This window comes from Camelus ferus, chromosome 1 (genome assembly GCF_009834535.1).
Source record: "Camelus ferus isolate YT-003-E chromosome 1, BCGSAC_Cfer_1.0, whole genome shotgun sequence".
In the NCBI taxonomy this organism is placed as follows: domain Eukaryota; kingdom Metazoa; phylum Chordata; class Mammalia; order Artiodactyla; family Camelidae; genus Camelus; species Camelus ferus.
Genome location: NC_045696.1, coordinates 2,879,463 through 3,020,321, shown reverse-complemented (window position 1 = coordinate 3,020,321; position 140,859 = coordinate 2,879,463). Strand labels below are relative to the sequence as shown.

Here is a 140,859-nt window from a genome sequence, read left to right as displayed (position 1 = left end):
GAACCCCCAGGAAGCTGGGAGCAGAGCCAGGGCAGGACTCCCACGGCCCATCCCCGCACTGCCTCCTGCTCACCTGGCCTCCTCACCGTCCCAGGGCGGGGCGTGGGCTCCCTCACACACGCACATACACACACCCACGAGCGGGCACACCTGGCCCATGGTCAGTTCAACTTTGCATGGGTCACTAATCATTTTTCTAGCCCCACCAATACGCACCATTCCATGCAGGCACGTTACCTGTCCTGTTCCCAACTATGATCTGCTCTGTTGTGGACCAAGGGTGTCACCCTGGCCCCGTCCATGAAGAGTGCACAGACGTGAAAGCTGTTCTGAGAGTGACAGCAGCACAGCTCACTAAAGGACGCCCATTACAGAAACAGTGACGGGGGTGGCCCGGGGAGGTGGCCCGGGGAGGTGGCCCGGGGAGGTGGCAGCGGGAAAGACACTTGAAGCCTTTAAAGAAGTTTCTAAACTTCTTCCTGGCTTGCCAATCTGACAGATAAAGGCCGGGGTTCCTGGCGGGGTGCTCATCAGGGCACACACGTCCCCGCGGCCCCCGGTTCCCAGCTTCACTCTGTCTTTGTAAGGTCTGTCTACTGATTTCAAAAGCTCTTTCCACAGCAAATATTTACAAGTTTGTGTCATAGTGGTTGGCAAATTTTTTCCCTAGGAATCCTAGAAATGCACCCAAGAGGGCAATACCACCGGTCAGGATGGCCGTCCTCTTAGGACAGGGCTGGTGGCAGGGGGAAGGGGGTGCTCTCTCAGCCCTGGGCTCCGTGGCCAGAGCAGGAAAGAGGATGACGGGCCCCGAAGGACAGGCCGGGCAGCCACGGCACAGGGGCTCCGCACACCTGCAGACCGACAGGCAGAGAGACGCAGGGCCATGCTGGCCAGAGTCGCTGACCCTGATCGCCGTGGGCGTTCAGAGCTGGTGATGCACAAGAGGGGAGGAAAGACTGTTTGGTACCCATGGAATCCCCGGGGCATCTCTTGTTTCTCCCGTGGCCAGCTTCACTCGTAAACAGACAAGCAGAACCAACAGAGCCCGACGAGGACACAGTGACCCTCAGGGCTGAGCTCCGCCGAGCCAGCACTGAACCCTGCGCCACAGGGGACAGGCATGTGTCCCGAGGCAGCTGGGCCACGACAGCCAATGCCTGCAGGCAGCGGTGCCGTAGCAGACACTCCCCAGGAACCATGTGATGCGCTCCCAGCTGCCAGGCTGCCTGGCCCCTGCCGCCTTCTGAGCCCGTTTCTCCAGCCTCCCTTGGATTCTGTGCATGTTGGTTATTCACTGAGGGGTGGTTTCCATCATTGCAAACAAGGATCAGGCTGGTACCCACGACTGGAACACCTGGCAGGTCCCCCAGTGCACAGCAGGCGGCTCCCCTGACATATGTTCTTTTTAACCACAACCAGACTTGATGCCCTAAGGTCACTGGCTCTGTCTTTCTTCACACGCTGCAGCCGGACCAGAAGACCACGGTGGGTATCTTCTGCTCTTCCGTCTGCCTACGAACGAGATTTCTGTCACATGGGAGGCTTCTTGTGATGGATTATTTTTCTCAGCAGAAAGAAGGAAGATGCCGCTGTCTGTTAACAGGGGTGGATGGACCTTGTCCCAACCTGCTTTCCACACACCGATTATCACCCTGATCACTGCCCCCTGCAGCTGCCACCTGGATGGGTCTCGGTACAAAGGCTCACATCTCTGCCACAGACATTACCTCTTGAAAACCTTTCACAAAGGAGACTCAAGGACTTAGTGGCACATCTAAGGGGGTATCACCCCCATGAGCCTCTCTGTAAGGTCCCCAGGCCCCCAGGCCCTCCCACGGGAGCAGGGTGCCCCCCCCATGCCAAAAGCAGCCCCCACCCCATGGGCCCAGTTTCCTTCTTATTGTGGGTCCAGTAAAAATAACATTTGAGGTTGTTTTAAGAGGTTGTCAGACAGCAAGGCCTCATTCCCAGGAAGGACCTCGTGGAGAACTCAGGAGCTCACAGAAGCAAAGATCTCAGATGGGCCCACTTTCTCTCTCCGACTTCTGAAACTGGAGAATTCTGCTCCGTGTGTGTGAGGAGGAACCCCTGCCTCGTTCCCGTCGCCAGAAGGGCACCCCATCCCCTGCTCTGTCAGGATCTGTGCTGAGACTTGACTTGTCATGGGGGTGCCTGCGCTGGGAAGGCCCAACCTGAATGGGGTTCACTGGAAGCAGATGTTCCAGAAAGTCCCCACCTTTGTCCACAGGCGTCTAAAGGGGAAGGTGGCCAGGGCCACGCCCACCGGGATGGTTGCCGGCTTGAGCTGACCAGAGTTAGCTCCCGGCCGTGGGGACGCGGCAACTAGCGCACAGCTGGGCCTCTGAGCAGGATCCTCTTTTCGCTTCCCGGCGCTCTTCTGTTCTGTGTGACACTAACAAGTACTCTGACCTCCATCCCTCCTTCAGAAAGACCACAAGGCGCCGGTTCCGGCCACATGAAAACGGGAAGAAATGACAGATCTCAGGAGCAAACGTGAACGTCCGTCCCAAAGCGCCCCGTCCTCCATGCGGACGCGTCACAGCCATCTCTTTGGTGTCAGCGCTCCGATGAATGCAATTAAAAGCTAAAAATAAGAAAACGTCTGCCGTTAAACACAAAGACACTTGAAAAGGCAGCCACGGCCGCCCCTGTGTAGGGCTGGTGCACGTGTGGGCTTTACGCTCATCTGTTTTCCTCCAGCAATTTATCGGGAACGTGATGTGAACAGGGCACAGATTAGGCAGCAAAGATGACTCAGCTGACCATGAAAGACCCGCTCAGCATCCTCAGACTGTCAGGGACCATGGAAAGCCCGCTCGTGCTCACCGCCCAGGACGAGCAGCTTAGCGCCACTCTGGGTCGTCTTGTCTGAGGTGGACGTTTTACCCTGCTTCCCCACAAGCCGGGGTCCAGGGCTCTCTTGCGACAGCTCTGTGGTTCCGAGTTCTGCACAGATGCTCGAAAGGTGCACACACACACAGCCACACGCACACAGACACACACACACAGACACAGACACAGACACACACAGACACACACACACAAACACACGCAGACACACCCACAGCCACACACATGCAGACACACACAGACACAAACACAGACACGCACACAGACACACACACACTAGAAACACACACATAGAAACACACACACACACACACAGACACAAACACAGACACCCACAAACACAGACACACACACACACAGCGAGACACACAAACACACACAGATACAAACACACACAGACACAAACACAGACACACACACAGCCACGCACACACCACCGCAGGCCTTCTTCCCTGTCCTAAATTCAGCACCATTTAAGCAGAATGTTAAGCGGTCAGAAAGCCGGAGGCCAGAGACACCGCTCCCATCTCTGGCCCGGTAGCCCTGGGTCTGCACAGCCCACGGGAAGTGGGCGGCTCCCGTCCAGGCAGGGTCTGTGCCTCTGCTCAGAGTCCTGGTGCCCCCATGGCCGTGGCAACCCCTTGAATGGAGCTGGTATTGTGCACGCGGGTCTGTCTCCGCATTAGATGGCTATTCTCTGAGTGGTCACTCAACCCTGGTCACGGGTTGAGCTCAGCGCCCAGCACGTCCTGATGTTCAAGAAAACACTGCCGGCTGAGTGGGTGCTCAGACCGCGCCCTGGCCCGTCTGCTGTCGCCCTGCGCAAGGGTGATACACAGAGTCCAAGATGTGGGATTCAGCCGTGTGACCCGCCCGCTCCTGGTGGACTTGCAGATGTGACTTCCGTCTGCCCCCTGTTCCTCCCCCACCCGCTGGACTCCGAAGAGGAGGGAACGCCACCGCACTGGAAACACCAGCTGGCGTGTGCCTGTCTCCCTGGTCGTCATGGGGCCCGGGAGTCCCAGAGAGATGTGCCTCCTGTCACTTCGTGGTGGCTGGTTTCATCCCTTGCCTCCCAGACGTCACTGACTTTATTCACTCTTTCCTCAAAAAAAAGTGTGCCTATTTTGTGTCTGACATCACACTGGCTGCTGTGAAGATGACTGAGATGAGTAAGACATCGTCCCAGCCCCTGAGCAGCGTATAGTCCACGGCGGTGGAGTGTGATCGGATCAGGGACACCCGCAGGGAGAAGCCCTGGGGCTCGGAGCCCCTGCCTCCGCACAACTGAGTCACGTCTCCGAGGTCAGGTCACTGACTCAAGGCCACGTTGAGTGCAGGCCCAGCGCAGCTGAGCCTCAAAGTGTGGGGTCTTGAAAACTGCCTATTCTATTTTGATGGAGTTCTGTCACCTGCATTTCCATTTTGGGACCAGCAGTCGGTCGCCGCATCCCTGCCATGCACGCGGATGTGCGCAGACGAGTGAATTCAGGGGCAGCTGGCAAGTGACTCATTGAAGAGGAACTGATGAGAGCTTGTCCCCTTCGAGAAGCTGCGGGATCAGCCTGGCCAGCGTCCGTCAGCGGTGTGACCTCCTGGTGCACCAGTCACGCACCCGCTCACGTGGTCGTCAGCAGCCTGGGGACACCTGATGGTGGGGCGGAGAGGATGGTATTTCCCGTGGAGCCTGGCTCTAGGCCAGAACCCACCTTTCAAGGGGCCCCCGCTTCTCCCCAGCAACGCCCACCCTGCCCCCCGCACCAGCTCAGACCCAGTCACAGAGCCCTTGGCACCAGACCAGGCGGTTCTGACTTGCAGCAGTCAGGAGGCTCTCAGCACCCTGGTGCCGTTTTAAAAACAGAGACGCCCAGGCCCACCCCCGGAGATTCGGATTCCTCCGGTCTAGGGAAGGGCCAGGCATCGGCGCCTTAATCCCCCGGGCAGATGCCCGTGGGCCTCCAGCGCTGAGAACCCTGCTTGGCCCGGAGGACTTTTCTGTACTGAGGACTCGGAGCCCTCACAAAGGGTCTCCTGGCCTCAGCTTCACCCAGCTCTGAAACGCATCCCTCCAAATATCTTTGCTTGAATTAAAATATCGACTTCTGAAGTTCTTGAACTAGTTTAGCCTACTTCACGTGAGAAGCTATCGTTTCTTTTCCAGGCCAGGATAGTAAAATGGCTGTTTTTCGTATCTATCAATTATAAGGTGAAATTTCGTGTGGCACAGACGCCCGTGCTGGTCACAAAACTAAGCTGACACTACACCCTCCAGCGGACAAGCTGCCCGCCACAGCCCCGCTGCGCCAGAGGAGCCCGGTTTGTGGGCTGGGTGCCCGCGGACCCCGCAGAAGCCTGGCCCAGGGACCGGGCCTCCCAGCCCTGTGGGGGTGCAGGACCCGGTCCCGCACACACGGCCCGCCGCGCCTCTGGTGGTGGAAGCGCCGGGGACGCGGACCCTCGGGCCTGGGCAGTGCTGAGGGGCAGCCGGGGCGCCGTCGGCAAGGCGGTTGGCGTCCCCAGCACGGCCGTTCCCGGCGCTGAGGCGGCAACACTCCTTTCTATCCCAGGAGAGGGCTCCTCGCATCCTCTGCAGTGGGCCCCCCGCCGGGCAGGATCTGCAGAGAAGCAGCAGAAATGTACCATCTGGAAGCAGCTGCCACTCATGAGTCTAAGCGGGTTGTCACCAGTGGGGGGGTCAGGGGGTCCCCCCACATGGGCCACTCCCTCCTCCAGCCCCGCCCTTGGGGAACGGCCCCCAAACAAACCCCACCAAGGACAGGACGACTGACTGGGAGCTGCGGTCTCTGGGGCCATCAGGACAGGAACCCTGGGGCAGTCAAGAGCCCAGGTGACACGGGGTGGGACACAGGACGGAGTCCAGGGCAGGGATCCCAAATCAGCCCCGTCCTACAGGGAAAAAGAGCCTGAAGGTGAGAAGTGAAGAGCCTCCCTGCTCTGGATTCTGGGGCTGCAGGTCCAGGCGCAGCCGTCCCACTGTCTTCACGAGGTGGGGGTCCCTGCTGCGGTGGGAGGGTCTCTGCTGTGGTGGGAGGGTCCCTGCTGCGGTGGGAGAGTTTCTGCTGCAGTGGGAGTGTCCCTGCTGCAGGGGTCTTTGGTGGAGAAGTCGGGGAGGATTACGGCTGACAGTAAAATGGGGTGACTGTGTCCCCTTGCATAGCCTAAGGGGCGCCTGCGGAACCCAGAATTTACCCCGTGTCCCGGTCCCACACTTACCCTTGTGCATCAAGGAGCCTGAGGAAGGCAGGTCACTGTGGCCTGAGAGAGTGACTGGATGGGAGACACCTCCTGGATGGCGACAGGGCCTCCCCACCCCCAGTCCAGGAGGAACAGGCTTTGACCTGCTGGGCTGGAAGCCGTTTGTTGGTTGGTTTGCTAGTTTGTTTCAAACCGCACGTTTCTGTTGAGAAGGGCGGGGAACTCCTCCCGCCTCAGAGCGCTGCGTGTCTACTGCCTGCACCCCCCGGGGGGCACTTCTCTTTTTTAACTGCAGCTTAGTTGAGCCACAGCGACGGGCGACAGCTGGTGCGCAGCACAGTGTTTCAGTTACGCGTTTATGTATGTGGGTTCTTTCTCATGTTCTTTCTCATTATAGGTCATTACAGGACACTGAATGTAGTTCCCTGTGCTGTATGGTAGGTCCTTGTTGTTTATCTGTTTTGTACACAGTAGTGTGTATCTGCTAATCCCAAACTCCTAGTTTATCCCACCCCCCTTCCCCTTTGGAAACCATGAGTAACCCAAGCCGTCCAAGGTGCACCCCGGCCGCGTCACTCTCCCTGCCAGGGTCTCCTCACTACCTCGTGAAGGCGAGGTCATCAGGCAGGTGACTTAGACTTCCCCACGTCTGGCTCTGCCACCTTTCTGATACTGTCACCCCACCACCTGCAAAACCCAGCAGCCCGGCCACTCTGGGCCCAAATGACAGCTGACTCACAGATGGACACAGACTGGGGCGTTGAAAGGGTCCTGAGAGAGGAGTAAATCCAGCACCTTTATGGTGATGCAGGTGTGGCCCAGGGGCGGGGTCACTGCCCGCCACCATCAGGTCCTGGAGGTGGGACACTCAGCACACGGGCCCCTCCTTCCTGGAGCCGGCCCTCCTCCCCCTTCAGGTGAGGGATGCTGACAGGGCCACGCGTGCCGCAGAGCCCCCGTGAGAGGGACAGTGGGGGTGGCTTGGTTTCCATCAGAGCCGCACTGTGCTTTCTAGGGTCCCTGAGTGATTCATCTTTTGCTCCATGTGTTCAGTTCCTCAGCCACCATTTACTGGGCTGGACTGCTTAGGAGGCAGGGTCCAGCAGGGGTGGCCACTGACCGAGTCCCTGTCCGCTCAGCACTCGGTGTCTGACGGTCGAGGTGGATGAAACGCCGGGCGAGCAGTGAAGGACGATCTGCCCACGGCGGCCTTTTCAGTCTCCACGAGGTGTGTCCAAGGTGAGCAACCTTCCCTGCACACGGGACAAGGCTGCTCCCAAGAGGCTGACGGGGCAACTTCCCATCTCATTTCCGAGGTCCCTGCGATGAAATGTGAGCTTTCAAAGCCGTGGCGGAGAGGCAGCGGCTGCTGAGAGTCTATGAAACAGAATCATCCCAGAAAGGAGATGCGGAAAAAGCGTCCGGGTCCGAGCTCCGTGAGCACGAGCGGGTCGGAGGAGGAGGTCCGCTGAGGGCCTCGGGTGGGGGGCAGCGAGGAGTCCTCTCTCGGGGCGGAGCGGGGTCGCACTTCCCCTGCTACCTGCTCCCGGCCGTGAGCGGCTCCATCCAGCTCTGGCGCGCGCCGCCCTGGCTCGCCTTTGCTTCTTCGGTGCCGGTGCCTGGACGGGAGCAGGGGGAGGAGCAGCCCCGTGGGTGCTCCTCCCACAATGATGCGCTCCCGCCCTCCTCCTAACCCTCCAATCAGAGGGCTCCACGCGCTCGTCGCCTCCCCCCCCCCCCCCCGCACTTGCCTCACCCCCACCCGCAGCTGCACGTGTTTGCTCACTTCCAGCATCTCCCAGCTGAGGTCCAGACCAGGCTCGGGCCTCAGAGGGTCGGGACCTCCCCGCCTCACCCGCTCCAGACAAAGAAATGGTGGTGGTTTTCAAGGGGAAGGACCTACCCAAAGCCGAGGGGCAGGTTTCCGCGCAGCAGAAAGTGGAAACTGTCTTTAGGTTTCATCACGCTCGTGTGATGGATGTTTTTTTCCTCTGTTACCGTTTTAGACATTGTTCATCTAATTCAATAAACTCTAGGAGATTTGGGCTGCGACAGCCCTCTCACTATTTGCTTTCCATTTGTCCACCATTTTATACCCTTTTCTCTCCTCTCTTGTCTTAAGATGTTTCAGATATTTTCCACGATCAAGTCCTCCCTGCATTTTAGAAACTGTAACCAAATAGGGAAAAATAAAAGCAGGAGGGAAGCCCAGAACTGGCTCGTACGCCACCTCAATGTCTGTAAGGGTGGAAGAAGAAAGGTTGTGGAGGAAACACAGGGCTCTGTGAATGTGAAAAGCTCAGTGGAAGTAGGTAAGATCTAAATACCTCACGTGAATGGAAATTACAGGTGGAGGCAGCGGGGTCACTGCGCACTCTACTTTGCGCATATTTGGAAGTCTTCCTGACGACACCTTGAGCGCCCAGGAGAGGCAGGTCCACCGAAGACTGGAGGGGAGCCCAGCCGTCTCGGCGGGAAGCGATGGCTCTGTGCGTGGACAGAAAAATTGTGTCATAAGCAGTTTCAATCTTTGGGATGTGAAAACAAGGATTTAAAATAAAGGATTTTTGTCATGAAACCACCCCTTTTATAGAATAAGAGGGGTTCTACACGTGCAAACGTGCTGTCACAAATAACTCACGTGGCATCCTGGGCAGTATAGACAGCCACACGCAGCTGCAGGAGGGCGAGACTCCACCGCCCCAGGGAGTCTGGGGCTACACCGTCGTGTCCACAGTGGCCTTTTAGGGTTCACTTCCTAGGACCCTTCAACATCAGACGTATTTGGAATTAGGTACAGAAATTTTAAGGAAATCAAACTCAGAGCCTAAATACGTTCAAGTTAAGGGATGTATGAATAGTCGAAGTTTTGCCTATTCATAATTTGGTCCATCACCATAGAAGCCCCGCCTTGTTTTTTCTTTCAGTTAATACAGGAGTAATTGATTTGGACTTGGGATATTAAATAGAAATTTTACTAAATGTATTTTTGATACTGAAACATTTAAGAGAACTTGAGAATCACCATGCTTACAAAGCTGATTTCTTAGGTAATTAGATCAATGGTAAACGTTGGTTTGTTACTCATTCACTGAAGCACTTGCTAAGAAAATTAAGTTTGCTACACTACGCAGTTTAAAATATTTGAAAGTGTTCAACATATGCTTCTATTACTCAAGGCCTATTAAAACGGCCTCTGGTTACCAAACTTATAAATACGAGCTGGAAGTTAACTATAAGGAAGAACTTATTATCAAAGTCTCAAGTTTGATAAAAAATGAAGATTACTGTTTAAAACCAAAGCCAGTTTCTGAGTTGTGTTCTGTACAGAAGCCAACCATGAGTGTGCCGAAACTCTCGCATGTAACACGACAAGGCAGGTGCAGACAGGAGCCCACCATCCACGACACTCGTAAGTCACAGGGTGCTCTGCGCAAGGCCTCTACGGAGTTCCCGGGCCGGGCGTGGGGGCGCTTAACCTGGGAGAGGCAGGCTCAGGGTGTGGATCTTCTGTGCAACCATCTCCTGCCTCCTCTTCAGCTCCCTCTTCAGCAGCCCCTTCCCGGCCTCAGCTCTGCCAGGATCTCCCACCTTGCACGCAGCCCTCCCTGCAGCCCTCTGTCCTTCTGTCCGTCTGCCCTAGATTCCAAAGGACACCGCCCCCCGCGCCCTCTCCACACCAGTTTCTTGGGAGGTGTCCCCACCCCAGCCAAGCACAGTGTGTGTGGCACGAACACACTAGCTCCAGTCGTCACGATGGTCAAAGTGCAAGGCCGCCCTCATCCTCTGACCGTCACTTCTGACCATGGCCGGTGGTGGGGGCACCGAGCTGAGGCCTTCCCCGCCGTGGCATCTCGCCGCCTCAGGGGCCTGCTGCAGGTGCCGGGGAAGCACCTGAGGGCCCCGGGACAGCAGGCACCTTGCGGGGCTGCCCAGGCTGAGACCCGAGGGAGGCGGGAGTCACCCAGGGGAAAGGCAGGAACGGGGCGGTCCAGCCAGGACAGTGACCAGGGGAGCTCAGGGCCTGAGTGTGAGTGACTGGGCACGGCCCCGGGGAGGACAGGCCGGAGGGGTGGCCGGAGCATGGGACGGTGCCTCTCTGATCAAGAGGCCGGTGGCCCACGGAGACAGCCACTTCAGTCACACCATCCCTGGGCCTCAGTGGGTCTTGATGTGGGCCCCAAATATGGTCACCCTTGTCCATCCACGAGACCCACCAGTGTCTCCCATCTCATCACCAGTTTTCCACCTGAGTTCCTTCCACGTATCTAGCAGAAGGGCTGACACTTTTGTGCCTCCCGCTCCATGAATCTCCCTTGGGCATCACATTCGAGTGGCATGGACGACAGCCAGGTGCGTCTGTGGAGTCCCGCCCACCAAGACCCTGTCATCAATGTCTTCTAGGGTCACACCTTGAGTGCAGCGCACTGGCCATGACTCCCTGCTGGCAAAGCAGACTCGTAGGCCCCTCCCTGAAGGAGGCCTAGGCCGAGGATTCTCCATTAAGTGGCCACAGGTGTGGGCGGAGGGAGACGTGGAGACAGAGAGACTGGCCCGGAGTCTGAGCCACTGCTCACTTGGTTTCCTGGTGCCATTCAGGCTGCTCGGGGCTGGTCTTCCTACAGAAACCTCCCTGCAGTGGAATCGCTTGTGCATCGCCACGGTCACGGTGGGGCACGTGGTCTCCAGCGATCTCTTCTGGGGGTGCAGCCCTTCCCAGCTGCACGACCTCTTGGCCGTCGGAGGTGATGCAGTGTGCATCCTGCCGTGACGGGGGAGGCCCCGTGAGTCCAGGAGGGGTGGTGCTGGCGGGAGGACTGAGGGAAGGCAGGCCAACCTTCTCATCCCCGTGAGGACATAGTGCTGCCCCTCCGTGAGGGATGGGGCTGATGTCCCCGCTGGGGGACACGGGTAACTCGGCAGTGGTCGAGAGCCACACTGAACAGTGGGAGAGCCAGACTGCCTTGGTGGATGGAACACCACGTGGAGGAGCCGTGTGGACCCGCCACCCTGCCACGTACGTCCAGACGGCTTGTGACTCTCCTTCCTGATCAGAACAGAGAAACGTTCTCCAGGCAGAGCCATGTAGCTGCTGCCGGAGGCTGGACTGACTTCCTCCAGTAAGGATGCAGCTCTGGACCACAGCCACATCACCACTGACTGAGTTCGAGAAAACCCAGTGTCACACTCTGGGGTCCATCTGACACAGGTGAGTCACACGGGCTTGTGTTCTGAGTCTCCACCCCACGCGTCTCCAGCATCTGCTGCCTTCCCCTGGGGTGCAGCGCGGGGCTTGGGTCACGCTTGGCAGGGGCATGGTGTAGAGGGTGTTCTGGGTCTGGGGAAAGAGTCAGGGGTGGGACTCTCTCTGCAGGCGGAGGAGGCTTGGGGAACTTGGAAGCTCAAAACGTTCCACTCACCTGTCCTCCTCCCACGTCTCGGGTCCCTCTCTTTACCCCGCTGGGCCCTGATCTCAGCACGGGGGTTCCTGCCTCTGCACTGCTCACATCTGGGCCAGATCATTCTTTGCTGGGGGCTGTCTGGTGCTGCATTCCTGGCCTCTACCCACAGGATTCTGGGAGCACTCCTCCCAGCTGTGACCCCCAAAATAGCCCAGAGTTTGCCAACTCTCTACTGGGGGTGACATCCTGGGCTTCAGAGACCTGGCCACTTCACTCATCAGCCTCCCAGCCAGACCGCATTCCTGGTCTTGGCAATGTTGTCCTGAAGCTGCAGGGGCCAGGAGGCTCCCCCACGGCAGCCCCTCTGGGCCTTCACTGCATCCAGGGCATTTTAATTTTCCCTTTTTCCCTGCGTAGAAGGAAGCCTGGAGACTGAACTCTGTTCGGTCACCCCTGGGAAACCACGGTGACCTGGCTTCTCCCCCAGTGATTCACCTCCATCTGCGCTCCAGGTTCCGCCGCCTCGGGATGGCGGGAATCACTGAGATGCTATTATACCTGTGTCCCCACGTCCCGTGTCCCTGGCAGGGAGACTATCCTGAGTTTATGATCCCCCCCAACCCCAGCCCCAGCCCCACTCTGAGGACCTGTTTAACTCCAGGCCACTTCTAGTACTACCTTATCGGTCAGGATGCTTTATAATAGGGGACGGGGAGCAGGGCAAAGGGAAACCTCCGAGACAGAAGCCCCGGAGGCCACAGCAGTGGAGCTGTCCCCACCCTGGACCGGGGGGCGGGGGCGCGTGGACGAGGACACTGGAAGGAGACCGCGTGCAGCAGGCCGCGTTGAGCAGAGCAGTGACCTTCAGTCACGGAGACGACGGGGGGGGGGCTGCCTTCCCTTCCCCTAAGTCCCCAACCAGAAGCCAGAAGACGGGGCCTGGTGGCATGTCCACGTGCCCAGGACAGGCGAAAAGAGGAATGGAGAGAGGACCACACAGGCAGCCCCACAGCGCAACAGTGCAGCCCTGCCAGCCTGGGGGATGCCCGCACAGCCACCAGGCTGTTCCCACTACAGCTGTCCCTGTGCTGGAAGGCCCGGCCCCACCTGCTCAGGGACAGCCCGTCTTCATTAAGCCCCAAGTCAGTGCCGCCTCCTCAGAGGCCTTCCCGACTCTTACAACCACAGTGTCCCCACTCCCTAGAGGGAAGCCTCATGCAGGCAGGATCCCTGTGTTCTGAACACCCAGAACGGTGCCTATCACAAAACAAGTGCCCAGTGACTGTGTGTCCACCTGCCCACTGGACTTGTGATGGAATGTGCTGACTTTTGCCCAACCAAAACCAAACATCTTTATGTATTAATTCATCCATCCATACGTCTAAGCACCCCCGCACCCGTCCCGTCATCCGCCCCCCGTACGTACGTACATCCACACAAGCACCCCCACACCCCTCCCATCACCCACCCCCCCGTACAGACGTACATCCACGCGAGCACCCCCGCACCCCTCCCGTCCCCCGTCCCCCGTACATACGTACATCCATGCGAGCTCCCCTGCCCCTATCCATCCAACATCCAAGCATCCATCCAGAACTCCATTTGAGGTACATTCTCCTGCCCCTTTCAGGACCAGCATCTCTCCACCCTGTGCCCGAGGCTTAGGACAGTGACCTCATCTTCAACTCCTCCCTGGCTTCCTTTCTGGGGGATGGCATGTTGGAGCGCACGCAGGGGCCCTGAGATGTAAGGACCATGGACGGAGAGGCCTTTGCCTCTTATGAGTCACCACGGCTCACCCCCTCACCGCTGCAGAGTAGCTCTGCTCTGACAGAGGGCCCAGAGGGTGTGGACGTTTTCACACCCACGCGAGGCAGGCAGGCAGGGACGTGGTCACGGATTGTCGCCGTTTTTCATATTTGCCCCCCACTTTCAGCAAAGCACGAGCACAGAGGCCTCCGGAGCAGCTGCTCTGGGTTCCACCTTGTTTACTCTAAGGCGGCGCTTCTCCTTGCTCTAGGAGGCGGCCAAACGATGTAACGGTGATTCATTAGCGTTGTGCTGCAGGACCGCTCATCAGCCACAGGAGACGTTCCCAGGCAGTCAGATAACTAGGTATTTATTCCACGGAGTGATGAATCCTCCGTCTGACTAAGTCTCCCACCGACGCCGATGGTGATCCCCACCCGCCCCAGCGCACCGCGTGTCGCCGGCAGCAGCGCCCTGCAGACACCACGGCTCCGCGGGGGAGTGTTTCCACAGAGGCTCCAGTTTTGTGCCATTTCCCACACCGTTTTCTTTTCTTTTTTAGAGCTAGAAAGTGGGTGGCAGGCCAACGTGTAAAACCAACCTGATCACCAGGGGGTGCACGTGGGAGCGTCATAGGCTGGTACTTTTATCACACACAGCGACACGGAACCCATGCTCCTGAGAACAGCATCCCTTAAAAGAATCAGTCTGGGGTACAAAATCGTAAAAATGACTATTTCTAGACTGTTGGAGGCTGGGGTGTTCTCGTAGGCTGCTGTGACGAGGTTTGCATGGAGTTGGCGTTGGAGGCTGCCTGTGTCTTGTGCGTGGGATCCAGCTAATCAGCAGGTCCCTGAGAGGGATTGTGTGGGGTCCCTCGGTGCACAACGGCGCTGTGAATAGGATTGTACAGAGTGCGTGCACGCACACATGCCCACACACACAGACACACGCACACACACACGCACACACTTGAGGGAAGCCATCTCTGATGACTCACACCTGCTTCCCAGAACGATCAAGCCCTGAGCTCTGTGACCTCACTTGCAAGCTCTGCCAAGACACAACGTCTCCCCCATGGGGAAAGGACCAGGGGCCGCGGGGTGGCGCCGTCTCGGCTGCGTTCAGACAAGTGTTGGGGGCAGAGTCTTCTGCACTCTCCCAGCAATCTACGAACATGTCAACAGAACACTGACCCACAGGGCCAGGTATTCAGGAACACCCCACACCCCTGACAGGGTCAGGCTACTTTTGAGCAAAATACTTGGGCCAACTCTGCTGCCCCGCGAAGCACAGACAGAAGGGCTCCTGGCCGCAGCGTGGACAACCACAGCCGGCAGGTAGCCTGCCCCAGACTCAGATGCCCTCTGGGGAGGACAAAGTGACAGAAAGGGCTTCAGTGCCACCCGGGGAGACCTGTTCCGGAAGCAGGCCCCGCGTTGAGCACTTATAAAGGCATCGGTCTCACTGGGGGGCCCTGGAAGCCCTGCCCAGCTACCTGGTCTGGCTTGCCAGGTCACTTTGGTTGAAGGACAAGACCAGGGCCACCTTTCAACATTTTGCTTTGAAGTCACTGTTTCAACCTCAGGCTTCTCATCGAGAGGGTCAGTGCTTAATTCAAAACTAACCCCTGCTCTTCCTCCTCCAGCACGAGGAAAGTCTGTTCCTCATATGCCCTCCCTGGGGTTAAGATCTTCCTGGGCCGGTCTGGTCCCTCTCCTGTGTCTATGTTCATTCCCGCGCAGCCTCCGGCGGTTTGTCCAGCCGTACGTGCTTCTTGCCTCCCGCGCACAACATGCTCATCAAAATATCCCTCTTGTCATCTGGGTCTTTCTGCAGCCACTGCGTTCTGCCCTCGGGGAGGAGGAAATGAGCAGCGGTCCAGGCCCCCTATGGAAGCAGCTCGATGGTCTGTGGATTCCGCAGCAGCAGATTAACTCCTCAAACGCCGTGGGGCCTCAGCCTCCAGGTCAGGGAGCCTGGATGGCTCTGCGGCCAGGGTCCTGGAGCTCAGAGCGGGCAGCTCCCAGAGTACACCGGTTACCCCAGCCAGACACCCTTCTGGCCCTTCCTCACCTCTGCGTCTGGATGGCCAGGCCCTGAGAGCCTGCCCACCCCGGCTGGGCCTCTCAGCCTTGTGCACATGGATCCTGGAATTGAACCAGTGACGGTGGCGGGGGGTGGGCCAGCTGTCTCACTGTGGGAGTGGGAGGTAACAGACAAGCAAGAGGGGGGCAGTGGACCAGCATGGAAGATACCAATATGATCACATTTGACTCAACACAGATACAGAGATTGCATGTGAGAATATTTATGGGTGTGTACACGCAGGTCAGCATACACACAGGTGTTGCCTTGCTTGGTCAGCTGCCAGGGCCTAGAAGCAACGACCCCAGTAACAGTGCCAGTGCGCACACCCAGCACCAGGTGTTGGTTCCTAATACTGTTCTCCAGTCGAAGAAACCAGGACGCCCTGGGGGAGACGGCCGAGTCTAAGACCAGGGCCGGAAACGTACAAGATGAGCTGGAATGTCTTGTGGTCCCAGAAAGCAGGGAAGTGCGAAAGAAAGAGAGAGAGAGAGGAAGGACAGAAGGAAGGAAGAGGAACGTCACAGGGACACAAGAGCCAACGGCAAGAGCCCCCAATGGTCAAGGTGGGGACAGTTTGAGCAAAAACATAAAGTAGTACTGGATTACAACCCAAAGAATAAAATAAATATCCATGAGTCCATTCAGCTATAAATAAAAATAGTTGAATAAACAAATACATTGCAGGGAAGAGGCAGATTTCCCCTGTGGAGAATTCAGAAGGATTCAAGCAGCCCCTCTGCCCGGGCTGTGCACGACTGTGCTCCCGAGGAGGGCAGTGTGGGGAGGGGACACACAGCAACCTCCCGGGAGAAACCCACAGCCCCACCTCCGCCAGGGTCACGGTCAGCGCCAACGGGGACGCAGCGTGTTGATGCCCGGACGCCGGGCAGGAGGTGATGAGTAAGGCCCTGCACCACCGTGGTCTCCCTCCCAGAGCCCACACCCCTCCAGTCGTGAGAAGAACGTCAGGTAGACCCCAAGGGGGGGCATCCCACAGGGCCAGTCCTCCTCGAAACTCTCAAAAGCATCAAAACCAGGGAAGTCTGAGAAGCTGTCACCGCCCGGAGGAGCCCAGAGAGGCAGGGCGACTGGTGTAATGCGGTTTCCTGGCTGGGAACCTAGAAAAGAAGGGAAAAAGGAAAAAAGAAAAGAATGTCTGAGTAAAGTCTGGGCTTCAGGTATGAGTAAAGTACCTGTTCAGGAGCTGCGGCGAGCGTAGCGGGAAGGATGCTGGTAACGGGGACCTGGCGCAGGGACCATGAGAACCCTGCGTGCATCTGCCATCTTTCTGTGAAGCTAAAACGGCTCTAAAGTAAAATTTTTACTTAACAAGTATAACGAGCGGATTTAGCCTGTGACTCATGGATGTTACTGTGGAGTGACCCAGGCACCTCAACCAGGGCGCCCCGCTCTGCTGAAGTGACTCAGGCTGGACCACGAATTGGCCCCTCGGGGTTCTCTCTCCCACCAAGAAAGCACATTTCCCACCAAGTTCCCGTTCTGCTTGGGTGACGGGCTGGTGGGATGTGAGTTCCAGGCAGCCAGCCAGCCGTGACCCCGGCTGCATGGGGAAGCACACTGGGAGGAGACGGAGACAGAGCTACCCCCGGACTCCTCAGTGCCGAGGCAGAGCACTGTCTTGGCTTACATTTATTTGGTTCGAGATTCTGTCATTTACAGACGAAGCATCTGATGAGCACTGGATGTAACTGATGTTTCATTGGTCCTAGATTTTAGAAAGAAAAGAAATTTGGGGAATCGTGTCATATCATCCAAAATTGACATTTTTATGGGACACCTCATAGATGAAGAATTCCGATCTACTTTCTTCCAAAGCACCAAACTTTCCTGTGCGTGGTGTTTCTTCACTCTGCTCGTTACATTCAAGATGCCACTTTGAAGTTTTGCTGGTGGGCTGTTAGACCCACCCCTACCTTTGTGCTTAAAAGGTGGGGCAGCAAATGTATGTTGAAACAGCAAAGGCAGCAACCCCCAGGTGTGTTTCATCACCACACGCACAGAGTGGTTGCGCATAAATGTCACGGGAATGTGCACGCCTGGTCGCCAGGGAGATCGCCTTGAAGAGGGTGATGCTGTGCACACGGCGTCCCACATGTGCTTTGGCTGACCTCAGGACCAGCTCCCCTCCCGGAAGGCAGCGAGGGGAGGGAAAGCCCGGGCTGTGCCCCAGGGATCCTCACAACAGGTGGACCCTGGCCGGCACCCCCGCCCCCAGCCAGACGCCGTGTCCCCAAGCGTCTGAGGGAGGAAAACGATTGCCCACTGCCCTGACGTGGGAGCGGGAATTTTCTTTAGTGTTCAGCGCTCTAAAGGAGCCTCTTCAGCAATTCTTAAACCTACTCTCCCGAGGGGAAGAAATTACATCTGCCATGGCAACAGTGACCCAGTACCTGTCACGCAGGGAGCCAGGCAGCAGTGATCCAGTGCTTGTCATGCAGGGAGCAGGAGAGAGAAGTGAGTGAGCAGGAGAGAAAGAAAGGTGTGGATGAAGTCGTGCTGCGTGGGGCCGAGAGTGCTACACATCTTCTACCATGTAATCCTTGCAGACTTCACAGAGAGGCCCATTTCACAAGAGAAGAAAACTGAGGCTCAGGAAGGGTAAGCAACTGATCCAGCGTTGCCCAGCAAGCAAGAGCTAGACTCAAACCCTGGTTGCCCACACCCCAGGACCTGCTGGTCCAGAAGCTGCTCTGGTCCTCCCAGCCTCCTTACACATGTGTCACCTGCATCCAGGTCAGCTCAGTTCCCTCCACAGCTTTCAATGCTCCAGGGGCTTTGGTTACACGTAGAATAAAAGCCCAATCCCTGCTGTGATCCCCGATTGTCCTTCGGCCTCTGCTACAACATCTCCCCACCCAGCGCTGGTTGCCTCTGGCCCTCCCTGTTTCCACTCCTTCCTTCTGGACAGCTTTCCCTGTGAACAAGTCTTCTCCTTCACTGGATTTGTGTTTCTTCTTAAATGTCACCTCCTCTATGATGCCTTCTGACCACAATACCTAAAATAGCAGCTCAGGGAAACCTCTATCCTCCTTCTTGGCTTTATTTTTCCCTTCATAGGTTTTATCTTTGTCCTGGCATTATACATCTCTTGTTTGTTTATTGTCTATCTCCCCACCAGAATATAAGTCCCAGGTAGATATTGTCTGTCTCCTCACTAGAATATAAGTCCCAGGCTGGGATAAATCTGCCTGTCTTATTTACTGACAGAGCTTTTTGCAAACCTCTACTAATAGCACGTGCATTGTGTGTGTGCAGGGATGGGTGAGAGGACATGGGGTGCTAGCTCTTGCTCACATATCTTCCTCCTCTGTCTGCCTGTGACCTTGTCAGAGAGCAGGGGCCCAGCTACATATATTTTTGGCTCCCGGCTCCCTGCTCCTGGCCTGGTATTTCACCCTAATCTGTATTCAAAGAGCATTTGTTTGCAATTGTCTGAATTTTGTCCAGGCCCAGAGGCTAGGAGGTCCTGCCCATTCACCTGCTTCAAGGTTGGCCTTCATGAAGTTCTGATCAGAAACAGGCCATCGCAAGTTCAAGTTTCCAAACTTTGGTAAATCCTTTTTAACTTACTAGAAGCTTCTTTGTAAAACTCTAGCCTCTTCTGGTCAAGGAAAGTGTCATGGTGGTGAGAATGGTCTCACCCCAAAGGCCAGGGGGCTGGGGGGCCGGGACTGATCCCACAGCCTTTTCCCCCAGGGCCAGAGGAAGGGGAGGGCACTACAGGGAAGTCCACGGGTCAGATGGAGTTTAATGAAGTAAATCAAAGAAAGAAAGAGGGGACAGAGTAGGAGGGAGGAGGTCCCAGTGGCTGTGGATCATGGGGACAGCTGGTCTCCCATCTCCGCAGACGATGGGTACACTTCTGAGGGGAGGTGGCTAACAGCTGGGTCTCCCGACCCCACTCCCTAAAGCCACCATGGGAGGGGTGCCTGGAACATCACCGTGTCACGTGGCTCAGACCCAAATTATTTAAATGAGCGAATATCAGTAATGGCTCAACTGCTAAGAAAGAAAAAAACAGAAAAAGGAACAGGATTTTACTCTGTAAAGATCTCCCTCTTCCACCATCCAGTCATTTGCAGCATCCAGCCCTCCCTCCGTGTCCGAGGAGGGGCACTGCAGTTTGTCTGCTTGCTTTCCTGGGAGGTGATGGGGCCGAGCAAGACCCCTCCCTCTCCCGTGCTGTGCAGGAAGGATGCAGAGGCCCCTCCCTTTGAGCCTCATAAACCCGTGGGGTTTGGACCGCATGGGAGGGAGAGGGACACTCTCGGGACACGGGACAGGGAACGTCTGCTCATTGGGGCCGGTGGGGGCTTAAGAAATGAGTCACAGATTTACAAGGGGCACGACCACTATCAAACTCTTGAGTTTCCAAAAGAGTTTCTTTCGCTAAAACATGTGCCAGCTCTGGCCCCTGTACTGGCGCTCAGAATATTTAAAAGCGTTCCTAGGCTCTGTGGAAGTTCACCCAGAATAAATAGGACCCAACCCTCCTCTTTAAAGAGCTTGCAGTGAAGTTGGAACGCCAAGATCTCCAGGTAGACGCTACTGCGGACTGGTCAGGTGCGGGTCTGCATGCAGATCAGACGTTGTGGCCTGTTTCTGGAAATGAGTTCATCCGTCTGCAGCGGGTCCCACTCGCGATGGCCGACTTACGACTGAGTCAGGCCCGAGCCAGTGGGTCGTCTGGGTTCTTGCATGAACTCGACACTGGCTCCGACTCCTGCAGCGGCAGGCAGTCACCTTGGGACTGCTGGATGCGAGGGAGCCTGAGAGCAGACCCCGACGCCCACCCACAGGCCCAAACAGAAAGAAACCAGCTGCTGGGTTGGCGTCTGGTGGGCAGCCATCCCCTCCTCGCCAAAGAACTTAGGGTGATGGGAGAAAACGAGATTATCACAGAAATGAGGGCCAACGGTAAGTGGCCACATCTGGTGGCAAGTCCTAGACTCATTCTTCAGGTGACAAGGCCCACAGCACACAAACCCCACCTCACCCCACTTCGTCCCACCTGGAACCTCTTCACTTCCAACGACATGACTCTGGCTTCCTCTCCCAGTTAGGGCAGCTCTTGGGCAGGGATGAGCTCCCCGGCTCCACCCGCCACCTGAGAGCAGGGAACCCAACCAGAGAGAGCCAGGGGCCTCGGCAGCTAAAGGGCCTTGAGTCCCGCAGGGCATCTGTCAGTGTCTCCCAGACGCCACCTCCTGGGAGGTCCTAACAGGTGAGTGGCCGGAGGGGCCAGCCAGGGTCCTTCACAGCCTTTCAAGTGGAAAACCAATTAGTTAGTGGTCCAGAAGTTTGACAGCAGCCACGGTCAGCACCCGGTCCCTGTGGCAGCCGAGGGAGATGGGTTAGAGGCAGTGAGTGGCTTGTCACCGTGAGAGGGGAAGGGGGCCCAGCCTAAGAGCCACGGGGTTCCCAGAGGCCCCCCCTGCTCTCGGGGCTGGGCCAGATCCCCGGTGCAGCAGAGCCGGCGGCTGGGGGCGGCCCTCCGCGCGACTGTGATTCTCTGGTTCTCCGTGTGAGCTGCGCGGGGCCCCGGCTCCGAGAGGCAGACGGGGAACAGCCCTCCCGGGGCTGGACGGAGGAGAGGCCACCCAGGGGCAGCATGAGGCAGCCCCTTCCTCCGCGGAAACTCAGGAAGACCACTTTAGCTGAAGGGCGAGGGAGCGCAAAGCGGGCTCTGAGTACGGCTTTTAATGCCGATTAAGCCAAGGTCAAAAATTCAACACAGGCCACCAGCTTTGCACACAAGGAACGGTGGCCGCTGAGTCGCAGAACGGCACTCACCCCCAGGAAGTCTCACGTCCACTCAGCCCCGGGGGGCGGGCCGCCCCCGTCGCAGGCCCCGAGATTCCCCCTTTCCTCACGGGCATCGCTTAGTGGGAGTCGGCGGCAGCTACACCGCACAGGGCGGCGCGTGTTCCAGCGACGTCGCTGCTCCTCAAGGACGGCAAGCCAGCCCCGCGCTCCCACTGCGCGCCAGGCTGACGGGAGTTCACGCGATGGCACGCGCTCCCCACTCATCTCCACGGCTGCCCTGGGCCAGTCCTTGTCCCTCCCCCACCTTCGATCGGTGAGGGCTCGGGCCCAAGAGGACACGCAGCCCTCCAGGGCTGCACGGCCAGGGCCGTGGAGGGCGTCCGGTCTCGGGGACGCAGGGAGGGGCTCCCCGCCCCAGTCCAGGGACTTGGGGTTTCGGGGAAGATGGATCTTAAGGAAGAGGTGGTCAAGGGGAGGAGAGAGGGAGGACATTCTTCTCGGCGGAAATGAGGTGCAAAGTCACGGACGTCACAGCTGAGCATCTGGGGTCCCCAGGGGGGTGGGGACGGAGGACAGGACAGATGGTAGATGCCAGGGGTGCCACACTGGAGGGGATGGGAGGGGAAGTGACAGAGGCAGACCAGCCCCATGGGAAGACTGAGAAGACTTGGGGATGAAGGACGGAGGGAAATCAGGGGCCCCGGAAGGAGGCACTAAAATGGATCGCGAGGACGGCAGAGGGTCCTGACCCACAGCTGCCCACAGAGGCGGGTTCTGTCCACAGGAAGGGGGTGAGGGCAGTCAGCTGAGGGCCCTGCCGAGCAGCGTGGCTCACACCACAGCCGGAAGGGGACCTGAGGGTCGGTCCCAGCCCTGAAGGTGGCGACACCACATTTGTAAGGCAGACCCATTCTCTCCTCGCAGCCGCTTCTAAGAAAGCAGGCGGCTACCGCTTCATGCACACTAATTATTTATCACTCTAACTCCTCCCCTTAGCCTCATTTTATGGCAAAAATAGCATCACAGCATTTTTTAAAAATGCCTAGAACCCTACCACTCTCAACAAGCCATTTCATATTCTCTCCCTAAATTGGTCCAGCCCTCTGCCAGCTTTCACAGAGCTTCACGCAGCGGGGAAGCCTGCGGCGCCTGGCCCGGGACTCATGCTGGCAAACGGGCCGTGTGTGGGCCTGGACGGCCAGGCTGTCGACGCCGCTGTGGATTCTGCTGTGTCACCAGTGGTGTCGTCACTTCCCTCGGCCTCGACACACTTGGCACAGCCACTGCCCTGGACACCCCCTCAGCAAATGGGCCACGACTAAATTAGACGGCCCCAATCTTCGGAAATTTAGGTCACGTCTTTCTTTGTGTCTCTTCAGTTTTCTATTAGAAATGACACTTGCTCTCTACGCTGACGAGAAACCTAGAATGCCCGCAGGAGGCGCGGCAGGGTCTGGATCACTGCGGCCTGTACAGCCACGAAGCTACCGTGAATGGAGCTGAAAGACAGGGCACCGACTTATAGAAAACACTCGTAAAACACACGACGGTCCGAGCCGCCGCCCTCTGTATGTGAGGAGCTGGTGACAGCCAGCGGTGGGGGAGAGTCCCAGCGCCAGCACAGACGCGGCCTGGTCAGCGGGTAAGAGCGGGCGACGGCACTCGCGTTTCCGAGACCCCCTGGGACGACCGGTCAGAAGGGGTGCGTCCCTGTCTGGGACCTGGGTGGGACGGTGCCTTTCGACTGCACTGTTTGAAATATTTACAACTAGTAATAATTTTTTAATTGCCAATGTCACAAAAAGAGACAAGTCAATATGTGTGTAAATCAAATATTGTTCCAATAAAAGTGACACTGCCTTTGCACGAAAGCTACAGGCAGACCTGCCAAAGGGCGCATCCTCCTCTCCGTCCTGGTGCCTCCTGCCAGGTGGCTCTCCCAGAAGCTTAGAGCAGCTTATGGGGCGATCTGTTCATTATATATGCGCCGAGCAGGCTGATTCCTCCCAGAGGCCAGTGGTGGGAATTCCAGAACGTAAAGCATCTTACCTCTGACCCGCTCATCAATTTTAATCCTCTCTCACGGTGTTTCCAGGCCCCCTTTAACATGTCCCAGCCCCTTTAGCAAGGCCTGCTTGGTGCCTTGTATGCAGTTGGCGCTAATGCATTTTGCTTGTTTGACAAATGCATTTTGCGCTCCCCACGCACCCTCCCCCAGCCCCCGGTTCAGAAGAATTGGCAGAGGAAGTGACTGGATTATATTCAGAATAGCCATTAAAAGCCCCAGTTAGACCCGAGAGAGAACAGGCAGAGGATGTTCTCAGGGGTGAAGCAGCAGCCACCCGCTGACCCGCTTCCCTGGGCCGCCCAGGCCAAGGATGATGCCGGGAGGTGCTGGGTGCTGCCGGCCCGGCCTGGCCACTCTGGACAGACGCTTCCTTCCACCTCAGATCCACCATCTAGATTTCCCTGAGTACTCTGAACTCCTTCCCAGTCTCTGCATCCTTGCCGGTGGCCGCCCACTCCAGGGGGACAGGGCAGACCCTCCTCTTCCTCCTCGCCGTGGCTTCGTTCCTCCTTGCCGGAGACGAAGGGCTGGCGAGTGTGCCGCCCAGGAACCAGTGTCTGGCTCCTCAGGCCCCAGGCTGGGCTCGGGCCTTTTGCGCTGCAATTTGGTTGATGCCTTAATTTGAAATTCCTCTTTGATGAGGTCTTTATGGCAATTAGAGGGAGAGTTCTGCATACAGGAATGAGCCCACTACTGGAAAAACTTTCAGTCCACGTGGGGGCTGGAGACGGAGGCTGGATCCCCGGAGCTGGCTTTGCAGCTCCGTGAGCTCCTTCACCTGCTCCCCACCCCTGCAAGATCTGGGCAGGATCTCACACCCTGATGCCTGGGGCGGTTGGAAACATCCCTCCCGGTAACTCCCCTGGGACTCTGAACTCTGTGGCCAAGTTCCCACAAGACCTGCAGGCCTCTTGCCCCACCCAGGCTCCTCACCCCAGCCCCAGCCGACCTGGTGGAGGCAGGTAGTTTCTTTCGGTTTTATCTTGATTCTGGGAACTTACATTGGCTGCGATTCTGGCGGCCAAGCCAGGATCAGGAATGCAGGTCAAGGATGCCAAGGAGCTGCTGAGCTGATGTAGTGTGGGCAGAGGGGAGGGTGAGCTCCCGGAACCTTATCCCAGGGGCCATCCACGACGAAGGAGCATGAATTTAGGCAGAATCACATGATGTGAAAGGGAAGGGGAGCAAAAAAGCAGAAATAACTTCACTGTAAGCCATGAGCCATCATGAAAGACACAAACACTCTCCAAACGGAATGCAGAATCCAACTACTTCTCACCCCAGTGGCCCAATTCACCATCACTCTTTGCAAAGATTATGGGGGCAGCTCCTTGCTGGTCTGCCTGCAGCCCCTCCCAGCAGCGCATCTCCATCCAGCAGCAGCTGAACTGCAAGAGGACCACCTCCTGCCTCTGCTCAACCTCCTGCATGGTTCCAGCCAAGAGTGGAACCACATCCGTGGTCCAGCCCACAAGAGAACCTGCCACCCGCCCTCGTCTCTCTGACCCCACATCCCCTGCAGGCCCCTCCACCACCCCTGCCCTGCACTCCAGACCCACCAGCCTCCACCGCCCCCAGCCCTCCACTCCACCGCCCCCAGCCCACACTGCAGCCCCATCGGCCTCCTGCGGGAGGAGCCTTGGAGGGAGGCTGCTCCCTTTGTTGGAAGACTCTTTTTCCCCCGCAGACACACACAAGCTCCCTGCTCCACCGCTACTCTTGTGTGCTCATGCCCTGAAGTGTCAGCCCCACACGCTCCATGTCGCCCCCCCCCCCCGTGTGACTTTCATTGCCCGATAGGCTGGCTATGTGTTGCATTTGTTTTCACCATCTCGTCTGTTTCCCACTAAAAGTCAGCTTCCACAGGCCGAGGATTTCGGGTTTTCCTGCACCGAATGCCCAGGGCCTAGAACAGCACCAGCTCACAGCGAGGAGGGCACTGATGGATGACGGAGCGGCGGCTCCTGGCGGGCCGGGGAAAGGCAGGGTCTGCTGACTCAGGGATGGAGTAACTGGACAGCAGCCTGGTCGATCAAATATTCATGGCGTGATTATTATTCTGAATGCAGAATCAGCCAGGCAGCATAAGGACCCCTCCCTCCCCAAACGCACACACACACGGTGGTGCCGGACACACAGTCACAGAACTTCACCCCCCAATGGTCTGGTAAGTGGCCCTGAAGAGCTGCATCTGTGTTTGGGCACTTGAAGGAGATGGTCTGAGAAGGGGAGGTCAGATGACCCTAAGACATGGAGAGTAGGTAAGTACCGAGCTAACGAGCCACCTGCCGGCCAGGGAGGTCTCCACGTCACACGGCACAGCAGCCCCGCGGAGCAGTCGCTGGATGAGCCCGAAGAGCATCAGAACAATCGACCATAAAATTGAGCAGCAACAGCGCTGCCCCCTCCAACGCTCTGGGCTTACATTTTCATCGATGTGAGTCCGGTGACTGACGGTAACCGCCCAGCGGGGTTGACCCTCCACCCCGAAGGCCTCCGGTGCCCCGCTCACGCCCCCAGTCACATATAAAGCAAACCTTATAGCGCCCAGGCTCTGACGTGGTCCCTTTACTGTGCTGAACGCAAAGGCAAAACCGTCATCACCCTTTGAGAGCCAGTCTGGGCCTCCTCCCACCCCCTACCCCAGAGCAGACAGGGGACATGAAGCAACACAGGCTGGATTGTCCAAAGGCTGAGGAAGACTGCTTCACTTAGAGATGGTAACCTCACACTCCCCACGGCTCCAGCCTGGCCAACGCCCCAGGCGGTCAGAAGGACTCTGGAAAGTCAGTGACTGTTCACCAGGTGGAGGCCAGATGGCCAGGGAGGGGAGAGCAAAGACCATTGGCCGTGGCCACGGACAGCCTAGCCCAGGCAGACCAGCAGGAAGGAGGGAGCCTGTATGTCCCAGACACTCTCTCTGCAAGCAAACCCCAGACATTCAACAGATGGAGAACAGTGGCTTGCAATTCCCTTAGGACAAAACAATAAGTGTATTCTCTGGTGGGTTTCGACACTCGCTTCCAAAAGCAACAGGGACTGAGAGCCATTCAGCATCACCAGCCCTCCCCGCAACTTGTTCTCTCTCCCAAGAGAACTGGGGAGCCACAAAGGCAGCCCCTGCTGTGATCTGCTGGTCAAGAGCTGCCTGAAACCCCTCCTTTTTCCCCTCCTGCTTTTCCCACACTCCCTGTAGCAATTAAAAAGGTGGGGGGCAGTGCTGGCAACCAGAACAGTGCTGAAACCAGCAAATAGCTGGTGGCTGGGTAATCCTCACTCTGGCTACATCAGGAACAGAACAAAAATTGCCACTTCAGCTCCGGGTGCAGCTGGAAGAGGCTATCACTCCCGAGGATACAGAGAAAACTTAGGGCAAGGATGTGCATGAATGAGGAGGAACTTTCCCCATTTCCTAATGGAATTAAATGAGGCTAGTGCTCACAGCAGAGAGAGGTGGAACCTGGGGGGCTTCTCCGGGTGTTAAGTACTGCTTGGTTTTAGGTAATGCCCGTAAGTTAGCTTAGGGGCCCCACACCAGCCAAGTGCTTGCTGGTGACGGAGTATCCACCTTCAAAGGAGCCCCAGGGGGCAACTGTCCCTGTGGGGAGGTGACCAGCCCTGCAGCCAGAGGGGGTCGCTGTGGGAATCTGGTCACAGGGGGAGGTGACTAGCACTGCAGCCAGAGGGGGTCGCTATGCGGATCTGGTCACGTGGGGAGGTGATGAGATTTGCAGCCGGAGAGGGTCGCTCGCTATAAGCACCTGTCCAGAGGGCACCTGGAGAGGGGCTGCTCACTTGGCCCTGTCCCCAAGTCAGCTGGAGTCAAAGAGAAGATGAGGAGGCTTGCCTTAATGTGGGAGGGGAGGAGAAGGGGGTGAAGATGAGAGAGAGGAGCAGAGAGGAGGGGAAGGAGAAGGAGGGAGGGAGAGGAGGAGGAGGAGGAGGGAGGCGCGGGAGGAGGAGCCGAGCCCAGCGGCTCGGGCGCGCGGCGGCGCTCTGGTTGGCTGGTCCCCGCCGTCCTCCCGCCGCCCGCCCCCTCCTCCCACTCCCCGCCCTCCCCGCGGCGGCTGGCGTCGAGAAAGTACAGTAAAAAGTCCAAGTGCAGCGCTCGGCGCAAGATGGGAACCGGCTCCTCCAGCTACCGGCCCAAGGCCATCTACTTGGACATCGATGGACGCATTCAGAAGGTAGCCCCCTCCCCAGCCTCCCCAGCCCGGCCGCGGGCGCCCTTCCGGCACGCCCCCCCCCCCGCCCCTCGCTGTGCCAGCCCGCCGGCGGCCCCTCCCTGGGTGGCAGCGCCGGGGTCGCGGAGGCAGAGCGGGGGGTGGAGGGAGGTGCCGGCCAGGGGGCGCGGGCAGGGATGGGGGACCGCGGTCCGCGCGTCCTTGGAGCCGGCTGCGGCCTCCGACAAGTCGGGCGGGGGTCGGGGAGGCTCTGCAGGGCAGGTGTCCCTACGCGCGGCCCCGTGGGAAGGGGCGACTGCACGGGGGCATTTTTTCCATTCGGTGGGCAGAGCTTTCCTTGTAACAAATCTGATTAGGCTGAGTTCCTATGTTCAGAGGCTGGTACAGGAAGCCTTTTATTTCCGGCGGAACGACCGCGGAGGACTCACCCCGGGAGCGGGAGCCGGTGGGCAGACCTGCGGGACACGGGGGGTGCGGAGCTCTTCGCAGCCCCTGCGGGGACCGGCACTGTTCCTCGCCAGCCAGGGGCAGGTGTGGGGGTCCGGCTAGCCCAGCAGGGGCTGCTCATATCCCACCCTCTTCAGGCCCCCATCCCAGCAGGTAGTCAGCGCTGACAGGACAGGGGTGACCCGGGGCTGCTCCATCTTCTGGGCCCTCAGAGAGACTGGCCGACCCCCTGGACCAGCTCTACGTTTATAGCATCCCCGGCTTCTGATTGGCAGAGAGGGACACTAAGACCGCTGGCATGGAGGGGCTTCTGTAAGCCCCCCTCAGACCCTCCTGTGGGGAGGGCACAGTGACAGAAGCACTCCCCAACCTCAGCTGGACGTCTCAGGGAAGCTCTCAGCTGCCGGGGCTCACCTTGCTTTTCTCACAGAGCACCAGAGCTGGGAAGCGAGGGAGACGTGCCCTGGCCAGGCACAGAGCAGGTGCAGGGGCTTGGGGCTCTCCAGTCCTCAGATGTGCCCCTGCCAGCTAATAGACTTGCCAACAAGCCACCCCCTCTCTCGCCCCATCCGTCCATCCCTCCTCTATCCCGTGAAATGAAAAGTACAAGCTTCCCCTCCCCCACTGTAGCCCGCTTCATGGGAACCAGATAACAGGGAACAGGAAGCGTCTGCAAGGGCAGGTGGGCACTCCCTCTTATTTCATCAGTCAGCTGATGCAGGGCTCCCCCCCAGGTCCCATGACATCCAGGGCTGGGCACTTGGGACTGCACAGAAATTTAAAGGCCTCCCCTAAGGAAGAAAGGGCCCTCTGCTGAATTCTTCCCTTCTCCAGCGTGCACACACACGTGTGCACGTGCATCCACACACAGCATGCAAGTAAAGATATGTGCACACACAAACACACTTGCATGCACGCACCACACGTAAACACGCGCATACACACACACATGCAAACAGGCATGCACATGGATACACAAACACACACACTTTTTCTACCCCGACAGAGAATTGCCAAAGATTGGCCTTTTTGACCCTTTGAAAGAGGTGGGATGTGATGGCTGTCACCATCAGAAGGGACAGTTCCTTCCCCAGAACTTCCCGAAGGTCTCCCGAGAAGCTCAGTGCCAAGTGAGTGAAAAGTGGAGGAGAGGTTCTGGAGGGTGGAGGCGAGCGCTGAGGTGCGGGCCCGGCTGTCATTGTGGGCTGAGGGGTTTCGTGGGAAGCTTGAGGACTGGGTGGCCCTCAGGAAAGCAGCCCTACAGGCGGCCCTGGGAGACCATGGGCACCTGCGCTGGGAGGGAGGCCTTGGCCTTGGGAGGGGCTGGATCTGAGGCTGAGCGCTGGCTCCGCCCCTTTCTGTGACCCTGCCCACCTAATCCATGGCCCCCCTGAACTGGCCTCCTGGTCGGTGCAGTGGGCAATAGCTTCTGCTTTATAGACTCGTGCACTGTGAGAGGCCATGTGGACAGAGTGCCCGGAACACTCTGGAAAACGGTGGGTGTGATGCCTTTTCTCTGTTCGGTCCACGTCCTTTAACTGATGCAAACGGGAGGAGGCAGGCCTTGGTCCTCAGACCTCTGTCATCTCTGTGCCGTCCCATCCTGCTTCCTGACCTCGCTCTGCGCCCTCTGCCTTTCCTGCCGACACCCTTGGAGACTCTTGGCTGGACCTTTAGCCCTGGGGGAGAGCCGCGTGGTTTGGGGTTCTGAGCATGGGCTGGAAAGTCATACCCTCTCCCACCTCGCCCTCGGCACCCAGCAGCCGCGTCGGGACTTTAAATCCTTGGCCGACAGCGCCCGCAGCAACACTTCCAGTGGCTGCGGTTTCTGTTCTTAAAGTTCCAGGAGCTGGAGGAATTCTCAAAGGTCCCCACACACAGTCGGGCTCTGTCTCCCTGTTAGCCATCCCAGCTCCTCCCTGGGAAAGGTCATGGGCACATAGCCCGCGATGCTCACGAGGGGAGAGCTGCTGCGGGTGGGCGGGGGCTGGAGGCAGGAGGCAAGGCAGGTGTCGGTCGTTCTGCCTGACTCCGTAGTCTTGCGGCTCCTGTGTGGTGTCTGCTCTGTCCCTCCACTTCCCGGCTCCTGGTCCTTCCGCACTCCCCCCTGGAGATGGCCCAAACAGCGAAAAAGAAGATAACATGCTGCGCAGTGGCTTCTGCAGGTGGTGTCTGCCCCGGCAAAGCCGTCAGAAGGGACGGATGGCACGTGTCCCCTGTCTGAGGAAGGACCTGTAGTGCTAATACCGTAGGCATCTCACATGCTTAAAGAAACTGCAGCGGCTGCTGGGCGGCTGGCTCACGGCTTTCTTGGTGTGAAGGACCCTCTAGCACACACGGTCACATCACCTGCCCAGGGCGTCCAGTGCGAGGCAGCCACGAGGATCCGGGGTCCTGGGGTCCCCTTGAAGGATCCGTGTTCTGTGCATGGGGTTTCCCGTCAGAGGCCGTGCAGAGGAGGCCCGGAGGACCGATGTGGCTTATCTTCCCAAGTCTGGGCCCTTCCTGGGTCTACACACGAGCAGGATCCGGGGTGGCTGAGAGGTCGTGCCTGGATCCAGACAGCGGTCTGTCCTCAGGCCCCCACTTCCACCTGCAGGGCCTTGGGGTAGCTACCGAACCTCTGTGCCACGATTTCTCCACTGTCTCGCGGGGGTAAAGCCGCGCTGCTTGTAAGAAGCAAACCGGATGAGGCGCATCGCTTAGTCAGTTGTCCAAACAAGTGTGCTGAGCCTCTGCTGTGCGCTGGGAGCTGGGGTCCAGCGTGGATGTGACATTCTTGATGCTGAGGGAGGCCCGCTGAGCGGTGGCCCCTCTGGCCTGAGCCAGGCACTGGGCCTGGGCCCCAGGAAGGCCAGAGACTAAACCGCCGCTGTTTACTATTGCAGGGTGCCCGGGGACGGACAGGAGCCGGCTGGTGGGAAGGGCTGTGGTGCCGGCCACGCAGGGCCTGGTGAATAGGTTTGCCCCCTCAGGGAAGACCGGTTTTGCGGGGAAGGAGCCCTTTGCACAGACTGGGGTGACCCAGACTGGGGACGGCCAGGCACGCGGCCCCATGCAGCCCACAGCACCTCCACACGCCTGTCCCCATCACCTGTTCCCCCATCGCCATGTGGGACCTGGCACCTCCTGGCACCAGGCGAAGGAGGAGGGAGTGGGGGCGGGGAAGCCTGCCCCGAGAACCCTGATCTGGAAGCTCCTGCATCTTTTCCTTACCCCGGGGGTTTGCTGTTTCTTTCCTCAGGTCCCCTGACCTCGGAACCTTCTCCTTTCTCCCACCCATGTGCAGAGAAAGCCTGGGCTCAGCTGGGCTGCCTGGGGTGTGCCTGGACGACGCGTTTGGCATCAGGGAAGCTTGAGGGGCCCCTGCCTGGCCGCACATCCGGGCGTGGGTTTGCTCACCATCCACACAAGGCTGAGTGAGGCCTTTGTGGGATCCCTGGCCTGGCCTCGGGCTTGGGTTTGGTGAGAAGCCTCATCTGGGCAGGAATGACCATCCTGGAATTTGTAAGTCCCTTTGAAAGGGACCAGCTCTGCTGGTGTAGTTCCCGGGCCCAGCAGCTCCCTGCGGGATGGCCCCTCATCATGTCACCCTGCTGGGACCCCCTCGGCCACTCCGATCGGCCGCGTCTTTGTCCCGGCTTCGCTCTGCAGCTGGAGCCCAGACTTTGATAGGTGAACAGCCACTGAAGTTCTGCTAAGTTGTTTCTGCTCCAAAACAATGAAGCCAATGAGAAAAACCTGTAAAGGAGGAGCAGGAAGCGTGCCGGACAGTTGTTATGCCACCATCAGAGGACACTTCTGCTGTTCTGACCGTCCCCAGTGGCTCCTCGTGGCCCCCCCACCTGTGACTGCTCCCCCTCGCCCCTGGGGCTCAGCCCCGTGTGCCGGGCGCTCAGCCTGGCCCTGTTGCCACCTGGGACCCCGGGTCGTGCAGAGACTCCTCGGAGGCCAGCATGCAGCCCCTGTGGGCCTGTGGGGCCCAGGCCCTCCATGCCCACCCCCTGGGACACCCCCGGCGGCTTAGGACCTCCTCCCTGCGCCGCTCACCCTGTGCCCCGCCCTGCGCCCTCTGAGGGCTGCCGGGCCCCTCTGCCGGCGCGCCTGCCTTTGGCGCAGACACAAGCTGGCTTTTCCAGCTGCCTGCTCTTCTCCAGCGCAGTCCTGTATTCTGTTTGCCTAAGGGTACAGCTGCCCCGGTTTTGTCCAGTGCGGTCAATGTGGGACCTCGAGTCCCCACCCCGGCTCCTGGAATGCTTTCCCCCTCCTGGGATATGTCTGTCTGGCCGCCTGGCAAAGCCCAGTAGAGGTTCCCTTCCCCTCCACCCCGGTGTGGGGCCCTGCTTTACCCCCAACTTGGAGCATCTTCTCCTGCCAACTGGAAGGGCCTTTGCTCATTAATACAGGGGCACCCTCCCTGGCCAGGCAGACCCTCTGAGTTTTCTGGGCTGCTCTCCGCTCCTTTTGTCACTGCCAGGAGGACAGAGGGCCCTCATGTGCCCTCCGGGGTCCCAGCAAAGTTGTTTCTCTTCCTTTAATGTTTGCAACATTAGATCTTTCAGCAGAGACTGAACTGGTAACATAAGCTAATTGCAACCAAGGGAAGATGGAAAAGGGGTCATCCCACACCCTGTGGGGGTCTCCAGCGTAAGTGGAGGTGAGCAGGGAGTGACGGGGAGGGGGCCCGACCCCCCACTTGCGATGACCGTCCGGCTCCAGCTGGGTCAGCACTGGGCTCTGAAAATGAATGAATGTCTGAGTTTTCAGTCTTTTCCAACAAGCGTGCCGGCCACTGGAGCACACCAGCCCGGCTGCCTGAGCTCTGGGAAGCGTGGCCTCTCCCAGGCCCAGCCTGAGGCCACTGGGAAGGCAGGAGGCTGCTGGCCTCCCTCCTCCTTCCCGCTTGCTGTGGTCTGAAGGCCTGTCCAAGCGGACACTTTCTGACATCTGGAGGCCCCAGGAGGGGGAGGGCTGGAGGCCTGAACCCTGCTCACGTTGTCAGGGTTGACGGATACCGACAGGGAGGCCTTGCAGATGAAGTGCAGGAGGGGCTGGGGCTGCTCGCGGCGGGCACGTGGAGGGCTGGGGGCTGCGGTGCTGGGACAGACAGCCTCACGGTGCCCTGCTCTGCCACTTGGCAGCTGAGACACCCGAGGGGTGTCACCTTCTCCTCGTGAAGTGGGTGCAGTGGTGGTGCCCCCCATGGGGTGAGGCAGACGGCTCTGAGTAACATGCAGAAAGGCCCCTGGGCAGAGCTGGCCGCTGGGGAGGCTCAGTAAGCGTGTCCTGTCCCCCTGCCTCCCCTCACCCTGGACCTGTCCACTCGGAGGCTCTGGAAGAAACCATGGCAGTGCCTTAGGGTCCTTGGTTTCACATCTCACTGCGCCCAGTGTGACTCTGAACAAGCAACCACAAAGAGGGGGCGACACCAGGGCCCCGAGGCCCCAAGGCCCACTGCCCGAGGCACCTCTTTCTCCAGCCCAGCCGAGGTGACACCTTTCGGCAGCAGAGTCACTTCATACCCTGAGCGAGGGCCCCATGTCCTCACCAGAGCCCTGTGGGCCGAGAGGACGCCTGGCCTCAGGACCGTGCAGAATACAGCTCTGGTCGCCAGGGATGGAAAGCAAAGGGTCCTGGGAACCGACATGCTGCTCAAAGATGAAAGGGACGCCAGTGCCGGTGACGGGCCGGGCAGGGCCGGGCAGTGGGCGGCCAGGGCTGGGGGGCCGGAAGCCCTGGGTCACCGCCGGCCGGCTCCTGGGTTTGCCATCTGGGGTGGGAGGCACGTTCCCCGCCCTGGCCTCTCCCATCACAAGCGGCACAAGCTGAACCATCTTCATCCTGTCACTGGCCCCACCCCCCGTGGGGACCCAGCAGGTCGCTTTCCTGGGGTGACAAAAGTCTTTGGCAAGAAGGGCTAAGAGGGTCCCCTCGGGTGTCCACATCAACAAGACAGCAGCAGCCCAGCCCTGGCCCAGGGAAGGATGTCCCCCTGCTCCCCCTCCCCCCTCGGCCAGGCAGAGCCTCGGGCTGCAGCCTGGGGGCCGCTTGCAGCCAGTGCGGGTTCCCGGGGCGGCCCAGGGCGCGAGGGGCTGAGGTGGACCTGCAGCATCTTAGCTCAGCAGGCCATTTCTTTCTACTTTTGTGGTTAAGTGTTTGCGTTTCCAGGGTTATGAATCTTTGTGAGAAGAAAGGCTCTGCGATGACGCATGCTTAGAGGCCCCGCTGCGCCAGCATGAAAAGGGCCTGCGTCTCTCCCTGCCGCCTAGGGTCACAGTCGTGCTGGGGGTCCCTGTGCCAATGCCTTCGCTGCCTTGGGGGTGGCTCCAAATGTTTTCAACCTCAAAAACACAAATCTTTGCAATTGACGATGTGGTAATTCACCTTGGCCCCCCCCGCCCGCCTGTCACCCCTGTTACCCCCACCAGGGACCACATCTCCTCTGTTCCCAAACTCATCGCCCAGTGGGAGCGTTTGCCTGCACAGAAATGCACAGCCGCCTGAAAACTGGGTCTGAACACAGTTAAGAAGAGCCAAGGTGTCTTGTTCAGTTGGCGTTAGATTCCCTGCCTCACATTTTTTTTTTTAATTTTTAAAAATTGTAGTAAAATACACGGAAGATAACATTTTACCATCTTAACCATTTCTGAGTGCCCAGCTCAGCAGGATTAACACATTCGCATTGTTGTGTGGCCATCACCACCGTCCGTCTCCAAAGCTTTCTCATGGTCCCAGCTGAAACTGTCCCCTCAAACATCCAGTCCCCTTGCCCTCGCTGCCCTGCCCCCACCCACCGTGTCCTTCCTGCCTCTCTGAATTTGCCTGCTCTAGGCACCTCCTGTAGGTGGACTTACACAGTGTTTGTATTTTGCGACTGGCTTATTCCACGGAGCATGATGTCCTCTAGGTTTGTCCCTGTTGTGAATGCGTCAGAACGTCCTTCCTTTTCAAGGCCGGATAATATTGCATTGTGTGCATAGACCACAATCTGCTGTTGCATTTACCAGTCATTGGTGTTCATTTATCAGTGAATCTGCCCGCTGTCTTTAAAGCTCAATCGTATCCACTCTTATCTCGGTTTGCAAAGCGTGCGTAGTTCTGATGCAATGGTGGATTATTGTGTCTTCTGAAAAACTGTGCTCCATGGAACTCTCCCCCAGTTTCCCGGGCCTGGTTGTGTTCATCGAGGGCAGCTGTGTGTGGTGTGGTCGCTGAAGGGTGACGTACCACGGGTGGGGAGAGGAGTAACCTGTTCAGGGAAGACAGATGCTTTTCAGAGTCACTCGCACAGTCTGTTTACCGTCAGCACAGAGTCATGGTGGAGAGCGCCGTGCCTCGGTGTCTCCGTCTGTGAAGTGAGGGGAAGTGAGCGTGGCTGTGATTAAATTCCAGAATGTGTGTCCCATGCTTAAACGGGCTGACACATGGTGAGCATTCCGTAAGGTTGTGTTATTTTTGTTTGTTATGTATCCATGTCATGGACTCAGGGCCGCCATGAAGGAAAGTGGCCACCAGCCCTCTGATCACCGCCAAGCTGCAGGCTCCGGGTGAGCAGGCAGTGTCCAGGTGGGGCCGGGCATCCCCGGGGCCAGTTGATTCCTTCTGTAAGCAGGACGGTTAGCAGAGCCTAGTGATTCAGGCCGCCTTTACCCTCACGGCTTCTGCCTGGGGGATTTTTTTTGTTTTGCTTTTACAGCCTTACAAATAACAGGAAAAAAGAGGCAGTGTATTTGATGTGATCATCTAGAGATCCTCCATCGTCTCCCCACCTGCAGTTGACATTTGCAAGAACAGCTAACCCGGAGCATCCTTACTTGTTATGTAAAGGCTGGCTGTCGCCAGAAGCAGGCGGGTGTGGCTGGTGGCTCTTCTGGAGCCCGTCTGCTGCTCAAGTCATTACCGAAGTGCTTTGAGGAGCAGCCCCCAAAATGTTTTTGCCCAGTTGTATTATATAAGGTGGGGAAACCTTGATGTGGGCGGTGCTTAAAGGTTCGAAATTAATGGCTATACATACTCTGAAATCTCTCAATGAAGCTTCTTATGTAAGCCTCAGCTGTCACTATTAATAACAGAAACCCCAGAGCTTAGAACAAACACAAGAAGCACTGGAACGTGAGTGCAGAGATGGCCAGTGACCGCCTGGCTTCAGACGCCCCCCGGGGCTCTCAGGGCGCGCAGCTGTGGTCCAGCCTGTATCTGAGACCCGTTTTGCTTGTGGTGCTTTGAAGGCTGAGCTCCAAAGAGCAGAGATGGGAGACGGCATCTGTGTCCTCCTGGCAGAGCAGGCCCGGGATGTTCCAGGGGGTGAGGGTCGGGACAGGTACTGCCGGAGGCTGTGAAGAGGGGAGTGGTGGGTTTCCTCCGATCATGCTGGGTGGCGCTGAAAAGGTGGATGAGGTGGGTCACAGCCTCGGGAGCTGAGAGGACACACATGTGCAGGTGACACGTGGGTGATGGTGGAGCAGAGCCCGTGGTGACCAGGTGGGCAGAGGGCAAAGGCAGCCCTTCTCAGAGTCAGAACCAGGCGCCTGAGGGATTAAGCCCTGATCATCGTGGCGCGATGCCAAGGACTCCCGTGAGCGCACGTGGCGGGTGGGGCTGCGTGCACCGGTGGACACAGCTGATGTTCTGATCTGCGGAAACGTTGATCCCCCTGCACCTGCTGCCCCCCAACTCCCTGCACCCCCACATTTCACTCAGAATGCAGCCAGGTGCCCAGCCTCACACCTTACTTTTTCCACCTAGTCTGTGCGCAGCCTCTCCCCTCCCAGGCCTTTCCCCAAAGCCCAGGGCCTCTCTAGGAATGGGGCCTGGGTCTCTCGGGTGCGGTGCTGGAGCAGTGAGGCTGCTGCCTGGGTGCCGGGCACCCTCTGGGTCTGGGGTTTCTGATTTGGTCTCCTTCCCCCTGTGAACCTTCCGCATGTGCTTCAGAGGGACTAGTCAGGCAGCCCCGAGAGGATGCCCTTGGCCCCTCGAAGCTTCCAGGTCCCTCTGAAGAGCTAGGCTTGGCTTCTGGAAGAAGGAACCACTGGGTTTCGCAGCTTTCAGCCAACGGCTTTGAGCCTCAGGCAGCAAACTAAAAGTGGTGCACCCGGGAGGGATTGTTTGGCTCGGCGCAGAGGCTGCGCGGGCAACGCTGCCCCGCATGCTGGGTGACACGGGACAGTGCTGGGCTCAGCGCGGACCTGGAGACACTGCGCCTGGCTGCTGTTACACCTCGGGGCTCCAAGGGCATTGAGCGGTCATACCGATCTTTGGGGGACTTGTAGCAGCCGCAGACGAGGCCGAGGGGCTTTATCCTGGCGGTGGACGCCGGCCTCGGTGTGGGTAAGGGGAGGGATGGCGGACGGGGCGGCAGGCGGGCGGCAGGCGGGCGGCAGGCGTGGACCCACTCCAGGCCCCGTCGCCCACAGTCGGAGACATTTCTTTTCTGGCAGGAAAACTGCTCAGTTTTGCTAATGAAATTTCAAGCAATAAAAAGGAAAGGAAAAACAGGAGGCAGTGGGGAGGAAGGCAGGCCTCCTCCCCTTTCAGATGGAAGCTTCTCGGCTCCCCGGTCCTCACAGCCAGCTCTGCCCAGCAGCCTTTCTCCCACGTCCTGACTTACACACTCTGGGCCACTGTTCACCAGGGCGCCTGTGTGAGGGCCTGGGTTCCTCTGAGTCCCTCATGGCACCTTGTCCTGCCCCAGCTCATCACTGTCTGGGGTTGAATTGTGTCCACCCCCAAAGGCATGTCCACGTCCCAACACTCGGTACCTGTGAGCGGGACCGGGTTTGGAAATACGGTCTTCGTAGCTGTGATCAAGGTGAGAGGCGGTCGTGCTGCTAGAGGATGGGCCGTTATCCCACGTGACTGTGTCCTGTAAGAAGAGGGACATTGGCGCCAGCAGAGAGCAGAAGCCGTGGAGACAGAGGAGGCCACCAAGGCAGAGGCAGGGCCTGGGCTGATGCAGCCACAGCCCGGGAACACAGGGGCCGCTGGCAACCACCAGAAGCTGGAGAGACGCAGGGAAGACCCACACCTGCCACCCCGGGAGTTCAGGCTTCCAGCCTCCGGAACTGTTAGGGGGTAAAGGTCTGCTGTTTCCAGCGCCCAGTTTGTGGTACTTTGTTACGGCCACCTCAGGGCACTCAGACAGTGGCCTCGTGTTGACTTAGTTACCTCCTTAAAGAGTCTGTCTCCAAATACCGCCCCCCCAGAGGCCTTGACTTGTCTCTGAAAAGGGCTGAGCCTGCCTGGAGCCCTCAGACTTCCTTTTCGGACGCTTGCTCACCAGGACGGCGGAGCTCTCTGGCCTGAGCCGGAGCGGACCCTTCCCGCCTCCCGGGCCACGCCTCCTCTCACGTGGTTTCTTCTCCGTCTGGTCCCCGTGCCCGCCCGACTGCCACCACCTCCCCTCCCACCTGGAACGGGGCGGCGGGACGCGTGTCGGGAGGAGGTTCCCAGGATGCTCCCCGAGCGGCTGTGGCCCCGGGTCCTCCCCGCACCTCCCTCCCTCTGCGGGCGCCCAGGAGCCCTGACCCCAGGGTGGGTGGCGCGGGGCCACGCTTGGAGTCCTGATGCAGCAGAGCCAAGGCAGATCGGGAGAAGGGGGCGGGGGTTCAGCAGAAGAGCGGGGCAAGGACCCTGCGAGGGGAGAGGCGAGGGTCGCGGATCAAGAGCTGCCTCTTCCTGGGATTCCATCTCAAGAAGTAAAGCAGATTGGAATCCGAGAGACACCTTCGGAAATGTCCTCGCGTGAAGCAGTCCGCCGAGTCGATCTCCATCTTCGATTCTCCCGGCTCCTGGTTTTTTGCATCTCCAGTCCCCTGTGATCCACTATTTATAGCAGTGGAGCTGGGCCTCAGACACCAGAAGTGGAAAAAAAAAAAAAACCAAGTGACCCAGAAAGATGACAGGAGCGGTGAGGGGGTCAGCCACGACGAATGAGGAGGCCGCCACAGATGCCGGCGGGAGGTGGGCCCCGAGATCCCGCGGAGCCTTGAGGCAGCCCGGAGCCTGAGCTGGGCGGGCATTTGCACAGTCTAGGGGTGCTGCCTCCTGCCCACCGAACATCCCACCTGGGGCAGGAGTCCCCACGGCTGCCAGAGCCCACTCCCCTCCAGCCTCCCTCCTCCCAGGACCCCAGGCCCACAGCAGCTCGTAGGGGAGGCTGGGTGAGCAGGCAGCCTTTCCCCGCTCCTGAGGCCTCAGTGTCTCCTCTCTTTAACCCATCCCTCCCAGGCCCCGTCCCTCCCTGGCCTCATCCTCCTCAGCCCCGCTGCACAGTTTGGTCCCAGTCACGTATACACTCCCTTCTCACGGCATCAAGGACTTCTGTTCCCTGCAAAACAGATCCAGCCTTCTCAGCATGGAGGTCAAGGGTCTGTTAGCGGCCGGGGCTGCTGTGACAAATCGCGACAAACAGCATGACCTCAAACAACAGAAATGTATTCTGTCGCAGCTCTGAAAACCAGAAGTCCCACATCCATCTCCCTGGGGTCAGAGCCAAGGTGCCGGCAGAGGCTCCCTTCCTCTAGAGTGTCTAGGGGAGGATCCGTTCCTGCTCCTTCCAGCTCTGGGGCACCAGCAGGCCTGGGCTTGTGGCTGCATCCCTCCAGCCTTTAAGGCCGGCACCTTCCAGTCTCACTCTGCCTTGTCTTCACATCACTCCTTCCTCCATGTCTCGTCAGCTCTCCCTCTGCCTCCCTTGTGATCCTGTGACTTCATTTAGGGCCCACCTGGGTAATCCGGGGTGATCTCAAGATTCTAATTGAAGTATAGTCGGTTTACTATGTTGTGTTAATTTCTGGTGTGCAGCATAGTGATTCAGTTATATATATATATATTCTTTTTCATATTTTTTGTCATTATAAGCTATCACAAGCTCTTCAATATAGTTCCCTGTGCTGTACAGTAATTCTTTGTTGTTTATTTTATATATGGAAGTTAGTAGCTGAAAATCCAAAACTCCCAATTTATCCCTGCACCCTCCTCCTTTCCCCCAGTAACTGTAAGTTTATTTTCTATGTCCGTGAGTCTGTTTCTGTTTTATAAATGACTTCATTTGTGTTACTATTTTTAGATTCCATGTATAAGTGATATCATGTGATATTTGTCTTTCTCTGTCTGACTTACTTCTCTTAGAATGACAATCTCTAGGTCCATCCATGTTGCTGCAAATGGCATTATTTCATTCTTTTTTATGGCTGAGTAGTATTCCATTGTATAAATATACCACAGTTTCTTTATCCAGTCATCTGGTGTTGGACATTTAGGCTGCTTCCATGTCTTGGCTGTCATAAATAGCGCTGCTGTGAACATTGGGGTGCAGGTGTCTCTTTGGATTAGAGTTTCCTCTGGATGTGTGCCCAGGGGTGGGACTTCTGGGTCAGGAGCCTTAATGTAATCACACCTGCAGAGACGTTGCCCCCTGAGGAGGCCGTGCTCCCAAGCGCCCGGGTTAGGGTGAGGGGATTAGCGAGAGATGGGGCACTATTCAGGGACCATGGGGCTGTAGCCACTTGGTTGTAAACGTGCTCTGGCCGCAGCTTGCGCCACGTTCCCTCAGCTGCACAGGCTGCTCTCACGTGGTCGCTGTGCCCTAAACCCAGCAGGACAGTGGGTCTGGAGCGCGGGTGGGACAGAGTGAGGGGCTCGCCCTTCCCTTCACCTTCGGCCCGAGGCCCCTGCTCCCGCGGCCCCCCACCCCTCCAGGGCAGCACTCTTTCACAGAGGTGCCCCGTCTGCCTTTGTTCTCCCGTGTGCTGTGGACATCGCCAGCTCCTCGGCCGCCCGCTACACATCATGGGGTCGGGGGCCCTTAGGTACCCCTCGACTCCCTGGCCAGAGCTTGCTGTGCATTTTGGTTGAATTAACCCAGGCCCCGTTTGGCAAACGTGCCTCTCAGCCCCTTTCACCTGACAGACGTTCCTGGAGGGCGCCCTGTGCGCTGGACCCAAGAGAAAGTGCGTAATGGAGAGAGGTGAATCTCGGGGGCCCTGGTGGGCTTCAGGTCATCCCACCGCCCCTGCCCCCCTAGCCCCTCGGTTGCTTATCCAGCGGCCCTGGAGCCAGCATTCTGGGGTTTGCGCCCAGCAGGGCCGTGTATGCTGGCTGTGTGATCGCGGGCCTGTTTCCTCACCTGCAGATGGGATGGTACCTGCTGGCGGATGTTCGGATACCAGATACCAGACACCTTTGTCAGTATTTTATGGAGGCTGCCAGTCTCTTCCCTGTGCTGCAGATGAGGACAGTATGCAGTGAAGAGGGGAAGGGTTTGCCCACAGTCCCAGAGTCCGTGAGAGGCAGAGCCGGGCGTTGAACCAGGAGGCCCCGGGCTCCCCGGCGCCATGTGCACGTGCCCCTTGCCGAGGGTTGAGGTGGTCATTCCAGCATCTGGGGCTCAGGGCGGAAACGGCGCCTGGCAGCAGGTGAAGCTGGCATCATCCACACTCTGAGGATGGGCCATCTGAGACCTGGAGAGGCCAGGAGACCCGCCTGGGGCCCCTCGGTTCCTAGAGAAGGAGCAGAGCCAGGTCCCGGAGCCCCCGCTCAGAAGCCTTTCCACAGCCGGTCCATCATGACCTTCCAAGCTCTGCAGGGTCGGAGAATGGTCTTCAGGGGCCTCTCTTGGTATTTCCCCCAAACTGACCATCCCACAGTTCCAGGAGGCTCTGCGTGCGCTGCCCTGGGCCGTGTCGGTCATTGCCAGCGGTCCCCGCACCTGCCCGCATCGTCTCACGACAGCCTGGCCCGCCAAGCCCCCCACTACCCCGTCCCTTATGCTGACCGTCACCCTCCGCTGGGCTCACAGCCACCTTCCCTTTTCACTCCCCTCAGGTGCTGTGTGACCGTGGAAGAACTCCTCAACCCTCTGAGCCTTAATATCCACAAAATAGGACTAATGACCCCCACCTGTAGAGCTTGCTTTCAGCACCAAAGATCACGTGTTTTTCAACAAATAATGGCAAGAAAAGAGAAGGGGACCACCTCTCTCTCTCTCTCTCTCTCTCACACACACACACACACACACACACACACACGCTTGTTTTCAAGTCAGGATCCCAACAAGACCCACACGTTGCGTTCGCTGCCGTCTCCCTCGGTCTCTTTCTGTCCGTATGTCCATCCCCTTTACGTTCCTTGCCAGTTTATTTGTCGAAGAAGACAGATTACTTCTGATCGTCAGAACACGCCCTCAGGGTAGATGTGAGTCTGAGAAATGAGATTGTTGTCAGTTTCCTTCCTGCGTGACAATGGCACACTGGCTGTCTTAAACCATAAGAAGTAAGATGATGTCTAGAACGAACTTTAAAATAACCCCAGTGGAGGGAGGAGTCGGGCACAGACAGCAGGCTGGGTCTCGCGCTGACAGCCGGGAGGGAGGGAGGGAGGGGCTCCGTCACGCTGTGCCTGTGCTGTTGTCCGTGTTTCGGTGTCTCCATCACACAGACGCTCTTTTTCTTTCTCAGCAAATGTATGTAATGTGTCGGACTCATAGGAGTATGTGGCAATTTTGTTATTATTTTATATTCTTTTCAAACAAGGTGACCAGAAAAAAATACCTCTTAAATTGGAAAGAGAAATGAGGCCTAATACAGATTTTTATCTAAGCAAACAAAGAGGCAGTGATTGCCTGCCTGGTGGTTATCTGTGATCTGTCTGAGTGTGACATTGTTATGTGTTCCAAAAACAAGGGGCAAGACGGGATGAACCATATATTCACATTTATACATATCATTTATAATTAGAGGTGAGTTGCAGATGAATTACGTGGCTGGATGGCTGGATGGATGGATGGGTGGAGGGCGGGAGGGCTGGGTGGAGGGATGGATGGAGGGCTGGATGGATGGCTGGAGGGAGGGAGGGAGGGGGGGGTGGAGGGATGAGTTTGGCTGTTCTGACGGCTGGTGTGGTGGGTTCTAACCCACAGAGCTGGAGCACAGGAACCAGGTGCCAGACTGAAATACTCTGGTTTGCTTTGAGGGCAGACAAAGCCTTATAAAAGCTTACAGAGGCTAATGTAAAAGCAATAAAAAATGAATCATGGTCTGATAGACAAAGGGAAAGGAACTTGGATTGGTTTATTCTCTGCTGGGTGGGGGCAGTCTGAATCGATCCTCATTCCAAGTGTGCAGTCGGAAATACCAGTAGTCTGAGAACAAAGCAGAGACTGTTCACCGTTACGGGGAGCGACAGTGGTGGAGAGGCCAAGAGACCACCGCTGCTTCCCATCCAGATCACCACTGAAAGCCTGATTTCAACTTTCAGGCACTGCGCGCGTCTCTGGGCTTGGAGCGAAGTAGTTCGAGGTTGTATCCAGAGCCACGCTGACCTGGCCAGGCCAGGCTCGCTCTCTTGGCTCAGAGTCCTCATTTGTGATGGGGATGATGATAACACCAACCAGTGAGGTTCTTACAAGGACCCAGGGTCGCAGGGTATAAGGCGCTTGGCTCAGCTTCTGGCCCACGCGTGGGCTCAACCTCAGTTGGTGGAGGTGGTGGCGGCCGTGTTGACAGAGGTGATTGTGGCGGCGGTGGTGTTGGTGTTCATGGAGGTGGCTGCGGTGGAAGTGGATCACGGCGGTCATGGCGGAGGCGGCGGGTAGTGCAGCCTAAAACCAGAGATGCAGAGCTCAGCCTCAGCTTGTTCACCCAGGAGGCCGCTTGGGCACTGGTGTCCCCTGATCTGATGGACAGGTCCTGTGCTCGCGGCTGGAGCACAGAGAAGCTGCCCTAGGCCCTGCCCACGAGGACCTCGCCTTCCAAAGGCTTCCCTCCATGTCCGAGTGAGATCAAATGGATCATTTCACCTATCAAAGTGTTTGAAACCTTGCGTGGCGATCCTGTTAGCTGGTACGCATTTATACTGATGCGACCCCAGTTTTCACTGCACTTCGGATGTTACTGGACGTGGCTGGTAACCAATACAGGGAGGTCGGTTAGAGCGATCGGAGCTATGTGAGTTTGTGCTTTGCGACGGCCATCCCAAGTTATATGTCCCCGTGTCCGAACACGTGAACCACCCAGAGGTGATCACGTGTTGAAGTTCAGGCCGCGTGTCTTCAGTGCCTCTTGCTTGTGAACATGGCCTTTGAGGGGTCAAGGAGGAGCCTCCTTGTCTCCAGGGAGGACACCCGTGAGTTTCGAAGAGCCCCTCCTGTCATCTCAGCTGCCACTTAACCGAGCACCTCATGCACCCCAGGGCTCTGGATGTCAGGGTGAATCCTCCTAAAACCCTGAGCGGCCTCACTCTGCAGGTGAAGAGTCAGAGCCTCAGAAAGACTAAGAAACCTGCTCTGGGTCACGCTGGCAAGAGGGGAGGCTGAAAGTAAACCCAGCTCCCTGGCTCCTCCCCACCCACTCCTCTACCCTGCTCATGCTTTGAGCAGCGCACAACCCTGACACCAGCCAAGGGCGACCCTGGGGTTGTGAGACAGTGGGAACCCCTCAGGCTCCAGCCACCCCAGGGCCCACCCAGGCAGACAGAGCCGCTAAGAGCAGCCACTCCCGAGGTGAGCGTGCTGACCATCCTCATTCCAGGCCCCCCGTGCCCTGATGGCCAAAGAGTTAGTGTAGTAATTTGCACAATTTTAGCAACTGACCTGTTTTTTCCTCAAAAATTTTCACATACAACCCGAATATGTAACGCTTACACACAGTTAAGTGGCATGTCTTTGTACCCTGCTATTCTATACATTCAAATTTGTAGCGCCCACTAGAGAATTACTGGGAACAGACAGGGTCCTTGTGTGAGCACTGAGTTTGAAATTGGGGGTTCAGGGGGGCAGCCGCAGGCTCACGTCGGCCTCAGCATCAGTCAGCCTCGGTTTGTTGTACTGGTCTCCCGAACGCTGCCCGAGGAGGGCCCTGGCTTGCCCCGGCCCGTGGCCATGGGCGAGACACTCAGGGCTCAGGACAGCAGTCATGGGCAGCCGTCTGGGTGCCGACCAGGTGGACCTGTCCCCTGAGATGCCGTGTCCCTTCTCAAATGTGTTGATAGTTCGGTCATTACAGCTGAGTACTCGCTTTATCATTAGTGCCTAAAAGAGTGTACGCGTGAATCTACTTAAAGAGAGGGTATCTGAACCCAGGGCTGGCAGACCACCACCCCCACCTGACCAGGGCAGCGCTGGTCGACCAGAACTCCCTCCCCAAGTCTGGGGCGCAGCTCCCCTCCCCCTCCCCAGCTGGTCTCACCCCGCCTCCCGGTCTGGACCCCACAGGGCCCCTGCCAGGCTCTCTGCAGCCCCCTCGGGAGGACTCCACACCCTTCCTGGAGGGGTCAGGAAGATGCGTGGGTCCGAAGGGCATTCAGCTAAGGTCTGGAGCTGCAGACAGCCTTTAACAGCCGTCCCTCTAGCAGGAAGCCCCGGCACGTGGATGGCGGGCCCAAGACTCAGCAGGACTGCGGGTGGGAGCGGCCTCCCTGCCGCCCTCGGTCTGCACGGCCTCGGCCCCCTCGGGGCCACGGTGGAGCCCTCCAGCCCCGTCCTCGGTCAGCGGCTCGGCCTGTGTCCCTGCAGCGCACGGGCCCGTGGGGGCTGTGTCCGTGTCCATGCCTGGAGGCGCCGTCCCTCCACCCGCACATCTCTGCCCCCCCCCCCGCTCTGATGATCCCCCCCCCCCGCCTCCTGCTCATGCTCCCCTCCCCCAGCTCCCAGGCAGATGCTGTTTAAATTCTGATTTTTGTCCTCTGGTTAACTGGTGCTTCATTTTCTCATCACTTGGCTGAATGCTAAAGAGTATTCTTTCCAAATAAAAACAGTAAAGGCCCTCTTTTCCCCTCTCGTAGGGATTCGATGGAAAGGCAGCTCTGCCTGCCGTTCAAGGGCATGTTCCTAAGGTAGTTCTTGTGTCAGTTACTAACCTCAGCTTCCAGATCGAGACAGCGCCTTTCTGGGTTGCAAAGCCCTGCATATTCGTCGCAGGATATTTGAAAAGTACAGAGCAGTGTAGAAAAGAAAGGAACCCACAACCCCACCAGACGGGGGCCCCACGCTTGTGTTTCCCGACTTCCCCTCCCGGTGTTGTCTTCGGGGAGAGAGAGGGAATAGCTTTCTTGTACGTAATCTTTTATTTTGATCATTTCCACTCATTGCATCAGCAGCGTTCACAAACATGATTCCAGTGCCTATATAACGTCCCAGCATGGAGACCTATTAAGATGCAATCATTTCATTATTTTGAGATATTTAGCTTAATTCCACTTCTCTGCAGTAACTAAGAGAAGAGGGAACCCCACCCCCACCGCCTGGCCCAGCTCTTTGCTCGCAAAGTGGCTGGCCGTGCGGGGCCATGGTCTGGGCCTGAAGCCGGGAGGTGCCTGGAACTCTGCCTGGCACTTACTAACTGCTCTTATTACATTGTGTTTGCTGGTATTATTTTCTTAAGAGCAGTTCCAGGAAACGGGATTCTGGGTCAAAGGGCACAACTTTGGCCACACGGCTTCCCAGCAGGGCCCCATGGGCACACTTTCTCTCTCAAGCGTCTCCCCCATCCCCCAGCCAGAGTTGGTGACTTCACTTTATTCAGATACGCTCTTGGGGTCCCTGGGGATTAGCATGCAGTTGTGAACAGTACCACAGAGAGGTCAAGTCACCTTTCACCCTGTCTCCCCCACGTAATGTCCTGCAAAACCTCCGTGCAGGACAGCTGCCAGGCTGTTACCATGAGCCCCGTCCTCCACCTCATTCAGACTGTCCAGTTCTATTGTGCTCATTGGAGTGTGTCCGTTGAGCTCTGTACAGCTTAATCGCACATGCAGCATCTCGTGTCCACCGCCGTGGTCATGGGCACGGTGGAGAACAGTTCCACCCGCTCTGTCCCCACGCCCACCTCCTCCTCCACCCACCCCGTGCTCGCGCACCCCGGCCCCCTACGCTGTCTGTTCTCCATCTCTGAAATCGTGCCATTTCAGGAATGTCGTGTGAATGGAACCGCACAGGATGTAGCCTTTTGGGGACTGGCTTTTATTCACTCAGCATAAATCCCTCAGACCCATCTCGGCTGTTTCTTGGCTCAGTGACTCATCCATGGTGTGGACGGACCAGAGTTTGTTTAGCATTCACCTCCTGAAGGGCATCTGGGTTGCTTCCAGGTTTGGGCAATCCATCACTTTTTCATTCTTGCCAATTTGATTACTTGCTTTCAATTTCTAGGAGGCCAATAGGGTGATTTTGAGATGTCAGTGCCCTATTTTCGTTGGGTGGAGGTTCCTGTTGTCAGCTTGGCATTTATAATGAACCGTCATCGTCATCACGTCATAAGAGGAAGCAAAAGGATGAAGAAGTGTTAATGCTGAGGTTTTAAGATGCTCAGGGGGCTGAAATCAAGAACCACCATGAACAGAGCGAGGAGGGGGCCAGAATGGACATCACTGGAGTCCAGTTCTAGTCTCCAGAGGAAGGAAGACAGAGCCAGGTCCCCACATGGAGGAACAGAACCCGCCATGTCTCCGCGGGAAGGAAGCTGGATGGGGAAGAAAAGTGCTTCCCTACCCTTCCTCCTTTGGGACCTCAGCCTCCCGGTGTCTACAGCACCAGGCTGCCACCTTCAGCTGTCACCATTTAAAATCACTTTAGGGAAAGATCGCAGAAGAATTATAATGAGGACATTTTTACCCGAGTTTTGTCACCCCAAGTTGAGAGATGCTCTGTGAACGTCGTTGCTAAGGCAGTTGAATAAAAAATCTCACAGTCGGTGTGAGCAGAATCAGCAAGACAACGACCGTAGTTGCGTGTTTTACAACAGCCAAGCCAGCAGCACAGCTTACCTGACACGGATAGCTTTCAATGATGTGGAAAAGGAACACATGTTTTCTGTGATCTTGAAAGGGAAATCGTGCCATCCTGGTTGACCAGCTTCATGAGACATCTCCCTGGTGAAAAAGATCGTAGCCAGCCCCGCAGAGAAAAGTCCCCAGGACACACGGCTTTCTGAGCAGCCTCAGTCGTCCCCACCCTGCTGGTCTCTGGTCCCTCCCGACACCCACAGACTGAACTTGGCCTCTGTGATAGTGGTGGCTCTTGTCTTTCCCAGCCTGCAAATCCCAACCCAAACCTAAGTTGCCACTCTGTTACCTTACTTGTCCAGGACGGGGAGCACTTCCCAACATAGCGCCACAAAGATCTGCGTGAGAAAGCTGCCGTTTCCGTGGTCGCTGACTTCGTGCCAGGCCAAACTCGAATCCCACAAACCCAGCAAGAGTGCTCTCCACAGCTGCAAGGAAGTGCCTGGGACAGAAATAGGAAACCCAGCGCGGGTTCTTCTCTGCGTCCAGGCACCGAGCTGGGGAGGGGCGCTCATCCCGGCCCCGGCGCTTAGAGGCTGGGGCTCCGCTCTGACTACTACCGTCCCGCACAGGCTCCCAGTTACTCAGAGGAGGAAGTCATGTTTTCTGCAGCCACTACCAACCACATCTGGGCTGAATAGACGGGAAACGGCCAGAGTGAACGGGGCCGGGGTCATGAGGAGCTGTTTTCACAGGTGGAGCCCACATGAAAGGACACTATACCCAATCTTTCTCATGTCCAAGCATCCCCAGGGCGGCCCTCTCCCCGCAGCCAGGCTCGTTCTGTGCCTGGACCACGGAGGCCCGGCACTGGCGGCCACCCCCACGGCTCCTCGGTGCCCCGCCTAAAAGAGGGGGAGGCCAGAAGCCAAAGGACAGCAGGTGATGAGCATTAAGACCAGCATGTCTTGACACTTTCTTGTTAATAGTTTCCACCTGTGTGAATTCGCCCATGACTATCAAGGCGTGTGTGTCGGGGGCTTAATCCTCAAGTGTGTGCTACAGAACTCAGAACTGGTACCTGGCAGAGATGGAAACAGCGTCTCTGCACCGTCAGCCAGTGTTCCGACCCTGGCCAGCTGCCCCAGGCTCTGGGCATAGGGACAGAGCAAGACTTGACTCTGGGGCTGACACTGACCAGGGAGTTAGCCACAACCATCGTGGGTGGACATGGAAGCAGGCACTGGCTGGCCACGTACCATGGTCAGGGACGCACGGAGGACGGCTGGGAGTGGAGTCGGGACGCTGGGGACCAGGTGCACACCAGCCCTTCCCTCCTGAGGCCTGCGGTGGGGCCTGAGCTGCGGGAAGCCCCTGTGCACCCCAGTCCAGCAGCTTCCCTGCAACAGAGTTTGCTGCCAAATTGAAGAATTAGTCACCAGAGGTATATCACTGGATCAGTCCCTCCAAACTGAAAAATGGGACGCGTCGGGCTTAATTCTGCACTTTTCAGGTTCCCCAAAACACGGCACATGAGCTAGGTCGCAGCCTGAATTGGGAAACGGATTTAAGCGGCCCTGGCAGCGCCCCACGGGCCGATGGTGAGGATGCAGGGCACTCTCAGGAGGTGGGAGACCCTCCCAGAAAAGGTCAGAAGTGGGGGGCTGCCCCTGTCTGTGGGGAACACCTCGGGGCCTCCGCTGGTCCCGCTGAAGCCTGGAGCCCCGGCCCTGCCGCTGCTGGCGTGGCCTGTGCCCTACTTCCCTTCCAGGGCACGCCCCTCGGGGATCGGTTTCCACTCCAGAACATCTCAGCCGCCCCCTATTCACGCAGGTCTCCTCTCCCTGCACGATGTCCTCACGCTGAAACGCGCAGCTGTGTTTCCTGGCCTAAAGTCCCATTTGAAATCTCTCCCAAGGAGCATGGAAACCCTTTTATCCTGGCTGGGTTTGCGGGAAGACCTCAGATTGCCCTCCAGGAGACCTGGCTCGGCGGTGATCAGATCTCCATCCTCTAACCTCGTAACGGGAAACTCGATTACCTGGAGCTGCCTGGAGGCCATCCGTCCTCCTGCCTTTCCACACGCAGACAGCAGCGTGTGGCTGGACCACGGGACCTCAGGGGCCGATTTCTGCATCCTCCTCCCTCCATGAGCCTCTGAACTGGGCGTCCAGGGGAGAGAGGGAAGCAGTAGAATCTCATCCCTGACAGAGGCCTCTGGACTCAGGATGGACGAGAAGTCACTCCCGGGCCTCTAGAAGCTGCCGTCCTGTCTCTTTAGCCCCAAGGCCGCCTGGCCGTGGGGGGCGGCGCTCTGACCATCTGCTCCCCAGTCACCAGCCCTGCTTCACCGCGTGTGTTGGCGGAGCTGCGTTTGTTTTAGTTTGTTGGTGTTATTTTCCTTTTTCCTTTTTCTGTTTTCTTCTTGTTTTTTTCCTTTACTTTTAAGGTTTTTTTTGTTTGGAGGTGCTTTTGATACCAAGAAACAGAAACATGCTTGTGCCAACTCCAGACCAGAGGCTCTCCTGCCCGCTGCTCCCCTCCCTCCCACAGTCCCCCCCCCCCACTGCTGTCCCTTGTGGGTGGCCCAGGGCAGTCAGCCCAGGGCAGCCTCCCCGTGACCCTGCAGCTCACTCCAGTTGCCACCAGTTCTGAGTCGCTCAGTAAATTTCTCAGGAGGCAAGGTGAATGTGTACTGGCCGGACAGTCGTAGGTCGGGCAGCGGGGAGGGCCAGGGCCCTAGAGAGCGTGCGGAGCAGCCAGCTGGTGGAGGCTTCCTGTGCTGTGAGGGGTGTGGCTTGGCCACTGCAGTCCCCGGGTCTCACTCCTGAATCCCCACCTGTAAGGACAGGCCTAGAGGACGTCTTTCAGAAAGGTCCCCACCCAGCAGTCTGGCTGGGAGGGCACAGCCCTGACCAGAGCCCTGGGTCCCGCGTCCTGGGCTGCCCCACGGGGATGGGTCAAGGCCGGTCCCAACCGTGTGCTAAGCCAGAAGGTCCAGGCACCAGGTGTGCTCTGGCGATGCTCACCTCCCTCCCCGGCCTGGCCTGCCTGCCGCCGGCCTCCTGCAAAGCCCCAGGCCCGTCCTGCTGTGGGCTGTGGCCGCACAGCCTGGGAGCCCCAGCCCTGGCCTCCGTCCCTGCCTTTCTGGAGTCAGGTGTTCCCCGCCCACCAAGAAACAGGGCAAGGGAAGGAGCTGGGTTAGACCTGTCTTTCTTCAAGCTCTGTAAACCCTGCAGACTGTAAATTGGAAGTCCTACTAATATAAAACTGGACGCCACAGTGTGGCCAAAAGTCATTTTGGGTGTATTTGGCAACTTGAAAGCCCCCTGGAGACGTCCATCCCCAGTCAGGATTTTAGAGCCAGCAGGGACTGAGGTTCACAGGCGGCTGCGATGGTGTGAAACTGAACTTTGTGCTAAAGGGGTAGTGTCCTGAGTGCTCTATTCAGACACGTTTCCCTCACATGTTGCTCATCTCGGCCCTGAGGGGCAGGTGGAGCTGACGTGATGGACCCCCTTTACAGAAAAGCAAACCGAGGCCTCGGGTGGTGATGGGCTTGCCCACGGCAGCGGGCAGCAGGGGGAGACCAGGGACAAGGTGAGGCACAGGACCCCCACACTTGCCCCGACACCATCGCTGTTAGAGGCTGGTTTGAATACAGACATTACACACCGTGCAAAGCCCGGGAGTCGGAGCTGTTTCGGTGATGGGTAGACGCTGGACAGAGGGAGGCCTGGGATGCAAGGCTGTCTTCCTGACCACTCACTCCTGGCCCCTGGGAGCCCCGGACACTCCGTGTGCCTGTTTCGTCATGGAGAGCCCTCAGAACGGGCTGGGTGGGTGGCTGGTGCCCCGTGAGCATCCTTCATCCAGCAATGCGCGCAGCAGGAAGGTTCCAGACGCTCAAGTTCCCTCCGACATTCAGAGACCCCGCTGACTGTGAGGAAACATTAACATCCAGCAGAGAGCAGGCCTTGGTTCCCATCTGTTTCCTTTGTCTTGTTTTAACGCCACGGCGCTGCCAGTCGGCACACATGGAGGACGTCGGGGGGTCCGCTCTGCTTGCTGATGAGCCCCAGCCCGCTTCGCCTCCGGCTGGATGGCCATACAAAATCTGTGTTTCTCCTTTAATCTTGCTGTCTCCACGTCTCCCGTTTAAATATCATTTCACTGACGCTTCCCCCCACCCCCAGTCTTTGGTTCTGGATAAGGATTTGCAAAATGATTCAGCCTGTAAACAAAAAGCCTTGTGCCTTCCGGACCAGGCTGCCGTGGGGTCCTCCCGGGCCCACCAGGCACTTGTGCTGCAGGGGCTGCTTTCCCACTGCTGACGCCGGCGGAGACCTGGGCGGTCCCGGCGCTCCCCACCGAGGGCCCCGGTGTCGCCCCTCCAGCTCCTCACCGGGCTGGCCCTAACAAAGGCTCACGAACTAACTAGATAAATAAGACAAAGGTGTGACTCTCACAGACAGAAAATGGCCACACGTCAAAGATCTTTTTACCTAGCTTGTCAGCTGAACAAGGGCGCCAGTAAGATTTACAACCAGTTCAAAAGAGAAATCAAAGAACCTACATTTCTGTGCAGTAGAGGAATGTCGGCTCGGATTTACAGACGGACACAGCGTGGTTCTCCGCTGTGATGAAAGACACCCGTGTCGTCTTTTCTGCTTGTTCCCAGTTTCCTTGCAGCCCCCAGCCTGTCGTCAAAGCTAATCTCAAAGAAAGGCTGTCCTGGGTCAGGAGGGAGGCTGGCCCCGCTGGGTTTGGCCGGCTCGGTTACACCAGGCGGCAAGCGTGCTGGCCAGCCCGTGGGCCCTCCTGGGCTTGCTCGGCTGCAAGACTCCATAATTGGACTTTTTAAAGCATCTATTATTTGGTGTCCCGAGGCTAAGAAGTCATTACAAAAGGCTCTCCTCCAGGTTTCATCTCCAGTGCTTACAAATGTGGGCAAACTCATCTCTTGTCAAGGCCCCAGAATATTCCAACCCTCTGGCCTTTCTTCCCACCCGGACGGCTGGACACCTGGGGGCCAGGTTCCAGGGCAGTCCCCCGGCCTTGTCGTCACGCTCAGCATCTTCCATGTCTGGTGGTGACCTGCAGCCACCTGACCCTTTTCTGGAAGTCTCGGGGCAGATCAAGAGTGTTCACAGAGCTCTCCTGCCCTCCCCCTTGGCCCACCCCTGCCTTTTACTGGGGTCTGTGATAAACCCGCAGAGCCAACCCGCACCAAGTCGAAATGAACTTCACTAACGTTCAAGTGGGAAAGTCAGAAACGGCCTCACAGCGGTGGGTGCGTGGCCAGGACCCCACACCAGCCCCTTCTCGGGCACAGCCCAGAAAGCCCAGGGGGGAGCTGAGGTCTGTGCTGATGTGCTGGGGGTGCGCTGCCCTGAAAACGCAGGCGTGAGAGGAGAGGTCGGGTGAAGGAAGGCGCCTCTGGCTGGTGGGGGGGGGGGTGCTCTGCAGAGAAGCTGCCAGAGGACAGAGGGAGGGGGACCTCTGAGCAGGGTGCAGAGCTGAGGGCCCGGGAGGGGCACCCCTGGACTGGAGTGAACCTGGGGGGGGCTGGGGGGTCACATGCTCCAGGGACAAACCCCAGAGCCTCAAGTGCCCACGAGGAGGTGGGCCTTCTCCTGTGGGCGAGCAACGCCCAACCAGGTCTGAGTTCTGGAAACCGAGGCTGGGTGCTGGGGCGAGGCTGGGAGCCGGGCGGGGCCAGCTGCGGAGGCAGGCCGGGCTGCGGGGCGGCCGGTGCAGACCATCACGGAGGGTGCAGGGCTCCACGGGGAGAACGCGCGCAGGCCTGGGGGCGGGCTGGCGGCGTCCCGGCGTTGCCAGCCCAGCCGCACACAGGAGGCGGCGGTAGTCAGGGAGAGGCTGCATTTGCCGGGGAAATGTCTGCTGGCTCTGTTTCACCGTTTCCAGTTTAAAAAAAAAAAAAAAACGATGCAAACTGATCTTCACTGAGAACACGGTGCTCTGGGCACTGAGAAATAACCGCTCTCCTCGGGCTTGGCTCTTCCACACCCAGGGAGTCCTGCTGACTGAGCAGAGAGGGACCGTACGGCAGTTAGCCCAGGAAAGGGAAATGTCTGTTGTGACGGAAAGTGGGGCCTTGGCGTGGACCGTCCCCAGTGCTGCCCGGCCTTGGAGGCCAGTGCCCCTCACCATGCTTGAAACCTCTCCCAGGAAGGGCTTCCCGAGCCGAGACTCACAGTCGGGGCCCCTTGGACAAAGGATGCTGAGACAAACGCGTGTGCCTCCTGTCCGGCCAGGACTGGACACCCCGGCCGTGCGCACAGCTACCTGTGAGGTCAGTTCACCGTGCAGCCCGGAGGCCACACTGGATGCTTCTCATTGTGACTCCCTCTGATTCAGTCGGACAACCTCAGCCCCAAATCCTAAAAGGCAATCTTTTTAAGCTAATGACCTTAAAATATTTTTAACGCAATGGCCCCCAGAGGTTGTTGAGCCCCCCAGCGGTATGATATCATTCAGCCGAGGTGGTCAGCGGTGCGTCAGACGTCACCACGGTGGACGGGGGGCCCCAGTGTCCACACCTGCGGGTGCACTTACGTGGGCAACAGCTCTGTTTTTCACGACTCTTTTCAGTGAACAAAAGCATGAAGGTTTCTCAACCTGTGTAAATCAGCGAAGTGGGAAGGTGTGTAACATTTCAGTGCCCACAGCTCTTCTGTTTTGTCTTGTAAAAATTAACCTGCAGGTCAGTCGGGCCCAGGGAGAAAGCTCTAGAATCTGAGATCACCGTGGAAATGGCTGCCCCGCTCTGCCACTCCTCACGGCCTGCTGCTTCTGTTTTGTAGGTGGTCTTTAGCAAGTACTGCAACTCCAGCGACATCATGGACCTGTTCTGCATCGCCACTGGCCTGCCTCGGTGAGTGCCCGGCGGCGTCCCCGCCAGGGGGACAGACACCTTCACATCCACCTTGAGGGGAAGGTACCTGGGAGACGAGCTGCTGACTCTAGGGGACGAGCAGTGGGGAGGAGCCCAGTGCATTCAGCTCCCACCTTGCACGTGGGACCTTTGCAACTGGTGAATGAGACCCCGGAGGTTTTGGCCACAGCTGCCCCCTGCCCGCCAACAGCCTGTGCCACGTGGAGGGAACGGAATTAGGCAGAAACTAGTCTTAAGAGTATCTTTTTTCTTTCTTTCAATTATTCCTTTGGTTTGAGACAAAGCATAAAGGAGGGTGGTGATGTTTGGGCTCTGGTCCCTCAGCCCCAAACCATCCAGCAGGGGTCTTTTCTATCTCAGCGAGGCGTAGAGTCATCACAGATCAACGTTTAAGAAAAGACCAATGTCAGAAATTAGGTTGAAAAGACCAGGAATCTACCTTACAGAACCATAAGAATTCCAGAGGAGTTATCTTCCCAAATCAGCAGTTTGTTCAAGCAAATAGATTTTCTCTCCTAACTTCCCAGCTCTAGAGGGTGACCCGGAGAAGCTTCGGCCTGCAGTTAACTTTAAAGTTATGCTCCAGGTCAGGAGAACGAGAGGGAAGGACAGCAGGAGGCTTTCAGAGTCGGCTGAGAAGAAGGAGACTCAGGGATGAAATGACCAGTCTGAAATCACAGCAGGTGTCAGTTCATAGCCACAAGACACAGCCTACAGCTTGGGGCATCTTTTATTAAGCATTTATTTTAAGAAATAAATACGTATGACTCTGTAGACCAGCCTGGGATTCAGGTGTCACCCCCAGTGCACAGATTTTAAACCCACAACTGAAGACGCGAGAGCTAAGTCACGTGGGGACGACGACACCTCGTAGGAGAGGCCGCCAGGGACGAGGGCGGAGGCAGGTTCAGCCTCTCCATGGAAACTGCCCTGCGGGAGAGGGTATGCCTGTTTTGGTGGGGCTCCCACGGGGAATGGAGGAGGAAGGCAGACCCTGAATTCGTCATTGGCTGATAGAAATAGTCACTTCTACTTTACTACAGTTTTATTTAATCTCCCAAATCAACAAATTGGACTTTCTCCAGTTCCCATCTTAATGACCCACGTGCTGACAGAGTTAGGCACACAGCCACTTGCCTTTGCCTCCAAGTGGAGTGCTGGCGTCTTGGGGACACCTCCTCGCGGCCCTTTGGATGGGGCGGGCCTGGTGCCCAGCGCCTACCTGCGGGAGGCCCAGAGTCGAGTGTGCACCCAGGGGATGGCCACAGGGTGAAGACACCGGCTCTCCCTGTCTTCCAGGAACACAACCATCTCCCTCCTGACCACGGACGACGCCATGGTCTCCATTGACCCCACCATGCCCGCCAATTCAGAACGGTAAGCGGCCGGCGGGACAGCCCGCTCACGCTCGTGGTGTGTCTTTCGCCTCCCTGCCCACGTGGGAGGGTCTCTGTGGTGTTTCTTTAATTTGCGGCTGCAGGAAGATCTGAATTTAACCAAATATGGGAGGGTGGGGCTGGGGGGCTCTGTGAAGGTGGCTGTTGATTCCTTTGCAGAACTCATCCCTTTCCAAGAAAGTAGCAGCTACAAGACGGGCAGGGACCTCCCCAAGGGCTCCACGTTTGGTTCTTAGCAAGAGCCCTAGGAGGCATTTACAGATGGGGAAACTGAGGCACTGAGTGAGCTGTCCCACCACCCATCAGAAAGGGCTGCAGGAGATTCCCTGAGCAGACCCCCTGGGCGACCCACGGGGGCCAGTCCTGGAGCTGCCCTGCCCAGGACAGGGAGGGGGGGCTGGGGGCCCGAGGAGCAGAACCGGGGGAGGCCTGGCGGGCGAGAGGCTCGGGCAGTAAACTCTTCTGTGAATGTGTGTGAAACCAACCCAGCCATATGTAGCTGGAGGAAGGACAAGGACTCCAGTGGGTGCCTGGCCCCTCTGCTCGGCCGCCCGCGAGGTCCCCTGCGGTCCCCTTCATACTTACAGCTGGGCCGGCAGAACCCAGACGGGGTCCTCTGTAAGGCCGGGGGCAGGGCATGGCTGGGGGTGGGGTGCCCCTCCCGCTTCTCCCTGAACCCCGCTCTGGGGACACGAGTCAGTCCGGCCATCGGGCTGTGCTGCCCAGCTGCACCAGGCCAGCTGCCCCCGCAGAGCAGGCGTGCACCAGGCAGGCCCCTACACGTCCCAGCCACTGAGGGGCCCTGGCTGCCTAAGGGCAGCAGGGAAACATTTGGGCTCTCTGTGATGCGGTGGCCTGGGACCTCTGCTGTAGTCGCCCAGAAGGGTCCCCCACCCAGGTGTGTGTGCCCCTGAGCACCTGGGATGGGCACCTGCTCTCCTTCCGCTGCCCCTGGAAGCTGCTGTCAGCCATCCTCGCCAGGCTGGGTGTGGGATTCCCCGCCCGGGCAAGGGCACAAGACCGCAGGAGGACTGCCAGGCTTCAGCGGGTAAAGCCAGGCAAGCCACAAACCCTAGGACGTTGCAGCAGCCTCCGCTGTCCTTGGAGCTCGGCGGTGGGCGGGAGCAGTGTCCTTCCCCGCTGCACCCGCGGGCCTCGGCCAGGCCTCCTCCCCTCCCACTGCGCCTGTCAGTCTCCTGAATTTTTAATTTCGTCATCAGGAGCTTCTGCCCTGAAGCTCTGGCTCTGATGATGCTCAGATTATGGGTTCTGGGCCCCGGAAGGAGCCATGCTGATTGAATCCACAGACACTCCAGTGAGAGTGTTATAAATTACGGCACAAGCTCCGACCTGACCCGGATCTTTATTCATAAGGAAGTCACAGGCGACCTGTCACCCTCGGCATACAAAAGATGAAATGCTGTCGACAGAGGGGAAGCCCCCCGTTGTACAAGCCGGCCTCTGATGGTGCAAAACCGCACTTTTCCTGAGTTAATTTCAACAGTTTGTAGTTTGTTCCCGTTTTGTCCCTTCTTCATGTCTGGCTTGGCACTTTAGTCCGTGCCAGCTTCTAGCAGGGGGCCGTCTTGTCCCCGGGGAGACACTTGGCGAAGTCTTCTGCAACAGGGGGCAGTGTCTGCGGGTATCCAGTGGGCAGAGGCCAGGGCTGCCACAGGTCCCACGGTGCCCGGGACGGCCCTGCCCAAGACTCACCTGCCCAAAAGTGTCTGTGGTGCCGAGGCTGAGAACCGGTGTGTGTGGTCCGCCCCCTTTGTCTTCCCAGAGCCGTCAACCTCCTAACCCAGCAGGTCGTGTGCACCCCAGGGGCTGGCTGAAGCATGGCCCCCTCCCGCCCCCCCACCCCCGCACCCTTAGTCTGATAGGCTGCGCCTTGGGATGGGGGCCCGGAACTGGCATTTCTGCCGGGCGTCCCAGATCCCGTTCATCGGTGTTCCGACCCCTGGGCTTCCCCTCCTCTCCCTTTGTCTGCTCCCTGCATTTGCGACCATCGACCTTTTTCCATTTGGGGAGCTGCCCCCTCCACCGACTTCTCCCATCTGTGCCTGCTTTCCCCACCCTCGGCCCGTGAAAGGTGACGTTCTCCGAGCTTTCCCGCCAGCCCGCTCACCTCGCCCTCCCGTGTGCTACCTGAGCCCCAGCAAAGCCTCCCGTCTGCTCCGTCCACATTTCCAGCTGCCGTGGGTCCCCCACTTCTAAACACGCAGTATAAACCAGTCCAACCCAATCAGCGGCTGGCAGCCCTGCCCGCAGGCTGAAACCCCCGGGACCTTCCTTCAAACGGCGCCAGCGCCCAGACACCCGCTGGGACCGAATGCCTGCGGATTTGGGGGGATGTTTCTAAAGCTCACCAGGTGATTCTGACGTGCGGCCCGGGCGAGAGTCACCGATGTAAAGTGGGGAAAACCCAAGCAGCTCCTCCTGAGCCCAGGCTGGTGCCTCGTCAGTCCTTCAGCGACCGGAAGGTCACGCCGCCAGGCACGGGGTTCCCCTTCTCGAAAAGTGCCGGATCAGCTTTGTTTCTTCCCAGAAGATAATCAGGTCGTGTCCCTTCAGCCTCCTCCCCCCGAGGACCGGCAGCCCCTCTGTCCGCAGCCTCGTCAGCACCTGCCCCCGAGCCTCAGACGCAGAAGCCGCCCCACGAGAGGGACTGTTCTGCGGGGGCCGGTCCTCCGCCACACCGGCTTTCTGCCCAGTTCCCACTCACAGGAGGGGCTCCTCGCGGCCTCCTCTGCAGGTTCCAGGGGCTCTTGACTGCGACTGCCTGGATACTGATCAGAAGTCGGGATCCCATCTCTTATACCCAATTTTTTTGGTTCATTTCAAACCAAATATCATGACCTCCTGACTCTTCCTTCAAAATACTTCTTGCCTTTACAATCAGGGAACGTTCAGACCGGTATTTTAAAATAATCTGGGACATACTTACATAAGTCGGTGGGGCTATAATCTAACAAGGGGTCGGGTACCTTCCACTCCCTTTTGGAGCTGGGAAGGAAGGTGACTGAGTGCCCGTCAACCCTGATTCCTGCAGATCAACAGATACTCGTAGACACATCCCAGCTTTGCTCCGGCCGTGCTCAGAGGGACTGAGCGTCTGGTCCAGGTGCTCCCTCTGGTCAGGGGACCATTCTGGGTCCCACGGTGTCCTACTGACAAATGTGTTACATCTTGACGACTCCTTCTGTTTCTGCCACGACGGCTTCAAGACCCTCGTGGAGGGAGGGAAACAGACGCTGAAATAGCATGAGAAAAGCACGTGGCAGGGCCCGTGGGTGGGGGGCCAGGATGATACAGCACATACGTGACAAACACCAGCGCCCCTTTATTTCTGATTTTAGCTCAGGTGTGGTACAGGAAGCTCTCGCCGGGTGAGATGGCCGTGCGCTTGCAAGGACAGCGTGCTCGGCCACCCGCTCAGCTCAGGAGCAGTGCCCCCGGGTTCTGGCGTGGCTCCCACTAAATGTGTCTGAAAAAGAGGCCTTTGAGCCAGGCACTTACATTTGGAGAGAAGACAAATGCAGTCGAAGTCCCAGGCAGGCGGAGAGTGGTTTATCTCCGCTTTGTGGTCGAGGAAGAAATGAGGAAGATGCAACTTAATTTAGGCTGAGCCAGGAGTTTAGTCAATCGTGGAAGCAGTAATACGGTTCTGAGAACATCCTGTTGCTCAGAATCAAGAGGATTAAGGAGCGAAGAGCCAGGAATAATCTTGAAGGGCCAACTGTCATCAGCGCCTCTAACGGGAGCTGCCGGACACAGCTCTGTGTCTCCCCATCCTGTGCAGGCGACACTGTCCTCCGCCTCCCGCACCCTCTGCCCCGCCACCGCCATCTCCCCACAGCATCCGGCCTGCGGGGAGGAGGGGAGGAAAGTCCTTGTGGCCGCAGAGGAGGGGGGTGAGAAACGGGGGGTGAGGACGAGGAGGGGGCCCCGTGCTCCCCTCTCTCCACCCGCCGCCCCAACATCAGTGCTGCTTATGGTGGGAGGAGCCTGAGGGAGGAGAGAGGTGGTGGTGGCCGCCTCACCTTGGCTCTCCACACCCCCTGCCTCGGCGCCCCAGCACCCTGCTCCTCTCCTGGGCGGCACCAACAAGTGCCCAGAGTCTGGCCTCTGGACGCCCGTCTGGTTCGAAGCCAGCTCACCCATCGCTGGTGGGTTTCAGTGAGGCCCCACCCGCCCTGAGCTCTGGCTCCTCTCCTCGTACCTGCAGCTTAGCAGGGCTGACAACTGCCTGGAGGGTTCGGGGAGGATGGACTTGCCCTGCCAGGCACATCACTGTGAGTACCGAGGCAGCCGGTACCACCATGGGCTGAGCGCCTGCCCCACCCTAGTTGGGCAACAGCCCCCATGGTTCACCCGCTCTGCAGGTGGGGCCACACTTCAAACCACATGGATTCAAAGTAAGGTGTTCCGCCAGGAACCAAAGTCCCAAATAACCAATTTCCAGAGACCTTTGGAAGAGGACCTTAACCTAACTAAGCAGGTGCTCATGCAGGGATGGGCGGGCGTGGACCCCCTCCTCCACGCGCTCTGCCCAGCAGGACCCCTCGTGGGAGAGGCCAGGACTCTAGATGGCCACAGGGTTGTCTGCCTGTCATTCATAGTGCTACACTGTTTTTATTTTTATACTTTATCAGTGTTTTAAATTGTCAAAAATTTTCCACGTGGCCTGTAACCATTAAACCACTGGTATCACCCTCAGTGAATCAGTTACCAGTTCGGTGTTTGGTGTGAATCCTTCCAGACTCCCTGACTTTCTCCCCAGCTCTAAGCTCGTTCTGCGTCTGTGGCTCTGTGACTCGCTGAGTCTCCTGATAACATGTCACGGGTACCCTCCGCCTCAGTCCTTGCACACTTACCCGCAGCTTGTAACAACCGAATGACACTCACGGAACAGCTGGTATGTCATCCAGCCCAGGGGGAGAGGGGCCTGAGTACACCTTAGCCACTCTGAGAGCACTTACCGCGTCCTTCCGACACGTACTTGACCGTGGGCTTGGGTTCCAGGAGGGCAGAACGTTCTTGACTGGTTCACTGTTGTGCCACCAGAACCTGATCACGCGAGCCCTCTGGGGAAGGTGTACTCCGGCAGTGCTGGTGAGGACGATTGTCTGTGCCTTGTAGCACTCCTGTTACCAGCTGCTAAAATTTTGCTAGACTGCTGAGTGTAAAAACAACAACAACAACAAAAAAAAAACACTTTTTTTTTGATTGAAGTGCCGTCAGTTACAATGTGTCAGTCTCTGGTGCACAGCACAGTGTCCCAGTCATGCATGCACATACATAATTCGTGTAAGTGCCTCTTTCTTGAGGTGCCTCTTTTTACTTTTTTTTTTTTTAACTGTTATCAACTCTTAGCAGGGAGGGTGTAGCTCAGTGGTAGAGGGCGTGCTTAGCATGCAGGAGGTCCCCGGTTCAATCCCCTGTGCCTCCATTAAAATCAACAAAAAAATAAATAAAACTAATTGCCCCCCCCCAAAAAAAAACCTTATCAACTCTTGCCTATTCCTGTTCTTTGCTTATTTTCCACCGACTTCCTTGTCTCCCTCCAACCTTTGCTGGAGGTCCTTGGATGTCAGGGACAGTGGCCTTTTGTCTGTCCCCAGTATCTTCTCCCCACCCCTGTGGGTCTCACGACTGCAGGGGGTGACATGGCCAAGGTGCCCGTGCATTTTCGACTGAGTTACTGACACCTCGGCTCTTGTGCCCTTGGGTGATGCCGTTGCCAGGAGCTCAAACCAGGCACGAGGGGGGCACCTCCAGCATCCATCCATCAGATGTTGGGCCAGACAAGGGCAAGTCTGAGCCATCCCAGCCGCGCTCAACAAGTTTTTTTTATTAACCAAATATGAATATGATAGAGGAGGTCCACCGCTTAAATGATATATTTAAAGTATTTAGAGTTCTTCTGAATGAGGAATCTCAGAACAGCCAAAGAAACTAATTTTTAAAAGACCTAATTCGCTGAATTCTAATTCACCCCGAGCGCTTATGTCTCGTACCAGACGGGCACGAAGGTCTCTGACAGCATCTCACAGTGAAACTGCCTTCTCTCTTGCAGGACCCCCTACAAAGTGAGACCCGTGGCCATCAAGCAACTCTCTGGTAAGGCGATGCTAGCGTTTTTTAAATTAAAAGAGAAAAAGGGGGCTCCAGGCTGCCCCTGTGATTGACTATGCATGAGCTGAGCACTGGCTCGGAAGCCCATCCTGTTACAGAGCCTAAAGGCGCCGACTGCTGCAGGGGCAGCCGTCCTCAGCCCCCCGCAGTCCCAGGATGTCCAGCCCCACCCACGACCCGGTCCTGGCCACTTAGCAGACCTGGGAGATACCCTGCTCTTGTTTCCCGGGGCCCAGTGCCTTATCCTGTCCACTCAGACTGCGAGGTGGAACGGCCAGCCCTTATGCCCTGCACAGTTGGAGATGCTGTTTTGTTAAAATTCCATTTCCTTTTGCATCTTTAATCAGCCTTACTTAGGTATCATTTATGCATAATAAAATGTTCCCATTTCAGTGTATATTTTGGTGAGCTTTGAAAGTTTTACACATCCCTGTTAACTGTCACCAAAACAGAGACGGGACATTCTCATCACCTAAAAAAGTCCCCTGGTGTCTCTTCCCACATTACCGCTGCCCCCACCTTGACTCCTGGTCTCTGTCAACCACCAGCCTGCTCTCTGACACCGTAGGCTAGGTTTGTCTTATCAAGATTTCCATAGAAAAGAAATTGCATAACGTGTGCACTCTTTTCTGATTCGACCTAATGTTTCTGAGACCCACCTGTGTGCTGTGTATGTCAACGATCCATTCCTTTTTATTGGTGAGTAATGTCCCAAGACGCGGCCGGACCGCTGTTCGCTTGCCCATTCTCCTGCGGAAGGACGTCTGGCTTGCTTCCAGGCTGGGCTGTTTGTGAACGAGGCGGCAGTGAGCACCCAAGTACAAGCACTGATGGGGACACGATGTTTCTTCCTCTCGGTGTCGGCGGGGCTGGATGGTTTTGCTGGGCCACGTGGCTAAGGACCCGTTTCACTTTATAGAACACACCGCCCCACCGTTTTTTGCACCGTCTTGCGTCCGCATCCACAGTGTGCACGCGTTGCAACAGCCTCACATTCTCAGCCGCGCTTGTGGGGTCAGTCTTCTTGACGTTAACCGTTCTGCTGGGTGTGTAGTGTTGCTGCATTTGGTTTTAACTTCCATTTCCTTGGTGATTAGTGACACTGAGTATCTTTAAAGTATCTCCCGGCTGCTCATAAATCTCCTCTCACAAAGTGCTTGCTCACGTCTTTTCTGATTTGTCGGTGGCGTAGCAGCGGGTGCTGTTCCTTCTTATTCTTAAATTGCGAGTGTCCTTGGTGTCCCTGGGACGCGCACCTTTTGTTAGGGAGGTGTTATAAATATGTTCTCCTGGTCTGCGACTTACCTTTCATTTTCTTACCATGCCTTTTAGCCCGAATTAAATTGTGAGTAGGCCCAATTTATCCCTGTTTGTCCTTTTATGGTTTGTACTTTTCTGTGTCCTGAGAAATCTTCGTTTATCCCGTAGCTGTGAAGTTTTCTCCTCTGTTTTCTTCTGAGTTTTATAGTTTCGGCTTTTACATTTTGGTCAGCGATCCATTTCAAGTTAGTTTTTGTGTATGCCCTGGGGAAAAAGCTGAGGTTTATTTTTCTTTTTAAAATGTAGTATTAATTTAATTTTAATTTTTGTGAGTGATGGCTGCAGAGGAGAACTTGACACTGCCCATGCCGTGCTGGGTGTTGTGTGAGTGAGGCAGTGATGGCTCAGTGCCGCCCTTTGCAGTGTTTGAGTGACAGCACTTGTACAGGAGCCCTGGGTGCTTTAGGTACCGTTCATGCCTAAGTGCTCTTAATTCAGTTCTCTTGATGATAGATGTTAGAGTGAAATACGTGCTGTAACTTTTTGTAGTAGGCAAATAACTTTTTATCATAAAGAGCTTATCAAGCCCTTGCCTTAATAATAAACCTTTTTTTCTTTCTCTTTTTAAATTTTTTTTTTTTTTTTTTTTTGGTTTTGGTTTTGGTTTGGGGGGGCGATAATTAGATGTATTTATTTACCTATTTTAACGGAGGCGCTGGGGACTGAGCCCAGGACCTCGTGCGTGCTAAGCACGCACTCTGCCACTGAGCTCTCCCCGCCCCCCGCGAACAACTTTTCAACGTAAAAAGCTGCATCAAGCCCTTGCCTTGATAATAAACTTTGTAATTATTGCTTTTTGTTGTTGTTACTGACTAAATCCTGTGCTCTACTCAGACTTCACTCAGTTTCTCCCAGCGTCCCTTTTCTGTTCCAGGATCCAGTCCACACTCAGTCGCTAAACTCTCCCGGTCTTCTCTGGCCTGACGGGGTCTCAGACTTGCCTCGTTTGTCATGACCGAGGCAAATTCTGAGTCTGCAGAATGCGGCTCAGTGGGAGAGCGCCTACATGAGGTCCTGGGCTCAATCCCCAGCACCTCCACTTAGAAAATAAATAAACCTAATTACCTCCCCCCGTCGCTAAATAAATAAATAAATAAATAAATAAATAAATAAATAAATAATGAAATGAATAAATTCAAGGGAAAAAAAAGAGCTTGTAGGATGCCCCCCAGTCTGGGTCTGTCTGGTGCTTTTGTCATGATCCGCCTCAGAGTGTGGATTTTTGGAAGGAGAATACAGTGTTCGTGACACCCACACGAACCACAGACATCTTCACTGTCAAGTTACTCTTTTCCCCTTTCTTGCTCTGTCCTTGGGAAGCGAGTCCTTAAGTCCAGCCTGCCTTCCAGTAAGGGAGAAAGAATTGAGGTTCACTTTCTCTGTACAGGTACCCATTTGTTCCAGCACCATTTGTTGAAAAAACAGTCTTTTCCCCCATTGAATTATCACAGCACCTTTCTCCAAAAATCAGTTGACCACGTACATGTGAGTCTTTTTCTGGACCCTCTGTCATGTTCCATTAATACACACGCCTGTCCTTAAACCAGTGCCACACTGTCGTGGTTCCATAGTTCGTGGTTAAGTCTTGAAGTCAGGAAGTGCAAGTCCTTGGGTTTCATTCTTTTCCAAAACTGTCTTACTTACTCCAGGCTCCTTTTACTTTCAAATAAATTTTAGAATCAGTCTGTCAGTTGCTACCCAAAAAGTCAGCTGGGATTTTGATTGAAATGATGTTAAATATATAGTACACTTTGGGAAGAACTTCTGAATTAGGAATGTGGAGTCTTCTGATTCAGTGAATATGCTCTCCCTCGATTCATCTGGGTTTCCTTCAGTGTCCCTCACTGATGTGTTGTAGTTGTGAAGGTAAAGTTCTTGAATGTCTGTTGATAAACGTGTCACAATGTATTTCATATTTTTTAATGCCATCGTCAATGGATTTTTATAAAGTTTCAATTTCTGTTAGTTTTTAGTTTATAGAAATATAGCTGGCTTTTGTGTATTGACCCGGCTGAACTCATCTGTTAGATCTAGTACCTTTCTGTGGATTTTCTGTAGATTTCCTGCGATCTCCTACATAGAGAATAGAGAATTGCTTCTTCCTTTCAAATCTGATGCTTTCTGTTTCTTCTGTTTGTTTCCTTGTTTTATTGCACTGCCCAGGATGCCCAGTACAGGAGAGGAATGGAAGGTCTGAGAGTGGAGGTTCTTGCTTTGTTCTCAGTGTCAGAGGGAGCGTGTGAAGGTTTTCAGCATCAATTATGATATCAGTGGAAGGGGTTTTTGGTAGGTGCCCTTTATCAGGTTGAAAGTTCATTTGGTTTTTTTAAAAATTTCTATTCCTAGTTTGTTGAGAGTTTTAATCACAAATCAGTGTTGAATTTTGTCAAATGCTTTTCTGCCTGCACTGAGGTCATCATTTTTTTTCTCCTCTTTCCTGTTAGCAGTGAATTTTACTGATTGATTTTAAAACATTAAACTAAGCTTGCATTCCTGGTGTCGTCTCTGTTTGGCCACGGCATATTTTCTGTTTGTTTTGGATTAAATTTGCAACTGTTCTGTGAAGGATTCTTGCATCTGTATTAATGAAGAATATTGGTCCATAGTTTCAGTTTCTTATATTCATCTGGCCTCATAAAGTGAGCTGGGAAGTGTTTCGCCCTCCTCTGTTTTCCGGAAGGGTTTGTGTAGGGCTGGCATTATTTCTACCCGAAGTGCTGGGTAGAATTCACTAGTGAATCCACCTGTGCTTGGAGTTCCTTTGTGGGAAGGTTTTAAATTATGAATTTGATTTAATAGGTGCATTCAGGTTTTCTGTTTATCAGGGGATTCATTTTAGGAAGCTGTCTCCACATCTCCTAAGTTTTATCTAAGACTTGGTTGGCATGATGTGGTTTGAAATATGTCCTTGTCATCCTCCTTAGGTCCACAGACCTGCAGTGAAATCCCCCCTTTCACTCAAGACATCAGACATTTACGTCTTCTCTCTTTTAAAGGTAATCGGTCTAACCAGAGATTTGTAAATTGTATTGATTTTTTCCCCCAAAGAAAGGGGTTTCATTGGTTTTCTCTGTTGTTTGTCTGCATCCTGTTTCATTGTTTTCTTCTCTTATTTCTACTCATCCAGATCTAATGTGCTTTTCTTTTTCTAGTTGCTGAAGGCAGAAACTTGGGTCATTGATTTTAGATCTTTCATTTTTTCATATAATAATTTAATGCTTGAGTGGGGAGGGTACAGCTCAGTGGTAGAGCATGTGCCTAACATGCACAAGGTCTTGGGTTCAATCCCCAGTACCACCATTAAAAATAAATATATATATGAATAAATAAAAACCTGATTATCCTCCCTCCAAAAAAATAAAAAATAAAAATAAATTTAAAGCTAGAGATTCTCCTCTAAGCATACGTTATTGTATCTCAAATTTCGATGTGTTGTGTTTTCATTTTTATTAAGCTTAAAATATTTTCTCACTTACCTTGTGGCTCCTTTTCTGGTCCATTTGTTACTTAGCAGTCTATTATTTAGTTTTCAGATATTTGGGGATTTTCCAGTTATCTTTCTGTTGTTTATTTCTGTTCGTCCCATCGTGACTGTGTAACTTCAGTCTTCGTCGATTTATTAGGATGCATGATACATACTGGTAGCTGCTCTGTGCGCTCCTGAAAAGCATGTGCGCTGTTGTAACTGGGGGTGCGATTCCACACATGGCGATTAGGTCGAGCAAGCTGATAGTGCAGGGCACGCTCTCTGTATCTTTACCTATTTTTTGTCTCTTGTTCTATCTCTGCCTGAAAGATGAACATTGAGGTCTCCAGCTGTGTCGTGGCTGTGTTCTTTCATTTCTCAGTTCCCTCTGTTTTTGCTTCATGTATTTGCAATTTCTCTTCCTGGCCACATACTTGTTCGTGTCTTCTTGGTGGATCAACCCCTTTATTCTTAGGAAAATGTGCCCTTTACCCTTGGTGCTATTCTGCTTTTAAAGTCTTCTTTACCTCCTATTAATACAGCCACTCCAGCCTTATTAATGTTTAGCGCTCCTAGGTTTTATCCGTTTCCAGGCTTTTCCTCTTAATGTCTTTATATTTGAAGTGGATTTCTTACAGGCAGCATGTGTTAGTTCTGGAAATTGCAGTTTTTTCATTAAGTTTTTAACCCGTTTACATTCAACGTCATTACTGATATGGTTGGGTTTAAATCTACTACCTCGCTGCTCACTTTCTGTTTGTCTCATTATTCTTTTTGGTATTTTCCTCTCTCTCTACAGCTTTCGGATGCCGAGCCCGTTTTGATCCCATTGTTCTCCACGCTTGATTTATGAGCTATACTTCTTTTTATTTCTCTGTGGCTGCTCTTGGTTCCAGTGCGTATCATTGACTCATCACAGTCCACCTTTGAATTCCATCGCACCGCGTCACGGTAACGCAAGACCCTAGGAACAGTGTGCTTCTGTTTCTCCAGCCTCATTCTTTGTGCTTTAGTTGGGACGTTTTACTCCTGTGTATGTTTTAAGCCCCATAATGCACTGTTGTCATTTTTGTTTTCAGCAATTGCATTTTTTTCTTCATGTTTTTGTATAGATCCTTGTTTGCATTTTTCGTTATGTTGTGAATCATCTAGATTTTGTTTTCTTGCATCAAAGAGTGTGGACTCCGTCCTGGCAGACAGTTAAGTGACGTACGGATCAGTTTGATGCCTTCGAGACCTTTTTTTTTTAGCTCTGCTAGGATGGTTTTTTTAGCTCTGCTCCAGGGGGAGTTCTAGCCTGCAGCTGAGGCGCCATCCCTGTGGAGTCTCCACCGAATTCCTGCTGACCACCAAGAATTCCTCACTCCGGCTCTTTGGAGCTCAGACATTTGGAGATGAGGTTGGGGAACATTGCGGGGTCAGGTCATGTGGGACCTTGAAGGTCCTTGAGGAGTCACTGCTGTGATTCCTGTGTGGGGACAGGTGATGGAGGTGGTAAGAGTGGTCAGATTCTGGCATGTTCCGAAGGACGAACCAAGCTTATTTCCTGACTGGGTGGATGTGGGAAAAGCCTCCGGGGTCCAGCCTGAGCCACAGGAAGAGTGGAACAGCAGCCTTGTGAGGGTGTGGGCTGAGGGTGAGGAGGACCTGGTTTGCCTGTTGGACATCAGTGTCGGGTCGACGTGCCTAGAGGAGCCGGTAGCGCCCCCTGAGCTGGGGCTGTAGCAAGGAGCTGGCAGTATGGGTGGTGTTGGATGCGCTCACCCCGGGGGGACCCAGGACTGAGCCCTGAGGCTCCCACTCAGGGACAGGATTCCCTGGGAAGGACGCTGGCGACTTGCCACCATTCAGAACAGAGGGGCCAGAATCATGAAGCCCTTTGAGAACCAAAGGAAAACATGCAAGCTGAGCAGGAGGCTGCGCCAGGGATAAGCTTCAGGGGAGGAAGACCCGGGGGCGTGGCAGTGTGTTGGTTTGTTCGCAAGATTGTCTCGGGGAAGAAGAAAGAGGCTTTTAATGTAACTTGGGGGCCCAACTACAACCAGTGGGAGACAGGTTGGGACTCCTTAAGGGAACAGAACTTAACAAAAGTAGAGCTGCTGTCTGGGCCCGGGGCAAAGGGTGGGGACCACCTGTGGGTGGCTGAGCGGGGACCTCTACAGTCCCTCCAAAGCTGGGATCCTAGGAGCCACGAAGAGGTTGGATAACAGACTGCGCTTCAGAGCACAGGGGGCCGTGCGAGTATCTCAGCGTCGCCATGTTGTGAGCAAAGGCGCAAGGACGGGAGGAAAGGGGAGAAGTGCTCAGCTCGCGGCTCGGCGCCGTGGGGGGGGGGGGCGGTGCGGGTTCTGAAGCCGCGGCAAAGGCAGCCCTGGGGGCGGGACTGCTCGAGAATCTCGGGAGGCCTGGCCCCGCGGGCCTCGCGCACATCGGGTGCTGGGACACAGCTGTCGGATGGCACCTACTGCTGCTGCAAGGACAGGAGAGCCGCGTCCCTTGCTGCTGGCTGGGGCAGCTTGGCGCTTCCAGGGCAGTAGGCAGCTGAGTGCACGGCCCCCCAGGCTCCCGGCTGTCCTGTTCCCCTGAACCAGCCCGCGGGCCCCATGCCTCCCCTGTGCAGACAAGGGAATGGGTTTCCTCCAAAGGCACTGCATTTCCCAACAACGTCAGACCTCCCCCTCCCCCAGAAAGGGAAGGTCAGGCCTCGCTCTGTGCACAGGGCTGGTCAGGCTAACGCTGCCTTCCCTCGGCTCTGGGTGTGTGGTGGCCCCTTTTCTCCAAATGCATCGGGACAGAGTTGGTGTCAGAGAGACCCCCACGGCCTGAACTTTCTTGAGACGGGCAAGGAAGCAGATCTCCATCTCTGCCCTTTGGAAACCGCCCTGAGGAACTTTTTACCTCATCTCTCTCTTTCTTCATCTCCATCCATCACTGCCCCGCCTTGCCTCCCAGAGCCTCCCAGCCTCTGCCCCAGCTCAGGCACTGGTCCAGGCCACGCAGCCCTGAGTGAGGGCCTGTAAGGAGCCCCACTTCCCCTCCACCGACCGGCCACGTTCACAATGGCAGGAAAAAGAACATGAGCAGAGGCCGCGGGAGCCTTGTGCCCAGACTTCCACGCAGCTGCGGGGGCCCAGGGCCCGGCCTCTCCCAGGGGCCCCGCCCTCCTCACTGATCCCCTGAGTCTCACGTTTCAGTAAATGCCCCTGGCCGGTTCTGGTGGGGTGTGCGATGCAGAAATGCCCCCAGGGCTTGCTGTTCTGCTATTTAAATATTAGGAAACTGTAAAGGGAAGAGGATTGTGAAAACCATGACTCTTCGTGGGAGAGGAGGGTGGGCCTGTCCGCGCCCGGCCCGGACCCTGGGGGCTGCAGACCTTCTTAGGGGCGAGAAACAGCCCCCACAGGGTCGGCAGGGGAGCAGCCGCGGCCTCCCGAACGCAGGGCGCACACGGCCCCCGTCAACAGGAAAGACGTGTGTCTCCCAAATGCCATTTCAGAAAAGCATTCTTTGCCTCATCCTGGGAGACAATCATGTGGAGAGACTGTTCCCCCTTTATGAATGAAACAGAGTCCGCAGCAATGACAAAACCTCTTCTTTATGACGACAGTGCTGTTTCTTTTGAGAACCGTCGCATCATCCATCATTTTTATTTGATTGGAGCAGCTCAAACTCAAACAGGGAGCTTTTCTTAATTATTGGATTCGTGAGTTCAGCCGCCAGCCAGGATGCTGTCCTGCCGGCGTGCCCCCGCCAGCTGGGAGCCTGCGCGGGAGGTAACCGTTAGAGTCGTGATGGTTAATGAACCGGACCCCGTGAGCAGAGCCCAGAGGGGGAGGAGGGGCCCCTGGAGAGTAGGCCGGTCTCTCTGGTCCGAGCCCCCCCAGGCACGGCAGGCGGGGGCCCAGGTCTGTGTGCTCCTCGTACTGTGTCAAGGCTGCCACATCTCCTTTAGACCAAAGGCCACCAGCGCTCCTTGCCGGAGCCAGGACTGAAAGGGGAGCACACCCCATGTTCTCGGGCAGGAGGGCCTGCGGCAGCCGCGGGTCCCAAGCAGCCTGACGCTCTCCCACAGTCCTCCGGTGACAGCAGTGCTCAGCCCCGAGCCACTTGGCCTGATGATGGAGAGTGTCCTCCACCTTAGGACAGAGGCACCTGCCGTGGGGAGGTCCACCCTGCTTGGGCCCCTCCATCTCCGCCTCCCCAGGACCATAATGCACCTTTCATCACCCAGCACGCTGCCCGGCTGCACTTCTGCTGGCCTCTGGGCCAGCCGGCCTGTCGGGAGGCACACAGCTGCATCCCACGTTGCCCGGCTCCACTGAGCGTGGCTGTCCTGTCCTGTCTTCTGGTCAGGGGTCGTGGCGACTCAAAGCCTACCTGCTTCCAGCAGCTTCCTTGTCCTTGTTCTCAAGGTGGATGATGAGAGGTGGGCATGAAGATGCGTGGGGTGCCCACGGCCCGGGTGCTTCTGCTTCTGTCAGTCAGAGTGACAGATGCCCGGCCTGGAGGGGCGGGGGGCCAGCTGTGCATTGAAGGGTGCCCAGAACTCCAGCAGGGGACAAGCAGCCCTGTCCCCGGGGCACACCTGCTCTTGTTCTCCGGGGTGGGGGGCTCCCGCTGCCCGCTACAGACGCCCTCCCTATTTTAGAGGGGTCCTTATGCCTCAGGGCCCTGGGAGGCCAGGCCAGAAGGGCCCATCTGTATCTTGCTACAAGTGCTGCCTCTGCTGGGGTCTCAGAAACTGAACCCACACCTGCGCCCCAAAGCGTAAGAAAAGACAGGTCCTGATTAGTGCCTGCGGCTCCCTCTGGCTGAGTCGCAGTTAAAATCTCCGCGGGACAGAGCAAGACAGCTGGAAGGCGCTTCAGTGGCGGAACCCCAGAGCTGCCCCCAGGACACACGCCTCCAGGAGGGGAGCACGGGGACCAAAGGCCAGCCACGGCCCAGGTGCAGGTGTGCTGCGGGTGCAGAGCACACAGCGACATTTGAAGACCCGGTGGAGAAAGGGAGAGTAAGGAGCTCAGGAACAGTGTTGCTGTTGCGCGGTCTCTTACTGAGACGTAGTTAGCGTCAGAGCCAGAATTTTAAAGTGCCCACATGCACTGGTTTGTAGTGTATTCACTTTCTTGGGCAGCCGTCACCTCTGCCTAATGCCGGAGGGTTTCTGTCCCCCGGAAAGGAGCCCGGTCGCGCTCAGCAGTGACTCCCATCCCCTCCCCCCTCCCCCGGCAACCGCTCATGTCTGTGTGTGCGCGTCGTGGGCATGTCGTATAGTGGCATTTGTGGCTTTTTGCGCCTGGCTTCTTTCACTTAGCCTGGTGTTTTCAGGATCCCCCTGAGTTGCAGCAAAGGTTAGCACGCGTCCCATTCTGTGGAATGGCCACATTGGGTTTGCCCACATCAGCCCCCGGGCATTTGGCTGGTTTCTGCTTTTTGGCTCGTGTGACTGATGCTGCGGTGAACATTTGTGGGCAAACTTTCATGTGAATGATACACATCGACATGAGCTGTCCTGAGACAAGTTGGGTTAGATAAACTATTTAAATTTTTAAAAAGGGTGCAGAGCACAGCCCCTTGGAGGAGGGACTGAGATGAGAGCATGTGTGTGGCCCAAGCCCCCCGCCGTGGGCTCCTCCAGGTGGGACCGACCGCAAGCACTGAGGGCTGACGCCCCGAGACCCGTCCTCTGGGCCGGACGAGGAGCGCCGGATAGTCTGGGCTTCCGCACCCAGCGGGGCCGGGGGAGTGGCTCTCCCCTCGTCTTTGCGGGTGCGATGGCCACAGGAAAGCTGGTGACCACCGTAAACAGCAATTTCCCTTCAAAATAGGATTTAGGAAATGTACCTGTGTGGTTCTTAGGAGGATAAATGAAGTAATTTGCGCTTAGCACAGTGCCTGCCACTTGGGGAGCGCTCGCTAAATGATAGCTATCATTTCAAACGGCCTCGAGGGCACGTTTGAGTCAGGCTGAAGCTCGCTCTCTCTGGAACTGGTGAACTTACCAGGACAGGCGTGCTCCCTAAGGTCTGAGACGACCCGTGGAGTGCTGGCTTCATTTCCACTTGCAAGTCAAGTGAGTGCTTGAGATTTGAGCACAAACATGTTGCTTCTGAGCAATGATAAGGCTTCTTAATGATATTGTCTATTTTTAGAGCAGTTTCATTGCCAACATCTTTGTGATCGTAGCCTTAGTCATCTTTGCTTTCATTATTTTAAAAACAAAACGGGTGCGGTGTATAAAATGAAAAGCTCCCATTCTCCTGGGAAGTCTCTGAGGGGCTTACTCCACTTCTGTTTTCTTCAGCTTTGTGGTCACCCTCCCCCTGGGGTGGTCTGGGCGACCACAGCAGCCATTAGCGCGTCGCTGCCAGGGATGTGGGCAGCAAACCGCAGCCCCGAATACCAAACCTGCACGCGATGACTACAGAACGCCGTGCAGTCGGTGCATGGATTCCCCGGGTTCCACATCCGCAGATGCGGGGGGCCGACAAAGGGATCTGAGCATCTGCAGATTTTGGTACCCTCGGTGGGGGCGGTCTTAGAACCAAACCCCTGTGCATGTCGAGGACTGGCTGCATAGTGAAGACGGTGACATCTGAACGTGACTCCAAGGAGGCAAACGTTCAAACTCTCCTCTCTGCCTCCTAGGCATTTGTGAAAAGCAGGCACCCCACATGTACATCCGGTCCCCTCTAAAAGTGTTCCGTTTGATGAACTGAGATAAAAGTGCTCATGCAGGTGGCCACCCCCCAGTCAAGACAAAGAACATTTCCCTCACCCCAGAGCAGTTCCTTGTGCGTCGGTTCAAGTCAGTTCCCGTCAGAAACCACTGTCCTGCCTCCCTTGACCACGATTGCTTTTTCCTGTTCTTAAATTTCATGAGAACAGCGTGTGCTCTCTCATGCCTGCGTTCTCTCACCCAGGATCACGTCTTTAAGATTCATGCGTGTCGTTTATTCTGTATCACTGGGTGGTGTTCCGTTTCGTGAGCGCTGCACAACTGGTCCGTTAATTCTCCTGTGAGTGGACACTGGGGGCAATTTCCAGGTTGGGGTTAAGCTACCGTAAATCCTGTGCGGGTCACACTGAAGACGTATCTGTCAGTTATGTTGGGCAATGCGTGGGGGTGATGTTGCTGCTTCTCATGATACTGGATGTGTATAAGAAACCGCAGAACTGTTAGAGGTGGGAACTCACCGTTTTACGTTCCCGCCAGCAATTTTGAGTGACCCAGATGTCATTCATTCTCAGCTTTTTAAATTTTAGACATTCTAATAGGCGTAAAAATTATATTTCATTATGTTTTAAGTTTGTGCTTCTCAGATAACGTAACTGTTGCGCGTGTCTTCCTGAGCGTATTGGATGCGTGAGTATCTTACTTGGTGAAGTGCCTGTTCCCAGTATTTTTCTCATTTTTCAGACTGTTGTGTTCGTTTTTAACACTGGTTTGTGGGAAACCGTATATTCTGGATGTAATTCGTTTGTCAGATGTAAGTACAGCCAATATCTTTTCCCAGTTTGTGACGCACCTTTTTCATTTTCTTGAAGAGGTCATTTGATGAGCGAAGCTTTTAACTTCATGAAGTTAAGTGAACAAGTTTTTTTTTTGTTTTTTTATGTTTCGTGCTTTTTTGTGTCTTCTTTAAGAACCCTTTCTCTACCCCAAGGTCATAAAGATACATTTTTAGGAAACTGAGGGTTATAGCTGTTGTATTTTAATCTGTGATCCATTCCAAATTAACTTTGTGTGTGTTGTGAGGTAGGGGTTGGCAGTCTTTTCTTTTCCCCCCAGTGCAGGTATCCAGTTGTTGCAGCCTCCCTTGTTAGGAAGAACTTTTCTTTCTCATTGAACCACTTTGGTACCTTTGTTGAAAATTAATTTTCTTTGTGTGTCTCAGTCCCTTTCTGGGTTCCCTCCTTTGGTTCACTGACCTGTTTGTCCTCGCACCAAGACCACGCTGGCTTAATTCCTAGGGCTTGGAATCGGGGAGTCTTACACATTTGTACTTTTTTCCTGTTTTGGGTCCTTTTATTATTTATTATTATATGAGTCCTTTTCTTCTCCCTACAGATTTTAGAATAAAGAGTCAACTTGTCCATTTCTTTCAAAAAGGCTTCTATGACTTGGACTGGGGTTGCAGTCAGTGTACAGATTCATTTGGAAACAGTAAGCTCTTTGCGATGCTGAGTCTTCCAGCCATGAGCACGATACCCCCCTCCACTCACAGCGCTGAGCTCTCAGGATAGGGACCCTGCGTGTCTTTTGTTAAGTCTGTTCCTCAGCATTTGCTGTTTTCTGGTGCTGTTGTCAGTGGGCTCTTTTAATTGTCCATTTGTTTGCCGTTCGTTTATAAAAATACAACAGGTATTTGTGTATGGACATAGCAGCTTGTGATATGGCTTACTAATTCATTCATTAGTTCTGGGAGTTACAGAATCTCAGGATTTTCTGTAAAGACAGTCACATCTTCTGATAACAGGCCGTTTTGCTTCTTTTGGGGGGGATAATTAGAATTGTTTGTTTGTTTGATGGAGGGACTGGGGGTTGAGCTCAGGACCTCATGCCTGCTGAGCACACGCTCTACCACTGAGCTCTCCCTCCCCTGCCCACCAGTTTTACCTCTTACATTCCAGTGGGTTTTATTTCTTTTCCTTGTCTTGCTTCCCTGGTTGAACCTGCAATACAATTAAATAAAATTAAGAGCAGGCATCCTTACCACCTCCCACCTTTAGGGGAACTAACTACATGTACCTTTTCACTGATGATCGTGCCGTGAGCTGCAGATTTTTTGTCGATGCCCTTTATCAGGCTGGGGCTGCCTTCTTCTCTTAGTTTGCTAAGAAATTTTTGTCAAAAGTGTTCTTTGAAAAAGTTTTCTGTAAAGTTTTATGAGATGTTCTTTGTGCATCTATTGAGACAGATTGAAGAAGTTTCCTTTTATTCCTAGTTTTCTACCCTTTTTTTTAATCATAAATAGGTGTTAGATTTTTGTCACATGTTTTTTCTGCATCTACTGGGATAATCATGTGATTTTTCTCCTTTTTTGTTAAGATAGTGAATTATGCTGCCTGATTTTCAAATGTAAAATAACTTTGCCTTCCTGGGATATACTTGGGAATAAATTTAACAGGACCTCTACCCTGATGTGAGATGTGTTCCCTTCTTATATGTTGCTAGGTTTATTTCCTAATAATATGTTAAGGATTTTTGTGTCCATGCGCCTATGGAATGTTGGCTTGTAACTTTTTTCTTGGAATGTTATTGTCATGTTTTGCTAGTGAGGTTATGCTGGCCTCATAAAACATATTGGAAGGTTTCCTTTCTTCTCTGTTTTCTGGAAGACTCTATGTAGCTCTGGCATTATTTCTTCCTGCATCTGTTTATGTGTAATGTGTTTATTGATATGCTTGAGGGTAGGTCTGCCACGTTGCCCTTTGGTTTTTCTTGGGTTTGGTCTCCAGCTCCTCCTCTTCTGCCTTCTCTTGGGTTAACTGGATCCGTTTTTGTGTTCTATTTTGTTCCTTCTGTTGGCTCTTTATTTGCACTTTGCAGCATTACTCTTAGTTGGCTGTTAAAGGTATTTCACTGTACATCCGCAACCTTTTTAAAGTTATAGACTTTATTTTTTAGAGCAGTTTTAGGTTTACAGCAAAACTGAGTGAAAAGCACAGAGAGTTCCCACATGTTCCCTCCCCACACACGCAGCTTCTCCCACCATCCACATCCTCCATTTGAGATTTATGTTTGTTACGGTCAGCAAACCAACACGGACGCATCGTTATCAAGCAGAGTCCATAGTTTACATCAGTGTTCACTCTCTGTGTTACACAGTCTGTGGGTTTTGACAGATGCATGATGATTTGTGTCCACCACCACAAGGTTGTCCGGAGGAGAAGATTCTCTGCCCTAAAAATCTTCTGAGCTCCACCTGTCCATCCATCCCTCTCGCCCAACCCCTACAACCACGGATCTTTTTTACTATCTCCACAGTTTTGCCTTTTCCAGAAAGTCCAAAGTTGGAATCACATAGTGGGTAGCCTTTTCAGACTGGTCTCCTTCACTGAGTTAGGTGCACTGAAGTTTCCTCTGTGCCTTTTTGTGGCTTCACAGCTCTTTTCCTTTGCTGGTTAGTGCTCCACTGCACGAACGTGCCGTAGCTTAGCCCCCACCTGTCGCAGGGCGTCTTGGGTGTTTCAGCGTTTGGGCGATTGTGAGCAAAGCTGCTGCGAGCGTTTGTGTGAAGGTTTTGTGTGGACATAACTTTTCAACTTCTTTGGGTAAATACCCGGGAGTGCAATTGCTGGACTGTACACTTAATTTTTTTAAAAACCATGGAACTATCTTCCAAACTGGCTGCAGCATTTTGTGTTCCCACCAGCACTGAGCGAGAGCCCCTGGTGCTCCCCGTCCTCACCAGCGTTTGGTGGCGTCGGGGTTTGGGGTTTTTGCCGTTCCGACAGGTGGGTGGTGGTATCTCGTTGCTGTCTTAATTCCTGTTTCCCTAGGAATAGTAAGCATCTTTTCGGATGTTTATTTGCTGTATCTTCTTTTCTTGAAGTGTCTTTCTGGATCACTGGCCCATTTTTAAATCATCCTTAACTTTTTAGTCTATTTACAGTTAATATCGTGCCACTTCGCATAAGAAGCAAGGACTTTGCGGCAGTAGAGTCCCTCCCCCACAACCTCTGAGCCCTTGCTGCCGTGCACGCTACATCTGGGCTATACACGGGGTGTTGGGTCCCCCCCAGAGTTCGAATGTTGACATCCTAACCAGCAATGTGGTGGCACTTCGGGTGGTGAGTCAGGAATGGGATTAATGCCCTTATAAAAGAGGCCGCAGAGCACCCCTCAGCCCCCTGCTCTGCGAAGACGGCCATCTCTGGCCGGGAAGCGGCCCTCGCCCGACGCCCGTCTGCTGGCGCCGCGACCTCGGGCCTGCAGGCCGCAGCCGCCGCGGCGAGGCCCCGGCCGGCGCCCGCTGGAGCAGGCGGAGGCGGCGAAGGCACTGCCTGGTGCCGCATCGTCGTCGCCACTTCGAACCGCCAGCTGTGTTTTGAAGAAATTATGAAAAGAAACTTACAGATCAGGTTTTGTAGTTCCCCACCTGTTCGCTGTTTCTGGCGCTTTTTTATTTTTTCCTGAAGATGCCAACTCCTGAGCGGCGTGTTGTCCCTCCAGCCGGAAGAACTTCTTTTCCCTTCTGCCGTTTCTTAAAGCGCCGAACTGCTGCTGACTAACTCCGTCAGCTTCCTGCTTCTCTGAACTTGTCTTTACCTTGCCTTCATTCTGAAGTACGGTTTTTAGGGTACAGGATGATGCCTTCAGAGTTTGATATTTTTTCCCCACAGTTTCTGATGAGAAGTCGGCTTTTGCTTTGTCATTGTTCCCCGGCACGGAACGTGTCTCTCTCTACCCGCCTCGGACGCTTTCGAGGTGTTTCCCTTCGTTCCTGGGCTGCAGCGCTTCGGCCCCGCCGCGGTCTTCCTTCTGTCGCCCTGCGTGCTGCTCCTCGTTGAGCTTCCGTGCTGCGTACATTTGTTCTCACCAAACCTGTGAAGTTTCCTGCTGCTGCTGCATTTAATCTGTTTCGTGCGCCATTCTGCCTCCTTTCTCCCTGAGAACAAGTACGTGTATGTTAGAAGTTTGCTGTTGTCCCTCCAGTGGCTGGCTCTGCTGTTTTTTCTTTATCTTTTTTTCTTTCTGCTCCTCAGATTGGGTAATTTCTAATGATCTGTCCTCAATTTCCAAATTGCTGTAAGCCCAGCCATGAATTTTTTTATTTCAGATTTTTTTTTTGGTATGTGTATATTTTTACTGAAGTATAGTCAGTTTAGTGTTGTGTCAATTCTGGTGCACAGCACAGTGCTTCAGTCATGCATGAACATGCATATATTCCTTTTCATATACTGTTTCACCGTAAGTTACTACAAGATATTGAATATGGTTCCCTGTGCTGTACAGTATGCACTTGTTGCTTATCTATTTTATATATAGTAGTTAGTATCTGCAAATCTCGAACTCCCAATTTATCCCTTCCCACCCCCTTACCCCCTGGTAACCGTAAGTTTGTTTTCTATGTCTGTGAGTCTGTTTCTGTTTTGTAAATAAGTTCATTGTGTCTTTTTTTTTATATTCCACATATAAGCGATCTCATATAGTATTTTTCTTTCTCTTTCTGGCTTACTTCACTTAGAATGACAATCTCCAGGTCCATCCATGTTGCTGTAAATGGCATTATTTTATTATTTTTTATGGCTGAGTAGTAGTCCATTGTATAAATGTATTTCAGATATATTTTTAAGTTCAATAATTTTATTCTAATACTATTTGTAGTTTTCTCTCTTAAGATGCTCCATCTGCTTTCTACTTACTAACATCTTTTTCTTTAGTTTTTGGACCTACTTATAATTGCTGCATGAAAGGCTTGTTCTGCTCATTTCAACCTCTGTGTCATCTAGGATTTTTTATTTTTAATTTACCTTGGGCAGCCTCTCCAGCCATGCACCATGTTGACTTCCACAGAGGGAGCTAAAACCCTTGGTTTGCAAAAGAAGGCTCAGTCTCTGATAGACTTTCGCAAGCGTCCTCCTGTCGTTTGTATCGTAATTGATCATCTTATTGGATAGGAATTTATCGTGACAGACTTCTCCCTGACGCCGGTCTGGTGGGGTCATCTGACACCCTGCCAGAGCCCAGACGCGTGAACCAGAGTTGACTCCCTTTGGCTTACCATAATTAAACTTTCCCACAAGGCGTCCCGTTGCTGAAACAGACGAGGTTACCGCGTCGTGGACAAAGTCCCACCAGCACGTGCAGTCGGTCAGCTGCCAGTTCTCAAATTCAGATTCCCCTGAGGGCATCCTCAACAGACTGTCACACCCACGTCCTCCTCCCTCAATAGGGCACGGCCCCTCTCACCCCATGGAGGTGGGGGCGGTTCTCAGGGAGGAGGCCCTCGTGCAGAAGATCTTTGCCCTGAGAGGTCAGGGCAACACTGCCCACCTTTGCAGCCCTGTGTGGGAACATGCCTGGGGTCAGCAGGATGGGTCTGGCCATGTCCTGACAAGGCTTTTTCTCCACATCAGCAGCCACTTTGGTCCTTAGGAGGCCCACATGGTCGACCTCTGCAAACCGCCCAGAGCAGTGCCGAAAACCTAGCAAAGATGGTCGTGGTTGTTGCAATCTCTAAAATAATTAAGAAGAATTGCATTGCTAGCTGTCGAAGGCACTCGCTCAGATGCATTCTTCCCCAAAACCAAGCCCAGGGAGCTGAGGGAGGGTGTAGGGAGGATCTGTATCCAAACATCTGAGATCAAACCCAACCACGCAGAGCACGAACCCCAGCTCCAAAGCAAAGGAGGGAAGAAACAATCCAGTTCCTGCCTCCGCGGCGCCGTGAGTCTGCAGCGACCCTGCAAGTCCTCAGCCAAGACAGTTACGAGACACTCCCCAGATGTCAGACGTGGTCGCCCGGGCCCTTCGGTGCACTTTGCTTTCTTTGTCACAGCAGAATGTCTAACAGGAGGCGAAAGCATCTAGGCAAAGTCGCACTGCAAGTCAGCCGGGTGTGACTTCTCGGAAGCACAGGCCATGGAGAGGGCGCCTGTGCCTTTAAGGAGCGAGGCCAGGCCGCTGCTAATCACACCACTGTACTGTGCCCCCGTCAGTAGGAAATGGCCTCCTCCTGCACGTCTATTTATGACGGCCATAAACGGTGAATTGCGGTGACTGTGCCCTGGGCTAGAACATCCTCGGCTGGAGGTGCCAGCAGAGCAAAAGTGGAGCAGAGGTGAGCCCTGCCTTCCCTGGAGGGGGGCAGGGCACCCCTCCCTACACAGAGCCTTGGAAACAAATGCACCCTCGGTGTTCAGGGCCTCAGAGTGTCTCTTTGGGCCCAAGTACCGTGGGTTATTTTCCCTCCTGCAAAGCAGGACACCCCTTTCTGAAGGGATATCTGTGTTTTTAAAAAATGCTTTGTGTGCGGGAGGGTAGAGCTCAGTGGCGGAGCGCGTGCTGAGCGGGCACGAGGTCCTGGGCTCAGGGCGGCCAGTGAAAAATAAATAAGTAAATAGACCTAACTACCTACCTAACCCCCACACACACAAAGGAAAACACACAAACAAACAAAAAGAGTAATGAAAAATGTAACGCTTTGGAAGGGTGCCAGTCGACTGTGTATTTGCTGGAGGGTGCTCGGTCTCTCAGTCCCCGGGTGAGGGTGATACGGTGAAACAGCCCGAGCATCAGGTGAACAGCGGAAACGCAACAGCAACCTCGTGCAACACTTGCAGACGTGTCAGAGAGATGGGGACCCGTCCGGACTCCAGCGCCGCACGCATGCCCACAGGGTATTACTCCTCGCACCATTGAGGGGGTCAAAAGCTTGGGGTTCAGACGCCCGTGCGGATGTCCCCGTGCCGCCCTCCCTCAGTGCGCAGGTGGGAGGCCCGTACATTACTGGGGCTGTGAGGGGCCGTTTTCCCCGGGGTGGGGGAAGGTGCGGGTCCCGGCCCACCCAGGGCTGTGGAGGGTGGAAGACTGGCCGTGGCTGCCATTCTGTTCAGCGCTGGGTGGAGATGCACCGATCAGCTGGCGGGCCCTACCGAATCAGCGCCTCGTGTTAGACCAGTCTTTAGAGTGGGAATTGTAGGGTTGAGCTGTCCTGTCGATCTGTTAAACCAGAGTTTTATGTCATTCTGTGCCACGGAGACTCAGGATTTATCTGAAACAAGTAAACAATTCCTGGAAGGGCTGGGAGAAGCGGAGGCGGGCTCCTTGAAGCATCCGCAGCAGCCCAAGGCGGAGCCTGGCATCGGGGAGGGCGGCCCGGGGTCGGGGTGGTGGATGCTGCCCTGGCTACTGGTCGGGGCGGCTGTCTAAACACCGCAGGGGAGGGTGCCCGTCCTGCCACCCCACAGGCTGAATCCTGCCTGCAAACCCCCGTAGGCAGCTCTCCCGTCATCTCCAGGGGGTGGGTGGCTCCAGACCCCTCAGTTCTGTTCCAGGAGCGGGTCCTGGGGCCGCTCTGGTGCAGACCCACAGCAAGATTTGGCAGCCTCCTTAAAACTAGACTCAGAACTATGTATAAAGCAGGTAAAAAGCCACGACCTACTGGATAGCACAGGGGACTCTATTCAATTTCTTGTGATAACATATAATGAAAACAAATCTGAGAAGAAAATGTAAATATGCACGTATATGTGTCGCTGAGTCACTTTGCCACCCGCCTGAGACTAACGTTGTAAATCAACTACACTTCACTAATACATTTTAAAAATAAGAAAAAAAACTATTTGAGATTTGCAGATACACACTACTATATGTAAAATAGATAAACAGCAGGTTTCTTCTGTGCAGCACAGGGAACTGTATTCAATATCTTGTAGTGACCTATAGTGAAGAAGGATATGAAAAGGAATGTGTGTCTGTGTGTGGACGACTGAAACATGATGCTATGCACCAGACATGGACACAGCATTGCAAACTGACTATACTTCAATTTAAAAACAATTTTTTTAAGGTGGGGAGGGTATAGCTCAGCAGTAGAGTGCATGATTTGCCTGCACAAAGTCCTGGGTTCAATTCCCAGAACCTCCATTGAAATAAATAAACCTAATTACCTACCCCGCCCCCCAGAAAACAAAACAAAACAAAAAGCTAGACTCAGATTCTGCCAGACTTCAAGACAGTCCTGGAACTAAACTCTTCTCTAATATGTGAGAGACTCTGCCAGCACCAGCATTTCCCCCCGGACAGGCACCTGGGAGCGCCTGCCCGGGCCAGTCCAGGCGAGAGCAGATGAGAAGCAGCTCAGACCTGAAGAGGCTGCTGACGGGCCTCCTGAGGCCCTGCTGTGACGACCAATCACCCGGGGGCCGAACCTTGCCGTGGTGCCCAGGAGGGACTCACAGTGAAATGGAGCAGTGATGTTCACCATACGGCCCCAGGCCCGGGACGACTCCTCAATGACTCGCCGGCTGCCCTGGTGGAGCAGACCTTTCTCTGGAGACCACGGGCTGGCTCCGCGGCAGCCTCCATCCGCATGGACCAGCTGTGGTCCACGCTGCCTCCCGTTCTCTCAGCCTTGTCTCCTCTCCCAATTTTCTAAAAGAAAACCTTTAAGGTCCAGAGGGGACCCTGAAGACCGTGTCATGTCCAGCCCTTAATTGCCAGCATCCCTGGTTGCTGCTGGTTATTCTTAAAGCTATTTAAAAATTCACAAAGTAAAATTACTTGAATACGCTTTCATCTTTAAAATTCAGTGTATGCCACACGGCATTTAGGAGAAAGCGGTGGGGTTCCCGCATGTATCCGTTTTCTGATCGGGAGCGCTTTGGCCACGAAGGCTGGGAATGACTAACATTTGCGAATGAAAACTGCTTGTCACCCCCACGCCCGGGGTTCAGGGGTGTCTGCAGCCGCGGGGGCACGGGGGCTGGGAAGGGCTCCTCCGGGACGTTGCGGGGAGGGTGCTCCTGCTTCTCAGCCTGACACTGGTCCCCTCCAGAGCTCAGCCTGTCACCCCGGGGCTGTGTGGACACCCGGGAGAAGCTCAAAGCAAGAGGGGCGTCAGGTGGACCTGGAGATTGTCCTTCTGAGTGAAGTCAGCCAAAAAGAGAAAGAAAACTGCCATACGATATCGCTTACGTGTGGAATCTTAAAAAAAAAAAAAGGGCACAAATGAACTCACCTACAAAACAGAAACAGACTCACAGACACAGAGAACTAACAGGGGGTGAAGGGGGTGGGAAGGGGTAAATCGGGAATTCGAAAATTGCAGCTCTTGGGGAGAGAGGGAAACGTTCACTGTCGTGATTGCGGTGGTGGTTTCATGGGTGTGGACATCTATCAAAACCATCAAACTGTACACCTGAAGTATGTGGAGTTTACTGCACAGGAGCCACACCACAGTAACGGGGTTAGAAAAAGCAGAAGGGGTGTCGCCTGTGGCTTTTGGCAGCTCTTAGCGATGTAGTAACACTCCCGTGGCGACCCTGAGCGACGTAACGCCACCTGTGGCGGTCCGTGACCCTCAGTGGCGCAACAGCAACTCCTGTGGCACTTGGCGACCCTGAGTGACATAACGCCGCCAGCACCAGCAGCAGCTCACAGGCGACACTCACCACGGGCCAGGCACTGTCCTGAGCAGTTCGCACACAGTAAGCCACAGTTCAGCGTAAGTGCCGAAGTCCCCTGGGAGGAAACAGTGCCCCGCGGCAGGAATTCCAGTGCGCTTGGCTGGGGCGGGGGAGGCGCCCATTTCCTGGTCAAGCCCTGTTTATGGACGTGTGGGTGTGGTTGGCCTTCTACACAGAGGCATTTTTTTGCTCTTTTCCCCTTGAAAAGAATGCAGATTGTGCAGTATCTAAAGAGGCAGCTGGGGCTAGATTACCTCTGTGACATCAGTGGGAGGACCACGACCTGGCGGTGGGGCTTCCTCGCTACAGCCTCACCTTTGTGCTGGTGCCCTTTCTGCGGATTACAGATACATTGGCCCGGGTGGCACGCAGGTGAGGTGTAGCTAGGACACGGACCGGAGTACGGATGTCCGAATGTCCGCGCTGCAGACAGAGCCGGAGGAGGAAGGTATGGGGTACAGTGACGAAAAGCATCCTTATTGCTTGGGCTGGACATTAAATTTAGCCATTAAAATCCTGTAATGCTCAAAGGAACCCACCTCAAAAGTCCAAAGGAAAATTCCTCTTTTTCTTTCCATTTTGTACATTAAGTTTTTTATTTAAATTTTTTCTTTTAAAAAAGTTACAGAGTCACACACAGTTGTAAGAAAAAATGCAGAGAGACACTGTCTGCCCATTTCCCCCAGTGGTGACGTCTTTCAGACTCTAGTGAGATCTCACCACCGGGCTGCTGACACTGATGCAGCCCGGATCCAGAACATTCCAACCCCACGAGGATCCCTGCCGCCATCCTTTTATAGCCTCGGCCAAGCCCTTTCTATTCCCCACCCCTCCTCAACCCTTGGCAATCATGAGTCTGCTCTCCATCTCTACAATTCTGTCACTTCAAGAATGTTCTATCATCATGTTCATCCAGTAGGTGAGTTTGGGGATTGACTTTCTTCACTCAGCGTAGTTCTCTGGACATGCATCCGGGTTGTTGCGTGTATCACAGGTTCAGTCCTTTTTATTACTGGGTAATATTCCACGGTGTGGCTGGACAGTTTGTTCATCCAGTCACCTACCAAAGGGCATCCGGGTTGTTTCTGGTTTGGGGTTATTAAAAATAAAGCCTCTCTGAACATTGTGTCCAGGCTTTTGTGTGACTATAACTTGTCATTTCTCGGCCCCAGGGTGCAATTGCTAAGTTGTACGGTAGTTGCACATTTGGTTTTTTTAAAGAAACTGCCACAAGGACCGACTGTATAGCACAGAGAACTATGTTCAGTTTCTCGTAATGAACTGTAATGGAAAAGAAACATATGTATGTAAGACTGAATTGTCTTGCTGCATACCTGAAACTAACAGTGTAAATTGACTATGCTTCAATACAAAGTAAGAATTATTTTAGTTCATATATATATATATGATATATATATATATCAACATATATATATAGTTGATAACATGGGTTTGAACTGTGCAGGTCCACTTATGCTCAGGTTTTTTTTCAATAATATAAGCTATAGTACTACGAAAAAGAAAAAGAAAGAAAAAAAAAAAAGAAAAAGAAACTGCCAAAACATTTTCCAGAGTAGCTAGAAAACCATTTTCTATTCCCACCAGCAATGTGTGGGTTTACTGTGCTTTGTGTTTCCTAGGTTCTAGATTATCGAGTTGAGATTTTTCCTCTCTGCTATTGCAAGCATTGCAGTGCTATAAATATTCCTCTCGGCACTGCTTTGGCTGTGTCCCACAGCTAAATTTTGATGTGTTGTATTTTTCATTTTCATTCAGTTCTGTGTCTATTTCTGTATCCCTTGAGATTTCCTTAGCAGTGTGTTGTTTAGCTTCAGAGCATTTGCAGTGTTCCTGCTGTCTTTCTGTTACTGGTTTCTACTTCGATTCTCTTAAAGGTCAGAGACCACACTCCATATGTTGCAATTCTTTTAAATTTGTTGAGGGTTTTTTTTGTGGACTAGCATGTGGTCTGCCTTGGTGTATGCTTTGTGGGCACCTGAAAAGAATGTGTGTCCTACTGTTAAGTGGAGTAATCTATAAATGTTAATTGTTGACGGACTTATAAATTTATCTCAAGACTTTGAGGTAGATCACTCACTCATGAAGCTTATGTGACCCATTACTTTTGCCGAAGATTCCAGAATAAGAGGTCTAAAATCCTGCTGTGTTCACCAGGGAGGCCTGTGAAGCCTTCTTACTGGGTGTTCTCATCAGTGGGGTCGCCATTCCCTTCCCTGGTGGGTACGGGCGTCTCTGAAGGATAGGGCTCAGATCAGCTCAGCAGTGTGCTTCCTGGCTGGCGTTTTCACTCTCACAGCTCTAAGAGATACAACAAGACTTCGGTTTTCTTCTCATCATCTGAGTCATAGAGCCGAAGCCAGAGGGAATCTTGGGTCATCTGGTCCACCCTTTCATCTGGCAAGTGGAGGGGTGGGGTCTGAGAGGCTGACTTTTAAAACATGTTTATGAATTAACATTATGTTTATCATAGAAATGTGTTAGATATAGAGAAACAAAAATAAAGGGAAAAGTTTACACATAATCTTACAACCAAAAAGTAACTACTACTGTTATTTCGGAGTGTACCCTCCCAGTGTTTTCAAAAATCAAGTCACATGGTGTTACAGGCTTTTTTTACTTCAACAGTAGACATGAGCATTTTCCAAGGTATTATGTCTAATAGCAGAATATGTTCCCATGGTGTAGAAACACCGTCACTTATTTGATGTCCACTTGATGGACGTATAGGCTGCTAGGGTTTTCACTGTGCTAAGTAACAGTGTGATGAACATCTTCTGTGAACACACGTGGTTGTTTCCTAGAAACGGAGGCATTAGGGCACAGCACATGAACGTTCTGAGCTTTTGAGACTCATTGCCAAATTGGATGATTGAGATTATTTGTTTAGGCAGGCTTGGTTTGGTTTTGATTTGGGTTGGTTTTAGTGGATGGTTAGGCCTCACTCAGGTCAACATGGAATCAGGAGGAAGCCTGATTTAGGTCCTCAGTGTTTAGGGTGTGAGCCGAGGGCCCCGGAGCCAAGAAAAGAGCTCCCCCTCCCCAAGGGCACAGAGTTGCTGGAACAGGGCCACACAGCCCACACCTTCCTACAAGGCATCCTGCGTTGGGCCCAGTCAGGAAACAGGAAAACGGGCAGGTTGTATTCAGCCTGGGGCCTGATCCTTGTAAAACCAGCCACGCAGCCCGGTTTCATGTGACAGGCAACCAAGGGGCAGCCTCGCTCCCCCCGGCCCACTTCCTCCCTGGGACCTGCCTCGAGAACAGTGTTTTGCACTTAAAATATGCCTTGAACTCGCTTTGTCATAGTAATTGCCCTCATAAAATGGACCAGGGCCCTGCCTGAAAACTAGTCCCGGCTTTAGGGACCCTGTCCTGAGCACCTTTTACTGCTGGTGCCAACGGCAGGGGGACCACAGCCCCGGCCACTCTGCCGAGCAGCAGCCCAGGAGCGAAAGCACGTCTGCAGGTGGTAGGAGACCCCAGGCCCAGGTGAGGCCCTGCTGCCGGCAGGTGGCAGGGCGTCCCTCCAGGTGCCCGGCGTCAGCACCACCGCCCACAGCATGCAGATGCGGCCCCTGACGGTCCGAGGAGTGTTTCTCCCATCAGTCTCTCTCTTGTCATCTGCAGAGAAAGAAGAACTGATCCAGAGCGTGCTGACCCAGGTGGCCGAGCAGTTCTCGAGGTGCAGAATCTCCTCGACACGCGGTCCCCAGAGCGCGGTGCTTCCTCTCTCGGCGGCGGTGCTGGGCCCCTTGCTCTGAGGCTGTCCTGGCCGCCAGGCTCCAACACAGCACTTGAGAAGCCCCCTTCCCAGTGACATCGCTCTGTGACTCGGATGGGGGCCAGAAAGCGTCCACCTTGCACCACAGGCCGTGTCACGGGGGCACTTTCAGAACGAGAGCCCCTGTTGCTGAGCATTCTCTCAGCTGGCTTTTCTGGGGCCAGGACTTGAACCTACAAGAGCGGACAGCTTTAAAGGAGGGTTTCCCTGAGCTCCCATGTAGCTGGAGGGGCTTCCTCTCGTTCCGAGTCAGCCTGCCAGTTCTGGAGGAAATGCTTTCCATTCCCTAGCTACTTCACTGGCATTTTAACCGGCCTGGGGTAGTTAAAATGGGGAAAGGGCAGAGGGTATTTTCTTAAAGCCCAGGAGTTGTTGAACTGTATGACTCAGAGGCCTGGAGAGGGCACACCAGGTCCCCTGAAGGCGGTCTGCGCCCAGCAGGGTGGGATGGGGGCTGGGTTGTGCCAGCTGTGAGCAGAGGACGCGGGTCCCCTTCCCCCGCCCCCGGAGAGCGTCTGCTCACTCTCAGGTGTGGGGACGTAAAGACACCTGCTCCGTGTCCCCGTCTTGGAGAAGGCACCCTCGAGATAACTGGAGGGTGTGTCCTGTTCCTCCGCACCCCCAACCCCGTGAGTTCCACAGATGCAGCTCCCCTGCGCGCCCCTCACTGGCCTCCTGTAGACCTCACTCTTGGCAGGGAGCCAGCAGGCGTTGGCTGAACCCATTTTAACTTTGAGGATTGTGTGAGTTATATTGATGTTTTGTTTTTTTCCTCCTCAGGGCATTTAAAATCAACGAACTGAAAGCTGAAGTTGCAAACCACTTGGCCGTGCTAGAGAAACGGGTCGAACGTGAGTGGGGTTTTTGTTTCCTTTTCCCTGATGCGTCTTTTAACCTCTGTTTCAGTTAACCACGGGGCCCAGTGGGGTGTGGTGAGGGCCAGGGAGCGGAGGCCGAAGGTGAGGGCCTCTTCTTTGTGAGCTGCTCGGAATTTACCTTTGAAGATAACAGGGGCCAGAACAGTGACTAATCTTAAAGCGTTTTATCCTATTTTAAAAGTAACTCAGTAACACAGGGCGTTTGTAAGTGTGGGGATAACTTGCAACACAGTACATGTCACAGTAGGACGGCGCCTGGCACCCCGTCCCCTCCATGCAGAAGAGCCCAGAGTGAAACCGTGAGGCCCCCAGACCCAGCCCCCTCCAGGGACGGCCTTCTGCAGAACATCCAGTGTGTGTCTCTTTTTATATAAGTGAGCCGCTGACCCATCCTCTCTGGTTTCATGAGGTTTTATGTTGTTTCTTGGTAATTTTTGGAAAATGCCTACGAGATCATCACCAAGTCTTGATTCAGTGATCAGGGAGCTAAAACTCTGGGAGGAAAACAGCTTCCAGTCACTCACCCTTTGTGTCCCCATCCATAAGATAAGGAACAATGTTTGAATTCCAGGTGGCGCGTAGTTCCTGGTTAGGCACACAGCAGGACGGCTCTGTCAATGTCAAGGCCAAGGTTGCCGGTTCATGGGCACCACATTCACTGACTTCGGGATGAGTACACAGAATCCAAACCCGAGAGCAGTGAGGGTCGTGGCGTCACCAGACTCTGCCTGGCTGATTCGTATCATAGGACTCACTGAAGGTCACTTTTCACATCTTGTATGAATTGCTCAGATTTTTCTAAGACAAAAAATTCAGGATCCTCTTAAAAAACAAAAGCTCACCTAAATAACTTGAATCATGATTTACATGGTCATACTTTTCCAAGTGCAATGACGTTTTTAAAATCCGTGTGGTTGTTGGAGCTTCAGAACCGTTTTATTTTCCCCGTTGGTGACGAAGAAGCCACCAAGAGAGGAAGTGATCTGCTCAAGTTCACTCAGCAAATTGCAAAAGGGAATAAAACTGGGGCCAGCACCCAGCCCCGGCCGGGCCACTCTTGATGTCGGCTGAAGAGGCTGGGCCGCTGCGAGGAGGATGCAGGTTAGAAAGATGCAGTGGCAGCCCGCCGCAGGGGCAGCCGCAGGCCCTGGTTGTGCCTGCACCAAGCAGAAAGGGGGTCTTTCCCCGGGGGACCTGGGGGAGCCCTCCTGGGTGCTGGGCAGGTGCAGAGACAGGGCTCAGCATGTCTGAGGCAGGACCGGTGCCCCAAAGCCCTCATAGAGCTGATGCCATGAGAACACCCATCTCTTATATCTGAGCCCCAGACGTGCAGTACCTCCCCTCGCGCCACAGGACCTGTGCTTGGGCCCCCAGGCCCTGTGGCCACTGCTGCCAGCATGAGGCTGCTTCTCCGTACACCAGCTACAGGTCCAGAGTCTGGGCAGAGCTGGACCACAGGCCCATGCCGTCGCTGCAAGGGAGGCCAGAGAAAGTGAATGCGTCCGTTTCCAGCGGCTGTCATGACAAAGGACCGCAAACCAGGGGCTTAAAACAACACACACGTATTCTTCCGTGGCTCCGGAGGCCAGACGTCCTGGATCAAATTGTGGGCAGGGTCAGGTCCTTCTGGGGGAAAGTCTAGCTCTGGGTGCTGCCCACAGGCCTCTCGGCTGCATCGCTCCAGACAGCCACCGTCTCCCACGGCCCCTCCCCTCCCCTCTGCGTCTCAAGCCTCCTTCTACCTTCTCCTCTCAGGGCACCTGCCTTTGGACTTAGGGCCCACCCTAACCCAGCGTGGTCGCACCTCGAGATCATTTTTTCTGCACAAGGTCACACTCATGGGTTCTGGGGGTGGGGAGGTGAGCCTGTCTCCTCGGGGGCACAGTTCACTGCCGTGAGCATATGATATTTCCGTCTTGTGCAGGGGGCAAGCTCAGATCCCCGCCAAGCCCCATCGGGGAGAGAACCCTCCAGACGTGGGAAGGGTTTCCAATAGAGAACACAAAAAATGCTCACTGCCGAGTCACCACCTACATTTACGGAGGTGGACAGTCGCACAGTCACCACCTGGGGGGCAGATGGAGGGGCCGGGGGACAGCAGGTGCACCCCCCCCCCCCGCCAGCTCCACCGGCTCCTTCCTGCCCTCCCCACTCGGAAGCCACCTTAAGTGCCGCCATTACTTGTAAACAGGCAAGCTAAAGAGGCCGTTAATTAATTTTCAAAGCTCCCCTGGAGAGCCGTGTTGACCTGAACGTGGGAGGCTTCCAGTATCTGGCTACAGAGACAACAATCAGGCTGTGAGGTGTTTTTGTTTTGCCTTTAAGCAGCTTGTTAACTGAGGACCATTAAAGGACAGAGCCCAGGTGACCTTCTCCCTTGGCCTGCCCCACCCCCCGAGTCTTCCAGAACCAGCTGGCTCCTGGGAGGGAAAGCGTTTCCCCCAGGGCTCTTGTGTAATGAGCGTAAGTCACCTGGAGGAAGGCATCACCCCTTTATCCCCCGGGCTCAGGCTCACTGCCCGGATCAAAACCACTCGTGATTTTACTAGTTGGATTAATTTCTAGCACAGGAGACCGAGGCACTGAAAGAGTGGGTCAAGAGAGCTCGCATTTCTAAGAAGTAGGAGGGAGGAGGGGACTGTCTTTGGAGGGCGACTTGGCAGTGGTCCGGGATGGGGGAGTGGCCTGCGGGCAGTGGGTTCCTCCCACGGCCCTACTTGGGGACCTCTCCCCACGTCAGCCCCCGGCATCCGCACCTTCTTCTGGCTGCCTGCCAGACACAGGAGCATGGCCGTGGGGGCTCACACCCCCCAGGAGGTGGCTGTGATTCGGGGGGCTCTCGTGCTCTGTGAACCCCACCTGGCTTTGGGTGCACCGTCTCCTGGTGCTCGGGGCTGACTCCTTCCCGGCCCCCAGCAGCCTCTCCTTTAGGGTGGAGGTGGCCATGGTCCCCTCACCTGTGCTGAGCTCCCGGGGGTATGAATCCCAAGGGGCCACCCAGGGACAGCCGTCACTGCCTTCAACGAAGATGCGGGTCACAAGCACGGGCAGGTGACTTGGAGGTGGAGAGAGGAGGCCTTTGTAGGACGGGGTCCTGCATCGGACCTCTCGGGGCACTTGGGGAACTGGCCATCCCAGCGACTCAGAAGACCAGTCCTGACCCTGCACAGCCGTCAGGAGCAAGCCGGCCAGATGTGGGGACACAGACACACACACACACACACACACACACGTAAACACACAGAGCAGGCACATGCCTCCACACACACGCTCACACACGCTTTGTCTGGCCTGTGTGAGCTGCTGTGTTAGGAGCTGTTTCTGCTTCTGTTGCTCAAGGAGGCACCATTAGAGCTGCCATCTGTTAACCACAGGGCGCTGGTCGGCTTGTTTTAAGTGGAATTTCCTGCCTTTTTTTTTCTTTACCTTCTCAAGCATGTGATTCTTTGGAATCCAACATAAATTCCGCCATTCCTCTTAATTCACCTTCAAAGCTCTTCTTCCTTTTACCAGATAGTGCTTTCCTTCTGCGAGGAGCCTGGGCCTCGTGGAGGTTAGAGGCCGTTGCATAAACACAGGACAAGCAGGACCTCCCTGGCTTCCTGGTTGGAGGGGGACCGTCCAGGGCCCCCCTTCCTTCCTTGTTTGTGGGACACGGGCCGCCATGCCAGGGACTCTGCCTCCAGCCTTTGTCCTGTGCCCCGGCCTGGCCCACAACCCACATGCTGGAGAGCTGGCCCCGGGGGCAATGTTCACCGCGGGTCCTGCGAACAACCCAGAAAACGCGAGGCTGAGACCGGACCTTGCTTTTCCCCTTGTCACCCAGGGAAGCGTGCTTTGTGCAGGTTCCTTACTGAAGTCTTTGGAGGAAGCACTGAAACGCTGCCCCCTTCGTGTGTCTGGAAACAGCTCTGGAAGCTCTGCAGCCCAGCCAGGCCCCACCTGCCCTTGGCGGCCTCTTGGGAGAGCCGGGCGGGGCGGATGGAGAAGAGGGTGGATGGAGCTGCCTCCATGACCGTGACCGTGACCATGCTGTGCTGTTGTCTGGGGCCCTGTCCCCAAAGCCGGCGTCCTTCTTAGGAAATCACTCCTAAAGGTTCTCGGCATCAGGGCGGCCGTGGCCTGTGGAGGCCCACAGAGCCCCTTCTAATGTCCCAGAGAGGACAGCGGCGTCCAGGTGACGCCACCTCTGCCAGTCAGCCTGCCTGGGGCCCGCGCCTGGATGGGGAGAATAAAGCGGGGCCTCCAGTGCTGGGTGGGGACTGGGGCGCCTCTGCTTTAGTTCGGGGATCTGCTCTGTGCCCAGTTAAAGCTTGAGGGGAATGCGTGGGCCCTGGCAGAGGAACCTGACAGCGTCTCAGCCATCGTCGCCCTGTCGGGGCAGGACCTGCGGGGAGGCCCAGTGCCGGCGGCCTTCTCCCTCCGCCAGGGTGGGATGGCCCGCGGGGCAGCTGGGGAATCTTCCCACAGGCAGCCCAGCTCCAGCAAGGCCGGGGAGCCCACGGCCCAGGGCTGCTGGTGCCTGACTCCGCCGTGGCTCTGGCCGTCTCCCGGCCTCCCCCTGCGGTCTGTCTCTTTAATTCCCACCACGCATTGCTTTTCTCTCCCATCGATTAATGCATTTCTGCCACCTCATTACTCACTATCAGTCTCCTTGGCAACCAGGCTCTTCATGAACCTAATTGCCAGAAATTCTGAATCTCTGAGATTCAGATTAGCAATACGGTACTATGTTGCCCAAAAGGCTTCATCTTCACATCACCTGCCATCAGTGGCCAAGGAGTCTGAAATACATCAATTAATCAAACACGAGGCCCCCACCAAAAACCATGATCTGGAGGCAGCTGCTGAGAGAAACAGCATCCTTGACTTAACTGATGACGGAAAAGAGCAAACAGGGAAACAGCAGCATGATTCCAGTTTTGTCTTTTTAAAAATTAAGAACAGATCGACAGATAGATACTTAGAAAGCACGAGGGTGGGAAAAATGCCTGGAATCAATATATATAATATTAAATGAGTTGTTTTCTGGGCCAGTAGGGTCACAGATACCTTTGAGATGCTCTGTATTAACTCCATTTTCTGCAAGGATCACAGGTTATTTTGTGTTTAGAAAAATGGTGTTCAAAATGTAATAAATGTAACCGTGGACCTTGACTGGCAGGATGCAGCTACCCTGCTCGGACTCCGCACTGCGTGCGCAGTCTCTTCCCCAGATCTGTTCGCTTCTGGGTCCAAGTCTACGCCACATGCCAGGTCTCTGCCCTGGATATGTTCAACTTGATGAAACTGTCTGCGCTTCACGTGTTCACAGCCCCTTCCCCAGCCCCTTCCTACCACTGATGTTGAGTGTACCATTTGCTGACATCAGCGTCCCCACGGCAGCCCTGCAGACACAGCCCCGCCGTGGCCCCCTCCTCTGTGGGGGTAGCTTCCCGCAGTGGGACCGAGGCCAAGGAGCACCCTGGGAGGCTGTGTGCTGGTTTCAGTGCAAACCATCAAGGGTCATGGTGATGTGTCTTTTCTTAGAAGAGGCCCGTGGTTTCATCCACCTCCTCACAGGATCTGAGATGCCGAGAAGTGCTGAGAGCACCGGCTCCAGAAGGAGGGCGTGGGCTCTTGGTGGGAGCCCAGAGTACAGAGGGCTAGTTCCCTGTGCTTCCCCACCTCGCTGGTCCCGTGTCCTGGTACAGAAGGGCCTCTCCCACAGCATCCCACGCACGCAGACGCAGATCACCGGGACCAGATCTGAACACCAGATCCTCCAGATTCCTGCCATTTGGGCAGAAAGAAGCAGTGGTTTCCTGTAGCCTTGCCCCTGCTTGGCCCCTGACGCTGTAAACTTCAGAAAACCCACGCAGGGAGGTTATGGTCCCTGCCAGGCTGCCCAGAGCCTGGCACCAGGAAGCGTCTCCCCCGATGTGAGCTCCAGAGTCTTGAGAGTCCCTCCGGGTGGGAGGGGATTGGTGGGAACCAGTGGAAGTCATTGAGTTGCTTTGTTTTTAGAAACCATCCGCAGGTTATTTTTAGCCATATTCAGAGCCACGCTTGATGAAAAGGCGGAGTGAGTGGCATTGTGGGTAGTATCTTTTTGCATGAAAATTGAGCGGTGATTACAAAGTAACAAAACTAATCTTTTTTTATTTCCTATGAACTGACTCTGATTTAAAAGCCTTTCCAAAGCTTGCAGGATTGCTGGGCTAAATGTGCACCTGCGAGGGTGAACGTCTTGAGTTGAATACTCGCTTGCAGGCATAAGCGTCAGTCCATCCTTTGATGAAAATAGTGTCCTGACTTAGGGGACCCCCCCCCCCGAAGCAGGACCCCGGGGATGAGACCAAGACCAGGGTCTCTCAGCCTGGTCTTAACCTGGTTTGTTCATTTCGCATCCATTTCAAGCGAACACTTCTCCTGGTGAACTGCTCTACAGAGGACCTTAAAATGCAAAGCTTTTATCTTAATGAAATTTTTTTAACTTAAAAGCTTATCTTAATGAAATTTTAATCCTTGCTGGGAAGGCTGTGGTTTTGCAACCACTGAGCCCTTCATTGCATTTTAATGCCCTGAGAACACATACCCCCTTTTCCTTTCGGGGATAAAAGACTCTCTGTCCCGTGTCCTCAGGCTGGTGCTCAGGGATATGGAAAGAAAGCGAGAAGTGGGTGCGGGAAGAGTGGAGATTCAGATTCAGGGAATGGGAGGGGAAGGGGCTTCCCTCCCAAGGGGCCACACAGATGATCGCGATGCTTCTCTCTGGGCCACAGAACAGACCCGCCACGTGAGTCATCTGTGGTGGGCTGATTGAGGGTGAGACCCTGAGTATTTGCAGCCTGGAGGGAGTGGCAACCACTGCCCAGGCCAGCTTACCCCCGGGGGACGTGGGAGCCCCCAGTCACCGGCCTCGCATATCCATGGTGACCCCGTTGTTTCTCTCTGTCACCAGTGGAAGGACTGAAAGTGGTGGAGATTGAGAAATGCAAGAGCGATATTAGAAAGATGAGGGAGGAGCTGGCAGCCAGAAGCAACAGGTAAGGTCCGCGCCAGATGAGCCTGGGGCAGAGCTCCATGTGAACATACGGGGGTGGGAGGGGCTGCGTTTTCCCAGAAGCAAGGCTGAAGGTCTGACTCAGCTCTGGCTGGGGTGGCACCATCTGGGATTTGCTTTTCGATTACACAGCTTTCTTATCATAAAGGAGCGTTTACGGCAGATGGAGGCCAAGAGGATGACTTCACAGGGAGGGAGAATGACCTTCCTGCAGATCAGTGTTAGGATTCACTTCTCTCCTTGAATGAAGTTGACACTGATTTTTTAAGAAAGCGGGCAATCAAAGCAGAACAGCCTTTGGCTTACAGGGGATGAGTGTCCGGGTGCCCCAGAGGCCCCGCTCCCATGGGGATGTCCCCACAGCACAGAGCAGCAGGTCAGGGGAACTGTGCCACGAGGTTCAGCCATTCTGGACACAGAAACCACTTGTCCTGCGGAACAAGGGTCCCTCCACATGTGCCCTTGGGGAGCCAGCGTGAGGTGGACCAGGTTTCCAAAACTCATGGAAAAAATGCCCCCTGCCTCAGAAGTGAGGTTTGGGGTACAGCCGGACCCTCTACCAAAGCCACATCCAAAGCAGATGTTCAGGCTGAGGACAGAAACACACAAGGTCAGCCAAGATGATGCTGGACGCTGCACACGCATTGAGCACCTGCAGCGTGCGGGGCTGGACGCTGCACACGCATTGAGCACCTGCAGCGTGCGGGGCTGGACGCACCAGGACCCGCTCACACCTGTCTGCTCCCTTGGGCTTCTTCACGCCCACGGTTACCATCCAGGGGGCCACTAAGGATGCTGCAGTTACAGCCAGACCTCAGAGGATTTAATGGGACTACTGGACCTGAGAAGCCCTGTGCCAATGCACCAAATTGTCCTATGGAGAACATCTAACATCTTGAAGCTCATCCCCTGTGTTTTAAAAATTGAGAGCAACCTGCTTCGTGTGGAGCGTGGCCGAGTGGAAGGGCCTGCGGGGCCGGAGGCACAGGGATGCTGATGGCGGCGGCTTGGTCCCAGCGGAGTACGGCGGGGCTGGCGGCCTCGCGGCAGGCCCGGGGAGTAGCCTCACGGGCTCAGAGCCACGTCCGTGTGTGACTTACCAGGACACTGCCGAGTTCACATCCCACATACTTGTCAGCTAATTTGGATTTCGTGATGTCTCAGTCCACTCGATTTGGAGGAAGTTGGGTGAAGGAGTTTGTGACAACAGAAAATTGTGAGCGAACGATTCATCCCTGCATCCTCATAGTGAGAGGCTGTTTGGGGTCAGGAGAGAGACCCTCATGTAACCTGGAGGAGCCCTGGAGTTGCCTGGCAACTGCAAGCTGCAAGGATGCTGGGGCCACCACGCCTCTGGTCACAGTGTCACCCTCAGGCTCAGCCCTCTAGCTGCCCTTGCGCCCCGGCTGCCACGTGCTGGACCTCCATCCTGTGGCCAGTCCTGATGCCCGGGGGAGAAAAGCCAGTCAGCCAAGCCCTACCTCAGTCCCTCTGCCACCAGCCCCATACTGGCAGTCGCAGCCGTGTGCCGTGTCCGCTGGGGCGAGAGGGTGGTGCCTGGTGGGCCGCGGTCCCCACAGGTCCCCCTCTGTGGGATCGCCTCACCCGCAGATGTGCTGTGTCCAGAGAGCCCACAAATCACTTACAGGAGGCAGTTTGGGGTTTGGTTTGGGGGGATTGGTATAGTTGATTTACAGTATTCTATCAGTTTCAGGGGTACAACCTTGTGGTTCAAAAGCAGGAGGCATTTTGTAAGGCAGCCTCTCCTACCTTCCCAAGTGACTAAATCGAGAGCAGCCAGGGGTAAGTCGCCAGCCCCCGCCTGGCTGGCCTGCCCCATCGTGTCACCGGCCCCCTCTGATGCACACCCCCCACTCCTGTTCCGTGGGAGCCGGGCGGGGGCAGGGTGACGTGCGCCCCTGGTGTGGTTTCCTGTGTGCGCTGGCCCCGCAGGGCAGGTTGCAAGAGGAAAAACAAACTTCCACCCAAGTGGTACTAGTTTCCTGTGGCGGCTGTAACATAGCGCCGTGGTGGAGCGCGTGCTTAGCGTGCCCAGGTCCTGGGCTCGGTCCCCACCACCTCCATTAAACAAATAAATAAGCCTAATTGCCTCCCCCCGCCCCCCAAGTGTAATACAGTGAAAAAGAAAGTCTTTAGAAAACAAAAGCACAGACTGGAGCACTGACATGGTAGGGCTTTGTGGTTCAAAAGCAGGAGGCGTGCCAGGGGTCTGACGCGGGCACCCGGAGGGCCCGGCTCCCGGGAGACTGTCCCAGGCGCTCTTCTAGCTCCTGGCGGTTCTCAGCGGCGCGTGCCGTCCCTCGGCTCGGAGAGCGCCCCTCCGGTCTCTGCCCCCGTCTTCCCTGGGCCATTTCTCTGTGTGTGTCTGTCTCTGTCACGATGTCCCCTTTTAAAAGGGCACCAGTCACATTGGGTCTGGGGCCACCCTCCTCCAGTATGGCCAGTCTGAACTCATTACACTTGTAACAACCCTATCCCCAAGCGAGGTCACCGTCGCAGGTGCATGGGGCCAGGACTTCAGCATGACTCTCGGGGGTCGCCACGCGCCACCTGGGGAAGAGCCGCCCAGCTTCAGAGCTCGTGGGAGGCGAGCTGTCACCTGCGGGTGTCCGTCGGGGGTGGAGCGGGCCGAGCTGAGCCTCGTCCCGGTGGCAGGGCCTCCTCCCTGCTCCCCCAGGAAGCACATTTTTGGAGCTCACAGCGCAATAATCCGAGAGGAGCCTCCCCAGTGCCCTGACTGCTCCTGGAGGCAGCGTGTTCTCGGCAGGCAGTTTTTACAGCATCCCATGTAGGTGAGAGACGGGTTATTGTGACTCTTCAGTCAAAAACAGAATGGCGTGAGAGCTCACACACTGCGACACAGCTGGGAAAAAGAAATCCAGTCTCAGGGCTCAGGTCTAACCCACAGCAGCCACCTCGGACCCTGGCCCAGGGGCCCAGACAGCCGTGCCCTCTCCTTCACGAAGGAATGGATGCAGATGGAGGACAAGCCATTTGCACCGCCTCTTCCGTCTCTGTTGACGGCGGGGCTCTGCTTTAATCAGGCGGAGGGGCCGTGTAGCCATTCAGCCTCCTGGGACCAGGCTTGTTACCTGGGACCTCGCCCAGACTGCAGGGGCGGGGGGGGGGAGAAATCACACGGGACGACGTCAGCCCAGCTGCTCGGGGATCCTGCCTCAGGGGGTGGCCAGAGGGGATCAAAGGCACCAGGCCGGGGAGGAGGGGGACCCACTCAGGCGGCCAGGAAACCTTAAGTGCGGACCACCTTCGCCCACACGAGCATGCCGCAGCGGGTCCTCAGAGCTGGGAGTCCAAGTGGCCCACGGCCACCTTGCCCTGGGGGAGTGGGGTCAGTGATCCGGTCGGGCGCAGACCCACAAACACCCCCCGAACAGACTGCTGTCCCCTGAGACACATGCCCTGGGTCTCTCTTGGGTTTTCCGCCATGAACGAAGAAGGTGATTGCCCACATGTGGGGCAGGGCCGGGCCTTGCTGAGCACGTGCCTGCACGGAGTGGAGCTTGCTGGCTCACCCCGGCGGGGGCTGCAGAGCACAGGGCGGCATCTGAGGGTTCTGGGGTCTGTAATCGCCACTTTCATCCCCAATAAACGACCTTGACCACCGGACGGGGAGCCCCAGAGGAGGGGAGGCTGGGAGCACAGAAAATGAAAGCAAAAACAAGCCCCAAGTAGAATGAAAGGAAAAGGCACTGTCAGCTGGGGGAGGCTGGTTCCCATGGCAACGGGGCGCAGAGGGAGCAGGCGGGGGGCGCCTGGCCGAGGTGGGGCGGCCCTGGCAGGAGGCACCAGGCCCCAGCAGACGCTCCCAGTGCTGGGATGTTCGAGGAAGCAGCTGGATTCCCACACCTGGCGTGGTGAAAGCTTACACAGCCCTCCGGGGAAGGAGCAGGACTTCCCTGGGCAGCCCAGGCGTGGGCGTGTGTGCAAAGAGGTTAAAAGCAGAAAAGGAATCATGACGACACCGTGTTCTTAAGACCAAGTTCCCCTGCTCAGGAGTGTGTAAACGGGACTCCTCTCGCTTACAGGGGTGACCGTGGAAATCACTTGCTTGGTGCCTTTTCTTGGTTTTGTCACTGTTTCACTACGTCTGTCTTAAAAGACCCTCCACGCATGAAGCAAGTCTGATGATTTTTGCAAACATCGGCTCAAGAGAAGGAATAACAGCACGCCAAGAAAATAATACCAAATGCTCTTTTTGCAAAAAGGAATTAGACGTGTTATTCCGAGTCTGTCAGGCCACGTAGCCTCCTTGTAAAACCTCCCGCCTCTGCTGATGGGGGGGTGAATCCGTGGTGACAGCAGGGACCGCGACGCTCCCGGCGGGAATCCAGTCCTGAGCTTCCCAGGTGTTTTTCTAGGAACAGAGTCCCACCGAGTTTTGACAAACGGCTAAGAAATACTGTGTTGTATTCTCTTTTCATTTACAACGTTGTGAGCAATAAATAGATCAAAATGTCACCGACCCGCAGCATCATACGTTTGTCCAGAAAGCCGTGGGGTCTGCACTTGCTTTCATCTGCCAGCTGATTTCTTTTAGTCTCGTGTCTTGGCGAATGGTTTTGCACAACTTTTTAGGACGTACTGTACACAAGGAAGAGTCTTCCCTTTCACCTGAAGTCCCCTCGCCCCGCACAGTGCTCGTAACCGTCTCAGAGCCCACGTAACGGTCCACCTCGCTGATGTGCCGTAATGGTCTCAGCTATTTCCCATTTGGGGACACCCTGCTGGCTTTCTGGTTTGATTTCATGGTTTTGCAGCAACAGATAACACAGAGATGAATACCTTCGCGCTGTTGGTTTGCATCTAATTCTTTTCTTAAGGTAAATTTCCCAGAGGAGACATGCAGCTTAAAGGATGCTATGATATGGTATTAAACTGCTCTTCCGGAAGATGGAGCTGTATTTACAAACCGCATGAGCTTCTGTGCTGGTCCCACCCCCAGCCTGGGAATCTCACACGAATCGGGTGTGGAACCTACCCCCCTTCCCTGCTGTCCTCCCTGTTCAGGGGAGGATGGAGAACACCTTCAGTTAAGGTGCCAGGTGGGGTGCCAGGTCTGGGGCAGCCCCCACCTGCAGCCTCATGCTATGACCCACAGGCCAGCACACTCACCCCTGACGTCGGGAAGTGGATCCCCCTAAAACCACCGGGTTCTTTTTGTTCTGTTCTTGTGGGCGATGCCTTGATGTTAAGTAACAAAGAGCAGTCAGGTAGTGGATTCATCTCTCAACATGTGTAGTGCAGACAGCTGGGGACACCTTGCAAGTCCATCGCGGGAGGCGGGGTGGGTGACGTGCGGCCCACCCCTCCCGGGGCCCAGAGGAGGACTTGCTTTTTGGTGAGGTTGAGCTCTTTGAGGCAGAAGCAATGAGTTGGTGGCATGTTCAGTGGGAAAAAACAAATTGCCAAAGAGCAAGTTTGGTGCAGTTCCATCCTTGTTGAAAGTACCAGGAGCGGGGGAAGGGAGAGCTCAGTGGCAGAGCGCGTGCCTAGCGTGCGTGAGGTCCTGGGTTCCACCCCCAGGGCCTCCATTTGAAATACATAGATAAACCTAATTACTTCCCCCCTCAACAAAAGCCGCAGAGGCTGTCCGTGTGCGTCTATGCCGAGCACAATTCTAGGAGACTCCAAAACTTAACAGAAGGCACTTCCAGGTGTGAGATTCAGAGGAAGGAAGTGGGTGAGATGGGGCTGACTTTTTTTATTTCTTTTCTTTTCAATTTTTTTAGAATAACTGTTTTGCTTGCATCACTGAAAAGAGTTTTCGGAGCTTCTCTGAGATGAAGGTGGTGGGTTTCCCGAGGCCTCAGTGTTGCTCGGGAGGTGCAGGCGGAGTGCTCCCGGTTCGGCCACGCGGCATCCTTGGCTTTATGACTTATTCTTCCACAACAAACGAGGCCAGAGGGGCTCGTGGGGTTTGGGCTGGGTTTGGGCTTTGGGGTTTTTTGTTCTTGTTGCGATGAGAGCCCCACAGGCCGCCGCCCGGGTGAACACCAGGGCCGACGCAGTGGCGCCAGAATTGATCTTGGCTCTTCTCTGCAGGACCAGCTGTCCCTGTAAGTACAGTTTCTTGGATAGCACTAAGAAGTTGACGCCTCGACGTGATGTCCCCGCATATCCCAAGGTAAGATGAGGTCCTGCCTCTGAAGAAACGGGGCTGTGTCTGCAGCCCTAGGGCGCGGTCCCCCCCCCCCCCAGTCACCCTGGCCTCCTGGCCGCCAACTGTCTGCACATTTGCAAAACCAGCTCCCTCCAGGGCCCTGGGCTGTGGAACCCTCCTGTAATTCTTAGGTGGAATGTATTTTCTCTGTGACGTTTGTGTAGCAAAAGTGGCCCAGGCCAGAGCTGACTGTGCCGAGAGATAATGGCCCCTCGCTGGTGTCCGCCCAGCCCCCCATCGCCCCCTTGGCCAGCGGTTTATACACTCAAATGTTACTTTAAAGAACTTTCACTTTTAGCTCAATTATTTAAAATCTGCTTCATTGCATCTCCTGGCCCTGAACAGTATGGAGCTATTAGAAGTTTTGCTTTATTGTCACAAAGAATTTCTCAGTTACTGGGGACCCCGGGCCCTTGTTAAAGCAGCAGCGCCCTGGGAACTGAGGGAGGGGTCTTCAAACAATTACAAAAGGAGGGTCTGGTGCTGGTGGTCACCCCGTCACCAATGCCTTCAGCCGGTGACTGAGAGGAACCCAGCCCCACTGATTGACGCGCCCTCGTGCTCAGATTTGGGCTTCGCGGCAGCCGGGACCCTGCAGACGGGGGCCTGGCCGTGCACAAGGCAGGTCCCCCTGCTGTCCCTGCAGCAGCAAAGCCCCCCAGAGCCTTCCCGCCAGGGTGTCCCCCCTCAGGTGTGAAGGACGAGCTAAATACCGTCCGAGGTTTTCACATGGACCCCAGAGCCTTTTCCCATAGGAGCTCGTGGCCCACGTCTCAGGACCCTGTCCTGTCCGGGGTCCCAAGGCCCAGCCTGGGGCCAAACAAAGGATGCCCAACCTCCACTGCAGATCCCTTTTTAAAAAACAAACAGAAGGACCTCAGAGACAAATACATCTAATTCTCAAACACTGTGACTGTCTTCTGTCTAAAATCTGCTCTTTCTTGTCACAGTGTGGCCTGGACTCTGACCTCCCCCGGCTCCAGCCCCCTCAGCAAACTGCAGTCAGAGCCCATAGCTAAGCCAGTGACAGGCTCCCCCCGCCAAAAAGCCATCACAATAGCTTCGTGGGCAGTATTTGAATTTATGCCAAGTAAAAAACAGTTCCCTTGACTCCACTTCACTGCGCGTCTGTCAGTCAGGTTTGTCGAGATGTCGTTAGCACGCAATAAAGGCCGCCTGCCGTGGGCGCCCTGTGCTGTGAAGTGCGACAGACACACGGCCACGCAGCCTCCCCCACCGTCAGGTGTAAATGTTCTTTCTGTGTCCCCAAAAGTCCCCTCGTCCCCAGGGTGGTCATTCCCGGAGATCTTGCCCTGCCCCCGGCCACCGCGGGTGGGAGGTCTGTCCCCGCAGTTTCATCCTCTCCAGAATTCTCGTGGGATGTAACCTTTGGGTCTGTGCGCAGGTGCCCTGGGTGGGGGGTGGGGAAGGCACCCGTGCCTTTGTCTCAGGGCCGGCTGACGCCGCTCCCCCGTCCTCCCCAGTACCTGCTCTCCCCCGAGACCATAGAAGCCCTGCGGAAGCCCACCTTCGACGTCTGGCTCTGGGAGCCCAACGAGGTGAGTGAGGGGGCTGCCCAGGGGCCAGCGTCTCGGGGACCAGACGGGGGCGTCCCCGTCGCTCTCCTCCTTGGCTTCTCCTCTCTCCTTTTCTTTCAACGTGATTCTCCAAATTTTCATTCAGACTGCCCCTGGTGGGCTCGGGAAGGCCCTGAACTCAGGAAGGGGCACCGGACCCGAGGAGCAGGTGAGGGGCCTTGCACCTGGGCTCTGACTGCACATGTCCCCAGAGCGTCCCCAGGGCCATGTCCTGACCCCCAGGCTGGCTGCTGTGCCCCCCCGGGGGTGGGGGGCCTCCAACGCATTGGGGAGAATTTCCAGAAGGGGCTTCCACTGGAGGTTCTGCTGAGAGCGAGGCGAGGGGACATGGGCACCTGCGTCACGGCCGGACGAGGGGCAGTGAGGACTCGGGGACCGAGAGTTGCTTCTTACAGCAAGAAAGTTCTTTAACATTTCTCTTCTGCCGAGAAAACCCAAACCTGGAGTTTTTTGGTTTAGTCTCTTACCTGACAACATCACTTACTCCCCCTTTTCTGAACCCCAAGAAACAAGAAGTCTCTCCGCGTGGGCTTCAGGCCACCAAAACCTACGGACTCATGGGCTTTTCTGTGACACAGAGCGGCCGCCCCGGGATCACTCATGCGCTCGGTCGAGGTCAGCAGGTGGACGTCCCTGCAGGTCGCAGGAAAGGGCTTTACTCGCTGAGCGGTCGCCATCCCATCACGGTCGCCTGGAATCTCCTCAGGGACCCACTTCCACTCGCGTGGTCTCCCAGGACACGGAAGCCCGGCGAAGCACAGACCCCGCCCCCACCCGGCCTGGCCGCTGGGCAGGGCCTGTGCTGGCCTGTGTCTCGGGGTGTTTTCTAGCGAGTAAACCCGATGACATGTCCAACCAGTCAGTGCGTGGGAGCTGCGAGTTCAGGGGAAGGGGGCATTTTAAGCATGTGGCCGCCACCTGCCAGAGCTGCGTGATCAGAGATGGACGGGGCTGGGGAGCGTGACCGGAGGAGCCAGAGCTACATCTTCCAAAAGAAGCAGGAGGACCTCTGTCTCAGCGGCTCCCAACGATGGGGGGCCTGTCCCCGGGGCTCGGGACACACAGACCCCTGCTTCCAGCAGGGGGACAAGAGTCACCACTGAGCACATCCAGAAAAGTCACGTTTGGCCCCAGCCCCTGGGGGGTGAGAGCAGACCTGGGCCTGACGGCAGAGCCCCTCCGTCCCCGTGTCCTCCAAGCTCGGGCTGCCTGAGGCCGGGGAGGGGCGCGCCCTCACACTGAGAGTGTGGACGCCTCGGGATGGGAAGGTGCCTCCTTCCTACATCAGTCCGCACGCGGGGCGTGCGTGCAGCTGCCATCAGGGCCGGGGTGGAAGGAGCGACGCTGCCCGTGCGGCCGGCTGCTGGCCCGGCCTCCACCAGCACATCCCAGGGGAGACTGGGAGGGGTTCCGGCGCTTCCAAAAGCCTGCAGCTGCCTGCGGTGGCAGCCGGAGGTGCTCAGAGACGGAGCCCTGGCCTCTGGCACATCTGGGCACGTCGTGGATTTTGGAGTGCTGGCAGCGAGGATGGCACTTGAAGCCTCAACAGCCCGCCAGCCCCCGAAACTGCATCTGGCCGCCCCCGGAGCAGCTCGCATCCCGGGAACATCAGGACTCCGGGTGGTGGTGGCTCACCTCTCCCCCTCCACGCGGGGGTGACGCGCGCCTGGCGTCGCCTGGGGCCGCGTCCGGCGTCCTCCGATCACACACACCACACGGAGGTGGCTGAGCGCCAGCTTGAAGCTGCGGGGCCTCTGGTCTCTCAGGCGTCCTCCACACTCTCCACCACCCGGCCGCCCAGACCCCAACCCGCTGCCACGTCCGGGCCGCCAGCACGAGAGCAGATGCACAGACGTGTCACTCCTGCTCCGGAGCCGCCACGGAAGCGGCACCAGATGGTTTCGTCTGCCCGTCACCTCTGCCTCTTGACTGTCGCAAACATTTCAGCTCCTCGGGGTTGCCCTGAACCCAGAATGGGCGGGTGGAGCAAAGGTGTCAGGCGGTGAGAGATCAGAGCTACAGCGTCCAGTCCCAAGGGCCAGCATCCAGGACGATGTGGGGACCAGAAGCTCTGGACAGTGAGCCCCCTGGCTGGCGATAGAGCTGCCGGCAAAGCTAGGGGGATCCGGGCAGCAGCCTGGACACCAGCCCTCCCGTCCTCAGGCCGGGACCCTGCACCCTGACCATCCTGTAAGGGGCTTCTTCAAGGCTCTGGAGTCCAAGCCCCGGGCCCAGTCTGCCCGTGTGCTGCCCCCTCGAGGAAGACGGGTGTGTGGTTACCTTCAGGGACTTTCCATCTGGGACATCACCCCAGTTCCCACTGCATGGGGGAGCGGGGCAGGGGGCGGTTTCCAGTTTTCCAGGTGGACTCTTTGTGATGCCACGGAAGCCTCTGCTCCCTAAGGTGTTCCTTTCATGGACACTGATGCCTGGTCATGGGGTTGGATTTGCAAAACCGCAGCCGACTTGTGTGTCCAGTTCTCCTACACTGAGTAACAAGTGGAAATGAGTTTTCCTCAGCGTGTGCCCTGTAACAAACACCACAGGCGCTGGGGGAACGGGGTGGGGGCTTCCAAAGAATGGGAGAAACCTGTTCTCACAGTCTGGAGGCTGGAAGTCCAAGATCAAGGTGTAGGCAGGGCCAGTTCCGTCTGAGGCCTCTCCCCTCGGCGTGCAGATGGCCGTCTCCTCCTGTGTCCTCACGTGGTCGTCCCCCGTGCGTGTCTGTGTCCTGGTCTCTTCTCATAAGGACGCCAGTCCTAGCAGACGAGGGCCCACCTCAGTCACCTGCTTCAAGGCCCTCTCTCCAAACTGTCTCACTGGGGTCAGGGCCTCAACACAATGATTTGGGGGTCACAGTTCAGCCCCTAAGACACCCTTTTGGGAGGAGGTCACCCGGTGAACAGAGGCAGACAGGAAGCAGTGCCTGTGCAGACACTGGGGCGGTGGGTGATGGGACGGACGGAGGGCACAGGGGTGGGACCTGGGGGGCGGGGGGAGTGCGGCCGGTGTCTGCCTTCTGCCCCCAGCTGATTCTGTGTCGTCCCGGCTTGGCAGATCCCCATCCCCCCTGGGCTCTCACCCAAGACCTGCCTTCCCAGAAAGCAAAGCCCACTGGGTCAAACTCTCACTTTTGAAAAATCATTTAATCTTTCTTCCCTAGCCTAATTAGATGCGAAGCTCTGAGGGGTGTTTAAACAGATGGCAACCGTAAATCCTCTTTGGGACTGGAAACAAAATCAGTTCCAGCTTGAGCGGGGATTTCTGGACAAGGCAGCTCAGAGGGGAAGTGCCCCAGAAGGAGGGCCGGCTTCTGGGCACTGCAGTTAACACATTAAAGAGCGTGACCCCGCCGCCGGGGGCCGCTGGGGAGCGGGGTGCCGCACGTCTGGGATGTGCGTCCTCGAGCTCCTCCATCTCCCAGCCTCAGGCACGTCCAGGGCCAGGTCTGCTGAGGATGGAACTGAGTCCCGGAACCTCACACTGTGAAGCCGACCCCCTGAGATGGTCCCTCACGTGAATAAATAAGTGAAATCCTTTCCAATGCGGTCATTGGGTGCGGTGTCCCTCTCACCCGGCGTGTCCCCTCCTGCAGAGAATCCCATTGACTTCTGAACCCCAACTGTTCTTTCAAGCCCCCACATCCCTTCAGGGGATCCTGAAAACCCCCAGTCAGCAGGCTTCGCTCTCCAGGACCCCCAGGAGGGGAGGACTCGCCTGGGGACCGGCCTGGGGAAGCCACCCGGCTTTCCTGCAGGCTTTCCCGGGCCGTGGGGGCCTGGCCTGGCCCGGTCATGCTGTTGACCGTCCTGCTTCTGTGCCCGCAGATGCTCAGCTGCTTAGAGCACATGTACCATGACCTGGGCCTGGTCAGAGACTTCAGCATCAACCCTGTCACGCTCAAGAGGTGGCTGGTGAGTGTCAGGCCCTCCTGACCCTGCACACGGTTTCACAGAGTCCCACGGGAATGGCCCGTGGGCGCCTCCCTGATGGAGATGCACGAGGCAGCATGTGTGTTGGGGGGGTGTCATGCACACGTGTGTCTGTGCATGTGTGCATGTGTTCCTGGGTACGTGTGTGTACATGTGTGAGCATCTGTGTGTGTGCATTTGTGACTGCATGTGTACATGTGGGGTGTGTGCACAATTGTGAGTGCAGGTGCCTGCGTGTTTGTGGGGGTACATGTGTAAGTGTATGCATGTGAGTGTGTATTTGTGGTGTGTGCACGTGTGTGTATGAGTGTGTGAGGTGTACATGTGGGGAAGGATACCGGTACGTGTGTAAAGGAGTGTGTGTTTCGCAGCAGATCTTTCTTTGAAACACAGTATTGCTCAGAACCAAACGTTATAAGCGTGTTGAAGGTTTGCTGGTGACTGGAGCCCCTCACGTACCCCCAGCCCCCTCCCAGCTTCAGGTCCCCGGATGGCCCCTCTGGGGATGGCTCAGTCCACGGGCCCAGAGTGGAAGCCACAGCGTGGCCCTGGGACGCCCTCAGGCCCCAGGGCCCCCTGTCCGCACCCTGGGGAAACGGGAGGCCCAGGCCAGGAGCAGACAGTTGGCGACAGGGACAAAGTGCCCGGAGCCTGGAGAGGCGGCGGGCGATGGGGCTGAGGCTGGACCCTGCCCTCTCATCCCACAGCTCTGCGTGCACGACAACTACCGGAACAACCCCTTCCACAACTTCCGGCACTGCTTCTGCGTCGCCCAGATGATGTACAGCATGGTCTGGCTCTGCGGGCTCCAGGTGTGCAGGGCGGGGTGGGGGGTCCTCCCCTCCCTGGGAGCCCCGCCCCTCCCTGGAGCCACAGCCATCCCTGGGAGCCCCGCCCCCGCCTGTGTCCATGACAAGCGCCCCGCCCTCCTCCCCCTCCTGACCCAGAGAGGTGGGTCCCCTCCCACTTGGCCTCGGCCCACCCGGATCCCACCAGGTTACGCCCCCTCCTCACCCCACCCACCCTGTCTCTGATCCAGGAGAAGTTTTCCCAGATGGATATCTTGATCCTGATGACAGCGGCCATCTGCCATGATTTGGACCATCCCGGCTACAACAACACGTATGTTCGGGGTCTTTATCTCCTTTTTCCCCCTCAAGGGCACTCTGAGCATCAGAGGTGAACTTTCCAGCTCAACGCTCTGCAAGTTCCAAGCTGCAGCTGTCGGTGAAGGCTTCTCAAGCCCCCAGCTCCACCTCCGTGGGACATGGCTCCCCGATTTGGGGCTTTGTCCAGGGCCTTGACTCCTGGGACAGGACCCCTGAGGGGCTGACACACCCCTTTGTGGTCCCGGCCCCAAGTCTGCATCTGCACAGGCAGAGCCTGGCAGCAGCAGAACCTCGCTTCCCCCCAAAGCAAGGAGTGGCGCCCACCCACATGTGGACCTTGTTCTCTGGGTCTCACTCCCCCAAGGGCAGCCTCCCAAGTGAGCAGAGAGAAGGGGCTAAGACTTACTGAGTCAGAGAAGGGTATGGACGAGTGAGAGGTGGGAGGGTCCAAGGCAGGGCAGGGCGCAGAGGCCAGGAGGACCGGCCAGCTTTGCTGGACCGCACATCCAGTCCCGCCTCTGGGGGCGAGGCACAGAGATCCACCCCAAGTACCTGCCGGAGTCCGGGCCACGTGGTGTTGGTTTGTGTTCGCAGCGATGCATGGGTTGTTCTGTTGAATCTGTGTGTTCGTGTTCCGAATTTTATTGTGTGTGATGACACCGGATACGCCAAAGAACCGGGCGGTGGTTTGTCAGGACCAGAGCGGATCCCAGGGCGGGGACGTCTGTGCTCCCCAGAGGAGGCGGCGTCCCCTCACCTCACACTCGGAGGATGTGCCGAGGACAGGCCAGCCAAGGGCCGAGCCCACAGCCCCTGACTGTGAAAATACATCCTGACCCCCCACCACCACAAACTGAAAATGCTCATGGGGCCTGAACACCCTCAGGGCATGTGGCGGGGAGGCCCTGAGGCTTCTTGGTGGCATCTGCCATTAGTACTGTGACATCTTGGGGGCATCTAGTTAGCAGGCAGCAGAACATCAGGAGAAGAGGGTTCTGGGCACCAGCAGGGTGTGGTCGCCCCCAATAGCCCCATCACTTCCAGCCTCTAAACACCCGGGCGCTGCTGCCCTGACTCACAGGGGCCTCCAAGTGCGGGTGCCTGAGGCTCCCTCTGCTCTCTCCTGCGATCCCAGGTACCAGATCAACGCCCGCACGGAGCTGGCCGTCCGCTACAATGACATCTCGCCCCTGGAGAACCACCACTGTGCCGTGGCCTTCCAGATCCTCACCCAGCCTGAGTGCAACATCTTCTCCAATGTGCAGCCGGACAGCTTCCGGCAGATCAGACAGGTGTGCGGGGTGGGGGCTCGCTGCTGCAGAGCGGGGGTTTCGGGGGAGACGGTGAGCAGGACCAGAGAGTGGAAGCCCCCTCTGCTGTGGCTGAGGCTCCCGGGAGCTCTGAAGCACAGCTGTGCCCTCCAGGCACCCTGGGGAACAAACCTGCCCACCTCCTCCAAGACCACGTGACCCCAGGAAAAGGTGTGCACGTGGCGTGCACACCTGCGTGGGCTTCCACGCAGCTGCACCTCACGGCCACCATTTACTTTAACCCTTTGAGACAAGTCCTTTCTGATGTCGCAGCCCAGGAAAGTGAGGCTGACAGAGAGGAGGTAACTCGCTCACCCAAGGAGGCCGAGTGTGTCCATGTGGGCCCTGGACAGACACGTCTGCTCCGTCCGGCAGGGCAGAACCCTGGCCGCAGGCCCCTAGGCCCCCTCCTGTCCCCGGCCACCCCGTGAGCCCCCCACCTCCCACTTCAGAGAAGAGACCTTTCACTCCTCAGGGCACATTGGGAGGAGGATGAGGGTAGCCACCTGTCCTCAGGCAGACCTTCCAAGTCACCAAAAGTGGTGCCCCCACACACAGGGGGTCCCATTGAACACCGCCCTGTGCTTCACCCTCCGACACTTTTGGTGGGGGCGGGGGGGTGATGTGAGAATCACATCCTGAGGAGCGAGGCGGGCTGAATGGTAGCCCCTCCAACCAATAAAAAAAGGTATGTCCACCTCCTGACCCCCCAGGACCTGTGACTTATTTAGAAAAAGAGTCTTTGCAGGTTTAATTAAATTAGGAGCTCTGGGTTAGATTATCCAGGTGGGCTCAATCCAATGCCAAGTGTCCTTATAAGAGACACACAGAGGAGGGACACAGACACGGAGAGGCTGTGTGACGACAGAGGCAGAGACGGGAGTGATGCGGACACAAGCCATGGAGCGCCAGGGGTGGGGAGTCGGGGGGCACCAGAAACAGGAGACGTCAGGGAATGGAGCCTCCAGAGGGCAGGCTCCCCAGCCTCTGCGGGTCTCAGTGTCTTTGTGAACATGAGGACGGGGATTCCGAGGCACGCCCACAGCGCTGGCGTGAGGACCAGCTGAAGTGATGTGGGCGGCCCCGCACACAGTCGGCACTCACTGCCCAGCTGTCGAGATCGTGCCCCGTGTTGACGCTTTGCTGTTTTGCTTCTCAGGGGATGATCACGTTAATCTTGGCCACGGACATGGCAAGACACGCAGAGATTATGGATTCTTTCAAGGAAAAAATGGAGAATTTTGACTACAGCAATGAGGAGCACGTGACCCTCGTACGCAGGCTTGTCTTCCCTCTTTGGGGGCTGGTGGGTGAGTCCCACCCTCCGGCTCAGACTGGAAACCAAGAAGCCAAAATTCGTAACCTCGCCTCGGAGTGAGGTGTCGCTGTCACAGCTCTTACCGGGAAAGCCCCCTGGCGGGACCCCCCCCCCCAGGTTAAAGGCAGCCTTTTCCTGTTCCTCCATCTCATTCTGATTTGAGGGCGATGAGTGGGTGAAGGCAGTCCCTCTGGCTCTGGTTTGCTGAGAATAAAGTTGGTTCTCCCATGAAGGCCCAGCCCCAGAAAACACACTGAATCCCAGCCTCTGGGCAGGCACCTTGGGGACCCGGTGGGACCCCACGCCTCCCACCTGTGCCCCCACCAGCTACATTTCAGGGCGCCCCCTGCATAACCAGGGCGGAGGGACCAGAGAAGGGCGGGAACCTCACCCGTGACGGGGGTGTGCCCACATCTGCCCTTCGGAGAAGGGAAAACTCGGGAAGACTTCCCGCCTTAGTCTCCAGAGAGAGACGGGGTTGGTTCTGCGAGCCTGGTCTAAGGGCGAGGTCTACTCTCTGACAGCCTCGCTCTCTCAAAAGTGTTACCATCCACACCGTCACTTCCGTCACCATGTGTTCATCAGCAAGGACAGTCCTCTTCGATCTGGCTGGACTTCTGACCATCCTGTCCTCAGGAGGGGCTCGTCCACTCCACAAAACTGAATTATGGCTAATACACACAGTGTGCAGGGGAGGACCTCCAGTTTTTAATAACTGAACAGCGGGAGAGCCTGTCCCCCCAAGTCAGGGCCTCCCAAAGCATCCCATCCCAGATGGAAGAGAGAGATGCAGTCTGGTGTAGGGAGTTCCTTGTTCCTGGAAACAGTGGGACGGGGGAGGTGCCACCCTGCCCTCTAAGATGCCGAGAAGGCTGAGCAGGGTCTGGGCGGGGACACCTCTGGAGATGGAAGATGGAAGGGCAGACCAGCCCCATCCATTGCCAGTTCTTTGCAGAGGAAAGGCCAGCTGGGACGGAGAGATGGGGCAGGAACCCAGAATGTGGCGCTGCCAGTGTTGAGGGGTCACTTAGGACAGCGGGCCACTCAGAGAGTGACCATCACGTCTTTGCAGGCCAGGGGCAGAGAGAGGCACGGGCTCCCCAGGGCCCCATCCATCCACACCCCACTGCCCCCCACCCCAGGGTGAGTGTCAGTGACCTGCACACGGACGGAGGGAGTTAGTCTCCTGGGAAGACGAGGACGCGGCCGGGTGTGGGGCATGCAGGGGGCACCATCTGGGGCTGGTGTCTGGGAAGGCTGGCAGGAGGGGCCAGGGCAGGACCTGGACGGTCACACGTCCAGACGTGGGCGGCGAGGAGGAGGGGGCTTCTGGGGGACGGCAACTCAAGCTGGGCAACAAGTGAAGGACAACGGGGACGGTACATCACTGCTTTTGTAGAGCTTTTGGGAGGACTGGAAGAACAGACAGATTTTGATACAGTTCGTGACAAGTCGAGGGTAATTTTTTTAAGTCACACAGTCTGATGCTGTCTGCTCAGGACTGCCGGTCACAACCTAATGTGTGGATGCGGTGCTGCTTATCTGCGCCCCCAGGCGAGCTGCGCTTAGGCTCCCGGGGAGGCGTCGCAGCCGACTTGCAGCTGCAGCACTATGGCCACCGCCTAGCTGCCGGGAGGCTTTGCGATCAGGGCTCTTTGTGTTTTCCTAGCTGTGTTTTATTTGAAGCCTTTCAAAGGTAGATGGTAAATGAAACACCGTCACAACTGGAAATGTGGGTTAGGCAGCTTTAGGTGAAATTAGTTTTCCCTTTGATATAAAAATAAAAGTTTATCCAAGTATGAATTTAAAAAAAAGGCAGGAAGCCCAGGGTCCCAGCAGAGGCCCGGCTAACACGGGGCGGTGCCAGGCTTGGGACCAGAGGGCAGAAGCCAAGGCCACCTCGAGCCTTGGGTGACTGTGCGCCCCCAGGCTGGGGCAGGATTCTGCCTTGGACGCCCCTTCAGTCAGCAGGCGGGACTGTGGTTCCCCATCCTCCTTCCCTCCCCGGTGCTCAGGGAGGGGGTGCCCTCCCTGCTTTTACGTGAGGGTCCCCTTCCCCTCTATTTCCAGCGGGCCACGTCTGTGCCCAGGGGCCCCAGGACCCTCCACCTCAGGGGGTTCCTTCCCATTACCTTTTAAAGTCCCGCCTTCTGGCAGTGCTGTGTCTGCGTTTCTTAGTATTGTCAGCGTCCAGAAGGTACGCTTGAACTTGGCAGTGTGTGGTTTGTGGGACCACCGTCCGTGTTTTAAAGGGGCTTGCCCACGCCTCGAGCCCCCACCTCTGGGAAGATGCTGACTGCCGGGGGTGCGGTGATGCCCCGCAGCGGCGGGACCAGCCTGCGTGGTGGTGCTGATCCCCCCTCTCTCCCTCTAGCTGAAGATGGTTCTGATAAAGTGCTGTGACATCTCCAACGAGGTCCGCCCGGCGGAGGTGGCCGAGCCCTGGGTGGACTGCTTGCTGGAGGAGTACTTCATGCAGGTAGGGGCGCTGCCCAGCAGCCACCCTCCCGTGGCTCCTTCCCCCCTTCACTGGGTTCATGTCGGGGACGTGGCAGGCTGGTGCCAGGGTGGCCGCGTCACCAGCCCCCTGAAGCCGTGACAGCGGGCGCACGTCAGCAGTGAAGTGGGTTGTAATTTGAGGCACAGAAGACGGGGACCAATGGGAGCAGCACGTGTCAGGCTGCCCCTGTGACCACTGGCTCACCTGCTGAGGGGCCCCCGGGGCCCGCAAGGGCCTGGAGCGGGAACCGTGGAGGCAGAGGGCATCCAGGGGAGGTCAGCCAGCAGCCGTTCCCGGGAGGCTCTGGGACAGACAGCCAAGCCAGCCCAAGATGGAAGATGCTGGAAGGGACAATAAGCCACTTGCTACAGCAGCCTGAGGAGCTGTGGGGGTTGGGGGGCTGCGGCTGAGCCCCAGCCCCCCAACCCCAACCCCGGCACAAGCCTGCAGGCCCAGCTGGGCAGCACGCAAGGTGGCGTCCTCTTCCCCCGTGACCGCCGAGGTGCTGGCCGCGCGGCGGGTCCCCCTGGCCTGGTAGCTGTTTTCTCTTTCTCGCGGGATGTTGACCCTGAAAAAGCTCCCAGATTCGGATGGTTTTCTGTCTTAAACGTCGTGTCTCCTGCATTCCCCGCAGAGCGACCGCGAGAAGTCAGAGGGCCTGCCCGTGGCCCCGTTCATGGACCGGGACAAAGTGACCAAAGCCACAGCCCAAATTGGGTTCATCAAGTTCGTCCTGATTCCAATGTTCGAAACGGTGACCAAGGTGAGCCGCCATCACCACGAGCTGGTGACCCGAGGATGGGAAGTACTTGTGTGTGCACACACACGCACATGTGCTTGGGCCACCTGCCCAGTGCCCCACCTGAAGTCCCCCCCCCACCTTAACGCCAGCATGTCCAAAACAGACTCCCCTCTTGCCTCCCCACCCATCCCTCCTGCCCCGCCGGCCACGCCAGCAGCAAAGCCACAGAGCCGCACGGCTTCCCCTTCCTCAGCCACCTTGGCCAGGAGAACCTCATCCATGGTGTCTCTGGGAGCCACCCCAGGCCCTCCCTGTCCCAGGGCACCACCCAGGGGCCTCGTCAGTGCCTCTCCTGCTTGCCTTCAGAAGACCCTTCTCATCTACGCACACCTCCATCTCACCCCACCCCACCCAGCACAGGGCTGTCGCCAGGTTAGTCCTCAGCCAGGAGATGGTCTCTGCCTCTCTCCTGAACCTTCCATGGTTCCCCACTGCCCCCAACACACGACAAGCCACCCCGCCTTGTTGTGCACAGTCCCCCACCCTCCCTGGCACTTCCATCTCGCAGGACGGCCCACAGCTCCTGGTCTCACCTTTTCCAAACCTCCACCTCTGAGCTCAGGCGCCCCATGCCATCCCCAGTGGCCTTCCATAACTGTCTCAATGTGTCCTTCCACCACACTGTCGCTTCTCTAAGAACCCGCCTTCCTGTATGAGCATTCCTTCCACAACCACGGACCTCGCCTGGGCCGGCAGGTGCAGGGGCACAGTGAGGGGATGACGGACCTGCTCTCCTCCAGTTGCAGGAGCAGAGCTGGGGCTGGAGAAGCCTGGGAGCACTGCAGCTGAGAGCTATGTGCCCAGGGTTCCATGGGGCAGGGATACCAGGGGCACGCCTCCCTGGAGCTGGGGAGGTCGCAGGTGAGGGGGCAGGTAGCGCCCTCAGAGCTGAATCTTAAAGACAAATGGATGTTCGCCAGGTGGGCCCGGCACAGCGGGAGCTGCAGGCGGGAGGCAGGGCCGGGCCGGGATGTGCTGTGAGCAGAGGGGATGGCCTCGCTCCTCCGGCCACAGGGCCGTCAGCGGCTAGTGGGTGAGGTTGGCGTTTGGATGATGAGAGTCTGCAGGATGGACAGTCGGGAGTCCCAGGAGATAGAAGGAGGAGAGCAGCTTCTGCCAGGTCTACGTGGAAAACATGAGAGAAGGAAACAGCTCAGGTGCGTGGGTGGCAGCCTCGCAGGCTCCATCCAGGAGGGCTTCCAGGAGCCATTGACCAGACGGCATCAAACCTTGGGCACCTTGGATTCTGCCGCAGCCACGGCCCAGGAGCCTCCAAAGGTCCCCTTGGACAGAAGCACGTTTCCCATTCGGCTGGTCCCCCCAGACGCACGGGACCTGGCGCAGTTTTGCTCACGCATTTTCCGTAAGGAGGACGGACTGTTGATGGCATCCGTCTGTGTCTCTCCCAGCTCTTCCCTGCAGTCGAGGAGCTCATGCTGCAGCCCCTGTGGGAATCCAGAGATCGCTATGAGGAGCTGAAGCAAATAGACGACGCCATGAAGGAGGTGAGACGGGAGTGCGCACAGGGCCTGCACGGCCGGCCGCACCGGCGAGAGGCCTTCGGGGCCAGAGCTCGTCCATCCCACCGGAAAGCCGGGCCGGGTCAGACGAGGGGCTCTGTCTTCGGGGAAACCATGCTGCATGGAATGCAAAGTCCCGGAGGGAGTCACCCATGGTTGCGATGGTCCCCGCGGGATCACAGCCTCATGGCTGCTCACACCCCCTCGGAGCAGCGCCCCGGCCCTGCGGGGTCCCTGTCCTCCTCCTCTTCCCCAGGGCGACCTTGTTCGGAGGGAGGGCAGTGGAAGAGATGCCCCCTGGCACAGGGAAAGCCGCCACTCGGGACCCAGCCGCACGTGGCACCCGCAAGGAGCATCAGGAGATTGGCTCTGGCTCTAGGTTGCTGCTGGGATGGGTCCTGTGTTTGAGGGAGGGGACAGTTCACGGCTCAGAGCTGGGGTGGAGGTTTTCCCAAAAGCCCCCAGAGTTGGTCTGGCCAAGTCAGGACCCCAGTGTGTGCAGAGCTGCGTCAGGCCCCCTGCCGCCTGAGATCACTGCAGACCCCCACCGTGATGTCTGCGGCCCCTCAGGTGTGGCCTTCCCTCCATCCACCGTCCCCACCCCCCCTCCAAGGCCCCCAGTACAGCTGGAACAGCCTCCCTGCTGCCCGGTGCTTTGTCCCCGTCTGGCCTTGGCCAGCATCCGCCTGACTCCAGGGCCCCCCTGACCCCCATGCTGGTACCAAACCAAACTTGGTCCGCTCACCTGAACACAGTGAAGCCAATCTGCTGCCCCGGGTTGTGGTGAAGGAAAGTGCCATGTTCACGGCAGCTGCCAAGCAAGGAGCCCAGGGCAGCTGGTGCTCAGAAAACCCCAACTACCCGATGGGTTTCAGCAAAGCATTTTTAAAGGCGAGGTGAGGGCGGGGCGTCCCAGGGTAAGTGATCAGCTCAGGCACAGTCCTTGATTGGTTGACGGTGAAGTCACAGGACGGTGTCGCAGGGTTACTGTTACCCGTCCTCAGGCGTCAGTCAGTCTGGGGGCTGCATGCTCATGGCATCTCCCACCGTGCCCCTGCCCCACGGAACCTCCCGTGTCACCCTCGCCCCTCAACCTCCTTTGTGCACGAGACACGGGACACGCTCTGCCGCTCCGTACAGGCTTACGGGTCGCTCAGCAATCCAGGCCGGCGACCAATTTCTCTAGTTGGATTCTTCTCCCAGAAAGTCAGACAGGTTCGGAAACTCTAAACATCTAAGAGCAAATGACGAAGAGATGGATGTAAGCGGAGGTGTCCCCTGGCCGAGTCGTCTCCCCGCCCCACGGCTGACAGGAGGCTAACGGGGCCTGACCCCCTTCCCCTCATCCCCGGCCAGCTGCACGCCATCCCCATGGAGGCCCTGAGTCTCCAGGGCCCAGCAGGGCTGCTAGGACCCTCCAGGGCCCCTTCCTGTCCCCAGAAAGAACAGACCCACAAAAGAGGTGAAAGGGTGTGGACTCCACCCCCCACCCCCGGTGCCCCGGGGCTGCTCGTGGCGCCCATCGTGGGCTCGCGGTCCACGTCCAGACGGTGTCAGGCCGGTGGGGCCTCCGGCTGCGGGGACAGTGGCTGGCGGTGCAGAGCCGTGTCTGGGACGCTCACACTGTGGTGTGTTGGCTCACCGAGGGTAGACCTCAGTGGCCTCACACATCTTAGCATCTTCAGTCCCAGGAAGCTCTTAAGCAGACAGGCGGTCACTCACACACTGTCTCCTGGAGCCTGACTTTGGCCTTTTTATCCTCCGTCCTGGTTCCTGCAGAAGGTTGACAGCCTGATGTCCGGGGACACCAAGTCGAGAGAGAAAAGCAGAGATGTGAGAAAGAGTGAAGGTAAGGCTGTTCTGAACGATGTCTCAGTGCTTACGTAATTCAGACCCAGATGGGGACGGCTCGGAAATCCTGAAAGAAGGAAGGAGGGAAGAGGGGGAAGGGACAGAACCTGAATGGCTGAATCTTCTTAAATAAGTGAAGCTTTGCTTCCTTGCGTGCTTATTAGAATTGGGCTCTGAAAGGCCTTAGGAAACAGAGGAAGATCGTGATCACAGGTGCACCGCTTGCCAGGGAAAGCACTGTTTGAAAGCTTTTCAAAAATAAAGCTGCTGCTTTCGTTGCTGCAAGCCCTTCCGGTGCCCTTTGGGGACTGGCCGTTCAGTTAGTCCAGGCGGAAAGCAACCAGCCCCTCGGCCTCCACGAGATGAGGCCAGCCACCCACGTGCCTGAGGATCGTTTGAGAGATTCTCAGAAAACATTCAAGGCGCGGGGCGTGAGGACTGGGTGTGGTTTTGGGGAGGAGCAGAGACAGCCCCGGCGTCCGACAGTCCCTGCTGTGAGTCCGGGCTTTGCTAATCACAAGCTGCGTGATGTGCGCAGGCGTCTGAACCTCTCTGAGCCACAGCCCCCATCTCTAAACTAGAGGTGACAATCCCACTCCTCTTGTTGCTTGAGTTTTTTATTAACTTTTTTAATTGAACTGTAGTTGATTTACAATGTTAGTTTCAGGTGTACAGCAAAGCAATTCAGTTACATGCATACTTTTTTTTTTCAGATTCTTTTCCATGATAGCTTATTACAAAAAATTGAATAGAGTTCCCCGTGCTGTACAGTAGGTCCTCGTTGTTTATCTATTTTATATATAGTAGTGTGTATCTATTAGTCCCAACCTCCTATTTTATCCCTCCCCACCTTTTCCCATTTGGTAACCATAGTTTGTTTTCTGTGTCCATGAGTCTATTTCTGGTTTGTAAATAAAATTTGTATCATTTTTTCAGATTCCACATATAACTGATATCATTTGATATTTGTCTTTCTCTGATGTACTTCACTGGATATGATAATCTCTAGGTCCATCTATGTTGCTGCAAAGGGCATTTTTTCATTCTTTTTTATGGCTGAGTAGTGTTCTGTTATATGTATATATACCACATCTTCATCCAGTCATCCTGTTGTTTTAGTGATTAAACGAGCAGAGTTCTGGGACAGAAGACATGCTCCTTGTCTATGTGTGATTTGTGGCACTGCCTGCACATTTCCAGTCCCACAGACACAAATCAGCATTCTTTCTCCTTTTCCAAGCAGACTGTGCATGAAGAAAGCAGAGACCGGCAGGATGCTATCTGGACCCGACCAGCTGAGTTTTGCGGTATCCTCCGTGCAGGGAAGAGTTGGTTCTGAGCACCTGACATCACAAGATCACATTTTCTAAGAACCGTTTTGTTCACTGATACAGAAAAAAAAAAAAAGGACTTTACGATGCTGTACAGAATTTTTATTTTTAAGCTGTCTTTTAAATAATATATTCTTATACAGAAATGGGTACCGTACTTTTTCTTTAGTTGAGTTGTGCGTCCTGGGCTGCTTCTGATAAACCCCAGAAATCTCCCCTGGTTTTTGCGTGGAGACGAAGACACTGCTCTTCTCGCCGGCGTGTCTTAGAGCAGTGGCCCAGGGATGTGATGCTGGCCTCCCGTGTGTAATTCAGCGTTAAAACATCAGAGCAGTCCCCGGAGCGCGAGGACGTGCATGCCCCGATTGTGAGCTGTGAGGGGGACATCAGCGGCGGTGCTGGGGACGTGGGGTCAGTCGGGCCGCAGGCAACGCAAGCCCATGAAATCCATGCGGGATACTGACGACCACAGGCTGGAGTCCTTTTCCAGGGGTGGGAAATCCATGTCTAAATCGGCAGATAGGAAAAGGACTGCGTTTACTCAGCACGTTTCAGGGTCTCCATCTCAGGAGATGGACGAGGCGGTCCTTCTCTTCCTGCCTTTGTTTTGGGGACAAGCGTCGGGGACGTTCTGGGTGGCGCAGCACCCGCCAGGGAGACCCAGCCCCAGGCTGGTTCATGGTTGAGCTTTGTGAGGTTGCGCGCGACTCTCCTCTCGCCCTGAAGCCCTGCCCACGTGTGTCCAGGCTCCTCGGTGCGTGCCGGGGCTGTGGGCGCCGTCTCTGCTCTGCAACCTGACTTAAAGGCCGTCGACACATCTGAGATCTGTGGACCTTTCATTTGCACGTTGGTACGGTTTCCTTGGAGCATCTGTTCCCTCTCGGTGAATTCCAGAAGATTGCTCCTCATCTTTGAATAATTCATTTTTGAGCTGTGAAATTTTCCATCTCTTCTTGGATTCAGTTCACAGACAGGGGCCTCGGGTTCTGCTTCTCTTCTTGTTTCTCTCATTTTTCATTTTCATCCTGCTCAAACCAAGACATCCTGCAGCTTTGGCTGTAATACAACCCAAACCTAGTAGGCGCTGAGATATTGGTGCCCGGCAGCCTGCAGGTCGTCCTGTACAGACGACTCCCCCTCAGTGACAGTGCTTCCCAGAGGGACTGCCGTCTGCCGCGGTTCGCCAGTGCCTTCCTCCACACACTTCCTCCTCCCACACCTCGCACAACCATTATTGAACTAGCACTCATGCACACATGCGCAAACACACTTATATGCGCAGATACGCATGATCACACATAGACCCACACATATGTCCACACAGGCATACATGTGTCACGTGTGCATACATTCGTGCAACCACAAATGTGTGACACACGTGTCCACGCACCATATACATGTACAATCACATGTGCTCAGGTGTCCACACATGCAATCACACACAAATGTCCCCACACACAATGTTTATGTGCACGTGTACCCATGATCACATGTACACACACACGTGCGTGAACGTGTGATCGTGCTTGGCACGTGTCCACACATCCTTACCTGTGCACACACATAATCACACCCACATGTCCACACACATACACGCACAGTCTCACGTGTACATGTGTGTATGCACCTGCACACACAGGCACGTACACATGCCCTTGCACACACGCTCCTTCCTACACTAACACACTTCGTCTGCATTCCCAGGTTTTGGTCATGCCAAGTCCTGGGACATTGAAGTCAACAAATGAGAGACGTCCCAGCAGCGTCTGTGACAGTCTGGTCCTTGAGTCGCCAGCCTGGTTTCCTCTCATGGGATCCCTCAGCGCACCAGGCTCCCACAGAGCACTTTCCCGAACCTTCTGCATCAAGAATGTTTCTATGCTGCAGGTGGTGCCCACCCCATTAGCTGAGCCCATGGGGGTGATGAGGCTGCGTCCTGACTCACCTCTCACATGGGGCACGTCCCTCCCTTTAAGCTGCAGGGTAACTGCCAGCCAGCCTCCTGACAGGCCCAGAGCCCGCGGACTGGGGCCCCGACCGCCCGGCTCAGCCTGCACACCGGGACCTGCAAGCCCCCTGCCCCGGGCACCCACAAGTGCTGGCTAAGGGGAGGAGGGTGGGGAGGGAGAGGCGGCCACCGTCCAGCCTCAGGGTTAAGTCACAGTGAAGGATGAAGTGTGCTGAGCAGAGCCTCACGGCAGGAGACCCCGGCGGCACCTCCAGCAGACAGCACGTTGCCAGGAGGCCGTCCAGCAACCCAGCCACACCCGTCCCCTTGTGCTCGCACGGGGAGACAAGAAAGCACTGTCTTCTGTTGTTTTTCTCCCCAAGAACTTCTCCGAGCACTGATGGAACGCTGTGTGTCAAAGACTGGATCTGAGAAGCCACGACAAATCCTCTGTAAGCGTGGTCCTGGGTGCTCAGCTCTGCGAGGGCGCTGCCCTGGGAACCAGCTCTGACCCACACATCTCTCCCCACTGTCAGAAAGGCAGTGCAGCTTCCAGTGGTTTCAGCTTTGACCTTGCAGCTGAGGAAAGGAGGAGAGCTGTGTCTGATGGTGTCCCCGTGGCCAAGCGCCCCCACCCCGCCGTCTCAGACCGCAGGCACCGGGACCCCTCCACCCACGTCACAGCCTTCGCTGGCTAGGCATCTGTAACTAAATCACACGGGAAAATCAGTTCACCGTGAGCGTGGAACGGGCCCCAGACCCGTGAAGTACTTAACGCGATAAATACGTCGGCGGGAACTGTCGGCTTCCAGGCTCCTCGGGGCGGGAAGCGCAGCTGCTCCGCGGGTTCCCGGGCCCGGAGCTGCCCACGGGGCGGCAACCCCAGAAGTGCCACACTCCATCCTCACTCCAAGGGCAGCCGGGGGGCTTCACTCTGTCTCCCTGCTCCTCACTGTTGCCACAGGGGAGTTTTTAAAATTTAAATTACTAGAATTTAACTGTAACCTAAGGGGCAGACAAAATCATCGCTAGGTATATTGAGGTGCTTTTTCTCCATAAGTCACCGAGAAGGGCCAGCACAGGCGCTGGGAATTCGAGCCCCACTGTGTCTTCAGGCAGGTTTCCCAGCTTCACCGCTGGGCTTCTGACCCTGCCTGGGGGAGCTGGGGGGCGGGGGCCTCAGACAGGAGCCCAGCCTGGTGGGGGGTGGGTGCCCTTGTCATGGGCTGAATCATATGCCCCCAACTCACAAGTTGAAGTCCTCACCCCCCAGCGCCTCGGAATGTGACCGCGTTTGGAGGTGGGATCTTCAAGGAGGTAATTCAGTTAAAATGAGGTCGTTGGGAGGGTCCTGGTCCACGATGGCTGTGTCTGTATGAGAAAGGGAGCTGGGGACACAGATGTACGTGGAGGGACGACCACGAGGGACATAGGAAGAGACGGCCGTCTGCACGGCCAGGATAGGGTCCTCAGGAGGGACCAGCCCTGCCACACCTGGGTGCCGGACGTCCAGCCTCCAGCCTGTGAGAGAGCAAAGGACTGTGGTTTGTGCCGCCTTGTCCGGGGCACTTGCTACAACTGCCCCAGGAAACCCATCCAGCCCTCATCACTGTGTCCCGGGCAGCAAACACGAAGCTGGTGCACAGTGGGTGCTCAAGACAGACTGGAGCCGGAGTTGCCCAGCCAACACCGGGACGGCCTGCAGGCTGGTAGCCACCCCTGCTCTCTCTGGGACGCTGCTGGTCCCGGAAAGATGGGCCCTTCTAGCACGTGGAGCCTCATTAAAGGCCTTCCCCCGGATGGAGGCATCGGTGCTGAGGGGCCCTGGGAGCTGGGATGGAGGCCTGAGGAGGCATCAGAACCTTCACCTCGCCCCAGGTGAGGCCTCGGGAAGGTTTCATCCCTTAGGACACATGGGACCCAAGTGGATGCGCTGAGAGGCAGCCCTTCGGAAGCACCCGGAAGTCACGGCCACGTCCACCCACGTCCACCAAGGCCTCCCACCCCAGGACTCGGCCGCAGCCAAGGCAAGCCCGAGGGCAGTCGTGAACCCAAAACCAAACCTCGGCCCCAGCTCCTCAGCTGCAGAGGGCGAGTCAGGGCTCTGGCTGAAACACGGCAGTTCGGTGTGTGTTTGGAGGGGGCGCTGGGAGGTTCCTTCCTGCTCTTCCTGTGGTTTCCAAATTTTCCACAGAGACTGGTTTTACTCCTCTAAGTAGAATAAATAAATGTTATTTTATTTTTAAATGGGGCGTGGAAAGGGATGGCTCTCTGTCAAGGGAATTCCAGGTGCCTGAGGTGGGAGATGGGGGTGAGGGGGCAATCTTCTCCTGCACCCTCGAGTCCCCGCACACCAGCCCAGGGCCTCGCTCCCCCCACAGCTCTCCACGACCTGGACTCCGAATCCTGGCCCCGTCGACTCTGTCCCAGGCTCGCCCGGGGTTCAGGGCCCCAAACTGCGTGTCCTCAACTTTCACATTCATAAGGAGGAAAAAGCCCTTCCCCAGACTCTGTGCCTGCTCCTTCTTTTGAAGACACTCGGTGCCCTCCCGCCTGGCTAGTCCCTGCCCCAAAGCTGGGCCTTCCTTGTGACCTCGGACGAGCAGGGCAGGCCTGGCCTCTGCCCCAGGCACCACCCGGCCCCCTTCTTCCTGCCCCGCTCCCGCCCATCCTGAAACGTGTCTTGGTGGCACTCTGGACGTCAGGTGCCTCAGAGCTCAGGGTCAGTGGGGAGGCCAGGGGAGAGGGCTGTGGGGAAGCCATGAGTTTGTGCACTGCCTGTGACCCACTGGTTACCCTGGGGACCCGCAGAAGGAGGCAGAAGTCACCTCCTGAAAGGCCAGTGGGCGTGAAGGGGAGGGGGGAGCCGTCCAGGCAGGCGGGCCGGCTGGGCTGGGAGCTGCAGCCTCCGCTGTGTGATTTCTGGAGGAGGCGGCCCCGAGTCCTGCTGGATGATAAACACAGTGAGCCAGGCGGAGATCTGAGGGGACGGCATGACAGAGGGGACAGCTGTGACAGAGGCCCCAAGGCCAGGAGGAGCCAGTGGGCTTGGCAGCCCAGGGGTGCGGGGAGATGGCCACCTGGTGCGGCGGCGAGGTGGGGGCCGGGGCCGCAGATGTGCAGGGGCAGTGTGCGGATGGCCAGGCCTGGCCAGGAGTGCAGGCTGGAGGCCAGGGAGAGGTGGAGGTGGGGTCTGAGGGACCATTTAGGCAGCTGTCCAGCTGGACTTGGTGGTCAGTTGCGAGAACGAGGGGGTGGGAGGTCATGTCTGGCTGCGAGCACCACGGAGTGGACTCAAGGCTGCCCAGGCCCGGCGGTCTGTCAGGCCTCCCAGCTCTGACACCGCCACAGGGGGCCCGACGCCGGGCCGGCCCCACGGGACAATCCAACTGCCCCGAAGTTGACCTGGGGAGCCTCGCATTGTGTAGAAGGCTCAGAGCCCAGCAAAGGGTGTTCCCCAGACCCCACGCACCCTGGGGGCCACCCTGGTCACAGCTCAGACGTTTACCAATCGAAGGAATGAATTTGGGTTTGTGATCCCCAACCTGGAGAATCACACAGAGGAGAAGTCATACTGCAAACTGCATGTGTGCGCATGTGCATGTGCATGTGCGTGTGTGCGTGTGTGTGCTTGGGGTGGGGACAGGGATGCTCTGCTCTCGCGGGTATGTGTACTTTTGTGGGTGTGTGTTTCCGCACATCTGTGAACAATCATGCATCTTTTACTCACCGAGCCTCATTCCCAGCTGAGAGAAGGGACGTTCAAGAGTTGAAAAGATGTGCAAATCAAACCCACAATGAGGTACCGCATCACCCCCGTCAGAGTGGCCGTCATTCAAAAGTCCACAGACGATAGATGCTGAGGAGGCTGTGGGGAAAAGGGAGCCCTCCTGCCCTGCTGGTGGGGATGTAAACTGGTGCAGCCACTGTGGGGGACAGTACGGAGATCCCTTAAAAAACTAAACATAGACTTACCTTAGGATCCAGCAATCCCACTCCTGGGCATCTATCTGGAGGAAACTGTAATTCAAAAAAGACACCTGCACCCCAGTGCTCACAGCAGCACTATTTACAACAGCCAAGACATGGAAGCAGCCTAATGTCCATCCACAGATGACCGGATAAAGAAGTTATGGTACAGAGTTTAGAATTAATATACAATGAAATGTTACTCAGCCATAAAAAAGAATGAAATAATGCCATTTGCAGCAACATGGATGGACTTAGAGATTATCGTACTGCATGAAGTAAGTCAGACAGAGACAAATATCATATGATGTCACCCATATGTGGAATCTAAAAAAAGATACAAATGAATTTATTTACAAAACAGACTCACAGACATAGAAAACAACTCATGGTTACCAGAGGGGAAAGGGATAGGAGGGGATAAACTGGGAGTTCAGGATTAGCAGGTGCACACTACTGTATAGAAAACAGATGAACGACAAGGTCCTACCGTGTAGCACACGGAACTATAGTCAGTATCTTGTAATAACCTGCGATGGAAAAGAACACGAAGAGGAATATATGTGTGTGTATAACGAATCACGTGCTGTGCTGCAGAAACTCACACACATTGTAAATCAATACTTCAATAAAAGAAAGCAAGAATCCTCAAAAAAAAAAAAAAAAGATGAAAAGAGGGCAAGTATTCAGCCTCGGCACGGTTTTCAGACCTGGCGGTGAACGGGGTAGAAACAAGAACACTTGGGCTTCATTAAGGAACAAAGGGACAGGTGTGAGGGAGGGCGGCAGGGGAGGGCACGACCCTCGCGGGGCAGCGAGCTGTGCGTCTACACCTGCAGCATCCCACGCATGTTCATAGCAATGAGAATTCTGGACTAATTTCTGCTGTTTTCCTTAAAAGTAATTTTACAAAAAAATTCAAAATGTGTTGGACGTGCCAGTTTGAATGTAAGAGAAGCAGCTGGCCGGCGGCCGTGGCCGGCTGACCCGCCTGCCCGTTGTGCTGTGGGTGCCCAGAGGCATCTGCCCCCTCAGTGGCCCAGGTGTGTCCCACGGATGCTAATCGACCGGAAGCGGCGGCAGGCAGCGTAGCACAGCTCCTGCCGAGGTGGGAACGCCCGCTGGCCACACGGGCAAGACTGCCGGCCAGCCTGATGCACACACGGTGCCGGGCACAGTTTACTGACTGGGAAGGAACCAGGCAGCAATGCTCAGCGGTTTCTGTATCTCCCGCTCCCCTCGGACAAGCTCATCCATCCTGAATGGAAACCCCTGGAGGATTCCAGAAGCCCAAGCCAGGCTCCTCCAACGGCAGCCCCTCCACTGACGTTCGGGTAAGGCTGCCCCTTCCCTCCTGCGCAGGGCCCGCGTCCGCCATCAGGATGGGAGGTCGTCCGGAGCCCGCCCGCTCTGCGAACAACCTGGCAGGACTGGGTTTCTACCGTCCCAGGTTTCCCGGCTCACGGGTGCTGCGGGCTGCTCGCCTTCCGTACTAGTGTCCCAGGGCGGCCCTGGCGAAGTACCGCAAGCCTGCTGGCTTAAAACAGCAGGACTCCATTCCCTCTCGGGTCTGGGGCCAGCAGTCCAACATCAAGATGCTGTCAGGGCCAGGCTCCCTCCGAAGACTCTAGGGGAGGATCCCTCCTGCCTCTTCCCAGTTCTGGGGCTCCAGCAGTCCTGTGTCCCTGGCCTGTGGCGACATCACCCCAATTTCTGCCTCCATGGTGACACGGCCTCCCCTGCCTCTGTGTCCGAATTTCCTTCTTCTGCTAAGACACCAGCCATGGGGTGAGGGCCCAGCCTGCTCCAGAGTGACCTCGCCTTGACTTACCACGTCCACATAGACCCTATTTCCAAATAAGGGCACACTCACAGGTACCAGCGGTTATGAGCTCTTTGAGGGGACGCAGTCCCACCCCTGACACCCTCACAGTCTTAGCTTTCCCATCTGTCAGTTTCCACCTCTTTGGGGGGTTGTGAGGATTCACTATAATGGCACGTGCCCAGCGTCCCGCACGACGTCCAGCACTCAGGCCCTCCACCACCGTCAGGGCCCTCAGGAGCCCACCTCCGTGCCCCAGTGGGCCAGGCGTCCCCTGCCCTGGCCGGGGGGGGGGGGGTGGCTCTGTTTGGGGCTGTTTCCTCCTGGTCAGTCTTCCTCAGATGAGCCAGGATCTGACATAGGTGGGAGGCAGGTCCCCAAGAGCAAAGGAGAAAGGTGGACTCGGGTCCAAGCAGATGGAGGGAGGGCCAGTGGGGCCTCTCTGCAAGGACTGGACACTGAGAGCAGAGTGACTCAGATGGGGAGGCCTGAGGACAGGACAAGAGGACAAGGCTGGTCTGGACAGAAGAATCCAGGAAAACAAATTGTGACCCCCTGCTTGGTCAAACTTAGACCTGAAATGTGGCCTTCAACCACTGGGGTATGGATGGAGAGTGTATCTGTTAGTTCTTGCCGGGTAACAAATCACCCTAAACCTTAGTGACTTGAAACAACCATGTTCATTCCTTCCCAGGGCTCTGTGGGCCGACTAGGGCAGGACTGTCAGTCTGGCCCCGCTCGGCTGCAGCTGCTTGGTCTGAACAGCCTCAACCACGCATCTGGCAGGGTTTGGTGGCAGCTGGAGATGCAGCCGTGTATGTCCATCACCCTATGGCAGGTTAATAAAATGTGGCTGGTTGATGTGGTGGGAAAGTGGTCCCAGCAGCAAGAACATGTAAGCCCCTCGGGGCCCATGCACTTTTCCCTGTCTCCTCAAGCACCACAATGATCATGTCCCAGTGGCCACAGCAAGTCACTTGTTCAAGCCCAGATCTGAGGGGTGGAAAAACAGACCCCACTTCAGGACAAAGAATGAGAGCATGGACGTTTCTGCCGTCTACCGGCACGAGGACGCCGTGATGGAAAACACAGCTGGCAGCCAGCTCTGGTCTCTTCTGGGTGCCCGTTTAACCTCCTCTACCACCAGGCCCCCCACCCTGTTTTCTCCAACCCTCCCAGGAGTGACGATTTCAGGTGTGAAGACACTGGCAAACCCTATGAATTGCAGCTGAGACTTTATCTTCACCTCCCGACGCGGCGATCTAGGACTCCTGCTGATGGGGTTTGACTTGTAAAGCTCTTGAAAGCTTCCCGGTGGGCCGTGGAGCCATGGCCCCACGAAACCGCAGGCTCCCGCCAGCGCTGACTGGGTCTGCCTGTCCCGACCTTGGGAAGTCCCGTATGCATCACGCAGCTTCCCAAGCCTGTGAGAAGGCAAAAGACGAGTTCCTTACATCTGGTATTATTTTGCCTTACCAGATTTTGCACATGGTTATTTCCTGTACTGAGCCATCAGAAGTACCTAATCAAAGGGTAAAGAAATTTTAGATGTGAACCTTGCAGCAAAAGCATGTAATGAAGGGATTCTTAAAAATGAGTGCAAGCTTTTATCCTGAGCCCCTAAATGCTCACAGAAAGTGTCCTATTTGGCCTTTCAAATGGTGGGAAGGCAGGCTCTGTCTGTTTCTCTGAGGAGTTCAAAGGCAATTTGGAGTTTTCAGGCCACTGTCAGGCAAGCGGATAACAGCATCTTACAAAGGGGAGAAACTTCAAAGAAACCAGGGCACACGCATAGGATGCAACACGCTGCAGCCAAAACAATCGTGTGCTCCCGGGCACTTAATTTTATTGGAAAACGTTCATTAAATAGTGTTAGACTGGACATTAACTACACGTATTTCACAGAAGGTAATTTCTGGGTGAAATTACAAGCCACAGTTACCCAGCACTTTGTTATCATTTCCTACAATGAAATTGTATCGCGTGTTCATCAGAAGATAGCCATGAACAATTACTATATTTAGAAGGGGTAGAGTGGCCAAAAAAAGTGCCACCAGTGGCTGAGGCTCAGAGGAGGGACAGATGGCAGGGGAGAAGTTGGGAATGTGAACCACAACCCTGCACGCTGCACGGAGCCGGTCCAGCAGATGCATCCCTAAGCCTCCAAGCAGGCGCTATTGGCTTGATTGGTTTCATTGTCATAGAAACCCCACCCCCACGAAGTTAAAAGCAGTCACACTCCTGGGTCACCAGTAGCCCCGCCTGGAGACCGGGGGTGCTCAGGAGCCCTGGTGGTCCCTGCTGGGACTGCGGACATCCGCTCATCAGGGCTCCCCGAATGAGACTGTGATTAGGAGCAGGTGCCCAGGGCTTAACTCGATTGGGAATGGCTGGTGCATAATTAGGTGTTTAACTACCCAGAATCAATCATGAAACTTGAACGGAGTGAGGGAAGTGTGGCGTTTGTGGGAGTAAGCCTGGGGGTTGAATTTGCTCATTAGATAACTGCCTTATATTTTCATTCTCTCAGGCACCATGGAAGTCTAACCTTGCCCATGAACCTGTGAGCTTCCCCTGCACCTCCCTGATACGGGCCAATGTGTCAGCCCCGACCGTGCACCAGGGGCCTCTCTGTTGGGGCACGTTAGCACATGAGTTAGAACTGCAGGGAAAAAAAGCCAATAAGCATTAGGAAGCTTTTTTAAAAAATCTTACTCTCTTCAGCTAATTTCTGACAAGTGAGCTGCCCTCACTGGTATCTGAGAGAAGTGGGCTGGGTGAGGACGGCCACGAGGAAACGCAGAGAGGTAAATTCTCCTGCTCAGCCTGTGTGGACACGGACGCAGACGCGGCGTGCTCAAGGAGGCTGGATGCGCATGTGAGGGCGTGGGTGGGCGGGTGGGTGAGCAGTTAAAAGGCAGACACTTGGACTGTTATTCATGAGCTGACCTGGTAGGATGGTCGGGTTTGCTGCTCAAGTTTTCAGCTTGAAGAGTTACCAGCATTGCGTTAAAATTGACTTACGGGAAAATCAGAAGAGGGAATGAGAATTGAAATGTGTGGGTCTCCCCCCACATGTCAGGCCACTCATTTCTGATAGGATTTCATAAAAGCCTCCGGGGAAAAGCTTGCGGTATTTTCTTGATCCGCTGTGACCAGCTGCTGTCCACCATTTCTGCTAAATAGATTCTCCATGTGTTTGTCTTTAGGAAAAATACATCAGCTTTTGTTCCAAAATGAAAGGGTATATAGAAAAGGCACATGTGACTGCAGAGAGATGAAAAGGGTGTTTTCTCTTGCTCGTAAAGTGTCATCTCAGCAGCAAAAGCTGCTCTTGCCGCTGCAGGCAGTTCTAGCAGAAATGCAGCGTCCTCCGCCTCCGCTCAGGCCACCACGCACCGCCCGCACCACCATCCTTGCACAGCTGTCGCCGGCCCGCTGGTGAATGAGGGGCCGGCGGGGCCAAGCGGCCGCTGGGAGAGGGCCGAGATAATGCAAACCCACGAGGCCCACGCTTTATTTATTAGCGATGACGTCCTCGCTAACCGCAGCCTGGCCGGCGAGGCACGGTCTATCACCGGCTCTGCCCACAGGGAGGATGAGCAAAGAGTCCTTCCTCCCAGTGAAACTGATCGTTTCCAACAAGCACTGCCTCCTGGGGAGCCTGGAGGGAGCCCCCGACTCAAGGTGGGTCACCTGGCGCTGGTGCTTCCTGGCACAGCACAGTAGCCTCTTGGGGCCTCCACGATCCTGGGACTCCAGTGGGATCTCCTGTGGTTCCTTTAAATTCCACACAAGGAGAGTGGATGCTGACTCAGGTCAGGAGACCCTTGTCATCACGGTGGGGGGCTCAGTGACCCTCCGTCCACAGGCTGCATCCAAAACCCCCAGGACATTTCCCATCTCACGGGATGCCCCCACCATGCCCAAATCTTGGGGAGCATCATTTAAACCCAACAAGTGAACTGGTTTCTCTGCGGCGAGCCTCATCCGGCCCATACTTCCCCGCTCCAGTCTGCTCCGGCTGGGATCGCTGAGGGCTGGGCTGAATCATCAGGTGCGTGGAGAGGCCAAGGGAAGTGGTCTGCCTTCCGGTGAGAGTTCTCCCAGCCCTGGGGTGCTCAGGAAACACGTGGGCTCAGGAAATTAGCTTCTCTTTTGCTGTGTCTCATGTTACAACGAAGAAAAATGATTTTTTTTAAGTTAAACTTTTTATTTTGGGATAATTGTAGGCTCCCAGGCAGTTGTAAGAAAGAACAGGAAGGAGTCCCGTACAGACTTCACCCCGATTCCCCCAGCGGGAACATCTTGCACAACCCTGATACCATATCCCCCCGGGATGCGGACTGATGCTGTCCAGATGCAGAAAATTCCATCCCCACCAGGACCCCTGCTGCCCTTTTTCAGCCTTGCCGTCTTTCCTCCCACCCCACCCCCTCCTCAGCCCCTGCGATCACTAGTCTGCTCTCCGTCCCTGTAACGGTGCCCTTTCGTGAATGGTCTGTAAACGGAACCACACAGTATTCTACCTTTGGCTTATTGAACTCGGCACCAGTCTCCGGAAGTTCATCCCGGTCCTTGTGTGCGTCTGGCACTTGCTCATTTTCATGGCTGAGTAGTGTTCCATGGTTGGATGGATCACAGTTTGTTTAAATGTTCACCTGTTGAAGGGCATCTGGGCTGTTCCCAGTCTGGGGGCTGCTGCACACAAAGCTGCTGTAAAAGTTCAGCAGCAGCCGTTGCATGGATATGGCTTTTCATTTCTCTGGGATGAACGCCAGAAGTGCAATCACTTGGTCCTAGGGCAGGTATGCATTTGATTTATAGGCAACTGTCAAACCACTTTCCAGAATGACCACACCACGTTACTCTCCCACCAGCAATGTCCAAGGGCCCAGCGTCTCCACACTTTCTCTAGCATCTGGTGTTTGTTGTCAGCGTTTATTTTGGACATTCTGACAGGGGTGCCGTGAGAGCCCACTGTGGTTCTGATTCGCATGTCTGTGATGGCCAGGATGTGGGATGTCTGAAAAGATGTGCTCTGCATATGCTCACTGGCAAGACACACTCGCGTGTCTTTTGCCCGCTTCCAAATCTGTCTGTGGAGGGGTTGTTGTTTTTCTGTTTTCACTGCTGAGTTTTGGAAATTCTCTGTGTAGTCTGGGTGCCAGACCTCTGTCAGATGTGCGGTTTGCAAACACCGTCTCCCAGTCTGTAGCTCGTCCTTTCATCCTCTTCACAGCATCTCTCACAGAGCAAACATTGTTAATTTTGATGGAGTCCGATGTATCCGCTTTCCTTTCACCAGTCTTGCTTTTGACATCCAATCTAAGAGCTCTCTGCCTGGCCCTAGATCCTGAAGGTTTTCTTCCAATGCTTTTCTAAAAGTCATATAGTTTTACATTTTAATCTATGGTCCATTTTGAGTTGACTTTTATAGGCAGTGTGAGATTTAAGTTGAAGTTCAGTTTTTTCATCCCTGGATGTCCAGTTGCTCCAGCACCATTTGTTGACAAACTCTCCCAAAGCTCTCCTTCATCCATTAAGTTGCTTTTGCATCTTTGTCAAAAATCAGTTGGGCACATGTGTGTGGGTCTATTTCTGGGTTCTGGGTTCTGTTCCATTAATCTCTGTGTCCATCCCTCCACCAGTGTCACAGTCTCGATTGCTGTAACTATATAATAAGCCTTAAAGTCAGATCCAGTGGGCCCTCTCATTTTAGCTTCTTTTTTCTAAAATATTTAGACAGTTTTTTACCTTCCCATATAAAGTTTAGAATAATCTTTTCTGTATCTATAAAATTTTGCGGGGATTTTGACAGGAACTGCATTAAACATGTATTTCAATTTGGGAAGAACTGACATCTTGAGCCTTGCAATCCATGAATATGGTCTGTCTCTCCATTTATGTAGACCTCTATTTCTCTGACCAGGATTTTATACTTCTCAGCATACGGGTCCTATTTTGTTAGAGTTAGACCTAAGTATTTTTCGTTTTGTTTTGAGTGATTGTAAAGGGTATTTTTAATTTCAGTGTCCATGTATTCACCTCTAGTCTATAGAAATACAATTGATTTTGTATGTTTATCTTGTATTTTGTGACCTTAGTTACTAACTCATTTACTAGGTCCAGGAGGTTTTGCTTTTGTAGATTCCTTGAGATTTTCCAAGGAATCATGTCTTCAACAAGCAGGGACAGCTTGCCTCATCCTTGCTGAACTGTGTGCCTTTTATTTCCTTCTCTTGCCTTATTGCATTGTCTGGAATGCCCAGCACCACGCTGAGGAAGAGTGGCGAGAGTGGACATCCTTGCCTTTGTCCTGATCTCAGAGGGAAAGAGTTCAGTCTTTCATCATTAAGTACAATTTTTGCAGACATACTTTATTAGCTTGAGGAAATTGTCCTCCATTCCTGTTTTTCTGAGAGCTTCTGTCATACATGGGTGTTATATTTTGTCAAGTGCTTTTTCTGCATTGATTGATACGATCATGTGATTTTTTCTTCTTTAGCCTGTTAAAATGAAGTAAATTGGTTTTTGAATACTGAACTAGCCTTGCACCCCTGAAATAAACTCCACTTTGTCACAGTGACTAATTCTTTTTATATATGCTGAATTCTATTCGATATTTGCATAGACTGGTGGGGATACTGGTCTGTAGGTTCCCCCTTTTTGCATTGTCTTTATCTGGTTTTGGTATCAGGGTGATATCAGCTTCATAAAATGAACTGGGAAGTGCTTCCTTCTCTTCTGTTTTCTGCAAGAGATTGTGTAAAATTGGTGTTAATTCTTTTTCAAAACCCTGGAAGAATTCTCCAATGAAAACATCTAGGTCAGAGAATTTCCTGGAGGCGGGGGGAGTGTTTTAATTATTGATTCAATCTCCTTAATAGTTACAGAGCTATTTAAACTGTGTATTTCATCATTGGTGACTTTGCTAGGTTGTGCTTTTCAAGGAATTGGTCAGTTTCATTCAAGCTGTAAAACTTATTTGTGTAGAATTGTTTGACTTGTTCCCCTATTACCCCTTTGACGTCTGCAGGCTCTGTAAGCTAACAGTCCCTCTTTCACTCCTGATTTTGGTAATTTATATATTCTCTTTTCAGTTTATTGATCTTTTGAATGAACCAGCTCTTTGTTTCATTAAACTTCTTATAATTTTTTTATTTTAAATTTCATTGATTTCTTTTCTTATCTGTTATTTCCTTCCTTCTGCTTGCTTTGGATTTATTTTGCTCGTCTTTGTGCTAAGGGTGAAGCCTAGATTATGGATTGGAAATTCTGCCTCTCTCCTAATAGAAGCGTTTAGTGCTGTGCATTTCCCTCTCAGCCCTGCTTTAGCTGTCTTACAGCTACATTTGATATGTTGTATTTTCATTTTCATTCAGTCCAATGTATTTTTAATTCCCCTTGAAATTTCCTCTTTGACCCAAGATTACTTGGCAGTGTGCTGACTAGTCCCCATCATCCATGGACTCCCTGCTAGCTTTCTGCTATTGATGCCTAGCCTGATTGCACTGTGTTCAGAGAACACAGTCAGCATGATTTCAATCCTTTTTAGTTGGCTGAGGTTTGATTTAAGGTTCATGGTGACATCTATCTTGACGTGTTCCACGGACATATGAAAAGCAAGTGTGCTGTGCTGTCACTGCCGGAGTGTTCTGTGAGTGCTGGTTCCATCCTGCTGGTTCGGGTATTGTTGAGTTCTGCCATATCCTTGCACGTTTTATGTGTGGACACGGATTGGCTGCGCTCCCCCACCGGGGGCCCCGCCCCTGCTGCTCCCGCCCCTGCTGCTCCCCGCCTTGCAGCCACTCTCTCTGGACCCCAGAAACAGTTTGCCCTCACCGTGCCTCCTAGCCTCAGGAGCCACCCCTGCCTGTCCTCACAAGCACTAGAACACTGAGTTCTCTTAGTCCACCCGCAGCATTGTAACTTTCCTCAATGGCCCAGTTTTCTGCACCATCTGTTTCCTGCTGCGACCTCATCATATGACATATAACCCAGAGGACGCTGGCATTGCCCAGGACTCCTGCAGTGGAAACTCCCCCCTGAAAATGATCTGACAGAGCGAATTAACTAGGTTCAGGCTGCAATGAAATGCATAGCAGAGACGTCTGTCTCCACTTAGAATGTAGAAAGCTGCCAGGCTCACGAAGATAAAAGTGCGATAATCCTCAAAACCGCAGAGAGATGAGCCAAAAAGGAACAAAGTAAAACAAATTCCAAAAAGGAAAAAGCCCTTCAAGGAGAGAGAGCACATGAACTGTTTCATCTTCGACAGGACACAGAAGAAAGAGGTAACCACCATATGGATTCTGAAGAATTTCAAGAAATTCTTAAAGGCCAGTTCACATGACAGCTGGAAAGAACTGGGAGGCCCGTACGTAAGGGGAGTCTGCACTCGCTTTCAAGCCCTCCGCCACGGGTCACCACCGACTGCTCGCGAGAAAGATCAGGAACAAAGCAAGGGACTAGAGAGAGCCGTGTGGCGACACAGGGCATGAAGTGAGCAGTGGGTCCTGGGCAGGTACAAGCCCCACGTGGTTCCCAGAGTCTTTTATAAGCAAAAGACTTCGGCTGCTGGGGAAGGTCTAGCTCAGAGGTAGAGTGCATGCCTAGCGTGCATGAGGTCCCAGGCTCAATCCCTAGTACCTCCACCAAAGGTAATAAATAAACAAACCTAATCATCTTCCCCCAACAAGAAAATATTTTCAAAAAAGACCTAGGACGTTGGAGGAGGGGCATCAAACCATCGTGTCCCTGGGGCATAAGCATAGATCCGGGGTCCTGGGGAGGGATAAGAGCTCGGAGAGGGACCGCTCTATGGGGCAGGCCTGTAGGGACAGCCAAAGGCTAAGGCGGTGTAGGGACCCTGAGAAGGGCCCTCCAGCACTGCAGCCCCCCTCCCAACAACGAGGCAGCCACAGCCCACAGCTGGAGGAATCTGAAGTCCGTGGCACTGAAATAGTCGTGGCAACAACAAACCCACCCCAGCCGGACTCCTGCCCACATGGTCCAATCCCCCACACCGCAGCCCACAGGAGGCGAGCCACACTGACCGCCAGGCCCAGGAAGTTCCGGCCCCTGTTCCACTGGTTGCTGAGAAAGCAGCACGGAAATCTCCAGCTGTGATTGTGCTTTATTTCAACGTTCAGGTCTTTCAGGTTTTCCTTTGTGTATTTTGAAGGTCTGTTGTCAGGACACACACATTTAGGACAGTGATGTCTTCTTGATAGCCTGGCCCCTTCACCTGGATGTAATGTCCCTGTTTATCCCTGGTAACAGTCCTTGTACTAAATTCGACTGTCAGGGGGTGGGTGTAGCTCAGGGGTAGAGTGCGTGCCTAGCATGCATGAGGTCCTGGGTTCAATCCCCAGCACCTCCATTAAATAAATAAATAAATCTAATTTTAAAAAATAAATAAAAATAAAATTGACTTTGACAATCCAGCTTTTTTTTCATTTGTTTTTGTACAATATATCTTTTTCCATCCTTTACCTTGTCTTCATAGTTAAAGTGGGTTATTTTAGACAGCATATAGAGAATAGCATTTGTAACACATGAAACAATTTTAGGGTTTTTTGTTTGTTTTATTAAAGTATAGTCAGTTTACAATGTTGTGTCAGTTTCTAGCGTCTCAGTCATACATATATTTGTTTTCATATTCTTTTTCATTATAGATTATTACAAGATATTGAATATAGTTTCCTGTGCTATATGGAAGAAACTTATTGTTTATCTATTTTATATATAGTAGTTAGTATCTGCAAATCTCAAACTCCCAGTTCATCCCTTCCCACCCCCTTTCCCCTCCAGTAACCATAAGTTTGTTTTCTATGTCTGTGAGTCTGTTTCTGTTTTGTAAAGAATATTTGTTAAAGAAGCAGAAATTTTTAAAAAGCGAACAAAAATTTTAGATATATTTGTTATGATTCATTGAAATTTTAAAAGTTAATGTAATGATTATGTAGTAGGCAGATACAGCTGAAGAGAGAATTAGTGAACTGGAGGCTAGATCTGTAGCACAGACAGATAAAGGTTGAAAAATATTAACAAAAACTTTAGACAAGGAAGATAGAATGAGAAGCTCTAGTACACATTTTATATTTTATAAGAAGGAGAGAACAGAGGGCATGGAAGGGGCAATATTCAAAGATAAGAGAATTTTCCAGACTTAGGGGGAAAAAATCCTACAAAACTGTGCTTTTGTTGGATATTGCATTTGGCAGTTAATATTACATAAAGAGTGTCTTAAAGATGGTAGAGGCTTATTTTCTGTGATGTTAAGAAGTCTGGAAACTGGCAGTTGTAGGTCAACTGTGAATTCAGTCTCCTGCCAGTCTCACAGCTCCTCAAGGACTAGGAGGGTCTCTGAAATGCAATCACCAGGTGGACACCACCCCCCGGCTTCCCAGGAGGAGACGGGCACACTCCAGCAGGCACCCAGCTCCAAGTCACAAACCCTACCTCCAGTCATGAAGGCACAAGAAACTGAGCACTCTCATCTTGGAAACATGATCATGGTAGACTGGAGTTGCTTGGCCACGTGCAAGCAGAAGATTCCTTTCCATCCTTGCAGTCCCTGTAGCAGATTGCCTGGGACGCACATCCCGTTCTAGCTAAACGTGTGTTCACTAATAAAAGTGTTTTCTTTTTCTTCTACCTTTATGGAGATGTTTTCTGGATTGGGAGGAGATTTCGTCTTGCATTCTATTTCCCCAACACAGTCTGGGGCTAGAAAGGCAGCTGCCCCATCAACCAGAGCTCCAGGTCCTTCTGTGCTTCTGCTCTACCAAAAGACAGCATCATGGAAATAAATGAAACCCACTCTAATGAGAAAGTAAAGACTATTTCTTCAGAGCTGGCTGCAGCAAGGGGGTCATAGACTCCCAGGCAGGCAGAAGTGGGGGAAAGCTTCACAGGGGAAAAACAGGAAGGCTGCAGGTGTGCTCTGGTAGAGGCTGTTGGTGGGGGAAACTGTTGCTGGGCTTACAGCAGGCTGGCTGTAAGCTAAGGCATTGGTTTCCTGGACAGCTTCCAACAGTTGGTGGGTCAGAGTCTATTTTTATGTATGATCTGGTCATCGTCTGTTTGTACATTCAGCCTTTTAGCAGTCATCATTAAGGTCACCTCATGGTCCCAACATGGCCACAGTAGATCCAGCCATTGTGACTACATTCCAGCAGAAAGAAAATAAACAGAAGGGCAAAGAGCATGCCTCCCAGGTGAGTCCCTTCACAATGTTCCTCCCAAATACATCTGCTTGGCTGTCCTCAATCCTCCCTACGTCCAGTAAACAAATGACTGTTTACTGGGCACAAGGGTTCTCCCCCAAAAGGAGACCTTCTGTTAAAGGAAAAATGGAGAATGGTTTCAGAACAGGCAACAAGCAACCTCTTTTACACCTTCAGATTGAAAAAAATGGAAGAATAAATCCATCTAAAAATATATTTATGAAAAATGCATCACTGAATATAGTCTTTAATTTATTCTTCTTTACAGAATATTTGTTTTATGAAAGTTACTTCATTTTAATAAAGAGCTGGTTGATCAAAAGTCTTCATAGTCAAGGTTACAGGCTTAAAGCGGCCTCTGCAGTGCCTTCTCAAAAGCCCCCTCTCCATGTTCCCCCATCTCCAGGCCGCTGAGGCAGAGACAGAACAGCCCAGACACCCTAATGTGAACACAAATTGAAAACTGTTCAACTAAAACAAACTAGTTCAAAGAAACAATAAATTCAGGGAATTGGTCATTTGGTAAACTGGCTCTTCAGAGAACTAGGTCTGAGCAATTGCCAGAGTGCAAGGAGCGAGTTCAGGCAAAAGAGCCCGTAGTGATGGTTGGGGGAGGGGGAGGGCCTGTCACAACTCCTAGGGGCTTCCCTGCAGCTGGGAGGGTCCTCCGCACACTCAGGGAAGGTCCCAGGCAGGTTGACTCCACTGCACAGCAATCACCCTCTCTGAAGGGTGTGATTCATGTCCTCTGGAAACGAGGAGAGGAAAGTCAGGCTGAGAACTCCGTGAGTGCAGGAGACCAAGTTCTGAAGAAAGCGAGGAAACAGGTCCTTAGCACGTCTGAACCGAGTGTGGCCCCTGGGCAGCCGGGGGGCAGAAGGCGTCTCACTGGGGAAAACACTCTCATGGAGGGAAGCGGCCAGAACAGGGCGCTTCACAGCCTTCTCGGCAGCCCCCCGGCAGGCAGCCTCCCCTCCAGCTCATCCAAATGTCTTAGGAAATGAGAGCGCCCATTACATGCATGTCCCTCCCCTGCGAAGGGTCCGGATGCTGCAAGCACACGTGCACACGCACACACACACGTGTGCCCAACTGCAGGCGCACACGCACACGCACACGTGCACTCCACTTGCCCTTCCTTCCCCAGGGTTTTCCGTCTTCTCAGCCACAAGGAATTGACTAGAAGGAGCTTTCGGGGTTTGCTGTGTGATGTGCTCTGCCCGCTCCTTGGCCTGCAGCCCCCGCTTGCTGAGGGGCGTCCCCACCTGACTTGGGGAACACGCTGGATCCTCCTGCCACCAAGTGTCCCACAGAAAGAACTTTTTTAATTCCTCCATCAGAACTTCATTTTTTTTTCCTTTAAGGAAGTGTCCATCATGAAAATGCAAAATGGCGAGGAGGTGATTTCCAACCTACAAAGGGAAAAACGGAATGCCTTCTCTTCCCTCTGCGAGATGGAAAAGCGGACAAGCTCAGGGCTGGGAGGGGAGGTCTTGCCCGGCCCTGCTTTGGTGGGAGAGGTGGAGGCAAGCATACTTAGAAGGCAGAATAAAACACTATTGGATTGGAAGCTTTTTAAGGGTAAAAAGAACGTTGAGGAATTGATTCGTCACTGACAACTTAATGGGAATTGGTCCTCTGATCACACCTGACCGCAGCTGCCGAGGAGGGGCTTTGGGGGACGAGATCCGATCACTGTGCACACTGGAAAGGGCCAGAAAGTGCGTCTCTGTGCGTGCCCTTGTGGAGATTTCATTGGGAACACTCAGAGTGAGAAGGGGTCTCGTGGGGGTCGTAAGGAGGGCACTCAGCAGTGAAGACAGGCTTTTCTGACGCCCAGGCCAGCCACAGGGTGGTGATTTCCCCTGGGCCAGCAGGGACTAGGCGCTTTGCCAGAAGCCAAATAGTCAGATCCAAATTCAAGATCGATTACTTCGAACCTCGCGGGCCTCAGCTGTCCTGCTTTAAAGGAGCGGTCAGAATTACCTCCATCTGGTCGTGAGGATGAGCGTTAACCACCAATGGCCAGTGACTTGATCATCACACTCAGTCCCGAGGCCTGTGGGAAGACTACTGCAGCAGCTGGCAGAGCTTCCAGGTTGTGGACACACCCACATGCCGGCAGGACCCTGCACCTCATCTCCACGGGCAGAGGCCCTGGCCTCCGGACCCTCGGGGACCTCACCCCCTGTGGCTCTCACCGGGCTGTTCCCGTATAATAAATCAGGAAATGCAAGCACAGTGTTTCCCCGAATTCTGTGAGCTGTGCTAGCAAATTACCAAACCCAGGGAAGGGGTGGTGGGAACCCCTGATTTGCAGCTGAGTCAGGCCAAGTGTGGGAGCCGGGGGCTCCCTGGAGTCGGGGCGGCCTTGCGGGGCGGAGCCCGGGAGCGGCGGGGTCGCTGCTGGCTCTGCAGGGTCGTCAGTGTCAGGACTGAGTTGAGTCGCTGGGCAGCTGGTGTCGGAGATGGAGAGTTGGTTGGGGGAGGGGGTGTCCCGCACTTTTGGCGTCAGAGTGAAGGCAAGTTTCCTTTTGCGTGGAGAGTGGAAGCGGCCTGGTGGCTGCCAGGGGCTGGGCGAGGGGGCAACGGTGAGCTGCTGCTTAGTGGGTGTGGGGTCCCCTTGTGGGCGATGAAAACGTTTGGAACCAGATAGAAAGTGGTGGTGAATCGTGAATGGGCTAAATGTCGCTGAACTGCACTCTTTCAAATGGTTAATTATCTTTTTTCAATACGTCATTGTCTCTGCTCTCAAGACTCAAGTCAATCTAATTG

General features: G+C 55.3%; 1 protein-coding gene across 8 annotated transcripts; it reads left to right on the top strand.

Annotated features, from left to right (window-relative positions):
- Nucleotides 1-26,926: 26,926 nt before the first annotated feature.
- On the top strand, nucleotides 26,927-119,253 carry PDE9A (phosphodiesterase 9A). Of its 8 annotated transcripts, none has more exons than XM_032457988.1 (22): nucleotides 26,930-27,374; nucleotides 28,825-28,948; nucleotides 54,362-54,432; nucleotides 55,753-55,830; nucleotides 61,930-61,973; nucleotides 87,562-87,616; nucleotides 88,496-88,566; nucleotides 95,537-95,621; nucleotides 101,723-101,804; nucleotides 103,325-103,399; nucleotides 103,524-103,586; nucleotides 107,266-107,352; nucleotides 108,078-108,182; nucleotides 108,410-108,492; nucleotides 109,615-109,771; nucleotides 110,949-111,062; nucleotides 113,482-113,586; nucleotides 114,242-114,370; nucleotides 115,819-115,914; nucleotides 117,709-117,778; nucleotides 118,494-118,550; nucleotides 119,024-119,253. In XM_032457988.1, the coding sequence occupies exons 1-21, from the start codon at nucleotides 27,358-27,360 to the stop codon at nucleotides 118,505-118,507; spliced, it is 1,725 nt and encodes a 574-aa protein (XP_032313879.1). In that variant the 5' UTR covers nucleotides 26,930-27,357; the 3' UTR covers nucleotides 118,508-118,550; nucleotides 119,024-119,253. The 8 variants fall into 8 exon arrangements, with proteins under 8 accessions (XP_032314012.1, XP_032313879.1, XP_032313884.1 ...); XM_032457993.1 differs by having other exon boundaries at nucleotides 119,021-119,253; XM_032457933.1 differs by lacking the exon at nucleotides 118,494-118,550 and having other exon boundaries at nucleotides 119,021-119,187.
- Nucleotides 119,254-140,859: the final 21,606 nt, after the last annotated feature.

Coding starts and splice junctions, on each gene's coding strand:
- PDE9A (XM_032457988.1), top strand. Junction 101,805..103,324: donor ATGTCCCCGCATATCCCAAG/GTAAGATGAGGT, acceptor CGTCCTCCCCAG/TACCTGCTCTCCCCCGAGAC. Junction 107,353..108,077: donor TCACGCTCAAGAGGTGGCTG/GTGAGTGTCAGG, acceptor CTCATCCCACAG/CTCTGCGTGCACGACAACTA.